At 54.7% G+C, this 131000-nt stretch overlaps 4 protein-coding genes and 2 long non-coding RNA genes across 14 annotated transcripts; 4 read left to right on the top strand and 2 right to left on the bottom strand.

The window, feature by feature from the left end:
• Positions 1 to 5938: 5938 nt before the first annotated feature.
• LOC117081043 lies at positions 5939 to 11781 on the top strand. Its single transcript, XR_004436063.1, has 2 exons — positions 5939 to 6641; positions 11628 to 11781. It is a non-coding gene; the product is annotated as an uncharacterized LOC117081043 (long non-coding RNA).
• Positions 11782 to 17511: 5730 nt separating this feature from the next.
• LOC117081042 (60S ribosomal protein L23a-like) lies at positions 17512 to 18062 on the bottom strand. The gene has a single exon (XM_033206625.1). It carries the CDS (start codon positions 18048 to 18050, stop codon positions 17631 to 17633), a length of 420 nt encoding a protein of 139 aa, XP_033062516.1. The 5' UTR covers positions 18051 to 18062; the 3' UTR covers positions 17512 to 17630.
• Positions 18063 to 20086: 2024 nt separating this feature from the next.
• PPP1R32 (protein phosphatase 1 regulatory subunit 32) lies at positions 20087 to 29865 on the top strand. 6 transcript variants are annotated; one of them, XM_033206621.1, is made up of 14 exons: positions 20088 to 20197; positions 20753 to 20889; positions 21288 to 21405; positions 21632 to 21785; positions 23629 to 23757; positions 24284 to 24347; positions 24714 to 24826; positions 25259 to 25318; positions 25439 to 25525; positions 25862 to 25975; positions 26088 to 26182; positions 28725 to 28889; positions 29438 to 29521; positions 29750 to 29865. In XM_033206621.1, the coding sequence occupies exons 2-13, from the start codon at positions 20781 to 20783 to the stop codon at positions 29505 to 29507; spliced, it is 1278 nt and encodes a 425-aa protein (XP_033062512.1). In that variant the 5' UTR covers positions 20088 to 20197; positions 20753 to 20780; the 3' UTR covers positions 29508 to 29521; positions 29750 to 29865. The 6 variants fall into 6 exon arrangements, with proteins under 6 accessions (XP_033062513.1, XP_033062512.1, XP_033062514.1 ...); XM_033206623.1 differs by lacking the exon at positions 25259 to 25318; XM_033206624.1 differs by lacking the exon at positions 28725 to 28889.
• A 20648-nt stretch (positions 29866 to 50513) lies between these two features.
• LOC117080929 lies at positions 50514 to 54412 on the top strand. The gene is made up of 2 exons (XR_004436011.1): positions 50514 to 50774; positions 53515 to 54412. It is a non-coding gene; the product is annotated as an uncharacterized LOC117080929 (long non-coding RNA).
• A 1436-nt stretch (positions 54413 to 55848) lies between these two features.
• Positions 55849 to 58768, top strand: LRRC10B (leucine rich repeat containing 10B). Its single transcript, XM_033204560.1, has one exon. It carries the CDS (start codon positions 56749 to 56751, stop codon positions 57625 to 57627), a length of 879 nt encoding a protein of 292 aa, XP_033060451.1. The 5' UTR covers positions 55849 to 56748; the 3' UTR covers positions 57628 to 58768.
• Positions 58769 to 63019: 4251 nt separating this feature from the next.
• SYT7 (synaptotagmin 7) lies at positions 63020 to 127217 on the bottom strand. 4 transcript variants are annotated; one of them, XM_033204556.1, is made up of 13 exons: positions 126877 to 127217; positions 101982 to 102085; positions 97304 to 97383; positions 93088 to 93219; positions 91944 to 92168; positions 88130 to 88498; positions 84084 to 84206; positions 78948 to 79083; positions 73881 to 74151; positions 70330 to 70499; positions 69793 to 69907; positions 69040 to 69239; positions 63020 to 66451 (listed from the first exon to the last, which is right to left on the bottom strand). In XM_033204556.1, exons 1-13 carry the CDS (start codon positions 126905 to 126907, stop codon positions 66347 to 66349), a joined length of 2061 nt encoding a protein of 686 aa, XP_033060447.1. In that variant the 5' UTR covers positions 126908 to 127217; the 3' UTR covers positions 63020 to 66346. The 4 variants fall into 4 exon arrangements, with proteins under 4 accessions (XP_033060447.1, XP_033060448.1, XP_033060449.1 ...); XM_033204557.1 differs by lacking the exons at positions 84084 to 84206; positions 88130 to 88498 and having other exon boundaries at positions 126877 to 127213; XM_033204558.1 differs by lacking the exons at positions 84084 to 84206; positions 88130 to 88498; positions 91944 to 92168 and having other exon boundaries at positions 126877 to 127211.
• Positions 127218 to 131000: the final 3783 nt, after the last annotated feature.

Raw genomic sequence — 131000 nt, 5'->3', positions numbered from 1 at the left:
CCAGAAGGGAATGTCCTCTGCCTTTCTCCCCTCAGTGCGAGGGAGGTGCCGCTTACTGAGGCCTCCAAACTACGCTCTCCCTGGGTTCTCTCATTCATACTCACAGACCTCCCTTCGGAGATTGTATCATCCCATTTCCTACATGAGGCTTGTCCAAGGTCACACCGCTGGGAGGCAGCAGGCTGAAATTTAAACCCAGGTTGCCCTAGAGATGGTGGTGTTCCCAACTCCCTACTCATCCTCCCAGACTTACTCCGTTCACTCATTGCCTTCATGAGCACTGCGGAATCTGTGACCATTTATACTGATACTTAGTCTCTTTTCTTAACTAGAGCCCCTTTTTTATTTAAATGAATTACTTTTAAAAGGAAACTTTATATGACAACTATAAATGAAAAAATCTCATCAATAGTGTCTCGTGCCAAAATTAAAACTCTAAAAACAAATACATTCAATGTTGTCGAAGTTTTTTTTAACATTTTACTACAAAAAGTTTCAAACAGGCTGGGCGCGGTGGCTCAAGCCTGTAATCCCAGCACTTTGGGAGGCCGAGACGGGCGGATCACGAGGTCAGGAGATCGAGACCATCCTGGCTAACACGGTGAAACCCCGTCTCTACTAAAAAAATGCAAAAAACTAGCCGGGCGAGATGGCGAGCGCCTATAGTCCCAGCTACTCGGGAGGCTGAGGCAGGAGAATGGCGTGAACCCGAAAGGCGGAGCTCGCAGTGAGCTGAGATCCGGCCACTGCACTCCAGTTTGGGCGACAGAGCGAGACTCCGTCTCAAAAAAAAAAAAAGTTTCAAACATACAGCTGAAGTTGAAAGAGTTTTACAGTGAGCACTGGTATAGCCTCCACCTAGATTCTACCCTTAACTTTTTTTTTTTTTTTTTTGAGACAGGGTCTCACTCTCACCCAGGATAGTGATCACAGCTCATTGCAGCCTCAACCTTCTGGGCTCAAGCGATCCTCCCATCTCAGCCTCCAAGTAGCTGGGACTACAGGCATATACCACCACACCTGGAGTTTTACCATGTTGCCCAGGCTGGTCTCGAACTCCTGGGCTCAACCCATCCCCCTATTTCTGCCTCTCAAAGTGCTGGGATTACAGGCATGAGCTACTGCACCAGCCTACCCTTAATTTTTTACTCTGCTGGGCTCTTATCAGTTTATCTTTCCATCCCGCCCTCCACCCATTAATCCATCTCCTTTTTGGTACATTTCAAAGCAAATTACAGACATCAGAGCCCTCTCGCTAAAAGCTTCACAATGTAATTAACTAGAATTCAATATTTTAAGTTTATTCTTTTGCTGTAAAATTTACATACAATGAAATTCACACATCTTAAGTGTATGTTTGCTGAATTTTGACAAAGGCTTACACCAGGCTCTTACTGAAATGGAAAAATTGCCATCACCCCAGAAAGTTCCCTCCTGCTCCATCCCCGTGCCCCACCACACCTCCCAGCTCCAGACAACTTTATCTCTGGTTTTGTCTATCCTATTAGCTGGGTGTGGTGGCACACCCCTGTAGTCCCAGCTACTCGGGAGGCTGAGGCAGGAGAATCGCTTGAACCTGGGAGGCGGAGGTTGCAGTGAGCCAAGATCGCGCCACTGCACTCCAGCCTGGCAACAGAGTGAGACTACATTTCAAAAAAAAAGGAAAAGGAAAAAAGAGGTTTAATTGACTCACAGTTCTGCAAGCTGTACAGGAAGCATGGCTTGGAAGACCTCAGGAAAATTACCATCATGGCAGAAGGTGAAGGGGAAGCAGGCACGTCTTACATGGCCAGAGAAGGAGGAAGAGAGTGAAGAAAGAGGTGCTACATACTTTTAAACAACCAGATCTCATGAGAACATACTATCACAAGAACAGCAAGGGGGAAACCCACCCCCATGATCCAATCACTTCCTCCAACACTGGGGATTACAATTCAACAGGAGATTTGGGTGGGGACACAAATTAAAACCATATCACCAGGTTTTGCCATGTTGCCCAGGCTGGTCTCAAACTCCTAGAGCTCAAGCAATCTGTCTCCCAAAGTGCTGGGATCACAGGTGTGAGCCACTGCATCCAGCTGTGGTCATTCTTTGTATATCTTACATACCAGTCCTTTGCCACATGTGTTTGGAAATATTTCTACCTTGTCTTTCTCCTCTCCTCTCCCTCCTCTCCTTCTCCCCTTCCCTTCTCTTCTCTTCCCTCCCCTCCCCTCCCCTCCCCTCCCTTCCCTCCCCTCTTCCCTTCCCTCCCCTCTTCCCTCTCCTGTTCCCTTCCCTCTTCCCTTGCTTCCCTCACCTCTTCCCTCCCCTATTGACTTCCCTCCCCCTTCTCTTCCCTTCCCTCTTCCCTTCCCTTCCCTCTTCCCTTCCCCCCTGCCCTGCCCTGCCCTTCTTCCCTGCCCTGCCCTTCTTATAGTATCTCACTACGTCACCCAGGCTGGAGTGCAGTGGCATGGTCATAGCTCACTGAGCCTCCAACTCCTGGGCTCAAGTGATCCTCCCACCTCCACCTCCCATGTAGTTGGGACCACAGGCACACACTACCACACCTTGCTAATTAAAACACATTTTTTTTTGTGGAGACAAGATCTTACTGTGTGGCCCAGGCTGACCTTAAACTCCTGGGCTCAAGGGATCCTTCCTCCCTGGGCTCCCAAAGTGCTGGGATTACAGGCCTGAGCCTCTGCCTCAGCCCCATCATTTATTTATTTATTTCATTTTTATTTTTTTGAGACGGTTTCACTCTGTCGCCCAGGCTAGAGTGCAGTGGCCCAATCTCAGCTCACTGCAACCTCTGCCTCCTGCATTCAAGTGATTCTCCTGCCTCAGTCTTCCGAGTAGCTGGGACTACAGGTGCACACCACCACGCCCAGCTAAATTTTTTTTTTTTTTGTATTATTAGTAGAGATGGGGTTTCACCATGTTGACCAGGCTGGTCTCCAACTCCTGACCTCTAGTGATCTGCCCGCCTTGGCCTCCCAAAGTGCTGGGATTACAGGCATGAGCCACCCTGCCCATCCCCCATCATTTTTATTTTATTTTATTTTTTCCCCATCATTTATTTTTAGAAACTTATTTTCCTATTGGATTGTTTGGCATCTCATCAAAAAACATATCTGTGGCCGGGCGTGGTGGCTCACACCTGTAATCTCTGCACTTTGGGAGGCTGAGGTGGGCAGACCATAAGGTCAGGAGGTCGAGACCGTCCTGGCCAACATGGTGAAACCCCATCTCTACTAAAAAAAAAATACAAAAATTAGCTGGGCGTGGTGGCACATGCCTGTAAATCCCAGCTACTCGGGAGGCTGAGGCAGGAGAATTGCTTGAACCAGGGAGTCGGAAGTTGCAGTGAGCTGAGATCATACCACTGAACTTCAGCCTGGGTGACAGAGCAAGACTCCACCTCAAAAAAAAAACAAACGAAAACATGTCTGTGACTATAAAAACAAATGTAAAACAACTACGACGAGTTATTTAATTTTTTTGAAATGTTTAGGCTGAGCACAGTGGCTCACCCCTATAATCTCAGCACTTTGGGAGGCCAAGACAGGTGGATCATTTGAGCCCAGGAGTTCAAGATCAATCTGGGCAACATGGCAAAAGCATGTCTCTACAAAAAATTTTAAAAATGTATTAACTGGGCGTGGTGGCACATGGCTATAGTCCCAGCTACTCCAGAGGCTGAGGTGGGAGGATCGCTTGAGCCCAGGAGATCCAGACTGTAGAGAGCTGTAGTTGCGCCACTGCACTCCAGCCTGAGTGCCAGAGCAAGACCCTGTCTCACATAAATTTTTTAAAAATATTTGGCGGGGTGCGGTGGCTCACCCCTGTAATCCCAGCACTTTGGGGGGCCAAGGCGGGTGGATCATTTGAGGTCCAGCGTTCAAAGACCAGCCTGGCCAACTGGCAAAACCCCATCTCTACTAAAAAATACAAAAATTAGCCACGTGTGGTGGCATGCACCTATAATCCAAGCTACTCAGGAGGCTGAAGCAGGGAGAACTGCTTGAACCCAGGAGGCGGAAGTTGCAGTGAGCCGAGATCACACCACTGCACTTTAGCATGGACGACACAGGAATACTCTGTCTTGGGGAAAAAAAAAAATAAGTGAAAATAAAGCGCGAGTAAAAGTAGTCTGAGTTACAAAAATTCATGTTTAAAAATCAGTTCCTCACTGAGAAAAATGGAACTGATTGTGACTAGGCTGTAATAAAAGGATGCTCAGTTTGATGTCATTTATATCAAAAATGAAGATGAAAATCTTCATCAAAAGACAAAGTTCTTTTTGAACTTTGATATTAACCAGGATTGAGAATGCCAAAGCTATATGCATGTGGGTGGAGACAGCAAAAGATTTTAACTGCCTTCTTTGAGTACTTATCAGTTTGTCACATAAAAAATGGTTGTCAAAGCCGGGCGTGGTGGCTCATGCCTATAATCCCAGCACTTTGGGAGGCCAAGACGGGCAGATCACTTGAGGTCAGGAGTTTGAGACCAGCCTGGCCAACATAGTGAAACCTTCTCTGTACTAAAAATACAAAAGGTAGCCGTGCGTGATGGTGGGCACTTGTTAACTCAGCTACTCGGAGGCTGAAGCAGGAGAATCACTGGAACTCGGGAGGCGGACATTGCTGTGAGCTGAGATCGTACCACTGCACTCCAGCCTGAGCAACAGAGTGAGTGAGACTCCATCAAAAAAAAAAAAAAAAAGAGGTCATCAATATGCAGAGGTAATGCTTTGTTGCAGTGACGTGTGCTTAAGTTCAGGTCTCAAAAATCCATACTGGACATCCCTGCCACATCTATCATCCATAGTGCCTTGGGAGGTTCAGGAAACTGGGGTCACATGCTCTGTGTCCCAGTCAGTGTCAGGAAGACACCCAAGACAATGCCTCCTTTAGCCAATCAGTATCTTCCTTAGTCTTATCCTGAGACTAATAATATGCGCTTATTGTGTGTGAAGCATGCTTCTAATTTATCTCCTTTCTTTCTCATAATAAAGAACAAAGGCACTCTTGTCAGCCCCCCTTGAACTGAGAAACTGAGGTGCAGAAAAGTCATGAGACTTGCCCAACGTGGCTCAGCTGGTTAGTGGGGGAGGTGGGGCTTGGAGCCAGGCAGCCTAGTTGCATGGCCAGCCTGCTTAACCCCTCTGCTGTATGGCCTTTTCCTGAGAAAAGGGGTTCAGTGTGTTGGTTACTTGAATTTAAAGCTATAACTTTAAATTTTTAAAGTTTAAAAAAAATGTTTTTTCAGAGAAAGGGTCTAACCCTGTCACCCAGGCTGGAGTCATGTGGTGTGATCATGGCTCACTGCAGCCTCAACCTTCTGGGCTCAAACAGTCCTCTCAGCTCAGCCTCCTGAGCAGCTGGGACCACCAGGTCCAGCTAATTATTTTATTTTTTGTAGAGATGGAGTCTCCCTTTGTTGACTAGGCTGGTCTCCATCTCCTGGGCCCAAGTGATCCTCCTGCCTCAGCCTCCCAAGTAGCCGGCACCATCACACCTGGCTAATTTTGCGAAGATGGGGTCTCACTATGTGGCCTGATATAGTTTGGCTATGTCCCCACCCAAATCTCATCTTCAATTGTAGCTCTTACAACATAATTCCCACATGTCATGGGAGGGACCCAGTGGGAGGTAATTACATCATGGGGGCGGGTCTTTCCTGTGCTTTTCTCATAGTAGCGAATAAGTCTAAGGATATCTGATTGTTTTATGAAGGGGAATTCCCCAAGCTCTCTTGCCTGCCACCATGTAAGACGTGACTTTGCTCCTCATTCGCCTTCAGCCATGATTGTGAGGCCTCCCCAGCCGTGTGGAACTGTGAGTCAGTTAAACCTCTTTCCTTTATAAATTACCCAGCCTTGGGTACATCTTTATTAGCAGCATGAGAACAGACTAATACATTGCCCAAGCTAGTCTTGAACTCCTGGGCTCAAGTGATCCTCCCTCCTCGGCCTCCCAAAGTGCTGAAAATTACAGATGTGAGACGCCACATCCAGCCTGGAAATTTTCTCGCGATTCTGGAGGCTGGAAAGCCCAGGATCGGGATGTCAGCAGGGCTTGCTTCCTAGTGAAGGCCCTCCTCCTGGCTCGCAGCCTTCTGGCCATGTCCTCACATGGCAGGAAGAGAGCTCCAGCATCTCCTCCTCTGAGGACATCAGTTCTATTGGGTCAGGGCTCTGCCCTATGACCTCATTTAACTTTAATCGCCTCCTTAAAGGCCCCATCTCCAGTGATCACATCGGGGGAGGGCTAGGGCTTCAACATATATATTTGTAGTGGGACACAGTTCAGTCCCTAACAAAAGGAAATGAGAGCTCTGGAGGGTCGCACGGTGGCAGTTAAATGCTTGTCCTGGATGTGACACTCTTTCTTCACTATTGCTCACAACCGTTTGGCCAGAACTGGTCACATAGCCCCACAGGGAGCCCAGAAGTATAGTCCCATCCCATGCCCCAGTGGTGGGGAGTCAGAAGTAAGGTCAAGCAGCATTGATTTCCACCATCATAATAAACTTTTGAATCTTTACTAAGTGCGGGGCCTGTCCTATATGCTTTCTTGAATCAGGTGCCAGGGACCAATGGGAGAAGGTTTTTACAAGAAAATGGCACATTCTGAAGTGGAACTCACCAGGTGAGAATGAGACCATCCTAGCATTGAGCCCTGGCTCCTTGGCTGACATGCTGTGTGACCTTACACAAGCATCTTCACATCTCTGAGCCTTTGTGTACACATCTATAAAATATGGACAACGTGGCCGGGCACAGTGGCTCACGCCTGTAATCCCAGCACTTTGGGAGGCCGAGGTGGGTGGATCACTTGAGGTCAGGAGTTCAAGACCAGCCTGACCAACATGGTGAAACCCCATCTCTACTGAAAATATAAAAATTAGCCTGAAATCGCTTGAACTTGGGAGGTGGAGGTTGCAGTGAGCTGAGATCATGCCACTGCACTCCAGCCTGGGCAACAGAGTGAGACTCCGTCTCAAGAAAAATGAAATATGGACAAAGACAGGGCTGGACGTGGTGGCTCACACCTATATTCCCAGCACTTTGGGAGGCCGAGGCAGGAGGATCACGCGTTCAAGAGATAGAGACCATCCTGGCCAACATGGTGAAATCCCATCTCTACTAAAAATACAAAAATTAGCCGAGCCTGGCGGCACTCACCTACAGTCCCAGCTACCCAGGAGGCTGAGGCAGGAGAATGGCATGAACCCAGGAGGCAGAGCTTGCAGTGAGTGGAGATCGCGCCACCGCACTCCAGCCTGGGAGACAGAGCGAGACTCCGTCTCAAAAAAAAAAAAAAAAAGAGAAAAGAAAAATGAAAGATGGACAATGCTTTTGGCACTGTGTGGATAAAGCACATAGCACTGTGACCTGGCCATTGGACAGGCAGCATTGCATTGCGGCTAAGTTTGCAGGCTTTGGAGTCAGCCAGACCTGCATTTGAATCTTACTTGTCTGATTTTTGTTTTGTGCCTTTATATGTGTGTGTGTGTGAGAGAGAGAGAGACAGAGAGAGAGACTGTGCTAAGCAAGCACATTACATGGAAATAACTGGAATTGGAACTCAGGCACATTGGCCTCCAGTAAGCATGGTTGTACTGTTACCCTACACGCCCCTTGGGTTAGCACAGAGAGATTATTTATTTATTTAAGGCCAGGCACGGTGGCATTAAAAAAATTTTTTTTTGATGGGTCACCCAAGTTGGTGTGTAATGCTGCAGTCTCAGCTCACTGCAACCTCCACCTCCCATGCTCAAGCAATCCTCCCACTTCAGCCTCCCAAGTAGCTGGGACCATAGGCGCACACCACCACACCTGGCTGCTTTTTTGTTGTTGTTGTTGTTTTGCTTGTTTGTTTGTTAGAGATGGGCTTTCACCATGTTGCCCAGGCTGGTCTTGATTTCCCGAGTTCAGGCAATCCACCTGCCTCAGCCTCCCAAAGTGCTGGGATTATAGGCATAAGCCACCGAGCCCAGCCCAGAGAGAGAGATTTTGTGTAACTCTCTCCTACTACTAGTTCCATGGGGGATAAGGACCATACATACATTACGTTCCATTCTGTTCCATGTTTTAGCACAGCGCCTGGCACATAGTTGGTGCTCATTAAATGTTCATTGACTGACTAATTGACTGATGAAATAAATGAAAGTAGAGGCTCTTTATGAAGCTGCCTGTGCTGGATCCAAGACCATTGACATCTGTTGCTAATGGAAGTTGTTAATGAGACTCAACAAGTTAGTGGAAAATGTTTTTAGTGTTTTATGAGATTCTCTTTTTTTTTTTCTGAGACAGGGTCTCACTGTGTTGACCAGGCTGGAGTGCAATGGCGAGGTCTTGGTTCACTGTAGCCTCAACCTTCCAGGCTCAGGTGATTCTCCCATCTCAGCCTCCCAAGTAGCTGGAACCACAGGCTTGTGCCACAACGCCCAGCTAATTTTGTGTTTACCATGTTGCCCAGTCTGGTCTCAAACTTATGGACTCAAGCAGTCCGCCCACTTCGGCCTTCCAAAGTGCTGGGATTACAGGCGTGAGCCACTGTGCCTGGCCTTTTTTTTTTTTTTTAATTAATTAATTTTTTGAGATGGAGTCTCACTCTGTCACCCAGCCTGGAGTGCAGTGGCACTATCTCGGCTCACTGCAACCTCTGTCCCCCGGGTCCAAGCGATTCTCCTGCCTCAACCTCCTGAGTAGCTGGGATAACAGGCGCCTGCCACCACGCCTGGCTAATTTTTGTATTTTTAGTAGAGACGGGCTTTCACCATGTTGGCCAGGTTGGTCTTGAACTCCTGACCTCGTGATCCACCCGCCTTGGCCTCCCAAAGTGCTGGGATTATAGGCGTGAGCCACCATGCCTGGGCTTTTAAAAAATTATTATTATTAACTTTTTAAAATTTTAAATTTGAGACAGGGTCTTGCTATGTTGGCCAAGTTGGTCTCCAACTCCTGGCCTCAAGCAGTTCTCCCACCTCAGCCTCCCAAATTGCTGGGATTATAGGCCTGAGCCACTGCACCCAGCCACAAGATTCTCTTAAAACCCCATACTTACCATCCTCTCTAGATGTTTCCTCTCCCTCCTATGCATGATATAGTTAGCCACTATCTTTCTAATAGAAAGGTGTACTAGTCACGTTAGGCTAGACTCTGATGATAAATAAACCCCCAAATCTCAGCGACTTAACAGCGCAAGGCTTATTTCGCATTTGTGCCAAGTCCAATGTGAATCGGGCAGCTGTTCAGGACAGCTCCTTTTTGCGGCGGCCCAGGGATCCAGGCTCTGCAATCTCAACATGTGGTCTCCACGGTTGCTACTAAAGGGAATGTGAAAGTGCGGGTAACTCACATTTGCTTGCAACTCGGAAGCAACACGTGACACTTCTCAGAGCCCTTGGGCCACAGCCAGTCACATGTTCCTGTGGAACTGCAAGGAGCCTGGCAGGTGTGGTTCTCCCTGGTACCCAGGAAGGAGAAGAGAAGCAGATCTGGCTGAGCCTTAAGTCTCTACCACAGTCTGTTCTGCTGGTTTCCTTGTACCACGTTGGATTCGCTCTTCTTCCTACACACCACAAACAAAATGAAATCCCTTTCCAAGAGAGAAAACCCAGAGTGATGCGCAGCTCCTGCCTCCAGCCAGGGTCTCATGGGCTGCCCTGGGGTCTCTTTATGAGGTCTAGAGGTGGCCCTTTTTGGTCCAGAGATGTAGGAATTTTAAAAAGTTACCTGTTGGGGGCCAGGCACAGTGGCTTATGCCTGTAATCCCAGCACTTTGGGAGGCCAAGGCGGTGGATCACCTAAGGTCAGGAGTTCAAGACCAGCCTGGCCAACACAATGAAGCCATGTCTCTAGTAAATATACAAAAAAAATTGGCCAGGTGTGGTGGTGCACGCCTGTAATCCCAGCTACTCAGGAGGCTGAGGCAGGAGAATCGCTTGAACCCAGGAAGCAGATGTTGCAGTGAGCCAAGATTGCCACTGCACTCCAGCCTGGGTGACAGAGTGAGACTCCGTCTCAACAAATAAAAATAAATTTAAAAAGTTACCTGTTGGGCACAGTGGCTCACACCTGTAATCCCAGCACTTTGGGAGTCCAAGGTAGGTGGATCACTTGAGGACAGGAGTTTGAGACCAGCCTGACCAACATGGAGAAACCCCATCTCTACTAAAAAATATAAAATTCAGCCAGGTGTGGTGGTGCACACCTGTAATCCCAGCTACTCGTGAGGCTGAGGCGCAAGAATCACTTGAGCCTGGGAGGTGGAGGTTGCAGTGAGCCGAGATTGTGCCACTGCACTCCAGTCTTGGTGACAGAACGAGACTCTAGATCAAAAAAAAAAAAGGCAAGTTACCTGCTTCCCCCTCCCCACCCCCATGCCATACACAAAGGCGGAGTAGGGGCAGGGGCAGGATAACCACAGTAAAGATACCCCGGGAAGTGGGAGCTGGGGCCTGCTGGGCAGACCTTGTGGAGGGGTAGGGAAGTTTCTGGAAGGAACTACCTTCATTACTGCTCTCAGGGCCACTTCGCTCCCTCATTTGAGGCTCTTTTTCCCCTACCTTACCTTCCTTAATCATATCTGAAGCAGGGATTGTGTGTTCCGCCCTCCTTGAGGGTCGTCCCACTTCCTGCCCATGGAAGTTTTAAGTTTCAAACAGTCAACGTCTTTTTAAAGACCAGGCTCATGGCCAGGGGCGGTGGCTCATGCCTGTAGTTCCAACGACTTGGGAGGCTGAGGCAGGAGCATCTCTTGAGTCCAGGAGGTTGAGGCCACAGTGAGCTATGATTGCGCCACTACACTCCAGCCTGGGTGACAGAGCAAGACCCTTTCTCTAAAAAAAAAAAAAAAAAAAAAAAAGTCATGGTTTTTTGGGCATTACTGTTTTCTCAAAATTTCAGTAGGCCTCTCATCTGTCTGCTAACAGTGAGTTTCATATGCCTGAATGTGACAGTTAATTTGTGTCTCAATTTGTCTGGGTGAGTGGGTACCTGGATATGTGATCGAGGATATGTATTCTTCTGGGTGTTTCTGTGAGGATGTTTTTGGATAAAATTGACAGTTAAATTGGTAGACTGAGTAAAGCAGTCTGTCCCCCTAACAGGGGTGGGCTTCATGTAATCAGCTCAAGGTTTGAATACAACAAAAAGACACTTTCCCGAGTGAAAGGAAATTCTTCCTGTCTGGCTGCCTTCAAACTGAGACACGGGCTTTTATCCTGCCTTCAGACTGGCCTGGGAACATTGGCTCTTCCTGAGTCTCAAGCCTGCTGGCCTTGAGACAAGAACCACATCAGCTCTCTCAGTTCTCAGGCCTTTGGACTTACACTGGAACTAAGCCATCAGCTCTCTTGGGTCGTTAGCTTGCCAACCAACTCATCCTGAAGATCTTGGGACTTGCCAGCCTTCATAATCACGTGGGCCAATTCCTTATTTTTTTATTTTTTTTTGAGATGGGGTCTTGCTCTGTTGCCCAGGCTGGAGTGCCATGGCACAATTATGGCTCACTGCAGCCTCAACCTCCAGGGCCCGAGTGATCCTCCCCCCTCAGCCTCCCAAGTAGCTGGGACTACAGGCACGCGCTACCATGCCCAGCTAATTAAAAACAATTTTTTTCTTGTAGAGACGGAGTCTCACTGTGTTGCTCAGGCTGGTCTTGAAATCCGGAGCTCAAGCAACCCTCCACTTCAGCCTCCCAAAGTGCTGGGATTACAGGCGTCACTGGCCCAGCCAGAGCCAATTCCATATAATAAATATGTCTCTCTGTGTCTCTCGGATATGTGTGTGTGTGTGTGCACATTCTGTTTTGCTGGAGAATGCTGACTAATACAGAATCACATCCTAATTTATTTCCTAAGAAGTTCTCAAATCTTCATTTCTTTGCTTATGCTGCAGTAACAAACAAAACCCCGAAGCTCAGAGGCTTAAAACAGCAAGGTTTATCTATCACATCCCAGTGCGCTGCAGAAAAAGCAGCTCCAGGGCAGCTGACTCCATGCGGTGACTCAGAGATCCAGCCTGCTTCCATCTTTTGGTTCTTCCATCCCAAGTGTGATTTCTACCCACAGAGAATGCAAAACTGACACCCACCCCTAACTACTCAGACTGGGAGTGGCACTGCTCAATTCCACCCACAGAACCAGCCATGTGGCCCTTATCTAACTGCAAGGAAGGCAGGAAAATGCAATGATAATCATAAACATTTCTTGAGTGCTTTCTCTATGCCAGGCTGTGTGCTAAGCATGTAAATATTGTCTTTTCTGTATTCCAAGCCCTAAGTCTCTTAAAGTTCTACTGTGACCTCATCATACAGCCAAGGAAACAGGCTCAGAGAAGTTAAGGAAGTTGTCCAAGGGCACGTACCTCATAAAGGTGGGGCTGCAGAACTGAACCAGATCTCTGTGCACTGGAAACCTACCCCCTTGACCCCTGTCCTGGTTTCTTGCTCATCTCTGCCAAGAATATCTTCATTCCATCTGAGGATTGGGAATGGCTTCTTATTTTCTGCTCCATCTCATTTCGTCTTCCCCGGGAGTCATGAATTTTTAAACCTTGTGTGAGATCAACAAGTTCACCCAGAGGAGACAGTAGAAGAACAGAACAGGCAGGAACAGAACAGCCATCAGATACACAGGATAGAATCTTCCAGGAAATGCCCACCAAGGGGAGAAATGAACCACAAGTGAGGCCAGGACTGTGGGAGGCTGGGAGGGAAAGCAATCCAGTCATCAGGGGAATCATTTTGGGAGGCTGGGAGGGAAAGCAATCCAGTCATCAGGGGAATCATTTCCTTTTACGAAAGAGAGAGAGATGGGACTTAGCCATTAGACTTGGGCTATTTCAGTTCCTGGTAATGACACAGCTCAGTGAATAGAACCCCCAAAGCACTTTCGGAAGGGGGGCCCCAGTCCTGGGCAGCTCTCCTGCCTTAAGCACTGCAAGTCACAGAGCAGAGAAACTGGAGATGGGCAAAACTGATGACAGTGAGGCCTGCCAGCGGGCCACTCCCTGAACCCAACCTGCGCACCCATGGTCATTACGTCACCCGTCACTCCTTGGTGCTCACACAGCTGAGCCCATGAAGCAGGGCAGCCCCCACCCCCAGCACTAGATGGAAAGGTGGTCACACGAATCCAGGGCTCCCTGCTCTACCCCATCACAGGGAAGACAGGGCCTCATGGGCTTGGTGTCCTCCCGGTCAGCTCTTCTCTGTCATGATCCCCTTTATAGTGCATCCCAGCTTCAAACTGCCCCCCCGAAAGGGTCAGTTGGAGCAGCTGAGCTTGAGGCATCTCACCTGCGTGAGCTTTGTGGGTGGGCTCAGAAGAATCTGGGTTGGGAAACAGTACTCTGGTGGGCAGAATGAGGCGTTCAGTGAGCTCTTGTGTCCTTTGTGGGCACCTCGGAGTCTGGCTTGGGAGAAACTCCCTGTGCAGGTCCAGCCAGTCTAGAGGCCAGGCGGAGTGTGGGTTGGCATGAGGCCGACTCCCCTCCATGCCCCTCTGTAATAAGGCAGAGGGGAAGGACCTTGGAAGGGGTAGGCTGGGGTCCTGCTATTTCACAGATGGGAGGTGAGGGGACCAGGGGGAAGGGACGTGGAGCCAGCCGTCACTTGAGTATATGAAGATAGAGCTCCAAGTCCTCCAGGCCAAACAAACAACACTTCTCAAACTAAAGCAAGCCAAACCTCCTATTCTGGCTCCACCCCCTCTTCACAGGCAACAGGATCAGAGGGAGGCAGTTAATTAAGAAGGGTCACATAGCACTATTTGTGCCAGAGCCAGACCTCAAACTCAAGCTTAGAAGAGGCTCAAAAAGGGGCAGGGATGTAACCTCAACTCACCTGAAGCCAAGAAACATTACTCTAGGTTTGTCCCAGCCTCCAGCATGGGAATTTTGAAAGTAGGAGTATAATTACCCTCTCCTCGCCACCCCCAGCCTCCTGGGCTGGGAGGGCTTAGTGCCTTCAGCTGTGTCCCAGGGATCTGTTTCCCATTTGTCAGTCATCTTAGCTGATTCGAATAATTTCAAACCTTTCTTCTCTGAATTTTTCACCCAGCAGTGCCCAGCACAAACTAAGGAACATGAGAGGGATGAACTCTTTAAAAGGATTTTTAGGCCTAGCATGGTGGCTCACACCTGTAATCCCAGCACTTTGGGAGGCCGAGGCAGGAGGTATCCCTTGAAGCCAGGAGTTTGAGACCAGCCTGGGCAACAAAGCAAGATCCTGTCTCTATAAAAACTTTTTTTTAATCTTTGCTTTTTAATTTTTTTCTTTATAGAGGTAATCAGGTTTAAAAAGAGATTTAAAAAGTCATTGGAAGTCAAATTTTGAAAATAGAGAACCTGTAGCTTAACCTTTGAGGCAATATCAAAGTGGTCACCAGCATGACCTTTGAAGCCAGGATGTCTGGGTTCAAATAATGGCTTTTACCCTTACTAGCCATGTGACTTGTGACAAGTTACGCAGCCTCTCTGTGTCTGGGTTTCTTCATCTATAAAACGGAGGAGCTGATACCACCCACTAGGTAGGAATGCGGTGAAGTTTAATTGTGCTAATCATGGGAAGTGCTTAGAAACAGTCCCTGATACCTAATAAACCAGTGAAAGTTTGCTATTATTGTCATCCTGTCAAGCTGCTTGCATGCCTCTGGGATGGGGAACTCACTCCCCCCAGGGCAGCCTGTTCCCCTGTTGGATTATTTAGTGTGTTAGGAGACTTTTCTATCCATTAAGCTGAAGTATGCCAACCTGTCTCTTCCCTACAAGAGCCCTGGCTTCCCTCTGAGGGCATCCATAAAGACCCACGTCAACCAAAGCAAAATGACACATACTTGGTGGTGTGTGGCTTATTCACTTGAGTTAATCCTCCTTTGGGGAACTGCAGCCCACACGGCCCAGCACAGAGTGCAGATGTCTGTCTCCGCTCAGCGCTTTCAGCGGTGGTGTGCTCTGGCCTCCAAAGCCTGTGAGCGCCTACCCCACTGATCCTAGCCAAGGAGCTCTATGGGCCGAGACCCAGCATATCCTTTCACTGCGTCCTCTCTGCTAACCTAGTGTATCTCTAGCCTCTGCCTTCCTATAGGGAAACAGGGGAATCTTTTTTTTTTTTTTCTGAAATGGAGTCTTGCTCTGTCACCCAGGCTGGAGTGCAGTGGCACGATCTCAGCTCACCGCAACCTCTAACTCCCACGTTCAAGAAGTTCTCCCTGCCTTAGCCTCCCGAGTAGCTGGGATTACAGGCACCTGCCACCATGCCTTGCTAATTTCTGTATATTTAGTAGAGACAGGGTTTCACCATGTTGGCCAGGCTGGTCTCGAACTCCTGACCTCAGGTGATCTGCCTGCTTTGGCCTCCCAAAGTGCTGGAATTACAGGTGTGAGCCACCATGCCCGGCTGGAAACAGGGGAATCTTACTGCCTAGGAGTGAGCCAGAAAGTAGGAGGCAGTTGCCCATCTGGCCAGGGCAGTCCATCTCTGGAAAATCATCCCTTTGGAAAAACCCAGTGCTATGGTCCCAGCGCTTTCTGGAGAATTTGCTGGTGTGTTCCAGAGGGTAGGGCATAGATTCCAGGTTCAAAGCTGAGTTTGGATCCCAGCTCCACCGCTCCCTGTCTTCGAGGCCTCAGGCAGCTTCCTCACATGTAAAATGGGCACGATTACAGTAGTTCCCACATAGGGCTGGGAGTGAAAAGCGATGAGGTGATTCGTAGCTCAGCTCTGGCACAACGAAGTGCTGAATAAATGGGGACGGGTATGGAAGGGAGCGGGATGAGGTGGGCCTAGATTTTCCAATAGGGAAGGACTTTTAGTCTGTCCCTTCATTTTGTAGATGGAAGGACTGAGGTCCACAGGTGACAGGTCCAAAAGTAACACTGCTCTTGGGCCACCTGGCACCTGCAACCAGGGGAGGGGCCCCTGGGCTCCTGCTCCCTGCGGGCTCCAGCGCTTGCCCTCCCGGGACACTCCTTGCCCGGACCCAACCCTTCTGTTCTGGAGGGATGGGTGAGTGAGGCTTGGGGTGGGGCTGTGACCGGGTCGACGGAGCTGCTCTGTCCCCAACTCCTAGGATCCCGCCCCCACACCCCAGTCTTAGGGATGCATCTGCGTCATCTCCTGCAGTTCCGAGTTACGGCCGCTGGGTGTCGCCACACAGCAAAAAAACCCGCGGGCCGCCCGGAGGACGGGACGTAACTGGGGCTCTGATGGGACAGCACCGCCAGACCTTGATCCCCGACCCCGGAACTCCTGCCCAGGTCCTTGGTCGGCTACAGCCTAGAACCTCCCTAAGAGAAGCCCTAAGGGACGATTTCAAACCTTTCTACCACCCCTGCTGGCCCCCTCCACCTGTTAAAAGGAAAACCTGGCTACAGCCTACCTGGGGGCTGCTTCTCCCAGCTGAGCTCCTCCTCCAGCCACGCTGCACCCGTCAGGGCTCCCAGCCTGCTGGACACCTGTCCGCCTTTGTGTTGTCGGGCCCTCCACGTAGAGGGCCCTTCCTTATCTCTGCCTGGTGCAGGCCTGTTAACTCTTGTGCATAGGGTATTTCAAATCCACCAGCGACCCTGCTAGGTAGACACGCTTACCCCTGCCTACAGGTACAGAAACAGGCTGGAAGAGAGTAAGCTCCGAGTCACACACAGCAAAAGCAGGTTTTGAACTCGGGCTCCCACAGTGAGCTTTCTTTTGCTACATCTGAGATCCTTCCTAAACTGTGGGCTCTCTGAGGCCAGGGCCATGTGGATTTCCTGTTTATAACCCTTGGGCCCAATCCTTTGCCTAGAAGGCAGTGAGTACTCAAAAGGCACCTCTCTCCAGGGCCTTTCCCTAACTCTTAGATGGCACCTACTGTGTCCCAGGTACTGGGCTAAATGCTTCGTGCCTGCCACAACTCTGCAGGTAGTTAGCATTATTATACTTATTCTCCAGAAGGGAAAACGGAGGCACAAGGAACATGCACTGTCTTGCAGTTATCTAGTGGCAGAGACAGGACCCACACCATCTGGCTTCAGAGTCCAAGCTCTTGCTCGTAGCCACTTCTCCAGGCACACTTAGAGGAGGGACCCTCTCTCCCTTCAGCCTGTGAGCACCTCACCTGTGGTGGTCTCACCCTTTGTGCTTCGTGTGTGGAGCTCACATGAGCCTCTGTAGTAGACTGGGAGCAGCTTGCTGGAGGGCAGGGCTGTGTGCACTCACTCCTGTGTCCTTGCCCCCTGTGATCCCTGAACAGAATCGTTAGTCTGGAGGGTAGGTGCCAAACGTGCTTCAGCTTGCCTTCCCATGGTGGGCTGGGTGAGGACTTGAGCAAACCTCCATCCTGGCAGACCAGGTCACTACAGGATGAATGCGGCAAGGGCATCTCCTGGCTGAGGAAAGATGTCTCCTTTCCCTTTATTCAGCCTTCATTCATACCTCACTCTCCCCTGAGAGCAGGGGTGCTCTGGAGCCAGCTCTACCGGCTTCCAGGAGAGCTGAAGGCAAAAATTCCAGGAAATTGGCGAGCTGGTTTTTTTTTTTTTTTTTATGTTGAAAAGATATATATATATATATTTAGAATTAGGCAGCTGGACTCAGTTTAGATGATCCCAATTTTGTTGGCAACATCCAAAGCGTCGTAATCAGGAGCTAGTCAAACATATGCCTTTTCTCTCCATCAGGCCGAATCAGGGTGTTGACCTTGGCCACATCAATGTCATAGAGCTTCTTCACAGCCTGTTTAATCTGGTGCTTGTTGGCTTTAACATCCACAATGAACACAAGTGTGTTGTTGTCTTCTATCTTCTTCATGGCAGACTCAGTGGTCAGCGGAAACTTGATGATAGCATAGTGGTCAAGCTTGTTTCTCCTGGGGGCGCTCTTCCGAGAATATTTGGGCTGCCTCCGCAGTCGCAGTGTCTTGGGCCGCCGGAAGGTGGGTGACGTGCGGATCTTCTTTTTTTTGTGGCTGTGGACACCTTTCAACACTGCTTTCTTGGCCTTTAAAGGCTTTGCTTTGGCTTCGGCTTTAGGAGGGGCAGGAGCTTCCTTCTTTGCTTTCGGCGCCATCTTGTGAAAAGGCGCGAGCTGGTTTTTAACTCTGCCATTGTTAAAAATTAAATTACTGGCTGAGTGCTGTGGCTCATGCCTGTAATCCCAGCACTTTGGGAGGCTGAGGCAGGCAGATCACTTGAGCTCAGGAGGTTGAGACCAACCTGGCCAACGTAGTGAAACCACATCTCTACTAAAAATACAAAAATTAGCTGGGCGTGGTGGCGGGCGCCTGTAATCCCAGCTACTCAGGAGGCCGAGGCAGGAGAATTACTTGAACTGGGAGATGGAGGTTGCAGTGAGCTGAGATCGCGCCACTGCACTCCAGCCTGGGAGACAGAGCAAGACTCCATCTTAAATAAATAAATAAATAAATAAATAACTTAAACCTGCAATTTAATGAATTATATTAAAAACAAAAAATACATACCTAAAATTCATCACCCCTTAATTATGTGAGTACATTTTTCTATTATTTGTGCTGTCGAGGTTACTTATGCCCATTATGTCTGCATGATAGAACTACTCATGTACAGTGCTGAGCGGCCTCCCCACGTCCCAGTTCAAAGACAATTGTAGTGGTGGTTTGAAAGCAGCAGCCCCGTGGGACTATTGACACCACAGAAATTGGCAAATGCTACAAAGTAGGGCTATCCTACCCCACCCAGAGATCCAACTGTTACACCATTTACAAGCCCGAGAGCCAATTTAAGACAAACAGGCTGTCACGGAAGAAACTTGTCACTGTGGAGTTTGCGCACTCAGATTTGAGTCCAGGCTCCGTCTCCACCCACTGTGGGGCCTGGGCTATTTGCCCTTGAGCCTCACCTTTCCTATCTGCAAAATAAGGCTAAAAGTACAGCAGTTATTACAAATTGAGCATTTGCCGAGTGTGATGGCTTGTTCCTGTAATCCCGGCAACTCAGGAGGCTGAGGCAGGAGGATCACTTGAGGCCAGGAATTCAAGACCAGCCTCAGCAATATAGCAAGATGCTGTCTCTACAACAAATAAATAAATAAATAAGCAAGTCAGGCCTGGGGGAACACACACCTGAGCCCGGCCCGGCTGCTCCCTTCTCCAGTTCTGTCCCTGCAGTCCTGTCACTGTGATTCTGCCACACCGACCTTGTCCACAGCCCACCTACTCCATTTCCTGCCATCACAGTCCTGAAAGGGCAGGCTTGCAAAGCTGACGTCTGAGGCAAGAGGATTGCTTGAGCTTAGGAGTTGGAGGCTGGACTGAGCTATGATGGTGCCTCTGCACTCCAACCCAGGTGACAGCATAAGATCCTGTCTCTCTTAAAAAAGAAAAAAAAAAAAAAATGAGCATTTACTACCTGCCAGGTGCTGAATCCATGCTCTTGCTAAATCTGCCAGCAGCCCTGTGAGGTGGGTGCAGTCACATCGCTTGTGAAGATGGGGATATGGGGGCGTGAAGAGGATAAGTACCTCATCAAAGGTGACAGATCGGATTTGAACCGCACTTTTAACTGCTGCAGTTTATTGGCCCTACCATAATAGTGCCCAGTTCAGAGGATGGTTTGGGGGAGTACACAACGTAATGTGTGTTAAGGGCTTAGCACAGATGTGGCTCCAGCGGAACGTAGTAAACATTGATTTTCCACGAGGCACAAGAGCGGGATCTAGATCCACCCACGTTTGAATCTCAACTTGGCTATTTTCTGATTGCGAGATCTCTGGAGTCAAGTCACTTTGCTTGTCTAAGCCTCATGTTCCCCCAGTGAAAATGGGGATAACCATAGCTACTGAAGAGCTGCTCAGAGGACAGAGATAGAGGATGTGAAGTACCTGCCGAGAAGTGGGTACTTTATGGGAATGAGTGTCCGGGATTATCTTTTATTTTATGTCATGCAGACAGCAACTCTTCCCAGCCCTGTGGAGGAGGCCAGAGGTTGGGGCTGGAGCCCTGGAGGCAGGGCCTTGCTCGGGCAGCTCCTGACCCTCCCCTCCTGGCCAGGTCAGTCCCTCAGTGGGCCCTGGCCCTAGAAGGGCTCGGAAGCCTGGGGACGCTGTTGCTAGGCACCAGTTGCTAGGCTACACATTGTTTCTCCTGCTTGGCCACCTCCAGGAGGGCTGGCTTCTCTGCAGAGCTCTGTCTGACTCCTGCAGCCTCTCCCTGACCTCAGAGCCTCTGCAGAGGAAAGGTGAGGGTGGAGCCGCTGCGGTTGGGCCTTGGGGAGAGCGGAACCAACTCCCAGGGGAGGCAGGCAAGGCCAGAGGCAGGCAAGGCCATGGGAGCTGAGGGAGAGAGAGGAGCCGGGAGCTGAGAGTGAGCGTCCCAGCCTGACTTCTTGGGTGGGAGCCAAGAATTCCCCAGATAGCGGGTTGTTGGCTCATTCATTCCGAGAGGTGGATATGTAAGGTTCAGGTCGGGGGCCGAGGAGTCAAATACCTACGTCTGAATCCCGGCACTACCACCTATTATGAGCAAATCCTTTATCTCTTTAAACCTCACTGTCCCCGCGGTAAATGGAGACAGGAAGAGTTAATAAGAAGGTGTGGGAAAGTGAGAGGAGACACGAGGACTCTTGGGATAAGTGTGGATGATCCGTTTTGTCCTCAGTTTAGGGACGTGGGAGCTGGGGCAGAGAGACAGAGGCCTGGGAGAAGGGGCCAGCTGTGTGGGGACTCAGGTCTTTGCCCCGTGGGCTTCCGAGCTGGGCTTGGGACCCACGAGGCTCCCCGCGCTTCCTTTCTAGGCCCCCCGGGGCCCTGCCCCACAGCATCATGATGGGGAAACTCCCCCTGGGGGTCGTCTCCCCTTATGTGAAGATGAGTTCGGGGGGCTACACGGACCCCCTGAAATTCTATGCCACCAGCTACTGCACAGCCTACGGTGAGGGCACCTTTGCGCAGCAGCTTTCCCCAGGACATTGGAGGGAAGGGAGGGGCTCTCTCTGAGGGAGGAGCAGCCCCTCTGGCTGTCACACTGCAGAGCAACCTGTCACGCTGAATCCGTCTGTCCCCTGAGCCCGGCCCGGCTGCTCCCTTCTCCAGTTCTGTCCCTGCAGTCCTGTCACTGTGATTCTGCCACACCGACCTTGTCCACAGCCCACCTACTCCATTTCCTGCCATCACAGTCCTGAAAGGGCAGGCTTGCAAAGCTCCTGCCCGTGGCTCTGAGCCCTCCCCTGTCACTGTGACCCCTGTGCCCCTCGGAGGACACTGGCCCTGCCTGGGAAGCCCTGCCTGTTTTTGACCTTGGGGTCTGTCTCCTCGTTGCCCCTCTGGCAGGTCGAGAGGATTTCAAGCCCCGTGTGGGCAGTCACACAGGCACCGGCTACAAATCAAATTTCCGGCCCGTGGTCTCATGCCAAGCCAGTCTGGAGGCCTTAGACAACCTGGCCACGGGGTACGGTCTGTATGGCTCCTTCCCAGCCCCTGCCCTGCTCATCAGACCAACTCCAGGCTCCATGGATGGGGACCCTGAGCTTTGCCTGGCCTAGGCTGGGGGTCCTGGGTGACACAGGGCACGGCAGACCCCTGAGCCATCTGTGGGAGGGTGCAGGGAGGAAGGTAGCTCCTGAGCAGTGGACAGAGGCAGGCGGCCTGGAGTTCTAGCTCCTCCTCACCCTCAGGGAACAAGCCCGGGACCATTTCCAGTCTGTGGCCAGCCAGAGTTACCGCCCCCTGGAGGTGCCTGACGGCAAGCATCCCCTGCCCTGGAGCATGCACCAGACCAGCTCAGGCTATGGGCGGGAGAAGCCCAGTGCGGGTCCCCCCACCAAGGAGGTCAGTGCTGGGCCAGGGCCAGGAGAGGGAAGCCTTAGGGTAGGGTGGGGCTAGGGCTGCACTGCCAACAGTTGGTCAAGGTGGAGGTGACAGGGCATGGAGCAGCCACATTGTAGGGATGGGGGCCACTCATCTTTCTCCCCTTTGTCCTCATCCTTGTCCCCACCATCCCCACCACCTCCATTCCCTGCCCCAGCCCCACCATTACCTCCGCCTCCATTTCCATCCCCATCGCTGTCCCATTCTGATGAGCCTCACACTTCCTTCCACACCTGCAAGCCCCATCACCGTCCCTGCCACCACCACTGTCCCCTACCATCGACATCCTCACCCCATCTTTTTCATTTCTTTTTTGTGAGATGGAGTCTCACTCTGTTGCCCAGGCTGGAGTGCAGTGGCACGATCTCGGCTCACTGCAACCTCTGCCTCCTGGGTTCAAGTGATTCTCCTGCCTCAGCCTCCCCAGTAGCTGGGTTTACAGGCATGTGCCACCACACTCGGCTCATTTTTTGTATTTTTAGTAGAGACAGCGTTTCACCATGTTAGCCAGGATAGTCTCGATCTCCTGATCTCGTGATCCGCCCGCCTCAGGCTCCCAAAGTGCTGGGATTTCAGGCGTGAGCCATCGCGCCTGGCCCCATCTTTTTCATTTCTGTCCTCATTATTACTACCCTTCTTATCATCAGCACCACCACCAGAATAGACACTCATTCATTCATCCCGCCAGTATGTTCTGAATATCTCCTTCATATTTGAAGATGGTAAGAGCTGGTAGAGTGTGGGGTGGGACGGGTGGTAGGAAATATAACGGGGAGAAGCAGGGAGGAAGAGAAGTGAAGGAATTGCAGGCCAGGCACTATGGCTCACACCTGTAATCCCAGCACTTTGGGAAACTGAAGCGGGCAGATCAGTTAAGGTCAGGAGTTCAAGACCAGTCTGGCCAATATGGAGAAACCCCATCTCTACTAAAAATACAAAAATTAGCTGGAAGTGGTGGCATGCACCTGTAATCCCAGCTACTTGGGAGGCTGAGGCAGGAGAATCGCTTGAACTCGGGAGGCAGAGGTTGCAGTGAGGCTGAGATTGCCTGGGCAATAGAATGAGACTTGGTCTCAAAAAAAAAAAAAGGCCAGGCACAGTGGCTCGCACCTGTAATCCCAGCACTTTGAGAGGCCGAGTCGGGTGGATCACTTGAGGCCAACTGCTGGTGGGCCAGCCTGGCCAACATGGTGAAACCCCAACTCTACCAAAAAAATACAACAAAATCAGCCGGGTGTGGTGGCTTGCGTCTGTAGTCCTGGCTACTTGGGAGGCTGAGGCACAAAAATTGACTGAATCCGGGAGGTAGAGGTTGCAGGAAGCTGAGATCACGCCATTGCACTCCAGCCTGGGCAACAGAGCAAGACTCTGTTATAAATAAATAAGAAGTGAAGGAGTTGCAACTGCAAATCAGGAGGGTCGGGAAAGAGCTTGCTATGGAGACACTGGACAAAGACTTGAGGGAGGCCAGCCCCTCCAGATGCAGCTGTCTGAGGGAGGAGTGGTCCAGGCAGTGCCAACAGCAAGTGCAAAGGCCCTCAGGTGGGAACAGAAAGGAGAAAAGCAGCTAGAACAAGGTGAGGCACTCAGGTTCTTGTGGACCACCAGGAGGATGTGGAATTCCCTGTGAGCGTGATAGGAAGGCTGCAGAGCTCTAAGCAGAGGAGGGAAGCACAGGTTTCATTGTGAAGGGACCCCCTCTGGCTGCTCTGCAGATACTGTACTCTGTAAAGGTCAAGGGCAGAAGCAGAGTCAGGTAGTGACTGCTGCCCCCTCACCTGTCATTGGCCCTTCTTCCTTCCAGGTCCGGAAGGTTCATTTTGACACCCAGGAGCATGGGCCCCAGGCCATCACGGGGCTGGAGCCCAGGGAAGTGCCCCTGCTCCACCAGCAGCAGGGCCAGGGCCCGCTGGAGCGGGAGAACTTCCGATATGTGAGTGGCAGCCCGGCTAAGGTCTTCGGGGTGGGGCAGAGGGGCCACACCCGCCTCCTCCTCCCACCTCAAGAAAAGTGTAGCACCGATTCATCCACAAAGCCAGCTCGGTGTGAGCTCAGGGCGCCAGGCAAGACAGGAGAACAAAGGATTTGATATTGGCTATTTCCAAAATAGCATCAATGTGACTTCTCGCGATTTAACGCTCATCCTCTTCCCCCAGCCTTCCTCCTCTCTCTCACGCCGCCCCCGCCCCGTTCTCGGTCCCTCTGGGCCCCCCACTCATTACCAGGAGTCTGGTGTGAGGTGTGACGTGGTATTCATAGTCACAGGGGCACTGTGCTCTTACACTGAAACTCCTGGCCCTGCGATGCCCCACCCCAGAGAGACCTGTGTCCAGGATGCTGTACTGGCCCACACAGGCCTCCTCAGAGCACAGATAACCGAGGAGCCACTCCACTGCCGCTGCATGCCTTTGGGGCCCTGGTGGGCTGGTGCCACTATTCTTCCAACCTCTGTGTTCCAGGGCCCACGCTTCATGACTTCGGAGTACAATTCCAAGTATCTCAGGGAGCCTCTAGACCAGCCAGGTAGGCCCTTCCAATCCACCTCCCTACTTCCTGCCCCAGGGGCCCTGGAGCTGGCTTAGGACTAAGAAGGCACCAGTGGAAGAAAGAAGGATGCACAGGTGGCTGGGGGGAAGCGCCTCTCCCAGGCTGACCTCAGTGCCTTGGGCCTCTCAGGAGGGCGGCTTGGCTGGTGCATACCCTTCCTCTGCTCCCTCTCCTGTCCTCTGGCCTGGACTCTGGAATCCTCACCCTGCCACCCACAATCCTCATGGTACAGGTCTCCAGGATCTTGGGATCCACTCCCTCTGCACCTGCTGGGACACTGAGCCTCTGGAGGACACGTGGGGACCAGGTGGCCTGGCAGCAAATGGGACATTTCTGTTGCAGATTTCTTGCAGAAGAACTCGATCGGCGCCAAGGAGGGGAGCGGCTTCACCAAACAGTCCCGCCAGAGCCCCATTGTCTTCCAGCCACCCTCACAGGCCCTCCCTGGGGACCCTGTAAGTCGGCTGGGCTCCTGCTAGAACTTTAGGGGGCTTGACGCCCTCCAGTCTCAGGGTTCCTAGCTTTCCTAAAGAATGTGAGCTGCAGAGCCCTTTGTTCAAACACAAGATGAAAGAGCTTAGGTGAAAACCACTGCTTTGGTCCAGTTCCCCCATTTTATAGATGAAAAGACTGAGATCCAAAGAGATGAAGAGGTGTAGCCAAGGTCATTCAGAGTTCAGACAAGAGCCCTGGCCTGCTGGTCCCATTCAGGGTCATGCCTTCCCCTGTCTTCTCCCCAAACACTTCCCTTTTCTCAATGATGCCCATTTGAGCTGAGTTCTTCTCTGTGCTCAGCACAGCAGGGGCCTGGAGGCAGAGTGGGTGGGAGCTGCCAGGGGCCCAGCCTGCCTCTGGGGAGCTGACATCCTCTGTGGGCCTCTTTCCAGGCCCTCCTCCCAGGCCAGAGTGTCACCAAGTCTGACTTCCTCCCCAAGACTCACCTGCATGTAAGCTGAGCTAGGGGGAGGCTGGGGACCGCCTGGCAGGGAGCAGTTAGAACATGGCTCTGGAAGGGGGCGGGGGAAGCAGCCACATCCTGGTGCCAGTGGCTGCTTTGCTCTCTCCAGGGAGATGAGTTCCTACCTATGTTGGCCAGAGGCTCCAAGCGGGAAACAGCCTTCAGCCGAGGGAATGAAAGGATTCTGAACCCCAGAGTGAGTGGCCTTGGCTCCTCGCTCAGAGGAGGGAGGAGACAGGGAGGTTTCTGGGATGAGGTGGCATTTGGGTCAGGCATTGAGGAATGGGTAGAATTAGAATATTTGAGGATGTGGAGGTAGGGCCCCAGGTGGAGGGCGAAGAGAGACTGGGCCTTTCTGGGGGCTGGAAGACGAGGGGTGTGGTCTGAAATAGACTTGACTAGAAGGGGAAGGGAGGGTCACTGGGGCTGGGGACAGGTCACAGCTGTGTGTGCCTCTGCCTGCCCCCTCTCCATCCCTGCTGCCTCAGCCTGGCCACCTCAGCCTCCCTTCTGGTGGCTCTGTCCCCTGCAGGTGCCCCCTCCCTGCCCAGAACCCAGCAGCATGAGCCACCAGCAGTTCCAGCCACTTCATCGGATGCAACAGACAAATGTTGCCCTGCTTGGCCGGGAGACTGTGGGGAAAAAGGTGAGACCTGCTACATCCAACCTCCACCCCCAAAGCCCCACCCCTTCTGACCTGACAATTCCCCTGTCTATTCCCTTATTGTCCCCTGACAATTCCCCTGTCCCTTATGCAGGAGCCCACAGGGTTCAGCCTTAACAACCCTATGTATGTCCGGAGTCCCTGTGATCCTGACAGGGATCAGCGATACCTGACCACCTACAACCAAGGGTGAGGTCCACTTCCTGGTCCAAAGCTGAAACCATTTGAGAGACAGACTGAGACTGGGATAAGAATGAGCTCACAGCCTCATGGAGAAGATCAACACTGAGTGAATGTGGGTTCCCCAGAAGCAGACCCTAAGCCAAGGATTGGAGTGCAAGCACATTATTAGGCAGTTATTAGGCGTGTGGGAGTGGAGAAGTGGGATGAGGGAGGGAAGTAGTAATAATGAGCATGTTACTAAGCCAGCTATTCCACCGGGAAAACTCTAGAAAGCAGTGTAAAGCACACAACTCAGAACCACCCCAGTCAAAGGTGAGAGAGCTGGGGTATTTATACCCCTACATCCATCAGTCATTGGTTAAAGGTTATCCTCAGGCAACATTAAATCCCAGATGCCTCCTTGCTCAGGCAAAGCAGGTTCTAGCATCCCAAGGGTAGCTTTCCCACAGATATGCAGTACAGGGCATTGGTGGCCAGGCTGGTGGGCATGGAAAGAACAAGGGAGAGCCAGGGAGTCTGGAGCAGCAGCATCTGCTAAGACACTCCATCCAGCCAATGGTTGGTGGGCTTGAAGTTCCCTCAGAAGGTAAATTCTGTGCTTTGCATTCCCTGGATGAAGAGTGACTCTCCTGGGCATCAGGGAGGGCTTCCAGGAGGAGGTGGCCCCAGAGCCATGGGGAAGGCTTCTGGGGCCAGGACTGGGTGGGGAGAGCATTATAGGAATGGTATAAAGGAAGTGTAATTCTTCTTCTTTTTTGTTTTTTTGAGATGGAGTTTCACTCTGTCGCCCAGGCTGGAGTGCAATGGCATGATCTCAGCTCACCGCAACTTTCGCCTTGTGGCTTCAAGTGATCCTCCTGAGTAGCTGGGGTTACAGGCATGTGCCACCATGCCCAGCTAATTTTTGTATTTTTAGTAGAGATGGGATTTTGCTGTGTTGGCCAGGCTGGTCTTGAACTCTTGACCTCAAGTGATCCGCCTGCCTCAGCCTCCCCAAAGTGCTGAGATAAGAGGCATGAGCCACCATGCCCTGCCAGGAAGTATAATTCTTTTTTTTTTTTTTTGAGATGGAGTCTCCCTCTGTTGCCCAGGCTGGGGTGCAGTGGCACGATCTCGGCTCACTGCAAGCTCCGCCTCTGGGGTTCACACCATTCTCCTGCCTCAGCCTCCCGAGTAGCTGGGACTACAGGCACCTGCCACCAAGCCCGGCTAATTTTTTTGTATTTTTAGTAGAGACGGGGTTTCACTGTGTTAGCCAGGATGGTCTCGATCTCCTTACCTTGTGATCTGCCCGGCTCCAGGAAGTGTCATTTTTAGGACAAACTCCTCTGAGCCAGGAAGCGCAAGCTTTCCTCACTAATCAGTCGTCTGTGTCCACCCTGCTTCCTCTCCAGCTCCTGGTCCTCCAAGGTGTCCCTGCAACCTCCCTGTCTCCTCAGGCTCCGCCTGGCCCACCCCCTGCTCCACGATACCTCCCAGAATCCATTCATGGAACAGACTTTAACTGAGCCCTGACTGGGTGCCAAGGCCTGCTGCAGGCCCTGGGAATGTGTGTGCAGCTCCTGCCCTACAGAGCTCAGACCTCAGCCCGGGCGGGGGCACGCATGTGGCTGCGGTCCGTTAGTGAGAGCTGTTAGGTGACGGGCGGGGAGAAAAGGATCGGGAGGGCTGCAGTGGGCACGGGTCAGATTTGAAATCGGTGGCCTTGAGCAGGTGACATTTGAACTGAGACTGAAAAGAGGGGAGGGCGGTGGCCTGGAGGAGCAGCAAGAGCCGGAAGGGCCGCTGGTTGTCCTCTGGCCTGACCCCTGAGGCTCAGAGGGGAGGAGCAGTGCTTCCGCCTCGCACAGCAGACTCGCGGCACAGTGGCTGCTCCAGTTCCCACGGAGGTGGGGGGAGGGCCAGAGGCTCAGTCTGGGTGTGAGGGGCAACGATGTTCTGACCCCTTCTTCGGCAAACATCTCCTCCTGTGGCTCTGGCAGAGACCAGCTCCAGCCCTCTCTGCTGGGTCCCTCCAGCCTGTCGTGTCCTGAGCTCCTTCTGGCTGTCAGGCACACTTGCTGGTGCTTTCTGGTGCGCACAGAGCCCCAGGGCTGTCATCACCGATTTCTGCATGGATCTATCTGCATCCCCTCTTCATAAGTTCAAGGGTGGGACCCCCATCTTACTTGTCTTTGCACCTTCTGGACCTGGCTGTGCTCAGTTAAATGGAAGGAAATGGAAATGAAATGGAAGGAAAATTAAGTGCCTAGAGAAGTGGATGAGATGGGGTTCCCACCCCAAGGTGCTGGCAGGCCAGGGACAGGGACGTCACTGAAACTGTCCTTTTATACTCCAAAGAGTGTTTCAGCATCAGGCAGAGGGGAGGGCAGGCTTTTCGAGTAAGGCTTCCCCCAGTGGACGTGGGCTTAGGGAGAGTCAGACGAGGAGGACAGCATGAGCAAAGGCAGGGAGGCTGGGTGATCTGAGGGCCGATGGAGAGGGGCAGGAGGGGCTGCAGAGGTGGGCAGAGGCCAGATTCCAGCCAAGGACCCCTCCTCTCCTCCAGGTACTTCAAGAACATCCCCAAAGGTCTAGACCGGGAAGGCTGGACTCGAGGTGGCATCCAGCCCCAGATACCGGGAGGCTACGCCCTCAGCCAGCCAGTCAGCTGCATGGAGGCCGCCCCCAACCCCACAGAGAGCCTGCGGCACCTGCACCCCCATGTGGGAAGGTGGCACTCCCCCCAGCTCTGTTCCTTCTCCCTACCCCTCATCCAGGCCCTGCGCCAGGCCTTTCCCCTCCTCTCCTCTCGTTTTGTTAGTCCGGTTCATTCCTATGAGAGGCCCATCTCCTCTGGCTGGCTCTAGTGGCCCTTCTCCTGCCAGCACTGACTCCTCCCCTCCTCTCCGTCCAGTGACCCCTCCCTCAGATGTCTCCTCTTCCCTCTCCTGCCCCGGTACCCCAGGCCAGATGGGCTGGAGCAGGAGGATCTGAGCGAGGGGCTCTGGGGTGGTTTGGATCCAGAAGGGGATGAGGGGACGGATCTAGAGATGAATGGACTGTGGTTCCGCCTCACTCAGCTCCTTTCAATTCAATTCCTCAGAAATTACATTTATACCAACAATGGCCCAGAGTTGGCAGGCAAAGAATGTTTGTGGCTTGGCTGCCCTGGCTGAGCCCTGGCTGTGCTCTCTCAGGGAGGGTCAGGCAGAAGACGAGTAGACAAGGTCCATCCCAGCCTGCCAACGCCCCCAACACTCTCCTCTTGCCTCCCTGCAGAACCCTGACCTCAGCCGACCCCTTCTACCGGGACGCACCCCACAGCAGCCGCTTCATGGCACACAGCTGAGCCCTGAGCCCTTGGTAAGGGGCTAGGACTCCCACACTCAGCTGTTCCGGTGTGTGGGCAACCGTTGTGGGCCAGCCCTGCCTCCCAAGCCCTGGGTTAAGCCAGTCTTGCCTGGGGATCCCCACTTCCGAGTGGGGGGTGCGAGATCAGGGGGCCTCTCAGAACCTCTTCTGTGCCAGGCAAGCACACGGAAATACCCCTGAGTCCCTTGCTCAGGCTTTGCCTCTGCTTCTCCTCCACAGGTTTGCCAACCCTACAGGACAGGAGCCAGGCTATTGTCTGTACCCCCCACTCGATCCCCCAGGGGGACATCCCCGCCCAGCTACTTTCCTAATGAAATAAAGAGCATTGAAGCAGAGAAGTGTGACATCACTATCAGGGTGGCTGGAAAAAGGAGGGGTGAGCTGGGGCAGTGGGTGCCGGGGTGGAGGAGCTGGGCCAGATTTGGAATCGGAAGGGCTCGGCTGGAACCTCTGAAGAACCATGACACGATGGATAGGCACTTCCTTCTCCCGACTCAGTTTCTTGTCCTGTAAAGGGTCCTTTATGGCCTGTGCTGTTTGGGAAAGTACTTGGTTAAGTGTGGGTGGAACAACCCCAGGGGAGGGGCCAGTGGGCCAGAGAAGGGGAGGGAAGCAGACTCAAGGCAAGGAGAAAGAGGAGTCTCAGACGCGTGGCCACCTGGACACCGACATGGGGCGGGGGCTGATCACAAAGGCTGGTGCCACTCTCCCTCCCAGCCAAGGTGACCAGAGCAGGGCGGCCTGTTTGTGAGAAAGAGAACAAGCTGCCCCTTACGCGTCCCAGGTGAGCGCAGGCCCTGATGAGCCAACATCCTGCACGAGAAGAGAAGGGTGTCTCTTCCTCCAGATGTTGCAGCCTGATATAGGCCCTCAGCCTGCAAGACAGCATCTGGGCCAGCTCTCAGCACCTTTTGTCACCTCAGCCGGGTGCATTTGTGCAGTGCACAACACTACAACTATATGCCGTGGCCCTGCTAGCACCAGCTCCTATAAATGAGGAGTGTGGACCCAGAGAGGGTGCGTGAGCTGCTCAAGGTCACACAGGGCAGAAAGGCAGCAGCAGCGCTGGGTTGGGGATGTCCCCTGTGCCTTGCATCCCTGTCTGGGCATGCAGAGGGGGTGTCTTCCGACCCCTTGCCTCCACTTGTGCTCCTTAGTGGAGGTCTGTGGAGCAGTGCTGCTGGCCCCAGAGCCTGGTGGTACCCAGCACAGTCTTGAACGGCAGGCCTGGGGGCTGTCCACAGCTTGGCTGGGGCTCCATGTGGGCTGTGGGTGGCTCCAGCTGGTCCCAGCTTGGGAGGAGGGAAGCAGAAGACACAGAGTCTCAGAGCCAGACTCAGGACCCAGCGACAGCCCAGACTGTGGGTGGCGACCTGCCAGTCCATGCCCCAGCAATAGGAGTGAGTCACCAAGGGGACTGGGCTGGGCCCCAGCCATGGCCATAGTAAGGTGGAGAGTGAGCAAGTGCGGGATCAGCCAGCCTCTCCCTGCCCAAAGACACACACACACACACACACACGCACTCAACACAAAAGCACACGCAAATACAAACACACAAGTGCACACAGACCCCTGAAGGCATGCACACACACATCTAGGCACATAAATGCCAACGGAAGTACACATAAACTAACACAACCACACACACGGAAACACAAACAAGCGTGCACAACCACCAGATCTTCACATCCAGGACTCTTAGACACGCAGACACACAGCCAGCCTGATGTGGTTTTGAGTATTTGTCCCCACCCAAATCGCATGTTGCATTGGAATCCTCAGTGCTGGAGGCGGGGCCTGGTGGGAGGTGATTGGGTCACGGGAGTGGATCCCTCATGGCTTGGTGCTGTCCTCACTATAGTGAATTCTCGTGAGACTTGGTTGTTAAAAAGTGTGTGGCACCCCCCACCTCTGGCTCCTGCTCCTGTGTGTGAAGTGCCTACTCCCAGCTGGGCGCAGTGGCTCACGCTTGTAATTCCAGCACTTTGGGAGACTGAGGCAGGTGTCACTCGAGGTCAGGAATTTGAGATCAGTCTGGCCAAAGATACAAATACCAAAAATACAAAATATTAGCTGGGCGTGGTGGCGCATGCCTGTAATCCCAGCTACTCAGGAGGCTGAGGCACAAGAATGGCTTGAACCTGGGAGGCAGAGGTTGCAGTGAGCTGAGATCACACCCCTGCACTCCAGCCTGAGCAATAGAGTAAGACTCTGTCTAAAAAAAAAAAAGAAAGAAATGCCTGTTCCCCCTTCACCTTCCACCATGAGTGGAAGCTTCCTGAGGCCTTCCCAGAAGCAGATGCTGGTGCTGTACTTCCTATACAGCCTGCAGAGCCATAAGCCAATTAAACCTTTCTTCTTAGAAATTACCAAGTGTCAGGGTTGTTGTTTGTTTTTGAGACAGGGTCTCCCTCTGTCACTCAGGCTGGAGTGCGGTGATGCAGCCACGGCTCTCTGCAGCCTCAACCTCCCGGGCTCAAGTGACCCTCTCATCTCAGCCTCCTGAGTATCTGGTACTACAGGCTCACACCATCACACCCAACTAACTTTTTGCATTTGTTGTAAAGACGGGGATCTTGCTATATTGCCAAGGCTGGTCTCAGACTCCTAAGCTCAAGCGATCCTCCCACCTTGGCTTCCTAAGGTGCTGAGATTAAAGACATGAGCCACCATGCTGGACACAGACACCAAAACAGATGGATGTACAGAGACTTACAGAACAGACACACAGGCAGACACACACACACACACACGGCGCCTCACCTCTATTTCGTGTCTTCATTTCTTCTCCTCTGAGTGTCCTTTTACAGCTCATGTTTCCTGCGCATCCTTCCTCTATCTGACTCAATGGGGGGTGGAGGAGTTATGGCGCCAGGGACATTGGAGCCTGTTTACACCCTCTCTCCATCATCTCCACCTCCGTTGTCCTGCACCAGGCAGCAGTTTGGCCAGGGCAGGGGGACAATTCATGAGGCACTGCATCGGAGAAGGCAGGTTGGTCAGATTTGGGGGAGGCTCAAAGGCCATGCTAAGGAGCCCTTCTCAGTTATGAGCCTCAACAAGGGCATGGACCATATATGCCTTGTTCACACCGAAAGTCCAAAGCCCAGAACAGTGCCTGGCACATATGGAGGTGCTCAGTAAATACCAGATGAATGAATGAATGGATATGGCAGATGTGGGCTTCTGGGTATCACCCAGCTTAACACCAGGATGTCAGTTGCCCAGCCTCCCTGAGTCCATGCAGTTGGCTCCCACGTTGCTACCCCCTACCTGCCCAGCTGCCATGGCCTTGTCCCTTAGGGACCACTGCTTTGTCCCCAGGATGCACCTTTCCTCTCTGAGTGTGCCCTTCGGTCTCCCCTTGCACAGAGCCCATCCTCTGACCAACCTCATTAAGCTCTCCTGCAGTGGCCTAAGGGCCTCTACATTCCAGCCTTGGCGTCTGGTAGGCACCAAGACCAGGGTAGAGTCAGTGCTGGGAAATTCTCTGTGTCCCAAGGACAGGAGGAGGGGACACTTTCTATCTGGTGGCTCCTCAGGATGCCAGTCCCTGTTGAAGGGACGTCTTGCTGTGTGGCTTCCCTCTCCTGCTCTGTGATGTCAGGGGACAGCGGGAGAGTTCCGGTCTCTCAGCATGAGAGTTTACAAGACTTATAAGGCAGTTAGTCTCTAGGGCATGGCCCAGAGGAGCAGGCCAGGGGCGCTGACCACGTGGCTTCATTTTCAGTGGCCTCATCCCCTTGCTTCCAGAGAGCATCAGCCCAGAGCTCTTTCCCAGGCCCAGGCAGTCAGCAGACTGTACCTGTCACAGGCCTGAGCCCTGGAATCCGACTGCCTGGGTTCAAATTCCTGCTCTCCACAACCCAAGGCAGCTCCCGACCATCAGTCAGTCACCTAAGCCTTCTGTGACCTCCAGTTGTCACTTAACCATTCTGAGCTTCAGCTAATAGCAGCAGCTGCCTTCTGGATAAAATCCAACATGCACAGAGTGCACACAAATAGAAGCTGCCCTGATGCTGGAGCAGAGGAAACAGAGGCCAAGACAGAGGTGGAGACTTGGTCAAGGCCACACTGCAGGCTGGACATGGTGGCTCATGACTGTAATCTCAGCACTTTGGGAGGCTAATGCGGGTGGATCACGAGGTCAGGAGTTCAAGACCAGCCTGATCAACATGGTGAAACCCCGTTTCTACTAAAAATACAAAAATTAGCCAGGTGTGGTGGTGGGTGCCTGTAGTCCCAGCTACTCAGGAGGCTGAGGCAGAGAACTGCTTGAACCCGGGAGGCAGAGGTTGCAGTGAACGGAGATCGTGCCACTGTACTCCAGCCTAGGCGACAGAGTGAAACTTCGCCCACCCCCCCATCCCCCAAAAAAAGCCACAATGCAGATTGTTACAGAATCTGGCCTCTGTCTCCTGCTTGGCCCTGGGTGGGCCCCCTCAAGACCCTTGCCTGAGGCCAAGAGAGGTGGCTCATGCCTATAATCCCAGCACTTTGGGAGGCTGAGGCTGGCGGATCACTTGAGCTCAGGAGTTCGAGACTAGCCTGGGAAACAAAGTGAGACCATCTTTACAAAAAATTAAAGAATTAGCTGGGCTTGGTGACACGTCCCCGTAGTCCCAGCTACTCGGGAGGCTGAAGTGGGAAGAGAACTTGAGGCCAGCAAGTTGAGGCTGTAGTGAGCCGTGTTCACACCACTGCACTCCAGCCTGGGTGACACAGTAAGACCCTGTCTCAACAAAACCAAACCAAACAAGCCCTTCCCTGAGAGCAGACCTCCTCTCTATCAAGGGTGGGTGATCACCTGCACAGCCTGACCTGGAAGGCCTTGGCTGACCTTCCAGGGGGTTGCCCCCACTTAACCGCCCCGTCCCTGTGGCCCACTTCTGCCAGGCCCTCCTGGCAGCTGCCTGCTTCTCCCTTCACCTGGTAACCAGACTTCGGGTGTTCACAGAGTCAGTCCTTCCAGCGGGTGACAACGCTGCTGCTGCCGGAAGCTTCCTGCACGCTCCCCAATGGCTATTTTTAAAAACTTGCTGAGGTGTACAGGATGATGATTAACCTTCATTAAGCCCCCACAGCCTGCGGGTGCTGAGAATATTCGTGGGCCTTCACCTTTCCAGCAAGAACACAGAGGGGCCTCCCTCTGAGGGAAGTTTGGGGACACAGATGGGTGCGGCACTGACGGCTTTGGTGTGGGGGTGTGTTGCCCAGAGGGCTGATGGGACAGCAGGTGGGGCGGGTGCTGGGTGCTGTGAGATCAGGCACAGCTTGTGACGCGTGTGGACGCGTGTGAGGCTGCTGTTTGTTCGTCATGGCGTGGTGGCGGCTGATGTTGACAGGTGCCATCTGTCCTGGGTCACGTGGTGGCAGGCAGCAACACCGGCTCGTGGGCTTGACAGCTGTCCAGCTGGGAACACAGGGCTCCTAGGGTGGGGGCGGTTAGAGGCATCTGTCTTTGGGAACTGGAGGCCTGGGGGTGGTGGGAGGCCCTGCGTGGGGAGGTTGAGGACGGGGTGTATGGTACACCCAGACAGATGGAGTGTGTGAGGCTCTGAATCGGTTCCCTAGTCTCCTCTCTGACCATCTGGAGGGCCACCCATTCCCAAGGCACTGTTCACTGAACAAGCAAGTATGTAAGGGCAGAGGATGAATCAGACCCAGCCAGCCCCACTGAGGGCCCCTGTTGAAGAGTCAGAGGGGTCTGGCAGGGCCTGTGGGACATCCCACCACGCCTCGCTTCCTCCCCACGCTGCTGCAGACGGGCTCTGCCCAGGACCATTGTGATGGGCAGGTCAACCTGACCAGAGGTGAGGCAACCTGCCCAAAGCCATGCGGCGCTGGCCCGGTGAGCCTGCTTGCACTCCCTTCTGAATCCAAGCCTCTCCCCACCCCATCACTTCCCCGGGGTCTTGGATGGGCAGAAATGGGGCCTGGGAACTTCCTGGGAGAGCCAGGCAGTGATAGGTACGGGCTTTGATTTCTTTTGCTAGAGAGGTGAGTGCACTTGTGTGAGAGTGTGAGTGAGTGCTAGAGTGTGTGAATACGAGTGTGTGTGTGAGAGCATGTGTGTGGGAGCATTAGTGTAAGTGCATGAGTGTGAGTTTGGGACTGTATGGCCTGAGTGTGAGTATGAGTGTGTGTGAATGTGAGTGTGAGTTGTATGTATAAGAGTGTATATGTAAGTGTGGTGTGTAAGTGTATATGTGTATGTGTATGTGTGGGTGTGTGTTGGAGTATATGTGAAAGTGCATGAGTGTGTGAAGATTGTGTATTTGTGTCTGGGTGTGGGGGTCTGTTAGTGTGTTGGTATATGAGTGTGTGTACGCATGTGTCTGTGTGTGTAAGTGTATATGTGTGGGTATGTTAGTGTGTGGGGTATGGGTGTATGAGTGTGTGATTATGAGTGAGTGTGTATTTTGTGTGTCTGTGGGTGTGAGTATACGTGTGTTAGAGTGTGAGTATATGTGTGTATGAGTGTGCGTGTATGTATGTGAGTGTATAAGTGTGTGTGGGTGTGAGTGTGTGTGGGTGTGAATGTGTTACAGTGTGCGTATATAAGTGTGTGTATGTATGAGTGTGTGTATATATGTGACCGTGTGTATGTGGGAGTGTATGAGTGTGTGTATGTATGTGTGTGAAGATGATTGTGTGTATTTGCATATGTGTGTGTCTGCATGTGTGGGTGTTAGTGTGGGTATATATGAGTGTGTGGAATGTATGTGTGTGTATGTGAGTGTAAGTGTAGATGTGTGGGTGTGTGTTAGAGTATGTGGGTATGAGTGTATGCGAGTGTGAGTGTATGAGTGTGTGAGAGTGTATATGTGTGTATACGTGTGTGAGTGTGTCTGTGGGCGTGGGTATGTGTGTTAGAGTGTGAGTATATGAGTGTGTATGAGTGTGAATGAGTGTATGTGTGAGTGTGTATATGTGTGAGTGTATGTGTGTATGTACGTGGGTGTGTGAGTGTACGAGTGTATGTATGTGTGTGAGAGAATGCGTTTGTGTGAGTATATGTGAGTGCATGAGTGTAAGTGTGAGAGTGGGCGAGCGTGAGAGTGTGTGTGTCTTTTTTTTTTTTTTTGCTCTGTCGTCCAGGCTGGAGTGCAGTGGTGCGATCTCGGCCCACTGCAAGCTCCGCCTCCTGGGTTCACGTCATTCTTCTGCCTCAGCCTCCCGAGTAGCTGGGACTACAGGCACCCACCACCACGCCTGGCTAATTTTTTGTATTTTTAATAGGGACAGGGTTTCACTGCGTTAGCCAGGATGGTCTCAATCTCCTGACCTCATGATCTGCCCACCTCGGGCTCCCAAAGTGCTGGGATTACAGGTGTGAGCCACTGTGCCCGGCCAAGTGTGTGTGTGTGTCTTTAGAGTCCCCAGTTAGAGGGCCAGGGCAGGAAGGTATGTGTGTCGCTCACCTGGCCTAAGCTTGGGTGAGAAGCTGAAGGCGCTGTGCTCAGAAAAGGCTACATGAGCCCCTGGGCCAAGCAGCCTCGTATGGGGCCTGATGACAAGCTGTGGTCCCTATGGTCAGACGGCCTTGCAGAGCCATGCTCTCCCGGTGGGCTCTGGCACTGGGGGCGGGTGGCTGGCGTTGAAGAACACGGGCAAAGCTTCTCCTGAGCACAGAACAGCATTTGACAGTGTGGGACGCCTGGGAGGACAGTGGAAGCAGGGGCAGGGGGAAGGAGAATGATCATGCGACTCCCTGAGTGGTCACAGGCTGATGAGGTCTGACGGTGGAGGCTATCAGTCAGAGTTCATCACAAGCAACAAAAACCACAGCTGGCTAATTTAAGCAGAAAAGGAATTTCTTTCTTTCTTTTTTTTTTTTTTTGAGACGGAGTCCCACTCTGTCGCCCAGGCTGGAGTGCGGTAGCGAGATCTCCGCTCACTGCAAGCTCCGCATCCCGGGTTCACACCATTCTCCTGCCTCAGCCTCGCGAGTAGCTGGGACTACAGGCGCCCACCACCTCGCCCGGCTAGTTTTTTGTATTTTTTAGTAGAGACGGAGTTTCACGGTGTTAGCCAGGATGGTCTCCATCTCCTGACCTTGTGATCCACCCATCTCGGCCTCCCAAAGTGCTGGGATTACAGGCTTGAGCCACCGCGCCCAGCCCTGAGTGGTTTTTTTGCTCAGGAGTTCTCATTTCTCATTCAGAATCTGACGTGGGTGTATCTGGGGGCGACTTCCGGGTCACAGGCTTCCACCCCGCTTGCAAGGGATGCTGGGAAAGTGAGCTCCCAGCGTTTTCAGCTGCCTTGGGAGGAGAGTGGGTTCTGTTTTGTAAGACAGGTGGATTCTCCAACATAGCCAGGAGCTTCAGATGCTGGGAGGCCCAAAGAATTCAAATGTCCTTCCCACGCGGGTTACCATCACTAATAAGGGCATTTGTGGGGTGTCTTCTGTGAGCGGGGTGCTCTGGGTGCTTTTACACACCTAGGGAGTTTGCTCTTGGCCTGTGAAGACCCTTTATGGGACATGGATCAAAGGTGCTGTTCCTCGAGATACTTACCTCCAGTGTAGGATCCTGCTGTCAAAAGGAACCGTTAGATATGGCTCCATTGTACATGGCATGACTTGTATAGCCAGACAGAGCAGGTATATGTGAGTATGGACTTCATAAGCCGTACTCAAGACCTCAAAAGTGTATCTCGGGGCCGGGCGCGGTGGCTCACGCCTGTAATCCCAGCACTTCAGATGGCCAAGGCGGGTGGATCAACTGATGTCAGAAGTTTGAGACAAACCTGGCCAACGTGGCAAAACCTGGTATCTACTAAAAACACAAAAATTAGCCGGACATGGTGACGCACACCCGTAATCCCAGCTACTTGGGAGGCTGAGGCAGAAGAATTCTTGAAGCCGGGAGGCAGAGGTTGCAGTACGCCGAGACTGCACCTTTGCCCTCTAGCCTGGGTGACCAAAAGAAAAGTGTATCTTGGTTTATCAGTAACTGGATTTGGCAAAGACGTGGACTCCCCAAGTCTAATCTCTCAGGACACCCATGTCTGTCTTGCAGGTATGGAAACTTCTGGATGCCCGCCCTTGTGAGTTCACCTCTATGTCTACTCTACTGAGGCCTCTCCATACAGATACAGTGACTTGTGGGAGGCCTGTTACATCCTCAGGCCACAGCTGGTAAGGGAAGTGCAGGTGGGTCCCATTTGCCCTGGTGCCCCCAGTATACCTGGGGGTATATAGTTTTTCTCATGCCACCCAGGCTCTGCCCAGATGGGGCTGACGACTGGTTTTTGGGCCGGCATGCGTGTTTCCGGGCGCTGCTTGCCCCTTCTCTCCCACCTGCCGGTGGAACCTTAATCTCCTTTGGGGTGGTATCTTCTGGGATGACGCATCCTTCCCCTCGCCAGGGCTTATGGCATCAGCTCTTTGCTCTCGAAGTTCAAAGCCAAGCTTTTTTGGACCTACACAAAAGATTTCTCTTTCAAAATCGGCTCTTGTAACGGTATAGTCTCAGCTCTGGATTTCAAAGCTTCTTTTGCAACTCAAAGCCAAGGATTTGATTCTTTGTTCTGAGTTTCCCTGGAGAGCAGGGAATATGGGAAACCAATTTAGCATATGAAAGCAAGTCAATGGATATAAGGAAATTGTCTATAGTGGAATAAGTATCTCAAAATGACAGCACTCAGCTCCCATACGCTGTCACTGATGCTTTGTGATAATCCTTCGAGGAAGGGCGATTTTGCCCGATTCAGAGCTGAGACTAGGGTGAGAGGAGCAAGGCACTTGCTCTAGGCATCATATTTAAAGAAGCGCCAAAAAAACACCACCTCCAATGATGCAATCATTGTAAAGTAAAAATTATTGCCAAAAATCCATGATGAACAAAATATCAAAATTTTCAACGAAGATGAGATTCATGTTACTGATTTTTCCTTTGCCCAAAGCTTCCCATAATGGCTCCACACAGCATTGGCACTGATCTGGTCTTTTTTTTTTTTTTTTGAGACAGAGTCTCACTCTGTCACCCAGGCTGGAGTGCAATGGCACGATCTCAGCTCATTGCAACCTTCATCTCCCGGGTTCAAGCGATTCTCCTGCCTCAGCCTCCTGAGTAGCTGGGATTACAGGTGCACACCACCATGCCCGACTAATTTTTGTATTTTTAGTAGAGACGGGGTTTCACCATGTTAGCCAGGCTGGTCTTGAACTCCTGACCTTGTGATCTGCCCACCTCAGCCTCCCAAAGTGCTGGGATTACAGGCATGAGCCACCGTGCCCGGCCCTCTGATCTGGTCTTTATGGAGCTCACATCCTAGTACATCGGAAACAGACTTCAAATAAATCATTCACAGTTATTATTTATTTAGTATGATTGGAATAATTACTTTGAAGGAGAAATGTGGGAGCTCAAGAATCTATAGCAGGGGCTGGACGTGCTCTGAATGATCCTGGAAGGGAAGTGTGTTAGTCTGTTCTTGCGTTGCTATACAGAAATACCTGAGGCTGGATGGTTTATAAAGAAAAGGCAGGATGGGCATGTTGGCCTCACTCCTATAATCCCAGCACTCTGGGACGCCGAGGAGGGTGAATTGAAAGAGACCAAATGAAATCTACAGGCAGGCAGCCCGGGCGGCGCCTTGAGCCTAGTTAGAAGTTGACCCTACAGGCAGACAGCCCGGGCGGCGCCTTGAGCCTAGTTAATGTTATCTATAGATTCAGATGTTGTATAGACAAGCAATGTGAAAGTCCCTGTCTTGTTCTTTTTCTGTTCTAATTACTAGTGCTTGCCATATATCTCTCAACTTCCTGAGCCCAGTATAAACATATCCCACCATATGTCTCCCCTCCATATATCCCTCAACTTCCTGGGCTCATCCCACCATATGTCTCCCTACCATATATCTTTCAATTCAAAGACTACCATATATCTCAACTTTAGAAGGACACCACCTGGAAAATCCCCGATAAGAACACAGCCGTTTGTGAGCGCGCGGGAACCAATAAAAAGCTGCTAAATGTATAAACTTAAAATGTTAACCAATTGTAATGCTGTAACCTAGAGAATTCCCTCGTTCCTCTGCAACTTTACAAGTCCTGTTTACATTAGGCTATAAAAGGCAAGCGCACGCATTGTTCAGGGCCCTCCTGTATGTTGTGGAACGGAGGGACCAAGTTTGAACTTGCATTAAAGATCCTTGCCGCTTGGCTTTGACTCTGGACTCTGGTGGTCTTTTTCGGGGAACAAACGGTCTGGGCATAACAGAATCACCTGAGGTCAGGAGTTTGAGACCAGCCTGGGCAACATGGTGAAACCCTATCTCTACTAAAAATGCAAAAATTAGCTGGGCATGGTAGCACATGCCTGTAGTCCCAGCTACTCAGGTGGCTGAGGCAGGAGAATTGCTTGAACCCAGGAGGCAGAGGTTGCAGTGAGCCGAGACTGCTCCATTTTACTTTAGCCTGGGCAACAAGAGAGAAACTCTGCCTCAAAAAAAAAAAAAAGGAAAAGAAAACAAAAAGGTGTTTATTTTGACTCACAGTTGTATAGGCTGCACAGGAAGCATGGTGCCATATCTGCATCGGATGAGGGCTTCAGGGAGTTTACAGTCATGGCAGAAGGTAAAAGGGAGTAGTGTTATCACTTGGCGAGAGAGGAAGCAAGAGATAGGAGGGAAGGTCCCAGACTCCTAAACCACCAGATCTTGAGTAAGCTGAGCAAGCATTCACTCATCACCAAGGGGATAGTGCTAAGCCATTCATGAGGGATCTGCCTCCATGACCCCAATACCTCCACTGGGCTCCATGACCAACACTGGCCATTACATTTTTCTTTCTCTCTTTCTTTCTCTCTCTCTTTCTTTCTTTCTTTCTTTCTTTCTTTCTTTCTTTCTTTCTTTCTTTCTTTCTTTCTTTCCTTCCTTCCTTCCTTCCTTCTTTCCTTCCTTCCTTCTTCCTTCCTTTCTTTCTTCTTTCCCTCCCTCCCTCTCTCTCTTTCTCTCTCTCTCTCTCTCTGTCTCTCTCTTTCTTTCTTTCTTTCTTGATGGAGTTTTGCTCTTGTTGCCCACCCAGGCTGGATGGAGTGCAATGGGGTGATCTTGGCTCACTGCAACCTCAGCCTCCTGGGTTCAAGCAATTCTCCTGCCTCGGTCTCCCAAATAGCTGGGATTACAAGGGTGCACCACCATGCCTGGCTAATGTTTGTATTTTTAGTAGAGATGGGTTTTCACCACGTTGGCCAGGCTGGTCTCAAACTCCTGACTTCAGGTGATCCGCCCAACTTGGCCTCCCATAGTGCTGGGATTATAGGTGTGAACCACCGCAGGCAGCCGGGGATTACATTTCAACATGAGATTTGAGGGGGACAAACATCCAAATCATATCAGGAGGTTTCAGCTGAGACCTTAAGGATGAGTAGTGTGAACCAAGCAGAGTGGAAGAAGATAATTCCAAACAGAGGGACTGGCATGTCCAAAGGTCCTGGAGTGGAAAGAAGCTCGTCAGGTTAGCTCATCTCCAAGTGGTGACTCTGGGATCCAGGATGCTTTCCATCTTTAACATCACAGCAGATACACAGAGCATGGACGATTGTGCATTGATGTGGTATGTTTCACTTCTGCCCACATCTATTAGCCCAGCAGTCATCCCAGGGTCTTACCCTCTTGGCTAGGAAAAGTAGTTATACTGAGGGCTCAGGAAGAAGAGGGGGAAAAGCAGAAGTTGGTCACTCTCAGTAGTCTCTGCCACAGGGGGACCGGGCCAGGCAAGTCTTTGGTAGTCTTGGTTGGGACCTGGATCTGTATTCTTGGAACAGATTATCTGATTTGCATTTGGCCACAGATCCAAGAAGGTATTAACACAAAGAGCGGCTGCCACCCATGACCCCAGCATTCCTCCCAGGAGGAAGGAGTCGTCATGAGGGAAGAGAGAGACGCTCTCATATTGTTTTATACTGAGTACCTGTTTTAAGAAGAAACGAGGAAGTGAAACCAAAGGCAGGCAGCCCGGTGCCAGGCACCAGACCCAAAACCAGACCTGAAACCAGGCCTGGGCCTGCCTGGCCTAAACCTAGTAGTTAAAAATCAACTCATGACTTGGCAATCAATGTTATCCATGGATTCCAGACATTGTATGAAGAACATTGTGAAACTCCCTGCTCTGCTCTGTTTCACTCTGACCACCGGTGCACAAAGCCCTGTCATGTACCCCCTAGATTGCTCAATCAATCACGACCTTTCATATGAAATCTTTAGTGTTGTGAGCCCTTAAAAGGGACAGAAATTGTGCACTCGGGGAGCTCGGATTTTAAGACGGTGGTTAAGAGGACAGGGAGCAGCAGTAGTAGTAGCAAAGGGACAGTTAGTTAAGGAAGGTTCTCACTCCACCCGCAGAGGGAAGCTGGCACCTAAAGTTTTGTCTGACTCAGAGCTCGAGGACTCGTGGCAGGAGATGGCACCAACAGTGCCCCCCCCGACCCTTATCAAGCGGAGAGCCCCCCTTCTCCTGAGCCCACAGCCCCTAGACTATCCAGAGTAGACCAGAAGGGAAGTAAAGCTGCAGGAGAAACTCCTCCCCTGGAGACTTGTTTACGGCCCAAGACTGGAATCCAAATGCCCCTGAGAGAGCAGCGATATACTGGGATAGATGAGGATGGACACATGGTGGAAAGGCGTGCCTTTGTGTATCACCCTTTCACCTCGGCTGACCTCCTCAATTGGAAAAATAACGCTCCATCTTACACTGAAAAGCCTCAAGCTCTAATTGACTTGCTCCAAACAATTATCCAGACTCATACTCCTACTTGGGCTGACTGCCACCTACTCATGTACCTCTTTAACACAGATGAAAGGCAAAGGGTGCTGCAGGCGACAACTAAATGGCTAGAGGAGCACATCCCAGTCGAATACCAAAATCCGCAGGAATAGGTAACAATTCAGCTGCCAGGAACAGACCCTCAGTGGTATCCAAATGAAGGACCAGATATGGAAGGCTAAGACGGTACCGAGAGGCATTCATTGAAGGTCTGAAAAAAGGGGGCTCAAAAGGCCACCGATGCAAATAAAGTTTCTGAAGTCATCCCAGGAAAGGAGGAAAGCCCAGCCCAGTTCTATAAAAGACTGCGTGAGGCCTATCTTATGTACACTCCTTTCGATCCAGATAGTCCTGAAAATCAGTGTATGATTAACGTGGCCTTAGTTAGTCAAAGCGCAGAAGATATCCGGAGAACATTGCAAAAACAGGCTGCATTTGCAGGAATGAATACCTCGCAGTTGCTGGAGATAGCTAATCAAGTATTTGTAAATACAGATGCAACAAGCCACCGAGAAAGCCGTAAGGAGGGCGAAAGCCAGGCCAGGCGAAAGGCTGATTTGCTGGCTGTGGCAATTAGAGGAATCCCCCTGAAAGGGCAGGGAAAAGAGGGTTCTGGGAAGAACGCCTCGTCCAATTGCTCACGTCTGCAGCGTAACCAATGTGCCTACTGTAAATAAATAGGGCATTGGAAAGATAAATGTCCCCAGCTAAAGGAGAAGCAGGGTGATGCAGAGCAAAAGACCTCAGACAAAGCTGAAGGGACTTTGTTCAATCTGGCCAAAGGGCTACTAGACTGAAGGGGACCGGGCTCAAACGCCCCAAATGAGCCTATGGTCAGGATGACAATAGGGGGCAAGGACATTAAGTTTTTGGTCAATAACGGAGCCGAACACTCAGTAGTAACCACCCCAGTGGCCCCCTTATCTAAAAAGACCACTGATATAATTAGAGCAACAGGAGTCTTTGCCAAGCAGGCTTTCTGCCTACCGCGGACCTGCTTGGTGGGAGGACATAAAGTGACTCATCAATTTCTGTATATGCCTGACTGCCCCTTGCCTTTGTTGGGAAGAGACTTGCTTAGCAAGCTGAGAGCCACTATTTCCTTTACAAAACAGCTGAAGTTACCAGAAACAGGAGTCATCATGGCCCTTACAGTCCCCTGGGAAGAAAAATGGAGACTTTCTCTAACCGAGCCAGGTCAGGAAATAAAACCGGCTCTAGCTAAGCGATGGCCCTGAGTATGGGCGGAGGACAATGCTCCAGGGCTGGCAATCAATCAAGCCCCCATACTCATAGGAGTTAAGCCTGGGGCCCAGCCAATGAGACAAAAGCAGTATCCAGTTCCTAGGGAAGCCCTTAAAGGAATACAGACTCATCTTAGACGCTTAAAGGCCTTTGGAATTATAGTTCCTTGCCAGTCTCCATGGAACACCCCCCTCCTACCTGTCCCCAAACCAGGTACCAAAGACTATTGACTCGTACAGGACTTACGCTTGGTAAACCAAGCTGCAGTGACTCTGCACCCAACAGTTCCTAATCCTTACACACTGTTAGGATTGCTGCCAGCTGAGGAAAGCTGATTTACTTGCCTGGACTTGAAAGATGCCTTCTTTAGCTTCAGGCCAGCTCCGAGAATCAAAAACTGTTTGCCTTTCAGTGGGAAGATCTGGGGTCAGGTGTCATCACTCAGTACACTTGGTCTCGGCTTCACCAAGGGTTCAAAAATCCCCCACCATCTTCAGGGAGGCGTTGGCTTGAGACCTCCAGAAGTTTTCTGCTAAAGACCTAGGCTGCGTCTTGCTCCAGTACGTGGACGACCTTCTGCGAGGACACTCCACGGCAGTCGGGTGTGCAGAAGGGATGGATGCCCTGCTCCGGCACCTGGAGGACTGTGGGTATAAGGTGTCCAAGAAGAAAGCTCAGATCTGGAGACAGCAGGTACGCTACCTGGGATTCACTGTTTGAAAAGGGGAGTGCAAGCCGGGCGCGGTGGCTCAAGCCTGTAATCCCAGCACTTTGGGAGGCCGAGACGGGCGGATCACGAGGTCAGGAGATCGAGACCATCCTGGCTAACACGGTGAAACCCCGTCTCTACTAAAAAATACAAAAAAAAAAAAAAAAAAAACTATCCGGGCGAGGTGGCGGGCGCCTGTAGTCTCAGCTACTCGGGAGGCTGAGGCAGGAGAATGACGTAAACCCGGGAGGTGGAGCTTGCAGTGAGCTGAGATCCGGCCACTGCACTCTAGCCTGGGCGGCAGAGCGAGACTCTGTCTCAAAAAAGAAAAGGGGAGTGCAGCCTAGGGTCAAAAAGAAAGCAGGTCATCTGGAGCCTACCAGAACCTAAAACCAGAAGGCAAGTAAGGGAATTTTTAGGAGCTTGTGGGGCTTTGCAGAATATGGATTCCAAACTTTGCGGTGCTAGCCAAACCGTTGTACGGGGTTACAAAGGAGGACGACCGAGAGCCATTTGAATGGGGGCCTCTAAAACAGCAAGCCTTTTGTAAGTTAAAAGAAAAACTTATGTCAGCCCCAGTTCTAGGACTACCAGATTTGACAAAGCCCTTCACACTCTATGTGTCAGAAAGAGAAAAAATGGCAGTAGGAGTTTTAACTGAAACTCTGGGGCCCTGGCCAAGACCAGTGGCCTACCTCTCAGAACAACTAGATGGGGTTTCTAAAGGCTGGCCTCCGTGTCTACGAGCCTCGGCAGCAACGGTCCTGTTGGCACAAGAAGCAGATAAGCTAATCCTTGGACAAAACCTAAATATAAAAGCCCCCCATGCGGTGGTAACTCTGATAAACCAAAGGACATCATTAGCTAACAAATGCTAGATTAACTAAGTACCAAGGCTTGTTATGTGAAAACCCCCGCATAACCATTGAAGTCTGTAACACTTTAAATCCTGCCACCTTGCTCCCAGTATCCGACAGCCCTGTTGAACATAACTGTGTAGAGGTGTTGGATTCAGTCTATTCTAGCAGACCCGATCTTCGAGACCAGCCATGGGCATCGGTAGATTGGGAGTTACACGTGGACGGGAGCAGCTTCATCAACTCGTGAGGAGAAAGGTGCGCCGGATATAAGGTAGTAACCTAGGATGATGTTATTGAAGCTAAACCATTGCCTCAGGGCGCTTTGGCCCAAAAAGTAGAACTCATTGCTTTAACTCGGGCTCTGGAACTCCGTGAAGGTAAGACTGTAAACATCTATATTGATTCTCCATATGCCTTTCTAACCCTTCAAGTACATGGAGCATTATATAAAGAAAAAGGCCTACTAAATTCTGGGAGAAAGGACATAAAATACCAACAAGAAATTCTACAATTATTAGAAGCAGTGTGGAAACCCCCAAAGGTAGCAGTCACGCATTACAGGGGACACCAGTGAGTTTCCACCTCGGTGAGCCAAGGAAACTCCCAAACAGACACAGAGGCATGAAAAGCAGCATTTATTCCTTACTGGGCATCAGTCACAGCCCCACTGCTCCCTCAAACACTTGATCTGGTGCCTACTTATTCTAAAGAGGAAAAAGACTTTCTTCAGGCAGGGGGAGGACAAACAATAAAGGAAGGATGGATAAAGTTACCAGATGGAAAAATAGCCGTGCCACAGCTACTAGGAGCCGCAGTCGTGCTGGCTGCACATGAAACTACCCATTTAAGCCAAGAATCACTTGAAAAGCTGTTAGGCCGGTATTTCTACATCTCACACTTGCCAGCGTTTGCTAAAACAGTAGCACAGCGATGCGTTACCTGTCGACAGAACCATGCAAAGCAAGGCCCCTCTGTGCCTCCTGGCGTACCAGCCTATGGAGCGGCTCCTTTTGAAGATCTTCAGGTGGACTCCACAGAGATGCCTAAATGCGGAGATAACAAGTATTTACTGGTTCTAGTGTGTACTTACTCTGGGTGGGTGGTGGCTTATCCAACACGAACTGAAAAAGCTCGTGCAGTAACCTGTGTGCTTCTTCGAGATCTCATCCCTAGGTTTGGACTGCCTCTACAAATCAGCTCAGATAATGGGCCGGCATCTGTGGCTGACTTGGTACAAAAGATGGCAAAGGTATTAGGAATCACATGGAAGTTACATGCCGCCTACCGACCTCAGAGTTCCGGAAAGGTGGAGCAAATGAATCGAACTATCAAACATAGTTTAGGGAAAGTATGTCAGGAGACAGGGTTAAAATGAATACAAGCCCTTCCTATGGTATTGTTTAAAATTAGGTGTATCCCCTTTAAGAAAACAGGATTCTCCCCCTGTGAAATTCCGTATCAGAGGCCTCCTCCTATACTGTGAGGACTTCCGGGTACTCCCCAAGAGTTAGGTGAAATTGAATTACAACGACAGCTACAGGCCTTGGGGAAAACTACCCAGACAATCTCAGCTTGGGTAAATGAGAGGTGCCCAGTCAGCTTATTCTCCCCAGTTCACCCTTTTTTTCCAGGTGACCATGTGTGGATCAAGGACTGGAATGTGGCTCCTTTGCGGCCACAGTGGAGGGGGCCCCAGACCGTTATCCTGACCACTCCCATAGCTGTAAGGGTGGAAGGAATCCCAGCCTGGATTCACCACAGCCGCGTGAAGCCTGCAGCCGCTGAGACCTGGGAGGCCAAACCAAGCCTGGACAGTCCCTGCAAAGTGACCCTGAGGAAGACGACAAGCCCTGCTCCAGTTACACCTGGAAGCTGACTGGTCTACGCACAGCTGAAGCATGAGGAAAATTGTCGTGGGACTTACTTTCCTTATAACATGAACTTGTGTGGTAAAAGCTTCCACGGCTTCTTCCCACACAGAGGACTATTTTCAGTGCACACCTCAGGTCACTGAGGTAGGACAAGTTAAGACAATCTTTTTATTTTACAGTTATTAAGAATGCCTAGGAACTCCAAAGGGAACCTGTTTGTATAATAACACTCAGTACAAAGTATGCAATCCAGGAAGCGACCAGCCCGATGTGTGCTATGACCCCTCTGAACCTTCCATGATCAGTCTTTGAAGTAAGACTAAGGACTGGTCCTTTCCTAAGGGACACAAGTAAAGTAATAGCTGGAACAGAAGAAAGAGGGATCCCCAAACATATAACCTAAAAATTGACACTTGTGCTGCTATTACTAGTAATCAGCAAGGAATAGGATGCGGTCTCTAGATTGGGAAAAAAGTTACACCATAGAAAATAAGTATATCTGTCAAAAATCATATTTATGTGAGATGTGTCAATACTGGTCTTGTGTCATTTGGACTACTTGGAAAGAAGATAAAAAAAATCCTGTTTGGCTCTGGGAAGGAAAAGACAGCCCCTCCTGCATGAGTGGGGGCTGCAACCCTTTAGAATTGGTCATCACAAACTCCTCAGACCCAAAATAAAATAAAGGAGAATACGTATCATTAGGCATTGATAGAAAAGGACTAGATCCTAGAGTAGGCATCCTAATAAAAGGGGAGGTTCGAAGATGCTCTCCAGAACCAGTATTTCAGACTTTCTATGGTGAACTAAATGTGCCAGTACCTGAGATTCCAGGAAAAACTAAAAATTTGTTTTTACAACTAGCCGAACATGTAGCCCAGTCTCTAAAAGTCACTTCATGTTATGTTTGTGGAGGAACTGTAACAGGAGATCACTGGCCATGGGAAGCCCGAGAGTTAGTTCCTACAGACCCAGTTCCTGATGAATTCCTGGCCCAAAAGAACCACCCTGACAATCTTTGGGTTCTAAAAGCCTCAATTATTGGACAGTATTGCATAGCTAGAGAAGGAAAGGGATCCACTCATCCTGTAGGGCGGCTTAGTTGTCTTGGGCAAAAGCTGTATAATGGTACCGCAAGAACAGTTACATGGTGGAGTTCCAATTACACAGAAAGAAATCCATTCAGTAAATTTCCAAAGTTGCAGACTGTTTGGGCCCACCTGGAATTCCACCGGGACTGGACGGCCCCCACCGGGTTATACTGGATATGTGGACACAGAGCCTACGCTAAGCTGCCTGATCAGTGGACAGATAGCTGTGTAATTGGCAGCATTAAGCCATCTTCTTACTGCCCATAAAAACAGGTGAACTTCTGGGCTTCCCTGACTATGCTTCCTGTGAAAAACGAAGCATAGCCATAGGTAGGTAATTGGAAAGATAATGAATGGCCCCCCTGAAAAAATTACACAATACTATGGACCCGTCACTTGGGCAGAAGATGGCTCGTGGGGATATCAGACCCCCATCTACATGCTCAACCGGATCATATGGTTATAAGCTGTTTTAGAAATTATTACTAATAAAACCGGTCAAGCCTTGACCGCTCTTGCCCAGCAAGAGACTCTGATGAGAAATGCTATCTATCAAAATAGACTAGCTCTTGACTACTTGCTAGCGGCTGAAGGAGGAATTTGTGGAAAATTCAACCTTACTAATTATTGTCTACACATAGATGATCAGGGGCAAGTAGTTGAGGATATAAAGATATAACAAAACTGGCACATGTACCCGTGCAAGTGCGGCGCGGATTTAATCCGGGAGCCATGTTTGGAAATTGGTTCCCAGCAATAGGAGGATTTAAAACTCTCATAATAGGAGTAATAATAGTAATAGGAAACTGCTTCCTGCTCCCTTGTTTGCCACCTGTACTTCTCCAAATGATAAAAAGCTTCGTCGCTACCTTAGTTCACCAGAATGCTTCAGCACAAGCATGTTATATGAATCACTATCAATCTATTGCACAGGAAGATATAAGTAGTGAAAATAAAAGTGAGAACTGCCACTAGTAAAATGAGTGAAAGCCTCAAAGGGGGGAAATGAGGGAAGAGAGAGACCCTGTCATATTGTTTTATACTCAGTACCTGTTTTAAGAAGAAACAAGGAAGTGAAACCAAAGGCAGGCAGCCCGGTGCCAGGCACCAGACCCAAAACCAGACCTGAAACCAGGCCTGGCCTGCCTGGCCTAAATCTAGTAGTTAAAAATCAACTCATGACTTAGCAACCAATGTTATCCATAGATTCCAGACACTGTATGGAAGAACATTGTGAAACTCCCTGCCCTGTTCTGTTTCACTCTGACCACCGGTGCATGAAGCCCTTGTCACGTACCCCCTAGATTGCTCAATCAGTCACGACCCTTTCATGTGAAATCTTTAGTGTTGGGAGCCCTTAAAAGGGACAGAAATTGTGCACTCAGGGAGCTCGGATTTTAAGATGGTGGCTTGCCGACGCTCCCAGCTGAATAAAGCCCTTCCTTCTACAACTTGGTGTCTGAGGGGTTTTGTCTGTGGCCCGTCCTGCTACAGTCAAGTCCACTTTGTGGCATGATGGCCTAACAGAACCCACTGGGGTGGTCAGAGTTCCATCCACAACATTCTGGAACATGGCCTTGGGAACCAGTCAGCTTCTCCCCCTCCTCACACTCCCTTGGCCTCTGTTGCTCCAGCTCTGGCGTCTCTGAGGGGGACCTGGGAGGACTCTCAGCTTTCAACAGATCAGGCAGGTAACTCACAGAGCTAGGGTTCCAGGTAAATATGATCCCCAGGCCATGCCTGGGCTCTGGTTTCTTAGGCAGGGTGGGAGGAGTACTTGGCAGTGGCTGAGCCAGCCTGGTGAGTTTGGCTATCACTGATGAACTCTAGGCCAATGGTGGGCCAGAGACTGTCTGGAATTTGCTATCAGATAAGCCCTGAGCCCAGATCACAGGCCTAGGATGACCCAGGACCTGGGGACCTCTTTGTTCTGTCTTCTGGGGCCGGATTTGGGGTTCCTAGGTTTGCCCTGAGGATTTCAGGATACCCCCTAGTTAAGCAAACGTATGAGCCCTGGGGCCTGGGATGGGAAAAGGGAAGTGGTATGGCTCGTAGCCACTCTTGTCCTCTCTGACAACATCAAAATCTCCAAGTAGGGCACCCCTAGAAATATTTTTGCTGTTTGCAGGATGGGGGTGAGCGTTTGAGCACGCAGCATGGTTTCTCTAATGTCTCCCAGCCCACAGAGTCAATGAGACGTAGCAGGCAAAGCCCGGGCTTTGCAATAAGATGGACTGGGTTTGAATCCTGGCTCTGCCCCTTACCAGCTGTGTGACCTTGTAGCTTGGCAGTGGCTGTTTAACCACATTGAAACTCAAACTATTTAACGTCTCGGAATCTAAGCTGTTTCTTCATCTGTAGAGCCAGAGGTGGTGGGGAATATAGTACCTGCCTGGCAGAGCTGTTGTGAAGAATACATTTGACAACCTGTAGGTGTTCAGTAAATGACAGCTATCATTACCCTGTGGGAGAGAACCAAGAGGAGAGAGGTTAAAGTTGCACAAACTCCTTTCCCCCAACACACACACATGCACACACATGCACACACGCACATGCACACGTACACACACGCACACACACACACACACACACACACCCCTATTCCTGCAGTTGCAGCCAAAGGGATCATGTTAAAGCGTGTATCCTCTGTGCAAAATTCCCCCATGACCTCTTACCCAGAGTCAAAGCCAAAGTCCTTGTGAAGGACACGGGCCCTCCTCGGCCTGCCCCGTCCTTACTTTCTCTCTCTGATCTCCTCCACCACCATGCTTCCCTTTGCTCCCTGGGCTGGGCCCCTTGCTGCTCCCAAAGGCCCAGGCATAGTCTTGCCCCAGGGGCTTGGCACTGCCATCTCCACTGCCAGGAGTGTACCCTGCCATCTTTGCTCAATGCCATGATCTCAATGAGGCCTCCTCTGACCACTCAGTTGTTTTTTTTTTTTTTTCTCTGCTGCTCAGGCTGGAGTGCAGTGGTGCAATCTCAGCTCACTGCAACCTCCGCCTCCCGGGTTCAAGCCATTCTCCTGCCTCAGTCTCCTAAGTAGCTGGGGTTACAGGCATCCACCACCACCCTGGCTAATTTTTGTATTTTTAGTAGAGACAGAGTTTCACCATGTTGGTCAGGATGGCCTCAAACTCCTGACCTCAGGTGATCTGCCCACCTTGGCCTCCCAAAGTGCTAGGATTACAGGTGTGAGCCATCGCACCTGACCTTAGCCACTCAGTTTTAAATGATAGCCCCTCCCCACCCCCCACACATTTCTTAGTCCTCCTCTCTCTTTTTTTAAAATTAAAATTTTTTATTAATAGAGATGGACTTTCACCATGTTGGCCAGGTTAATCTTGAACTCCTTGCTTCGAGTGATCTGCCTACCTTGGCCTCCCAAAGTACTGAAATTACAGGCATGAGCCACTGCGCCCAGCCAGTCCTCCTCCTTTCTTATCCCTGCTTTATTTCTTCCATAGCCTGATTATGACCTGACACGTGTTTTGTTGATGATCTCCACTTGCATGAATATAAATTCCACAAAGGCAGGGGGTTTGTCTATTATGTTCACATTCATAGTAATTCCCCCTGCCTAGGCATAGAGGTAGGTGCTTAAGGTTTGTTGAACGAATACTTGAAAGATGGCAGGAACTGAAGTTCTGGCTGCTGCAGGTAAGGGGAGTGGGCCATGAGGTGAGGACATCATTGCTTTCCTTTTTTGCCAAATGAAGGGGTTGACCTAGACACCCAAGAGACCATGAACCCCTGGGAATGGCGCACATCATTGGGTGAGTCTCTGCCTCCACGCATTTTTCTGGAACAAGGAGCCCTACCTTCTTGTAGACATTGAACAGAGCCTGTGGCCTCCCAGAGGAGCTAAGCACCCTCCCAGCTCTGACATCTCGTGGTTGGCTGTAACAGATTTGAATCCTGGCTTTTTAAGAACCTGGGATGCCAAGATCCCATCATCTTATTCAGCAGCCAGGGAGGTCCTGGCCCCAAGGCAGGGAGGGGGAATCCAGAGGGGACTTTGGCAGGGTCAGTGTGGAGGGGGCGGTAGTGCCTATGGGGACATTGGAGGGGAGACAAAGGAGACTTGTATATTACATGTGCTGTTTTCTTCCTTTTGTTTAAAAGAAAATAGGTTTAAAGCAAGTTTGACGAAATGTGAACAATTGTCAATGCTGGGTACTGGGCACGGGGGTGTTTCTCACAGCGCCACACTTTTCCTGTATTTTAAGAAATTCTTTAAAAATACAGAGTTGGGGGTGGGCACTAATAGTTATAGCTCATGATTAGTAACAGAGAGGCAGTTTCTGGGGGCCTGGGGGACCTGCACTTTGGGTGTTTTTGCAGTGCGCAAGTGGGCAGAGGGGCTGGCCAGGGTTCGGGACCCATGCCTGGAGCTGACCGAGTCCTCTCTCCTCCCCTGCTTCCCACTCCCAGGTCTCAGTTTCCTGCCTTCCTGGGAAGTGGGGAAAGGTTGAGAGGCCCCGTGCTGGGGGCGAAGCTAATTCATTAGTTACGCCTCAACAAGGACCAGGTGCCTGCAGTGCCAGCGTGATTCATCATGATGATTGCCCCACTGCCAGCCTGCGTGGGCCTGGAACGCCAGCACATTTTACCTTTACCCACTGAGAAGGGCCTGGTGGGAGGTGAAGGTACAGGATCTGCCGAGAGCAAGAAAAAGACTGAGAAAGAAGACGGCTGGTCCTCCATGCTCTCAGCCCCAGGAAGCTCTGCCAAGCTGGTGCCGGGGTGGAGAGGCTCATGTGGGCTCATGTGGTGCTGCTCGTGCGGATGGAGCCCAAGAGGGCAGCCTGGTGCTGGGTGCCAGCCTGAGCATGTGGCGAGGCTGGGCTGCTGAGCCTCCTCCTCCACAGCCAATGTTCCCTCGGTGAAACTGCTTGGAGGCGGGGTGAGGGGGGGTAGGGACTCATCCTCATCCCATTAGCCTCATTGGGTATTACCTACCTTTCTGGTCTCTGAGAGCCTTACCTCTTCCAAGAAGTCCTCCCGAATGAGTAGAAGGGAGAGAGCTGGCCTGGAACTTAAGTGACATTTGGGAGGGGCCTGAAGCCTCTCCGGTTGGGGCTGAGACTTCTATACCCCAAGTCTTGTGTCTGGGTTCCACCTGGGTCCTCTACCTTGGCCTGGATTCCTGCTTTCCTTTTGCCAGTCTCTCCCAGGATGGGGGTGCATGGCTGGTTCCTGGTTCAGAGCAACATCTGCCTCTGTGTCCCACAACACCTGTCCGCCCCCTGACACCTCTTGCCATATTAGAATTACTATTGCTCTGCCCTTTCATTCGTTTATCCAACAAATATATATTATCTGAAAAAAAGTATGTGCTGAATAATTTCATTTGTGTGAAATTCAAGAACAGGGAAAACTGATCCATGAGGATAGAGGTCAGGATTGTAGTTGCCTCTGCAAGGTGGGGATTGACCGCAAGAGGCTTGAGAGAACTCTTGGGGTGATGGAAATGGGACAGGGGTGTGTATGTTTGTCAAAATGCATCCAAGAGTACACTTACGACTATGCATTTCACTGTATGCAATGTTTGCATATCCACTTTTTTTAATGTTAAAATTTTTTTAGCCAGGTGCAGTGGTTCATGCCTGTACTATCAGCACTTTGGGAGGCCGAGGCAGGTGAATCACCTGAGATCAGGAGTTCGAGACCAGCCTGACCAACATGGTGAAACCCTGTCTCTACTAAAATACAAAAATTAGCCAGGCATGGTGGTGGGCACCTGTAATCTCAGCTACTTGGGAGGCTGAGGCAAGAGAATCGCTTGAACCCAGGAGGTAAGGCGGAGGCTGCAGTGAACCGAGATCGCGCCATTGCACTCCAACCTAGGCAACAAGAGCAAAACTCCGTCTCAAAATTAAATAAATAAATAAATAAATAAAAATTTGCATTGAATGTCTACTGTATGCTCTAGAGCCTGTGCCAGTAGGGAAGGAGATTCCCAAACCTCCCTGGCTGGGCAGTTTACATGCCAGTGGGGATGGTTTCCATCCTCACCTTGCACTGGCAACTGCTCTCTGCCCTTGGGCTGTCTTCCATTTCCCTTCCCCTGCGGTGGGGATGGCAATGGGGGTGGGCCAAAGGGCAGCGTGCTGTCCTGAGGTCAGTCCATTCAGCCAGTTACATGGGTCACACCAGCCGGGTTCAAGAGAAGGCAGGAGGCAGGAGGCTTGGAGCCCGAAAATTCGGCTCCCAGGCTGCAATCTCTACGCATTGTGTGACCGTAAGCAGGGTGCCTAATCCCGGTGAGGCCACTTCTCTCATCTTTCATATGGGATTATAATGCTCTCTTTGTAGCTTTGCCCCGAGAATCAGAGGCTCTGTTCTGAGAAAACTCATTGCTGGAGGTGGAGTGACCCTCGTTTCCATCTATCGGTATGGTTTATGGTTAGGAACACAGGCTCTCGAGTCACACTACCTGGCTTCGAATCCAGCTGCTCATCAACTGGGTGACCTTGGGCACTTCACCCAGCTCAGACTGACCCAGCTCAAGTCATGTCTCTTTGATCCTCAGGTTATCCATCTTTTAAATCGAGGTGATGAGGGTGTCTACCTCATAGACTGTGTCAAGCATCCAAAGCAATGCTTTCAGCATAGTGCTGGGCACACATGGGCTCGAAGCCAGTGGCAGCCAGTGCTTTTCTGCCAGGAGCTCCGGCAGGTGGGCTCCGGATGGGAGGTGGGGGGAGAAGGCAGTGGAGAACGGCTGCTGGTGGTAGCAGGCAAAGGAAGAGTCATGGAATGCGAGTGGCCATGATTGGTGGCTCAAAGGCGTTCACGCGTCCCAGTCTTCTGTCCACCGCAGCCACACACAGACTTTGAGCGTCGGTGGAGGGATCCTGGCAGGAGAGAGGGGTGTGAGTTTAGCAATGAGGAAGCTGTAGGGCAATTAGACAGGGCGGAGCCAAGCCCTGGGTCCCGGTAAAACCAGCAGATGTGAAAAGGGCCAGACAGTAACACAGTTTCGAGTTACTATACTGAAGTGATCCCAGCAGGTAGGCCGGCCGCACGCCGCTGGACGTGAATGACCGGCACTGACCGCGCCCCTCAGCCCCTCCTTGTGAGCCTCTAGTACGGAGTCTTTGATCCACCGCCGGCGTTTCCTTGGCCTTCCTCTTGGACCCACTGCTCTGGGGCGCACACAACCGCACACCAAACGGCGTCGGGTGTCGGGTCTCAGTGCCAGGCTTGGCCGGAAGGGAATCTCTCGGCTTGCGCTTGCTCTGCGGTGGGCTGGATGGGCAGGTAGGGGGCGGGCTCCGGCGCCGGGACCCCGCTCGGGTGGCGCCTTGGCCCCGCCCCGCCCCGCCCTCCCTCCGCCTCATTGGCAGCCGCACGAGCGTCGGGGTTGCCAGGGAGACGGGTCGCTAAGCTGCGAGTCAGTGCGAACCCTAGCCAGTCGGCCTCCGGCGGAGGCAACGGGGGAGGCCAGAGGGCAGGCGGTGGAGCGCAGCGCGCAGCGGCGGTACCCCAAGTGGGTGCCTCCTCCCGGTCCCGCACGGCCCCCCTCCCGGCGCGGGGGCAGGCCGGGGCGGGGGGCCCGAAGGCCGGCGCGGCTCCGACACCGTCGGGGCGGCCGGGGGGCAGCCGGGGCGGGGCGATGCCGGGCGGTGGCGGTGGCAGCGGCCCCGGCCGGGGCCCGTGACCATGGGCATCGCCGAGTCCACGCCGGATGAGCTGCCGTCGGACGCGGAGGAGCAGCTGCGCAGCGGCGAGCAGCAGCTGGAGCTGAGCGGGCGGCGGTTGCGGCGGCTGCCCAGCGCCGTGTGCGCGCTGAGCCGCCTGCAGAAGCTGTATGTGAGCGGCACGGGGCTGCGCGAGCTGCCCGAGGAGATCGAGGAGCTGCGCGAGCTGCGCATCCTGGCACTGGACTTCAACAAGCTCGAGCGCCTGCCTGACGGCCTCTGCCGCCTGCCGCGCCTCACGCGCCTCTACTTGGGCGGCAACCGGCTGCTGGCGCTGCCCGCCGACTTCGCGCAGCTGCAGAGCCTGCGCTGCCTCTGGATCGAGGGCAACTTCTTGCGGCGCTTCCCGCGGCCGCTGCTGCGCCTGGTGGCGCTGCAGTCGCTCCAGATGGGCGACAACCGGCTGCGCGCGCTGCCGGCGGAGCTGCCGCGCATGACGGGCTTGCGCGGCCTCTGGCTCTACGGCAACCGCTTCGAGGAGTTCCCGCCCGCACTGCTGCGCATGGGCCGCCTGCACATCCTCGACCTCGACCGCAACCGCCTGGGCGGCTTCCCCGACCTGCACCCGCTGCGCGCGCTGCGCGTCTTCTCCTACGACCACAACCCCGTCACCGGGCCCCCACGCGTCGCGGACACCGTGTTCCTCGTGGGCGAGGGCGCCGTCGAGCGCATGGCGGAGCGCGACGATCCCACGCCCCGGCCTCCGCCCCGGCGCCCAGCGCGGGCCTTTGAGGATGAGGAGGAGGAAGACCTGCTCATAGGCGGCGCTGGTTCCCGGGCTCTGGGCGCCCCCAGGGGCAGCCTCCGCGCCCTGGAAGCCGCTCCAGGACTGGGCACCTGAGCCTATGTTCTGGCTGACGGGCTTCAGCCACTCTGAGAGGAGGGGCTCTGGGAAGCTTTGGCTGCTTAGGCCTGCGGGACCGGCGGGCCCCTACTTGGGGCAATGGAGCGGCCACTTTTGGCGAGTTGCGGAGCACAGGCAGGGCGGGGGCACATCTTCAGACACTCCTAGGTAGTGAGAGGGCTGACTATCCCCTGGCTGATCTGTGGGCAATTGTCAGACCCAGAAGTCTGGGCTGGGTCCAGTCCCGGATGGAGCCACTGATGATAGAGGCGCCAGCTTCCACCTGGAACCAGGGTCACTGAGGGCTACAGAATCTTCACGTCTCGCTGAGTCTGGATGCAGGGCGCCCACCACCCTCCCTCCTTCTGGGGTTTGGGTCTCCTGGGCCCACCCTTTCTAGGGCAGGAACCGCTACCTCTGGGATGGACTGCGTGCCTGTGTGGGGTCGGACTGCCCTTGGGAGGAGGGCCTGGCCCAGGAGCAGGGGCTTGGAGTGGGGCTGGTGCCCGGGACAGAAGTGGGAAACAGATGGGGGCCCCAGCACCAAAGCTGCCCTCACCCCTCCACCGGGGCTGATGGTACATACCTCCCTCCCCGGCCCCCTGAGATTCGTATGGGGCACAGAAGGCAGGGGGTCACCCCCACCTTATTCTGTTCTCTTCTCCCAGCCTCCCAGCATGTGCCTGGAATCTTGCTGGGAAGAGGGAGCTCGCCCTCCACTCCCCACCCCATAGCCTGAGCCTTCCAGCTGTCAAGTTTGAAAAGAAGCCACCGTGCCTCCAGAGCCTCCTGCACCGCAGAGAGGGGCTCTCTGCTCTGGGAGGCTGCTCGGCGCCTCTCCCACGGCCTACACTCTCCTTTCCCTTAAATGGGCACAGCCAGGGTGGCTGGCACGGGACTGGCACTCTGTACCTCCACTCCGTCACCAGGGACAGCCCCGAGGGGGTGAGGAAAGGGGCCTTGCTCTGCAATTCCCAGAGCCAGATCTTCCTCATCCAAGCAATAACAGGACGAGGGAGCCAGGGCCAAGGATACTCAGGGACACTGTTGGGGCCGGAGCCCCACATGGTAATGTTTTCTTTAGGGAGAAGAAAAAACAACTGGCTGTAAACATAAATTATATTTCTTGGAGAAAGAATGCATTTCCCATGTGCCTGTTTATTTATAATCCCTGGGAGCACCGGAACCCACTGCTGTGGGGACCCTGGACTCCCTCTGGCACTGCCCCCGCCCCACGTACCCCCCGTTCCATGTCAGACTGACCCTGCCAGCTGTTGTGTGCTGTCTGGGGAACAAGTGCTGTCGTCAGCAGTGACTTTTGCCCCTCGAGGCTGCTCTCCTGTCTTGCGGAATCTCACCGCTTAATTCTGCAGAAGATTTTGTTTGTTTTTGAATCACCCTCAAGCTGGGCCGATCGTTCTCTTTCACTGGCGCTGCCCCTCCACCCCCTCCATGACTCAAGACTGGACTCCCTCCATCTCTCTCGCTCTGTTTTCCTCTTTCTGTCTCTCTCCTTCTTAGTCTCTTTTTGCTCTGTTTTGGCATTTCTTTCTCCCCTTGTTGTTCAGGAAAAGAATAATGATTTAAAGAAAGGAAGAAAGTTGTAAAACCCCAAGCCTGGAGGCCCATCTCATGGGAGAAGATCCTGCCAGGCCTTCATCACCATGGCAACAGGGGCATACCAGGCCAAAAGGTCAGGCCCTGCCCAGAAGCTCTGCGGGCACACGGGGCTGGGCCCTGGCTAAGGAGGAGGCTGGGCATGGATCTGGGGCAGTCAGCTTGCAAATGAGAGTGAAGGCCTTGAATGGAAAGAAAGAGGAAGTGGGTGGGGAAGATCGGAGGCTGCCTCCTTCCCGAGGAGGAAGAGGGTCTGGGGCCTGGCTGCTGCAGACCTTGTCCCTCCCATAGCTCCCCCTGTTGGGGTTCTGTCAGGGCCAGTGGGCCTTCCAGGGTCTGGAAACTTGGAGAAAGTAATTTGATGATCACTCAGATGGGGTAGGAGCTGCAGCTGACTGGAGACTGTCCTCTTGATCTGCCACTTGTATCGCAGCATAGGGAGAATACCCCTGGGCCTGGAATCAGAAGAGGGGTTCCAGGTCTAGTTCTGCTGTTGACCAAGTGATCTTGAGCAAGTCACGACCCCCCTGGGCCTTAGCTTCTTCATCTGTACATGAGGAGTTGGGCTTATTTATTTATTTACTTTTATTTTATTTTTTTCCAAGATGGAGTCTCTCTCTGTTGCCCAGGCTGGAGTGCAGCAGCACGATCTTGGCTCACTGCATCCTCTGTCTCCCGAGTTCAAGCGGTTCTCCTGCCTCAGTCTCCTGAGTAGCTGGGATTACAGGTGCGCATCACCATGCCCGGCTGATTTTTGTATTTTTAGTAGAGACGGGGTTTCACCATGTTGGCCAGGCTAGTCTCAAACTCCTGACCTCAGGTGATCTGCCTGCCTCGGCCTCCCAAAATGCTGGAATTACAGGCATGAGCCACTGCACCTGGCCCAAGGAATTGGGTTTATTTAGATCTGATGCTGCAGCTCAATACTTCATGCAAGGGGTTTTTCTACCTTCCTTTATGCAAACCTTAGACACAGGAGCAGCAGGATGCAGAGGCAGCCATGGTCACTTGCAGTAACTGCTGTCATTAGTGAGCTCAGGTCTCCTCCCTCTGTCTGGTCTGTTTCCCTGTACTTCATCCCCTGCTGCTCTCACCTGAGGACTCTAGGTTGGGGCAAAGTCCTGGCAACGAGTCCCCCTGGGACATCCTGAGGCACTCAGGGCCCTACCCTTTTGCTTTGTCAAATGTGGCACCCGCAGCCATGACTGAGCTCAGCTCCCAGCTGAGCAGGAGCTCCCCCAAGGAATGGGAATGGGCTCTGTCCCTGGCTCTGCTGCACACTTGCTTTACACCCTCAGAAGCCAGTCCCTTCTGGAAAGTTTGAATTTGGTTGAATTGGGTACTGATGCCATAGAGCATGACTGAGGGTTTCTGTCTCCATGTGAGTAGGGAGGGAGCTACTGCCAGGGACAGCTGAGTGTCACGGCTCCCCTTGGTGACAGAGAGAGCACGGTATTAGGAGTCCTAGCATTCCCCCACCCACAACTTCCTGTGATTCCCACTTGGCCTCCGGGGAGCAGGGGGCAGGGGAGACTGGAAGGGACGCTTTAACAATGGGATGGGATGGATGGGCTGCCTCTGCGGTTCCCCACATCGTTCCGGGGCAGTCAGAGGTGGGCAGGCCATGGGGGAATAGGGCAAGGAAATTCCTCAAGTGTCATGTTTGTACCAGGGATTCAGGGGCAGAGGCCAAGGGAGCTGGCGGTCAGAGCAAGAGGCTTCCTTCCTGCTGTGGGAACCAAGTGGAGGGAAAGGCAGAGGAGGCGGCAGGGCAAGAAACAGGGTGGGGAGGGTGAGTGACTCACCCATAGCGGTGTGAGGACTCCCAACCCAGTGCTCACGGGAAGAGCTGCGTAGTCCCTGGCTGGCAGTCAGGTCTGTGAGTGGAATGGCTGAGAACTGCACCTGTTCTTGAGGCCCCCACCCCCACCAGCCTCCAGGCAAGCAGCCTTGCTGGCTAGTGTGGCAGCGGAGACCCAGGGCTGGAGCTTTTTCCAGCCTTGTGAATGCCATTCCTCACCCCCTTCCCATCCACCCTCAAGGGACTCAGGAAGGGGGGAAGAACAGGTTCTTGGAGCTGGGGGCCCTACCCTGAAGTCCCTCCCTGCCTCCGATGCCACCACACAGGCTTACTCAGCCATCTGTCCCAAAGCTTCCTCAAGACACGTGGCGCTCTTGTTCTGAAGATGAACATTTATTAGCACACCCGGGCGTGCCACAGGGAACACGTATGCAGACAGGGATCCCTGCCCAGGGGGCTCACAATCTAAACAAGACACGACACACACACACAGGACACAGACATGGGGAGCGGGGCGTCTTCACGGGAAACAGATGGTCAGGGAAGCCACGGGCGGGGGCCGGCGCGCTCAAGCCTTGGCCTTCTGGTTGTCTTTGCGGGGGAGGGAGAGGAGCGCAGGACGTAACCCAGGATGGCCTTCCAGAAAGCAGCAGTATCCAGGGGGGACTCACGGGAGAAAGAAAACACTAGAGGGCAGTGGTCCCAGGTACAGGGAGAGGTGGGGGAGCATCTCAGATCAGGCATGGATGAAGACAGACCCAGAGAAGTAAAAACAGAGGAAGGCAAACAGTCCAGGGAAGGGCCCGAGCCAGCAGCAAGAGACTGCCACCTGTGCTGGGCCTGGGCTGTCTCTGACTTCAGGCTCAGTTTTCCGGGGCTGCTTTCACAGAGAAAGCCTGAACAGAAGCTCTGGCCAAGGGCGCCCCTGAGGCTACTTACCTGACCCCAGGGCTTCCTCCGATCTCTGGAACAGAGATCAGAAGGGATATCTAAACCAGGTTGTGGGAAACGAGAGACAGACAGCTTTGGGTGGGGTACTTAGTGCAGTTCCAGGAGGCAGCTGCTGGCCCCAGGTGCTGGGAGCAGGGGGCGGATGGGGTGGCCGGCTTCACTCCTGGCAGGGCCAGGGGCCAGCAGGTGGACACATGACAGCGGGGATGTGCTCGTTCCTTTTGTGCCTGTGTCTGAAACAGATGTAGCACCTTCCTTCTGAAGAACCCTGAGAGCTGCGGGGCTCAGCTTCCCCTGGGCTGGGCTGGGAAGAAAGGGCAGGGGATGGGGATGGTTATTGCTTTGTCGTGGTCAGAAGAAACAGGTGGAAGGAAGAAAAGAGCTTGCCCAGGGCCACAGAGGCTGGAGAAGGGATTACAACCCAGCTTCCCACACCTCAGGCTGGAACCTGTTCTACTGAGTGGAAAAGACTTTTCTAATCCTAAAGAAAGAAAGTAGAAGAGGGCTGAGAGAAGCCACAGTTCCAGCCAACAGACACAGAGCTCCTTATCTTTCCTTTGCCCACCTCAGGGACCAGGAAGGAGGCGCTGGCCTGAAACTACAGTGGCCCCATGGGTGGTGGTGGGAAAACTGGAGTGTGCCCCTTTGGTTTGTCTGAGCTGCCTTGAAGGGTGGTGAGGGTCCTCTGGGAACTGAGGGAGGGGACGTCAGGCTGGGTGACCCTGGAGGGCACCTCTGAGGCCTAGAGAGGACTCTACTCCCAAAAAGCTTTGTGTCAGGCCTGATCTGGGAGATATAGCTGCCTCTCTGCTTTCTGGGAAGCCGGTGGGATCATATTCTATAGCGATCTGAGGACATGCTGGATGCTTAGGAAGGGCCTGGTCATCAGTGAAGTCAAATCCCAAAGGTGACACACTGAGGGGAGGCTCAGCCCCGGGGCCCCCATCCCCTTCACCCCACTGCCTCTGCCCCTGGGGAGGTGAGGGAGGGCTGGGACCCAAGGAGGAAACAGCCAAGGCCCTACTTTTTCACGATCCTTTATTAATCAGAACAGGCCTTGCCACAAAAAGCAGGACCCATTCCCACAAAAATAGGATTTTGCAAAGAGGAAATCTTGCTGGCTTAGAGGGTATGTGTGGTGGAAAAATTTTGTATGTTTCTTTTTTCCTGTTTTTTTTTTTTTTCTTCAGTTTTTCTTCATTTCTCTTCGCTGCATTTTTTTTTTTTTTTTTTTTTGTGATGGTGGGTTTTTGTTTTATTTTTTATAAAACATTTGCGCTCAAGGACATACAAACAGTGGCCACCGATCCCCACCCCTGGGGGACTCAGGGGAGCCCCCCTGGCTTGTTTGTGGCTGTTTTCCTCTGTCCCTTCCCCGGCATCTGGTGCCGGAGGGCAGGTATGGGGGTCCTGGGGCAGGTGGAATTTATACAGCAGTTTATGGCCACGAGAAAGGAAACCAGGACAAGATAAGGACTAAGTCTAGGGCACCCACAAAGATGGCAGATGAGGCCCATGAAGGGGCCTGCGACACAGTGAAGAGACAGATGAGCCTGGGTTGGCCTCGGCTAGCTCTGGAGGCTCTGTGGGGGAGGGGCAGGTGGGCCTTGCTGTCAGGATTCGGTAATTACACTTTGCTCACGGGTAGCACCTTCTCTCTTGAGTCCTCCTGCCTTGACCCTCAGGTCAGGTGATGGTGGCCTCACAACCTCCCCATGAGGTAGGTGAAGTATTATTACCATCATATTACAGATGGGGAAACTGAGGCCCAGGGAGTGCGCGTGACTTGCCCAAAGTCCTGGGATGGTGACAGGGCTCCAAGTGCCCTCCCCCCACCCTCAAGTTCCCCCATTCCCTGCTCTCCTATCGCCCTAGACCACCCCTGCCCCACCCCATACCACCCTTGCCTCCCGTGCTAGCCTACTCAGCCCTCGGCCCACCGCTTGCCGCCCTGACATAGCATCCCAGAGTTCCACCTGCACGTGGGGGGGCTGGGGAAGCCCAAGCCTGGTCGCCAATGTGCCTGGATAGGGTCTGGTTGGGAAGAGACCCCTCCGTGCCAGGAGATGCTCTCTGCATAGGATTGGCTAAGAGCTCCATGGGCGGGGCTCGGGAAAAGGTGGAGCCATTGCCCCGCCCACTCGATACAAGTTGGTTGGATTCCCAGGGGGCTCCCTAGCAGGCGAAGGGGCCTGGGAGGCGGGGGCTCGCTCACTGGGCAGTCTTCCGCGGGGCAGGCGGGTGGTGGGGGGGGACAGGAAACCGAGGCGGATCCAAGGGAGGGCTGGAGAAGGGCAGATCCCCTCCTCCACTCAAAACTTCCCACCACACCCTCTCCCACGTCCACGTGGCCTCGGGGTCGCTGCCCTCCCGTCCCTGCTGGGGGCCGCTCCCCAGCCCGCCAAAGAGGAGGGTGCAGTTGGGGCCGACCCCATTTTAAGCAAAGCTACAATATAGAAACATTTGGATTTACAAGGAACGTGGGTGACTATTTGCTTTACATTAGCATTCTTCACTCTACAAAACGATTCACCTACTATGTATGATGTTCTTCCAGATCCCAGGGAGAGGAAATGGTGGGGGTGTGAGATTCAATTTAAGAAAATTTCGGTATGGGCAAAAGGCGACCCGTCTACTGCAGCAAGCAGAATGCTCAGCTCAAGGGGAAGCCGACTGAAGGAAAATGGTTCCCAAATGCCTATGCTCTCCCCACGCCCTGGATGTGGGGACCCTATCCAGAGTCCCCTTCTTCTCTTTGGGGTGTCACAGGCCCATCCTGGATGAAACTGTGGGCTGACCACGCCACAGACTGTGGGGGCCTGGCGCCACCTGGTGGTGGTTCTTGGAGTGTCAGGCCCAGGCTCATGGACCCCCGGGTTTGGAGGCTTTGTCACCAGCTGGGTCCTGTATCAATACCAGGACCAGCGTGGGGATGAGAGGGCTTAAGCAGGGATCAGCCTGAAATCTGCCATCTCCAGGGGGAAGCCAGTTCTAGTCTCATCAGTGGCTGAGGCAGAGAAACCACGGCTTCTTTGTGTGTGGCAACCTCAGAACTCTCAGAACCTTGGTCTTCTCTCTGCCTCCTTTCCCTGCACTGTGAGTGAGCCAGGCAGAAGGAGCTGCTCCTGGGGACCAGGCAGTGGGGAGGGTGAGAAGACAGTCCTGGAGAAGGTCAGGTGATGGAAGATCAGAGACCACGCACGAAGAGAGGGAATGAATGGAAGGCCTATAAGCACTGGGGGATGGAGGGGTGAGGAAAGAAGGGTGGGGGTCTGCACAGGCAGGGAGAGACGAGGAAGGGCAGGGAAGCTGGAAAGCATGGAGAATAGGGCAGATGTGGCTGTGTATGAGGTGTGGGAAGCTGGCGGGGGGTCTTTTGATGAAGGAGTTAGGGCAAAGCTAGTCGGGGCTCAGGACCCCTTGAGAAGGAAGGGAGATGAGTCCTGGTGGAATGCTATGCACACAGTAGGTGCCTAAAAGGTGTGAGTCAGTGTCCAAGAGATGAAATTGCTGAAGAAGGAACTATTTCAGATTCTGAGCAGAACGGGCACCAAGGGGAGAAGGGGAGGAGATGGGGGGATGGCAGGAGGCAGCCCGGTTCTCAGCCCAGCTCCAGCATCCGCCGCTCTTCTGTTCCTAACCTCTGCCTCACCCTACCCCACTCAGCCCTACGGGCCTCTCCTCTCACACTCCCGGCCTCCAACCCTGCCTGGCCTCCACGAAACCTGCCTTCTCTGCATAGTCCTCCGCACTTCCAGGCCTCTGTCCCCACGCACACACACAATGGACACAACACAAGTACAAAGGGCCACGGCTCCAGGACCCAGGAGCGGGCTATATACTGTCTTCGGCATTCAGGGCCCAGCCGGCACCTGAAACTGCCCTGGGGATGGGCCTGTCCTGGCCAGACTGGGGCCAAACGCCTCAGCCTCCCCTCCCCTGCGTCCACCTCGGGGGCTGGAGAGGGAGTGGCCTCTCTCCACTCCAGGTGCTGCCTTAAAGAAAATGGGGGACCATGCCCACCTGGCGGGCCTCTGGAGGGGTCTGCCTGTCTGGCCGTCTGGCTCTCGAGGTCCCCCAACTTCTTTAGTATTAGTAAGTCAGGAAGAAAAGGGGCAAAGCAGGAAAATGCCTCCCAGAGCCCCTTCCCCCAAGCTGGACCGTGGGGGACGGGGCTGGTACTTCCTAGACACGGGGCCCAGTTGAGTCCTGGGACCCCTCCCTGGCTGAGCCCTCAGGGTCCTCCCCTCCCTATGGCAGGGGGCTCAGGCCGGGCGTTGTGCATAAAGTGGTGAGGGCATGATGGGGACCCGGGCCCTTGGCCCCCTGGGCCTCCCTTGGCCCTACTCAGGCCTTCAGCTGGTGCCACTGGGCCACAGGCTGCCGGGGACGGGCAATCATGTCCTTCCAGTGCTTCACCTCCCCTGGCCCGCTCTTCCAGGACAGGTAGATCTGGGGAGAAAGGGGAGAGGATGGCATTGGCACAGGCTCCAGGGCACTGGCCCTTTCCCCCACAGGGGTGACACCCCAACTCCACCATGATACCCTAGCCTGTGGCCCCCCAACCTCCACATGCTGTGACAACCTACCCCGCAGAGATGCCCTCCTCCCTCCCCCGGCCAGCCTGATCTATTTTCCTGGTTGTCTACCCCAACACCTCCAAGTCTGGGCACACCTGGCCTCTTGGAATTAGACTGCCAACCTACTTTGCAGTGGGGTCTGGCAGGTGGGGTTGGAGGCAGCTTGTCTCCATAGCCTTCCCTGCCCTCTCTGTTGGGTGCTGTCCAGCCTCCCTTAATTATAATTGTTCCCAGCTCCTGGGCACTCGCTGCATGTGAGCACTGAGCTAGGGACTTCATATGCATGGATCATACAATCCTACAACTGCGAGGTAGGGTTACATGATTATCTCCATTTTTCAGATGGGGAAACTAAGGTACAAAGAGTTAAGAGACTTACCCACAGTCACAGCGTTTATAAGTGGCACAGAGGGATTGAAATCCAGATCTTTGGAGCTCTACGCTACTGGCCTAATCCCGCTTCGCAGCCTCACAGGGCTGCATGCATGAATCCCCCTGGAACCCCCAGGATGGGCCCCGCTGACCTCAGCTTTGGGACTTGGGGGCGATTAAGAGTATGAGCATTGCCCCCATTGCAACCTCAGCCCAGCATGATACCTACAGCCTTGGATGATGCCAGGCAGACAAGGGGCAGACTCTTGGCTTCCAGGGGCTGAGCAGGAGCCGGGAGTCAGGAGGATTCAGAGATCCTTGGGCTCCATAAGTTACCCAGGCCAAAGTGAGAACAAATCCATGTTTGCTTTGGTTCAGCCAACAGAAGGTAGGACTGTTCCAAAAGGAGCTCTAATCAGTATCTAAGGGACACCCAACTCCAAAAGGCTAAGCTTCAAAAGAACATCAAAGTAGATACGGTCACTTGGCCTTTGGGCTGAGCTGGTCAAGCGGGGATCGGCGGGACCTGAACCCTGGCCAGGCAGGGGCACATACTCTCTCTGGAGTATGAGTGGCAATGTCCTGGGGAGTTGTCCCACCTGTGACCACAGATTGGCCGGTCGTACTCCCCGTGCCATACCTGATGGCAGGCAGGGCTAGCTCTCCTCTTTCAGGCCAGGCTGCCTCCTTCACCCCAGCAGGTGAGTTCTCCATTCCCATCTGTCTGAGGGTTGCCTCCAACTCAGCTCCCTTCCCTGTGGGTATCCAGTCCCCCTTTCCCTTTCCCCCACACAGGGTAATGCCCAGGTGTGTGCCCCTCACTCTTGGCATCTCCCCTTCCCCCGTGACTGTCCTGAGCACTGGTTCCTCACATGGTCCTGGTCAAACCGCCCTGCCTGAATGGATATACATGCCCTTTATTATCATACTAGCTAACACGCGTTCCAAGTCCTATGCTGCTTAGTGAGCTGTTTAGCTCACCTGTGCGATCTTACTTAATCCTCCCGGCGCATTGTGAGGGTAGGACCGTGCTACTCTCGTTTTGAGAGAAGAAAATGAGGCTCAGAGAAGTTACAGCCTTAAAAAGTAAGGCTAGGATCTGGACCCAGGCCATCTGACTCTCAAGCCCATTCTCTCAACACTAAACCATAAATAAACACAGAAAGAGACATTTTAAGGTAGAAACACGGAGGGCTTATGTCACAGAATCCCATCCTGGGAAATCTCCAGGTCAGGGAAGAATGTTTTGGCTACGTGATATGAAGAGATCACTTTTGTTTTTTTTCCAGGCAGGGTTTCGCTCTGTTGCCCAGTCTGGAGTACAGTCTTGCAATCTTGGCTCACTGTAACCTCTGCAGTTCAAGCGATTCTCCTGTCACAGCCTCCTGAGTAGCTGGGATTACAGGCACCCGCCACCATGCCCGGCTAATTTTTCTATTTCTAGTAGAGATGGGGTTTCACCATGTTGGTCAGGCTGGTCTCGAACTCCCGACCTCAGGTGATCCACCCGCCTCGGCCTCCCAAAGAACATCCACATACCTCAAGCAATTCTTACACCACCCTGTAAAGTTCTACAGGGACAGTACTAGTTGCTCCATTTTACAGATGAGAACACTAAAGCTTGGAGAGGCCAAGCCACTTGCCCAAGGTTATATGGTTTATCTGAAGATGGGATGGGAACTGAAACGAGGTCTTTGGAGTCTGATTGCAGCTCCCAACGCTGCCCCACGCAGCTCACCCTGTGTAGACAGGACCCCGGGCAATACTGCCCCAATGTCATCATCCTGTCCAGAAAACCTTTCTTTTGAGATCCAGGCCATTCCTCTCTTGCACTGCTTCTTTCCCTGCCCGCTGGTGGTCTGTCCTAAGCTGACCTACCCATAGGAGGATGCTTAGAGAGGAAGCCTTGTGAGGGGGTCATCTCATCCCCTTATTTTCAGATGAAGAAACAGAGGCCTGAGAGGGGAGGAGACTGATTCCAATCTCTCCTGGTGTCCAGCCTGTGCCCACTACCCCCGCTGCTTCTTTTAAGGAACGGAGCCTCGCTGGTACCAGCTGTGTGCACCACACCACCTGCCTCGCCCCTACCTTGCCGATGACGTCATTGCGGCTGAGTCTGTCCTTGTCCATGACGGTGATAATGATGGTCGTCTCCCTCAGCTTCTCCGTGGGGATATCGAAGGCGAAGGACTCATTGAAGATGGGGTTCAGGTTCCTCTTCATCGTCACCGTCTTCTTCTTCTCCACCCGCTTGTCCTTGTACATCAGCCACACCTTCACGTAGGGGTCTGGGGGAGGGAGTGGGGAAGGGTTAGAGGGACCGTGGGGGAGGGACTTCCTAGGATCCCTTTCCCCTTCCAGGAATGGAAGCTGGGGCAGGAGGGCCGTGTGCTTTCCCCAGAGGCAAGGAGAGACCCAGGCAAGAACAAGAGGGACCTGGGAGAATCAGCAGATGGACCTTAGCGATCACCTGGGCCCTCCTGTTACTACCAACGAGGAAACTGAGCCCCAGAGAGGCCAGGTCTTGCCCAAAATCTCAGACAAGTAGCATCAGAGCTGGGGATAGAATCCAGGTCTTCCCACAATGTTCCCTTTCTTCCTGATTCTGGGAAGAACAGAGTCCAGGATGATGCTGACATCTTGACTCCTGAACAGAGTCCAAGATGAGGGTGCTCCAAAGGGGGCCCCCAAGGTCCCTAGGGTAAGGAGTGAGGACTGGAGGTGGGGGTGTGGCGGGTTGGGGTGAGGGCCACTGCAGACCCTGCTCTCCACATCCAGTGTAACCCTTGTGTCACCAGCACATCCCCGGCCCGCCCGTCCTCTGCTGGAGGAGCCCCGCACCTGATGTGCCCCCGATGTCCATGGCTTTGAGGTTCCGGGCTTTGATGATGTTCACGATGATGGAGTTGGCAGAGGGGTTGTAGCAGAGAGACAAGAGCAGCTCCCCTCGGCTCCCCTGGGAGGCACAACAGGAGAGGTGTGGGGAACTAGGCTAGCAGAGCTCTCTGATTGGTCCAGCTGCCCCCAGGCCCCCTCTACCCTGACCTTGGCGCTCACCCATGCCCCTGTCTGTCACCTCTGTCTCACTCTGTCTCCCCTCCTCTGGCAGGTGTGTGTACTGCCCCTCCCAGGTCCACCATCTCCTCTCTGTTCCCTGAACACAGCCCTAGTTTCCTTCTTACAGATCGGGTGAATCCCCACCAAGTGCCAAGCACCAGTGCTCTGACTACTAGTGAGGGCTGAGCTCCATCGGGCCTGCCCATCTGCACCCTCTCCCACAGCCCTCCTGGCCTTTCTAAGATTGACGAGGGTCTGGGACCAGATCTCCCAGCCCTGCCCTGCTGCCTGTCCAGTTAAGGCCCACCCATGGGGCCTTACACTCCCATCGCTGCATGGCTTCAGATCCTTCCAGAAGGTCTGCATCTGGGTCAGGTCCACCTTGTTAAGGGGGATGGACACCTCCCCGATGGGGTCGTTGCGGCTGAAGCGGTCATAGTCCAGCACTTGGAGGTAGAGGATCCTCTGCACCACCTTCTCATAGGGAAAACCTGGGGGTATAGATGGGTGCGAGTGAAGAGGGGCACAGAGGGGCCACATGGGGCCCGGGAGGCAAGGAAGGCCCTGGGAAGAGGAGGCAGGCCCTGTGCCCTCCCGCTGCCACCCCACCGGGCCAGCAGGCACACTGGATTGCAATTAGACCTTACTGAAGTGCTAGCAAGAACTGTCACCGTCTCATGGGATTCCCTCAACAATTCTCCAAGGTGAATGGCATCTCGTCCATCTTACAGATGAGGCTCAGACGGCTTAAAGTACTTGCCCAGAGTCCCAGCTAGCTAAGAGTAGAACTGCGATCAGCCATTCACCCATGCACCTTGTGTCCATCTCAGTGGCTGAGCAGCCGCTGCCAATCGTCCCGAGGCAGGTCTGGGCAAGTGGCTCTGCCTAGGTGGCCACAGCTGCCAGTACGCAGGCCCCAGGAGGACTCAGAGCAGAGGGACATGGGGAAGCATCAGTGGGAGGGAAAAGGCAAAGGCACAGAAGCAGGAGGTGACAAGTGTCCTGTGACTCGGCACCCCTCCTCCCACCTGTGCTTCTGTCCTTCCTCCTGCAGCGTCCCCTTCTCTACTGCCACCTCCCTCGTCCAAGCCGCTGGTACCTCTTGCCTAGGCAGCTGCAAGCATCTCCAAACCGCCCTCCCCGCATCACGCTTTCTCCTACCGTCCATTCTCAACGCGGCAGCCAGAGAGATCTTTTAAAAATAGAAATTCCATCATGATGTGCTCCTGCTTAAAGCCTTTCAATGGTTCCCAGTGCACTTAGAATAAAAGCTGGGCACCCTACCTTGGCTTCAAGTCCTTCCACAATTTGGCCCGGCTGTCCTCTCCCTGCTTGGCTTGTGACCGCTCTTCACTCAATGACTGGGCTCCAGCCACATCGGCCTCCTTCCTGGCCCTTCAACACCCCTACTCCTCCCGCCTCGGGGCCAGGCGCACACTGGCCCCACCACGTGCCCCCCTTCTGGCTACTCTCATCCTTCAGGTCTCAGCATTCTTTCCTGGCACCCCAGACAGTGTCGGATCCCGTTATACGCTCTAGCACCTTTTCTTCCGCAAAACGTATCACACACAGTAACAGATTTCTCTGTCTCTTTCCCTGATTTTTGTCTGGCTTTCCCGGAAGGCAAGGGTTCCCAGAAAGGCCTCTCTGTCACCAACCACTGGATCTCGGTGTCTAACACTGTTTCTGGCACATAGTAGGCACTCGATACATATTTGTTAAGTGAATGCATAATTGAACAGATGAATCAATGCCAGTGAAATGGCCTGATGGAGCAGCAGGACTATGCTGAGGTGAGGTGGCAGCGAAGGTCACAGGGAGAGGAGCAGAAGGAGCTTGAATGGGATGGAGAAGGGAAGAGGGGGCCGGGTGAAGGTCTGAAGCCAGGAGTCATGAGCTCTTGGGAGGCTTAGTCAGAGGTGGGGCTGGCCCAGGAGGTGCAGGGGGCACAGGCCAGCTCAGAGGCCTGAGGTGAGGAGATTCTGAACCCGGGTGTGAGCAGGACGGAGGACGCCTGGAACCTAAGCCTGGCTGGTGTAGAAGATGAAGGGAAGGAGGAGCTCCGGAGGATTCCAGCACCTTCCCCCAGAGACTCTGGAAGCACCGAGGCGCTCCGACAGGAGCAGGTGAGTGGGAAGAGGAGACTCTCTGAATTTGTTCAGGGTCCTTTTCCTCATATTGTGGGAAGCTGTGTCCTGCTTATTTCAGAGTCCCCCACGGACCTTGCCCAGGGGACCCCTGGCATCCATTCAGGTAAAATGCATAAGGACAAGTGTTCTGGGAATATTGGAAGCTCCAAGAAGTCGCTGCACCCCAGTCAGCTCTCATCAACACCAGAGGAGGCAGGCTCCTAGGTGGCAAATTCCTACTCATCCATCAGAACCCATTTTGAATGGTCCCTCTTCTGGGAAATTGTCTTCAGCACCATCAAAGGGAGCTCATACTGGCTTCCTGCAGCTCCTGTCCTGCTGCGTGTGGCTGGGTTATCTACACATCTGTGTCTCCATTAGGCCAGAAATGCCTTGAGGGCCATAATGGTGCCTCATTCTTTTCTCCACCCCCAGAACCTAGAAGAGTGCCCAGCTTGTGGTTGTTGCTGGGCACATGCTCGTGGAAGAGACTGGAGGATTGGAGTTCTGCTCAAAACCTTCGCCCTGCCAGCTGGCTACATATACCTCCAGACAGCTGAACCTCTCGCTGGTTGAGCCATCTCTAAACTGGCCCTCGTGGTGCCTGCAAAGGAGGGCATCCAGAAACACATGGACACTCACTGCTCACCCTCAGTGCCATTTAGTGGGTGACCTGGCTGTCATCTTGCAGAAGAGGTGGGGTGCTAAGTAGGTGGGACGGCAGGTGGGGAAAGGTCCCTGGGGTACACGGTGAAGATTCTAGAAGGCTAGGGCTTGGGGCAGCTGGAGTAGGGATCCACTCTCCCTGGTTGAATGGGGAGCCACTGGCAAAGGGTTACAGCTTCTCTAAGCGGGGTCCTAGCACCCAAAGGCCCTGGGATAGAAATCACTCCTTAATCACACACCCAGCTTCCTGGTTACCTTGAATCCTCAGAGATAAGAGATAAAGACCGGCCTTCAGAGAGGGCTTGCAGGAGAGAGAAAGGACATTTGTCTCAGCGGCCTCCAGGCATGGTTCAGAGCTGTTGTTCCTGTCCCATGCGAGGGAGGGGGTGAGAGAACGGCAACAGATGGAGTGTGTTTAACAACCTGGTATTAAGCATTTGCTGGGTGTCAGGCACTGTTCTAAGTGCTTTTACAATTCACTTATTTGTTGAACCCTCACTATTATAATCTCTATTTTGTAGATGAGGAAACCAAATCATAGGAAGGCTCAGGAACTTGCCCAAGGTCACGCAGCGAATAAGTGGCAAGAGCTGGGATTCAAACCCAGGCAGCCTAGGCCACAGCCTGTGCACTGAACCACTATGCTCCGGTGGCTCCAGGGTGCTCCAGCTCTAAGTCCTGTGGGTGCCTCCCTCCCTCCCTGCCCTCCTCAGGATGAGCTCTGTGTCTGGACTGAAACACCAGGCGGTGGCCCAGCTTCCCTCCTCGGTCTCTGGCTGTGATGCTGGCTCCACTTGGCTCCTGTGACCTGATCCCAACTAGACACAAAATGCATCAGGTTAACCAGGCCAAGACATTGCCTGTGTGGGCGTTTGTGAGCGCATGTGTGTGGATCTGTGCCTGTGCACGCATGCAGGTGTGCACATAAGTGTATCTGATTGCATGTGTTTGTGCATTTGTGGGCCTGCAGGTGTGTGCCCATATGCATCTGTCCATGTGACCACATATGTGGTTGGGTAGGGGGATGGTGGACGGCAAGAGGTGACCATGGCGGGGGAAGGGTGGCACTAGCCTCACCTTCAAAGAGGAAGGTCTCGTTCCAGTGGGGGTTCAGGTTCTTCCGCTTCACCTTGGTCTCCAGCTTGTGCTTCTTGTCAGGCAGCAGGTAGATCTTGACGAAGGGGTCACTGGTGCCGCTGAAGTCCTTGGCCGGCAGCTCTTGGGCCTTCATGATCTTCACGGTGAGCGTGGACTCCTGGAAGTTGTAGCCGACGCTGAACTGGATCCGGCCCAGGTTCTCTCGGCTGCAGCCCTCGTGGGCCTCATCTTCCTCGGAGCCTGGGGAGAGCTGGGGGTGGGGGAGATGCCGGCAGGGTTGGGGAGGATTCTGCTTCCCCCATGTCCCCACCGCTGGCCAGCACGGGTAAGAGGCCAAAGGTGGTGGCCCAGCCACATCCCATGGACACTGCTCAGGCTCAGAGGGCAGGTGCCTTGACCAGGGTCTCACAGGAGGGGAGGGGAAGGGGGGATGGCAGAGCCGAGACAGCCCTGTCTCCTGAACCTCAAAGCCGTATGCACGACACCCACCTCCCAGGCTCTCCTCACAGCCCTGGGTCTGCCGCCTGCCCCAAGCTCCAGTTCCGCTGCCTCGCCTTCCTGGTTGTAGCTGCCCTGGTGCGTGCTGGGGTTCCCGAGCCCCCCAGACCTCCCTGCCCTCTCGTGGCACGGTAGGGCCAACTGTGGGATATGCACTGACACAAACCCGAGCTACACAGCAGATGAGGGAGGCTGCTCACATCAAAAAGAATGTACCGCAGCAATTCTTTGGAAAGTGACTCTCTAGGGTGCGGAGAATGATGTGATTTACAAAATGAGAGAGGCAAGTTTTCAGGAGCAATGTCTGTCTGTGTAAGGCAAAATCACTAGGGACAAGAAAATTGCAGACCCCCCAGGCCCTGTCCCCAAGCACTTTGACTAGATGGGGCTGGTGTGGGCCTGGACATCAGTGCTGGGTAAAAGGCGCCTCAGATGACTGTACTGTCCATGAGGGCTGAGGAGTGCTGGGAGGGAGGGCGCTTGGGCTGACCCAGGAACGGACAGTCACACAGAGGCAGGGTGGGCATCTCATCCCATCCTGACATCCAACCACAGGAAGCAGCCAGGAGGAGGGTCTCCCAGCCACGTGTCTGAACCTGTGAGCACACTGGTAGTACCTAGGAGATTTTGGAACCCTGCCCACCCTCCAGCTGCCTGAATGCAGCCCCAGACCACTGATCACAGCAGAACCAGTTAGGGGGCTGCATGGCTCAGGTATCCCTGGCTCGAAAGTCTCCCACGATGACTGGATGAGAGACAGGAGTAGGACCCTGGGTACCACAGTTAAGAAAAACTGCAGGCATCCCTTCTCTCTCCCGCTTCCCCTGTAGAAACCTGCTCTGTGCCCTCTCCTTTATCCTGGAGAGGCAGTCCTAGGCTCTGAAAGACTAAATAATACAGATAATAATAATGTATCCAGTGCGCTCTTGCCATGACCAGCGACTCTCCCATCGCCGTCTCCTTACTGAATCCTGACAATAGCCAGGTGAGGCAGGTGTCACCACCTTCGCTGAGGACACTGGTTCAGAGAGGTTAAGTCACGTGGCCAAGACTGCACAGCAGTATGAATCCTCTCTGACTCAAAATCCTGCTCTTTCCACGGAAGCAGGCTCACACCCCAGCACAACACCGAGGTTTCCCCTCAAGCTGGCAAAGACCCGTGGACTCACCGTGCCGGGTGAAAAGCGTCGGAATCACACTCATGAGAGTTTTTTGTTTTTGTTTTTTTGAGACAAGGTTTCACTCTGTTGCCAAGGCTGGAGTGCAGTGGTGCAATCCCGGCTCACTGCCACCTCCACCTCCCAAGGTCAAGCAATTTTCATGCCTCAGCCTCCCGAGTAGCCGGGACCACAGGCGCACACCACTACGCCTGGCTAATTTTTGTCCTTTTAGTAGAGGCAGGGTTTCACCATGTTGGTCAGGCTAGTCTCTAACTCCTGGCCACGAGTGATCTGCCCACCTTGGCTTCCCAAAGTGCTGGGATTACAGGCATGAGCCATGCACCTAGCCTCACACTCACAACAGTAACTACCATGAACTGGCTGGCTGCCTGTAACCTGTGCCTTGTCCTCACTGACCTCTTACAATATCCCAACGAGGCAGGCACTCCCGCTGGAACACTTTCCCCGTGTTCCAACTGTGGCTGCGAGCACAGAGAGGTTGGGTCACTTGCCTCAAGTCGCCTGCGATTGAATGGCCAGTGGGAATGGAACCCAGCTGAGTGGCCAGGAATCCTGAGTGCCCTTCCACCTGCGCCTTGCTCTTGCACTCAGATCTAGAGTCTGGGGCTTTACTCCGGTCCTGCCTAGCTGGGGGTACCACGCTGCCTTACAGCAGAAGATGTTTCCTCAAGCCCCCACCCCTTGGCCGATCCAGATAAACCCTCAAGCCCCACTGCAGGTCCATGGAGAACGTGGTTTCCCTGCCCACAGTCTGCTTTCCCCCGACGCTCTTTTCTCTGCTTATGCCAGCCCCACACGCACCCTTTGACCCTGTTTTTACATCTGCAGCGTAGGGACCATGAGACCTACTTTGAGGGGTCCTGGGAGAGCTAGAAGGGGTCCCTTCTAGAGTTCTGCCCCGCGACCTGACCCACTGGCAGAGGGACCGAGCACCTGGGGCATAGCACGTGTAGACAGTGCCAGCAAAGACCACTCGCCCACCCCCTTGCTTCTAAAGTTGGGGTGGAGTTGCTGATGACCGGAGCCCAGGTGGCCCCCGCCCCACCTGAGGTCCCTCTGGTCCCTTGGCTCTAGGCTCCCAAACGGTGTGGTCTTGGGAAGGCCTGGGCTGGCCAGGTGGGTTTCACCTGGGAAAGGGGTGGCAGCTCTGTGCCCACTCCCAGCCTTCTTAAGCCACAGCCCTGAGCCCTAATTACTCAGCTGGGGCAGAGCCATCTCTATGGCAACCAGGTTGGCCACCCCATCACAGTCAGGGAAGGTGCTTCCTGAGCCCTTGCAGAAGTCAGCCTCAAAAAGCAGCAAGCACCCCTGTACCAGGCAGGCGGTGCTCAGAAGCAGGTGTGGCCTCGCCTCTTCTCAGACACCTCTGCCCCTCAGCCCCTTCTCTGGCCAGCTCTGGGTGCTTAACTCTTGTCTCTCGACCCCCAGATTCCACAGCCCAGAGTCTGGAGACTGGGACAGGCTGAGGTCACAGTGGGCTGATTCTTCCCTGCTTATCTTATCATGGCTGTTAATGTCAACGGCCTAGCATTGGCACAGAGCTGTGCCATTAGACTCTGCCCTCCCACCTCTGAGCATCTTCCCAGCACAGGAGAGGGAGATGGGGCCTGCGCTTCCTTCTGCAGGCTGCAGCTGTCGGCCCCTCCCTGGGGGCAGCAAGGGGCAGGCAAGCTGGCTGTGAAGGGGCCGTCGCTTCTGGGAACCTGGCTACCGGGAAGCTGTAACCAATTAAGGGGCTGTGCAGGGAGGCAGGGTGGGCTGTGGTAATGGCCCATCCAGAGGAGAGGACAGCCAGGGTCAGTCTGCCTGGGTGGGGGAAGATGGAAGGAGGGCAGTGGAGGGCCAGACACACAGGGGCCTGGCGGGCGGGGAGAAGGGGAGAGGTGGGGAGGCCCGAGGCGACCAGATCTAGGATGTGGAAAATCTGATGCTCTAATGTGGATTCAAGAAAACCACAGGAGAGGCCGGGCGCGGTGGCTCATGCCTGTAATCACAGCACTTTAGGAGGCCAAGGCAGGTGGATCATTTGAGGCTAAGCGTTCGAGATCGGCCTGGCCAACATGGTGAAACTCCATCTCTACTAAAAATAGAAAAATTAGCCGGGCGCGGTGGTGCACTACTGTAATCCCAGCTACTCGGGAGGCTGAGGGAGGAGAATCGCTTGAGCTCGGGAGGCAGAGGTTGCAGTGAGTTGAGATTGTGCCACTGAACTCCAGCCTAGGGGATAGATGAGATTCTGTCTCAAAAAAATAAAAAATAAAAAATAAGAAAAAAAGCAGGCTCTTAGGCCCCACCAAAGGCCCACTGACCAGGAATCTGCATTTTAACAAGGTTCCTGGGTGATTCCTGCACATGTAGCAATTTGAGAAACGCCAGGCTAGAAGGGGCAGTGGGGATGGATGGTTAGAGCTGGCTGGAACTCTACATGGCAGAAGGGTGGGGGCTCTGCTGCCAGGGCAGTGGGGGAGGGGCTGGGAGCTCCCAAGCCTACTTCCTTCTCTCTAAAGAAGCGAGGGGTTCAATCCAAGGAGATGTAGTGTCCCAGGTCAAGTCCAGTAGGAACAGAGCAGGTGCTGGGTTCCCAACTTCGTCCCCTCTTCAAGTCTTCCTGGGACTTCCGACCTTTAACTGATCTCTGCCTGCCAATCTCCCCAGTTTTCTCTCTCCAGGACCTCTTTGAAAAAGTAACAGGTGGGGCAAGTGGCTGTGACTCACTGCTGCCCCCGTGGGGGCACCGTGGGAACCACAACCTCTGTCTGGGCCAAGCAACCTAGAACTAGGATCCCACAGGGTTGGAGGCCTCTGGTGGGGCACGGGTGTGGCACCCCATCACAGCTGTCCCCTCAGAGGAGCCGGGACCAGTGGATTCCTGCTCTCCTGTTCTCAGGGGCCTCCAGCCATGGGAATGGGGGAGGTCGCTGGGCTAGGCCTTCCACCCCAGACCTCCACTTAAGGGGACATCACTCTCGGGAGGGGACACCTTCTCCCTGAGTCCTCTGCCCACCAGCCTTTCCCTCTAGGATCCTGCAAGTATCCTGCATGAGTGGGTTTTCTTTGGTCCTTTCTCAATCCACAAAGGGATCAAAGCAGGATGGGAATTCTTATTTTCACTTGTCAAAGGAAGAAACTGAGACATGGAAAAGATATTTTGAGGAAAGAGTTGGGAAGCAAACCCCGGTCTTGCACACTCAGTCACCAAGCGCTGAGTGGCCACCATGCTGGGCCTGGCTCTCCAGGCTGCTTCTGACCCGGTTCCCCTGCCTGGCCACTCCCATGCCGTTGCTGGTTCCCACACATGTCCCTCTTCTTCCTGCCCCTGGCCTCCCAGCACAGTTCCTCGGAGCAGCACAGGCTCCCTCATTCTCACCATGAGCATCTCGCTGGTGAGGGAGTTGACGAGGTCTGAGACGGAGGAGTGTGGCTCGGTCCGGCGGTCGGACTCATCGTGGGGTGTCTGGCCTGGCACCGGGGCTGTGTTCACCGCCTTCCCTCCTGCAGGCAACCTGGGGGCAGGGGAGTCCAAATGAGATTGGGCTGGGAAGTGAGCTGGGTTGGGCACCCTGGCCTGGGGGGCGGCAGGACCTTCTCTGAAGACCCCAGCAGCTGCCATCCCCGGCGGGCCAGCAGGAGCGGTACTCCTGTCCACGCGGACACCTGGTTTTCCCTGGAGACCCATGCCTGGGGCCCATTCTCCTTACAGCCTCTACCCCAGGCGACTGTGGCTTAACTACTCCTATAGGGGATATTTGGGGGAAGTGTCCCCATTCTTCCTGTTCCCCAGAAACCCCCCACCCTCCAGTCATTGGCTTGCATAGTTGGTCTGTGAGCTGGCCACCGCCCCCACTCCCCAGACACTTGTTCTATCCCATCCGCCCCCAGCCTGGAAGAGGGAGGCTCCGCCGTGGCGTGGTGTGTCCAGGTGCCTCTCTGCGTCATTACCCTCTGCAAACACACCCAGAAGGTCTGTCTCCCAGATGCCCCACCTGTGTTTGCTTGGGCTCATCAAGAATCCTATTCCCACCCTCTAGACATGAGACTGACCAGGTGAGGTCAGGACAACTCTCCACAGTGACAGAGTATTCTGTATTTGTGCTGTCCAGTGGAACAGCCACATGCCACATGTGTGCATTTGAGCATTTGCAATGTGGCCAGTGTGGCTGAGAGCTGAAATTTTAATTTTGTTGAATGTAAGCTCATTTAGGTTTAATGGCCCCATATTGGATAGGGTGAGCCTACACCCCCTTGTTCCCCAGTTCCCATCCTTCTCCAACTTGCTGAAGACTGTGCATTTGGTAAGGCTCTCACCCAGGGTCACAGAAACACAGGTACCACCAAGAAGCCCTGTCTGCACCTGATTCCATGCCGTTCCCAGGATGCTGGGCTCTTTGACCCAGTGGCTGGGTGGTGAGCCCAGGCTCCGTTCAGCTGGGGATCAGGAAGGGGGCACTAAAAGCCTGCGCAGGGACCAGGCTGGCATGTCCCATGAGGAGGAAGAGAGGTGGAGGAAGGCAGGGAGGAGGAGACGGGGGACCAGTAGCATGAGGCTCAGGACAGGCTAAAATAGAACAGCTCTGAGAGCACACAGCCACAAACTGGGAGCCACACGCTGAGGGTGGACATGAGCCATGGCCCTCGGGTAGAGACCAGCCTCCAGTACACAGGCGACCATGACAGGCACAGACAGACATGCACAGAATATGCCAGGCCCTGGAGGGGAGACATCAGGGTCCCAAAGCAGGGTGCGTGTGTGCGCACACACACAAGCATGCACACACATGTACACACACACATGCACACACATGTACACACATGTGCGCACGCACACACACGTATACACACATGTGCACACGCAGGCACACACATGCACACGAGCCTCACAGACATCCAGAGGGGCAGGGAGAGGACGGCAGGGGCCACAGGCAGGCCAACCACAGCAGCAGTGACGACACACATACAGCGATGGCACACAGGGATCCCGAGAGGAGACGCCCAGGCATGCCACGTGTGCACGTGAAGGGGGACAAACTGAAACGGAAAGGGCAGGGAGTGGTTTCAGGGCCCAACATCCTAATTATCAGAAGCACGATACACCTGCTGTGAAAACCTGGCCCTGCCTCTACAACACGGAAACGCCCACTCCACCCAGCGACACGCAGGCGCCCCTCCCAGAGGGCCATGGCACGCATGGACATGTGGACACGCACGCACCACACACACACACAGGAGAGGACACGTGCTCACACAGGCAGGCAGGGGGAAGGAAAGGAGCCCGAAACAGCTGGAGAGGTAAAGTCAGGTTAGAAACAGAGTGGGAGAGCAGGGAGAGTGCGAGATTGGCTGCTGAAGGTATGAGAACGTTAGAGTTATTTGGCCACGCCGCAGCGTCGGCACAGCTGCCAAGCAGCCTGGGAGAGATGGTCAGCGCCACTGAAGCTGTCGGAGGTCACAGGACAGAGAGACAGAGGTGAGAGGCACAGAGAGAGGCAGAGGGAGAGGCCGAGGGGCCCATCGCCGGCCCAGGGCAGCCCTGTGAGGAGCAGATGGGAGAAAGGAGACAGAGGGAGAGAGAGGCCAAGAAAGTTAGTCAGAGACGTGTGAAGGCTGCCGGGTGGACGAGGGGACAGGGAGGAGCGTGCGGCCAACAGGAGAGGCAGAGAGGAGGCGGGGGACACACACCGTGACAGAACATGGTGGCTTCAGAGTAGGGAGAGCAATGGGGGTGGCCTGGTCCCCGCCTTGCCCTGTCCCCCACTCGGGGTGGGGGTGGGCCGCGGTGGAAACCATTTGGATCCCAAGGAGCAGTGGTGAAACGATGGCAGACAGCATGAGGGGGTGGACACGAGCAGAGTGGCTGAGGGTGGAATGGGCATAGCAGGGCGTGGAGCCAGGGCCTCCCTCCCTCCCGGGAGTGCAGTCTGAAGTGTGGTGCTGAGGCCCAGGAGCTGAAGGATCCCGGATGGGGGACTTCAGGGACACCAAGAATCGTGGGGACAGAGGCCGTGACTGGCCCTCCCATCTCCTGCTGCTTGTTGGACACACTCGCACGCTGCTTGGAACCTGGAATGGCCACTCCTCCTCCCGGGGCACTGTCTCCCATGAGCCTGCTGCTCACGGACCAAGGGGGCTGAGCGTCCTCCCCAGTGACAGCCAAGGGCCACTACCCCTTCCTCCAGAGACATCTGGTCAAGGAGTCAGCTGGGGAGGGAAAGGTGGGGCTGGGGTCAGAAGGGCAGACCCTGGGTCTAGAAGGAAAGGCTGAAGAGGGAGGGACAGCCACCCCAAGGCCACCACTCCAAAGTCTGAGGGTCCAGGAGCTCAGAGGGGTGGGGCCCTAAGCTGCCTGGTGCCCAGTGGGTGGTGCTGATGCCAAGCTTTGGGAAGGGGAGAGTCTGCTGGGAAGGAAGCATTGGATTCTGGTCCCCTGTGACAGCCCACCACCCGAGAAGCACCTCAGTGTCCGTGAGGAATGAATTTCCAGGATAGGTGGGCATGACGAGGCTGGAATGGCACGGTCCACTTGGAAAGTCAGGCTAGGTGGTGGCGAGGGCGCACGGCCTCCACCCCCACACCCACCTTTCCCAGGAAGGCAGGGGACAAGCTGATGTGATGATCAGAAGGGATGGGTGTGTTAAATATGGAGTGAGACCTAAGTGGCAAGGAGGTAAAAATAGACTGTGGGTGACAATGGAGCCGGTTCATTAACACATGGGTGATGTGAAATCTTGTTTCCAGCCTGCTTCTGCTCCCTCACGCTTCACACCTTTCCCAGCACCAGTCTCAGCTTCTTAGTGGGCGTTCAGAGGACTCCAGCCACCCCCTGTGTCTTCTCGCCCCTGGCTCCTGGCCCTCCCAGTGGCCCTCTGACTGCCCTGCAGCCTAGCTTTGAGACACTGGCTCAGGAAGTCACAGCTCCTGTAGTAGTGCCTAGGTGGGTCAGGGGTGGCAGGCTCCACTCCCCTGGTACCCCTGCACATGGGCTCAGGGCCTGACACCATTTGTGCCACTCAGTGAAAGACCTGGCCCCACTCTCTGGGGACCTCCAGCCTTGCCCACCACAGACCATGCAACTGTGGACTCAGGATGGGAAGAAACTGGGAGGGGTGATCTCCAGGAGCCACCAGAGGGACAGGCAAGCCAGCCATCTTGCCTCTCAGTCTATTCACCCTCCCTAGCCCACAAGCCCAGGGCAGCAGCCTGGGATAGTCCCTTCTGGCCCCTGGGGCCTCTCAAGGGCCTCAGGATGGCCTGTCCAAACAGTCCCTGCCCAGCTCACAGGACACATGCCCCAGTCCAAAGGCCCGTTTCCCTCATGCAAGGCTTAGCATATTTGAGCCTGAGGGGCCATTCCTTAGAGGTTACCCTGGCCAATCCTTCACTGGACAGATAAGTGAGCAGAGAACCCAGAGAGGGGGCTGTGACTTGCCCAAGGCTGCAGAATGAGGCTCTGGCAGAACCAGAGCTGGAAGGCAGATGTCTTGGCTGCCAGGCCACATGCTCTCTTGCAGGCCTTTGGTCTGATGGGAAGCAGACCTGATCAAGGTGAGAAGCCCTCCTCCCATGATTCCCAAAGGCTAATTCATCCTGGAAACCACAGGTGTGGTCAACCCACCCTAAGGTCAGGCATCCACTGGCCCAGCTGTGGGATGTTGCCTGAACCCTGCGACTTCCCACCCTACCCCTTGCCCATGAGTAGCGCCCCGCCCCCTCCCTGAGACAGGGACAGTAGGAGATGCTTTCCTGAATTCCTGATTGCTGAGGCTGTGGCAGTTTAAATGCCCAGCCTTCTGTTTGGCCTGTGCTGTGGCCACACAGGCTATGCCCGGTCTCCATAGGGTCCCGAGGCCAGCCGCAGTGACAGGGAGCCCAACAAAGCCAGGCCTCACCCTTGCTCAGGATGGCTGCCTGCACTGCTCCGGGCCCTCCCCAGCTCTCTCCTGGTGCCCCGGCTCAGGGGAGAACCTTCTGGTTATTTCTGGCCACCAGGCCTCTCCCATGCCCCAGACCCTCCCACCATGGGCTCCTCTTCCATCAGCCAAGCAGCCCAACAGGACCTCCAGGCAAGAGGGAGGTTGAGGGGGTGGGGATGAGGGAGAACAGGCTGGCGCCCCTTCCCTAACATCCCCCCCACCCACCAACCACCAGAGAAACAGGGATTTCCGGTTGGGGTGGGGACAGAGATGAAAGATGGAGGGGCAGCAGAGAGGAGCCAAGCAGGAAGATGGGGCAGAAAAGGCTGCGCTTGCTCCGGGCTGGGGCAAGCATGCCGGAGAGCAGGCCTGATCCAGAATGGTCCCAGGATGGCCACAAGTGGCCTCAGACCCCAGGGACACCACCAAGGTGGCTGTGTGTGAGGGCACCGGCTGGGGAGGGGCTCGTCCTCCCGCTCCAGCATCCGCTGAAGGCACCACCACCTCATCCAGCAGCCAGGGCCGGTCGAGGCAGGCGGCCTCTCCACGCCTCCTTCTCTGCCGCCGCCGCCGCAGGCCCTCGCCTGTGCTCGTACCTCTTGTCCCCCTGAGCGTTCTGGTTCTGCTGGGTTCCTGGGTTTTGCAGGTCAGGGATATTGGCAAAGTCATCCTGTTCCGAAAGCCCTAAGACCAAGGATAGCACCACCATCCGGCCTTCCCTGCCCGGGGTGGGCAGCCCACCGGCCAGGGTGAAACGAGGAGCCCCGTGGGCAGGGGCAGGGGGGAAGGAGAGAGGGAGAGAGAGAGAGAGAGAGGAGAGAGGAGAGAGAGAGAGAGAGGAGAGAGGAGAGAGAGAAAGAGAGAGAGAGAGAGAGACAGAGACAAAGAGAGAGAAGAAAAAAGTGTAAGAAACTGGCCCTGCAGGGAAGAAAGCAAACTTCAGCATTGTCAACAGTTGCAGGATAGAGTGGGGAGAGCGGCGGCAGGGAGGGAGGGGAGGTGACTCTGGCCGGAGACTCCACTGGCCCGAGCCAAGAGCAAGATTCTCCAGAGCTAAACTGCAAGGGGCTGGGCAGAGGCCTGCAGAGGTGGCCTATGGCTGGGACAGTCCCAAGGGAACACGGGGGGTAGGGTGGGGGGAATGGAGCATAGGCCCTGGGACCCCACAGATTTTCAAAGGCTAATGCATGCCCAGCTGGACTCGCTCTGACCATCTGGGCCACTGGGAGAAGAAGGAGGGGCTCCGTCAGTATCGGGCTCCGTCAGTATCCTGCACCGGCACCGCGCAGGCTTAGAAAGTTTCGAAATTCAATGGGTACTGCACCCTGTCCTTATGGAAGCCCTTCATAGACAATGCTGTGTCACGGTCAACCGGATGTCCTTGAAGCCAGGCAGGGTCTAAGGAGCTACCTCCCCTAGGCTCCTGGATAAACAAGCCCATCAGAGGAGAATGAAAGTCCTTTGTGGTATATGGCAACTCGGCCACAGTGGCTGTCTCCTGTGTCCTCCTTGCTGGAGATCCAGGGAATGAGCATCGCCGCTGAGTCCAGGTCAAGGGCCTTTCACTGGAGAAGAGGTCCAGAAGGCACCACAAGCCAAGGCGGCAAGAAAGTGCAGGAACTTGGCAAGGTCTGGAACAGTTTTGGCAGGACTGCAGGGAGCCTGTGCCTGCAGTGAGAGATGATGCTTTGAGGGAGCACAGTCAAGGCTGAATAGGCGGGGGCTAGGCAAGAGGGCGAGACTCTCTTGGAGTGGACATGTGGGCAGCTGTATGAGGCCAGGTGTGACACCTTTAGTAGAGGCATTCTCAGAGAACCACCGGGCAACTTGCCAGGGTCTTTGCGAGGTTACCCGCATTTGCCGGGGGGGAAAAGGGAGCATCAGTGGTGACCCTGCTATCCCTGAAGGCCATCCGAGTCCGTGAGCGTTTTCTGGGTGCTTTGTGGAGCTCCTCCAGCGTGAGGCCTCTCATCAGAACAAAAGGAAAGGGAGGGGTTCTCAGACAGGCCAGGCAGGAAAGCACGTCTCAAGAAGGGCCAAAGGGAAGACAGTAGGGCTGACGGAATATTCTGGAAGGGAGAGGATGCTGGGTCAGGATGTCTACTACTTCAACCACTGTGAAGGGAGGCGAGGTTTACAGAGGAAGAGCTTACTCTAACTTCTCAAAGCGGTTGTCAAAAAGGGAACAAACAGGTGAGAAACAGCCTCTGAGGTGAGGGGCGAGGGCATGAGGGTCTTGGAAAATGGGACATTATCTCTGGGGTCTCAGCAAACGGAGGGAGCTAAGTGGCTGCTGTGCCCCTCCCTGTCTTTGCATCTTTGGTCCTGGGCACAGTTACTCCAGGCTGACCCTTGTGCTGGGATCTAACTTTCGGGAAAAAACTCTGCCCCCTCCCTCAGGACAAATCCTCATTTTCTTTGTTTTCTGCCCACCGGTACTGTTTCAGAGTTGGTAAAATTCCATTTGGCTGCTCGGGAGCTAGTTGTGCTGGGGGAAGGCAAACTCAGTGAAAACAACATGTTTTTTCCCCAGTTAATGCATTTTTCAGATACTCCTTTTTCTCTTCTTAAAAACAGAACAGCTCCTCTGCATAAATTCCCGATTCGTCACTCTCTCCAGCTCTGCAGGCCGCGAGGATTAGGATGAGGGGCAGGGGCTGGAGAGTGGAGGGAGAAGCTGGCAGTGTTAGAGGAGTCACAACCATCAAGCAGAGGGCTGCTGCCCTCCCTGCAAGGCGTGGGTGGGATCATGGGGGGCCAGGACAACCCTCGCCACCTGCTTCTCCACTGGAGCCACCAGCGTTTGGGCAAGAAAACAGCCTCAGAAGCAGGGCGGCTAAATTGTAAGGCAGGGGGCAAAGTACGGCCCACGAGCTAAGAGTGGTTTTTACATTTTCACATGGTTGTTTTAAAGAAAAAAAGAATGTGTGATGGAGATCACATGCGTCTTGCAAAGCCTAAATTATTATCTGGACCTTTCTAGGAAAAGTTGGCCGACCCTTGATGTGAGCTCTGGAGGTTGCCAGCGACTAGGGGAACATGAGACTTGTCCTGGGGCACAGAGCAGGGACAGAGGATGCTTCTGCATGTGCGATGCTGGGCCGATCCCGGTTAGCTGAGAAGGCAGCAGGCAGGGAAGAGATGGTACCCAGGTTCCTGGCAGGCCCCTGGCCCAGTCTGATGGCTGCTGGAACAGGAAGTGGGGTGACAGCTGTGACAAGACAGTCTGAGGTGGGGAGCAGCAGGGGCGTGCAGGCGCCCGGAAGCCTCGCAGTCCTGTTCAAGCCTCTGTCCCAAAACAAACCGCCACCTGGAAGACAGGAGGCTTTTCTGGGCACCTCGTCTTGTGCAGGCGTCCAGTTAGATTCCTGAAGGTCCTTGAGTGGGGTAGAGCCCCAGAGAACAGGGTGTCCTGATTTGCCAAGGAGAGTCACAGGCAGCATGTCTTGCTGGCCATGGGCCACGCACACAGGTATGGGAGCTGGCATGGCAGGGCCTCTTCGGATGGGGTGCCTCGCCCAGGGCAGCGCTCCCACCTGCCCAGGAAGCCCTGGCTGAGGTCTCAAAGGAGAGACAGGATGCTCCGAGGAACTTGCTGGCCTTCAGAATCCCTATATCTTGCCAATGCTTCCCTTTCCTCCTCCCTTTCTCCTCTCCCAGGCTTAGTGTGCTGGTCTCCTGCTCCGTGAAAAGTGCTCCCAGGGAAGACCTGGGCGATGGGAAAAATCCCCAGGGCCTGGAAGGAAGCTCATGTTAGGGCAGAGGAGGGAGGTGATGTTGGGGATGGCAGCCCAGACCTGTCTTAGGCTCTGAGAGTGGGGGGCAGATGTCCAGAGGGATGCTGGGGAAGGGGCTTCCTGGGTGGGGCCCCTCCAGGGAGAGCAGGGGGTGGGCGAATGGCTGGAGGGAATGGTTAAGGTTAGACACTGATGGTGTGTTGTTACTTCTTAGACCTGTATGCTTGAAAGAAAGCTCCATTTAGAAACCACCTTTTCTAAAGCTTTGGGGCAACATCTCAGATTTGTCCTCAGGGGATAGGTCATTACTGGAGGAAGGAGACTTGGGAAGTCAGGGCGGGAGCTGGAGGACAGGTGGCTACAGAAGGTCAGAGAGATAGGGGAGGGCTGGTGGCAGGGACAGGGATAGAGGAAGTGAGAGGGAGGGAGGGAGGGGTGTGGGCCAGGAAGGCTAGCAGAGTCAGGTTACAGGGGAGAAGTAAATTGAAGGGGAGGAGGCAGGGCTGGAGATGAGTAAAAGGGATGGGTTTGGGAGCAGAGCTGGGAGGAGAGAGGTTGCAGGAGTGAAGGAAGACCGGCCGGGAGGCCAAGAGCAGCCTGGGACTAGCTGGGCTGGAGAGAAGAGATGTGTCTCAGGGCATTGTCCAGTGTCTCCACCTAACTTTTAGGGGGGAACTTCCCTAAAGGCAGGGGTCCTCGTAGGGAGGTGGCTCAGAATCCTTCCGTGGTGGCCTTCAGGCATGAGCCACAAGAGGCTAAGGAGGGGGCTGCCAAGTCTGCTTGGCACCCTGCCAAGGGGATGGAGGGCTGGGAGGTACACACAACCAGCTGCTTCCAAGGAGATCTGGGGGGCAGGAGGCTGGGTCGGGGAGGTGGGGGCCGGCCCGCTCAAGGGGAGGACTTACAGGAAGGATTTCATGTCCAAGCCTCGGTTTCGAATCTGCCCCACCACGTGGTCCCAGCTGCCCGGGTTGGAGCGGCTGCGGCCCCCCGCCGCCCGGTACTTGGAGCCGGCCGAGGTGCCCTGCCGAGCCTGGCCCCGGCCATAGGCCCGGGAGTTGGGGCCCGGCGCCGAGGCCATGTGGGCCTGCAGCTGGCCCAGGCTCTGGCTGGTGGTGGGCTGGCTGGGCTGCCGGCCCCGCTGGTGCTGGCTCAGCGGCTGCTGCAGGCTCTGCTGCCGCATCAGGGTGCGGGGTCGCTGGCATTTCGGCTCTCCCGTGGAGCTGGGGATAGACTCAAGGGTAGTGGCCGTGGACAGGGTGGAGTCCTCGAAACTTGGGGCAGGTGGAGGAGAGGAGAGAAAGGAGAAGCAGGTGAAGGGATCACAGTGGAGGAGAAAGAAGCCGAGGGCCAGGACTAGGAGGCCCCAGTGCAGGGTGCGCGCTGTCGGACCTCGCCAGGCCTCCATCGGAGCTGTCGCCGCTGCCGTCGCCGCCACTGCCTCTCCCAGGAGGCTGCAAAGCCTCGTGCCCACCCTGAGTCCCCAGGTCGGCTCCGCCCACCCACCTTCTGGCCCTGGCTCAGCTAGTGCCAGAATACCTCCTGGCTAAGCCGACCTCCCTGCTGGTCTGAGTGGGCTGCCAGTGCTGCCAAGGCTGCGTGGTGAAGGCAGGTCCCCTGGGCCCTGCGGCTGCCTGTCATGTTGGAGTGGGAGGGGTGGAGGGAGCTGCTGTGGCTCCTCCCGCTGTCTCGCTGGGGGACACCAGGAAAGTCTGCCTCTGTGTTCTAAGTACTGCCATCCTTTGGAGACAGGAAGAAATCCAGGCCAGCACAGGGCTGTCCTAGTAATCCTGGGGAGGCCGGGGAAGCCATCAGTTCTTATACTTTGTCCACAGAGGTGAGGAAGCGGCAGACCTCTGCCCTGTGGCCAGCACCACCTTGGGATTCAGGCTCTGGCATGGATCTCTGCCCTCTTTCCAGGGTTCTTTGTTTCAAAGGTCCAGCATCCTCTCCTGGGATCTTGGAAGTATCTCCCAGTCAGAGGACTGGACCAAGGAAAGAGTGCAGACAGTGTGGGAGCCCAGTATCCACTCATCCGACACTTCACCGCAGTTCTAGCAGAGAAGAGGGTGACTGTCTGATGCATTTGCAAGGAGGTGCTCTCCCACAGGCCCATCAGCATCTCTGAAGTGCACTGGGAAGTGGGGCAAGGACAGAGAACTAGGACATGGCTGGTCAGATGCAGTATAGCCTCATAGAGACCTGGGTTTGAACCCCACCTCTGCCACTTACTAAATACGGGACTCTGGAAAAGTGACTCCATCTCTCTGGGCCTCAGTTTCTTCATCTATGAAATGGGAGTAATAAAATAATCCCCAAGCTTCCTCTGTCACAGAGTTGCCATGAGGATCTAATGAAGTTGGGCTGTATTGAAAATGCTGTATTGGTAAAAGGTCCCCATGCCAGTGGTTGGAGTCCGAAGTCCCTGGCCTCCCCTGGAGAACCTGTCTGCTTCATGCGCTGGCTGGCGATTTCACCATATCCCATAGGCAGGGCCAGAGCCAGGCTGCCCCCAGGCACCAGAGCGGAGCCAGAGACTGGGCTGAATGAGCAGCTTTGGGTGAATCATTTCTCATCTTGGAACTTCAGGGTTCCAATCTTCTCCTCCTCTGTCCCTTCCCTCCATCTCTCAATCCAATGGTCCTGGGGAGGGGTTGGGAATTCATTGCCTGTGGGCCATATCTGGCCTGCTGCTTGTCTCTGTAAATAAAGTTTTACTGGAACCAAGCCATTGGCATTAGTTTACATGCTGTCTCTGGCTGCTTTCATTCCACAATGGCAGGGTTGAGTCATTGTGCAAGAGACTATATGGTTTATAAAGCCTAAATATTTCCTAAGTGGCCTTTTACTGGGAGTAAGTTTGCTGACCTCTGGTCTAGGGCCATGGGGCAGTCAAGTATCTCCTGGGCTGCCCAAGGGAAGAGGCCCCAGAGCCCTTGGGAGCCACTTTCACCACTGCAACCAGACCTCAGCTTTGCTCACCCTCTGAGCCTACCCTGGGAACCAAAAGACAACAGTTAGGCTACCCCTGTGGGCTGGGAGAGAGAAAGAAAAAGACAGAGTGAAAGAGCGAGAGAAAGAGTATAGTAAAGAGAGAGCGAGAGAGAGAGAAGAAAGCAAAACATGGCTTTAGCTGGGGTCTTGGAGGGGTGGCAGCCTTGCCTGACTCAGGCCTGAAATCAGGGCTACCTCCAGGGGCAGGCCCAGGCCTGGCTGGCCAGGTAGGCCCACAGCTCCTTGGGGGCAGGTCGAGTCAGAGCGAGGGTGGCACATTGGCAGCTGCCTCCTTCTCCTCCTTGGTGACCTCATTTTGGTCTCCTATCACATCCAAAATTAGTCCAATTTACAACCTCTCAGTCACAGGAAACTAAAATTGGTTCCTCAGGCCTGAAGCCAGAGGATGGCATGGAGGCCTAACTGGCCTGGAGACTGGCTGGGGCAGGCTGGGAGGGTGGGGCACTGGGCCAGGCTCTCTGAAGGGGTGTGTGGCTTCCCTGTGGGACCCTCCTGAGGCCAGATGTTGGAAGAAATTGGCTTGTGTGCACTCAAGCCAACTAGCGAATGAGATCTCAGTACGGTGGCCTTCAGTGCTCCCAGTGGCAGGAACCACAGGTCTTCTGAAGAGAATCAGGAGGGCCCTCAGTTGAGGCAACAGGATGGCCCAACAGCTAGAAAGGGGCAGGGCTGTTGGCCTGTTAAGTGGGAGCCTGCTCCATTAGCTGGGAGTTCCAACTTCTGAAAATGGAATTTATACCCCAAGGGAAACTGGTCACAGCTCAAAGGACTCAGGGTCCAGAAGGGCTCTGCTGAGGGGAATCAGAAGTTTCCAAAGGCCAAGATGAGAATAAAGCTGCCCAAGAGAGGGGATATACTATCTGTGGAAAACAGGGGCCAGTCCTACATCCATCAGCCAAGAGTGGGCCTGACTCTTTGACTAGCTCAGACAGCTATTACAGAGGGGACAGCTCCTTCTGCCTGATGTCTAGAACACCCCATGACATCTGGCGAGTGAAGCTAGCTGGGGTTTGACAACCCGACTTCCAGGAATACACGGTCCCAACAGCCAGTGGTGGGATAGCTCGGTAACCAAGACTGGGACAGCCAACAGGGATGGCTGAGATGAGGATGAACCGATGCGGCAGCCTGTGGCTGCTCGTGAGTGGCTTCCACAACAGATGATGTATGGTTCAAGCAAGACTGGGACAGCCAATGGAGTCACCCCATGGTCAAAAATGGAATGGCTCAACTTCTGGGTCTAGAGCCATCTGCTGGCAGTAAGAGGGAAAGCCTGGGAGCTGATGGGTGACTGTCAGGCTGAGAGTGGGCCATATACCCAGGATGAGATGGAATAACCACAGGCCTGCTGCCCGTGGAGGGATGACCTGGTGGCTGAGATGGGGCGGCCAATCAAAGAGGATGGGATGACCCGGAAACTGAAATGAAGCTGCCCTGGGGGCAGAAAATGGAATGACCTGGTCACTGGCAAAGGAAGGGACTGATGGGGCATCAGCCAGAGGCTGAAATGCATCACTGTATGGCTGAGTTCGTCGTGCCAGATGGCAAAGATGATGGGAGAGTCTCATGAAGGGATGGAATGAGCCAGGGGCCGAGGACGGCACCTCTGGGGGCAGCAGCGGGCATGCCAGGGGTCCCGCTGTCCACCCTGGCAGGGCAGGCCTGAGCTCACGGCTCCGGCAGCCATGGGGCGCCATCACTCACTTGGACAAGTTGAGCTTCCCTGCGGCCAGGTGGCTCTGCACCGTCCGCCAGCGGCCTCTCCCCGCCTTGCCACTGCTGCCCGGCTCGCTGGGGGCAGCCCCGCCGCTTCTCAAGGCGTCCTCTCCGGGTGGCGGCACCGGCGCCGGCTTCTCCCCCAGCCGGCCTTCCCGCTCCACCGCCAGCCCCGCCGCGGCGGCCACTTTGGCGCCCGACAGGAGGGTGCCACTGGAGGCATGCACGAGGCAGCCAGGCCAGAGGGGCACCGGGGGTGGCGGTGGGGGAGAGAGGGCGGGCCATATGTGGGGGTGGGGGGGTGGAAGAAGAAGAAAAACAATAACAGATAAAAGGAAGAAAGAGACAGTGAGAGAGGAGGAGGAGAGAGACAGACGGACAAGAGACAGACAGAGAGAGAGAGAGAGACATCAGCACTGCAAATGGGTTAACAGCGGAGCCTGCAGAGAGGAGAGAGGGGGACCGGGCGGGCTGGGGGTCGGAGAACAACGCACCACGACAACGGAGGGGGGGCCCCTCCCCACCGCCTGGGGCAGGGGCGGCGGGGGTGGGGGGAGGGCAGCCACCTCCAACTCTATCCCACAGGACAACGAAGGGTTAACGACGGAGGAAGAGCGGGCTGTCCAGGCCAGGAGGCCCCAAGGCAGGGAGAAAGAGAAAGCCGTGTTAGTCAGAGTTCATCACCACCACCACCACCATCACCGCCACCACCGCCACGAACCACCGACCACCGACCACCGACCACCGAGCAGCCACGGCAGCACACAGCGGGGAGGAAGAAGCGACCACAACCGAGAGGGCGGGACCCCAACGGGCAACCCCATCCTGACTGCACAGAAGGTGGGGTGGGCCCCGGGACCAGCTGGGGGGGCCAAGTATGGCTGCCGAGGGGGCTCTCCTACAAGGCTGGCCCTGGGGGAGGGGACAGGAGCGGGCAGGCAGGTGGGCGGGGGCAGGAGGGGTTGCTCGTCTCCATGGTCGGCCTGCCCATGGGGTGGATGGGTGGGGACGTTGGGGGACAGGAGCGAGAGGAGGGAGTGAGGGGGGCCAGGGGTGGGTGGGGGCGGGAGGAGGGAAGGAGGGCGTGCGCGGATACTCGGTACATATGATCAAACCAGGTAAAGTCACTCACTTGAGGGACAGTCGTGGGTCGCCATAAGGGGCGTAGGGTGAAATGTTTAGAATAAACTCCTTGGGAGGGTAGGAGCTCCATTTCTGCTGCACTGTGCTCTCATTGTTATTCCAAAAGTCTCTGTCTAGATCACTGGAGGGGCAGAGAGAGAGGGGAGAAAACAGGGAGATACAAGAAGAAACAAGAACTGCAAGTCCTGCAGGGGCAGAAGGGACCAGGACCCCGGGGCGGGGCACACAGGGGGCGGGGCTTCGTGGTCAGCTCCTGCGGGAGGAAGAAAGGCAGGCGGGCACCACAGTCTGTGCCTCGCACACACACGCACACACACACGCACACATCTGCAAGCATACCCATGCACACACGCACGCACCCGAGGGCGGGGAAGCCACACAGAAAGGAGGCAAGCGGCAGGCGGCAGACCGGAGCCTCGCACCTGGGAAGCTGGTGGGAGAGAGAAAATGATGAGAGGCGGGGACGTGGGGGAGAAGGGTTGGGGACGAGGCCCGGGGTGAGCAGGGGGAGCGGGAGAAGGAGAGTGCTGGTTTCTGGCTAGATGGAGCTGAAAGGCAGATCAGGCCCAGGTGCCAACTTGCTAGGCCCTACCTCTCCTGGCCTCAGTTTCCTGGCCGGTCAAAGGAGAAGACTGGCTGTAACTGCTATACTACCAACTCTCTCACTGTAGAATAAAAGCTCTAGTACTGGAGAACTCAAGGTTCTCTCCTCTTCCACGTTCTCTCCACTGAGGCCCTCCTGGGGCAGGCCCAGCCCCTTACCCATCTTTCTCCTCCTCCTCCCACTGGCCTGAGGGGCTCCCTGGGTTCCTCTGCTCTCTCTCCTACTCCGTGAGGTGGGGTTGCAGCCTTAACCTAAGACTGGGGGATCTCAGCTGAGCTGGAGACCATCTCTACTCCTTGCAAATGTGGCAGCTGGGTCACCCCACCCCCCTGAAAGGGGGGCATTCCCAGGCCTCTGACCTTGCTAAGGATGTCACTAAGGTAACCAGGGGGCCCTTCAGTCCTTTGTTCTGGGGCCTGTGTAGCGGGAACCTGTCCTCTGGGTGTGTCCCTGGCCTGCCTGCTGGGGCAGCCCCTCCCTGGGTCCCTGTCCCTTTCCAAGGTGGAGCTGCTGGGTCTGGAAGGGACCTTCACCCCGGACTCTCCACCTTCTCCTGAGAACGTGGGGACTTGCAGGTGGGGTGGGTGGCAGAAGCCTTGGCCGGTGGAGGGCACAGCCTGGAACCCCTGGGAGCCAAGGACAAGGGGTGCCACCAGCTTATCAGGCCGCTGGGACCCCAAGAAGCAGGGCTGGGAGTACAGGGGAATAGAGACAGTGACTATTCTGGAAGGCAGCCATGTTTCAGGCACGGGAATGCCTCTAGAGAAGAGGCCCCGGGAAGAGCACTGGGGTGGGCCCGGGGAGGACTGAGGCTGTGCCGCTCCCCAAAGCCAAGGTGGGGCAGTGTGGGGAAGGGTGCCATCGGGGGCACACACCAGCCCCCAGGATCAAGCAAACATGTTCTTGTGGGACCTGCTTTTTCCTCCATTTAGAATTTGACCTTGACCTTGGTTCTCAACCTCAGACTCAGGCACAAAAGTGAGAAAGATGGAAAGAGGCTGAGCTGCCACCATAGGCCCAGATGAGATGGTGGCGTTGGACATCCCTGGCATAGACAGATTTCTCTGTCCAGAGTACACCCTGGAAATGTCTCACAGGGGACTCTGTGTACAGGGTTCAAAGCCAAAGCGTAGAGCCAGCTCACAGCGGCAGTAAGTGGTGGGTATGGAGGAGGCAGGACAGGCCCCAGGGGAACCTAACCCCTTGACAAGAAAACCCCTTCCCACCACAGATGTCCCTTCCCAGCAGAGCCTCACACAAGGGCATGGCTGGGGCACCCCTGTGTCAGGTATAACAGAGATGGCGCAGGTGGGAGCCTCCCTTTCCCGCTCCCTCCAGATCTCCAGAATCTAGGGCCACCCAACCCTAGGTCCCAGAAAAAAAATCCACCCAAAGTCACCACTGCCGGACTTGTCTCCCACCCTGTGTTCTGAAGAGCTCCAGGGTCTCTCAGGTTTTTCCACTGCGGTACTGGAAAAAAGGATCTTTGATTAAAGAAATTTGGGAAACACTGATTCCTTTACCGCAGGACTTCTCAGAACCTTTTATGTGCCCATGAATATCAGTATCGCCAAGAGGGAGACAGAGTGTACAGTGTTCCCCAAACTTAGTCGGCCATGAGACCCCTGATTCGTGGAACAGCTATGACTCTTGTATGGGGCACAAGGGCCCCGAGGAACACAGTTTTGGAAAGCACTGCTCAAGAACCCAGTTTCCCAGAATCCTTGATAAGACGATCCTTTGTCGGGGGTCCTAAGCCCATGGAGGGCTGTGCAGGAAGGAGGCCCTGCCTCCTGTGACTCCACCGACTTGGGCCCTTTCTGTTCTCTTCTGGAAAGAAGCAAAGGCCTAGGTGCATGTAGACACACGTGGTGGCTTCCTTCCCTCGGGGCAGAGGGCCTGACCACTCAGCAGCATCAGGGGCAGGCTAGGATTGAGTGCAGGGGCTGCAGGACCACACAGAGGCAGGCTGGATGGCTGCGGCGGCCTCACTTTGTCTTAGAGAGCCCTCATGGGCACTGGTCCCAGCCTGGCACAGCCTGCTGCCCGCCCTCCCTCTGGTTGGGAATCCTGTCTCCTCTCGTGGGCCCTTTCCAGGACTCCAGGCCCTGCCACACGCACCCCTATCCAGAAAGGTTATGATCACCTGATAGAGACAGGCCCCCAGCCCTGGCCCGCGGCTGTAAACGGCCTGTCCTGGAGGAGGCACAGGTGCTGTGCTGGCCGCGCTCCCCCACGTGCTCTCTCGCCTTCAGAAAGCCTGGGCCTGCACTCTGCAAGAGCCCCTGAGCCCTGCCAGCACTTGGCTTTGAAGACTGGAGCCTGCGCAACCAACCCAGCTTCAAAGGCTCCCGCAGCCTCCTCCTGAGTCTCCTGCCCTCCCCCAGCCTCAGCCTGGCCCACCCCTCCTCTTGCCCCACCTCAGACACATGCACACAGATTCTACCAAGGCCCCAAACAGGATCAGTGCAAGAGATGAACAAAATGGGGCAGAGGAGGGCCTGGAAGGGAGCCCTCGGGAGCGGGGTGGAGGGTCGGGGAGTTGTGGAGAAGAGAAGGTGGAGAAAGAGGAAAGGGAAGGGAAGGGGAAAGATGCACAGGGGAAGGCAGGGGAGACCAGCAGTGGGCAAGGGCCAGAGGGCAGGGGGAGGGTGGCTGGACCTTCAGAGGGATGAAGAGTGGGGGTAGGGAGGGCTGGGGGCATTCAGCTTCTAGGCAGAGCCCTTTGGCTGGCAGGCTTGGTCCAGGCCAGGCTGACATGTAGGGCTACCACCCCTACCTTGACCTCTGGGTTCAGCAGAGAGGAAGGGGCTGGGGCCACTGACCAGTGGACACAGAGGCTCCCCCCCAGCGAAAGCCTCCATTTCCAGAGCCTAGGTGGCCTGAGTCCCCAGCCAGGTGGGTGGGGGGCTTCTCTTGGTGTCTCCCAGTGACCTCAGCAGAGGGCTGGCTAAGGTGGTCTGCAGTGGGAGGGCAGACCCCTTGAAGAGGGCTCTACAGCAGAACAAGGAGACCTGGGTAAGGCAGAGACAGCCACACATGCAGCGGCTGGTGGGGGTGACGGGGAGGGAGGGACTGCTCCCCAGTGCTCTGCTCCCCAAGTGGCCCAGCACAGGGGCCAGCTGGGGTCCACAAGGTGTGTCTGCCTCCCCACTTCCAGGTCATCCTCAAACACTGGCAGGATCTGAGAAAAGAACCTGGGGCCTACTAGGGAGGGGCCTCCCTGGCCTAGCAGCAGGGGCCCCATGAGAGGGGCTTGGAGCTCCAGGGAAGCCTGCGGGTGGTGGGCACAGTGTGTGTGACAGGAAGGTTGGATGGGAAAGCGGCAACCAGGGTTAAGGTGGGCGCAGACAGTGCTGGGGGTGAGAGCAGCAGAAACGGAGGCCAGGGACTCTGGAGCACTGCAAGGGGCTTGGGCACAGGCAGAAAAGACAGGGCCCCTGAGTTGTTGGGGGCATGTGGAGGGTGCAGAGAGCATGGCATCAGGGTTTGGGGGAACTGAAAGTGTGTGGTCAGGTCTGTGGGGCTGAGGGAGAGAAGGGGCTCCTCCCACCTGGGCTGCTTGTGTGGCCCCATCCCAAACTGGCAGCCTGGCACCTACTTGATAGCCTTCTTCTCACTGCGCCCACGCCCTGAGTCTGGCGTGCCCACCGTCTCCAAGGAATTCTTGTAGCGTTTGCCCTGTGGAGATAGCACTGGGGTCACTCCTGGGGAACAGGACTGTACCCTCCCCACCTCCCCAGAACAGGGACCCGGAGGGGAAGGAGATAGACTGGAGTTGGGCCGTGGCAACAAGGCCAGGACCAGTGTGCGAGGATATCATAGCGGTGGGGGCCAATCCCCTGGATGCCTGCTTCCCAGTTGGCAGCTCCTGGGCCCCATCGGGCTCTAGGACCTGCCCCATCCGCCTCGACCTGAACCTCATCCCTGACTCCCAGGGATCAGCCCCTCCTGTCTGCCTATCTCCTGGGGCTCTGGCCTAGCTCCCAGAAACACAGTTCCCTCTGCCATGGACAGACGGCTCTCAGGCGCCTGGCCACGTCACACTGTCCACGTCACCACCCCCAGATGGTGGGGGTGGCATCCTGCAGGGCAAGGTTGGCAGTGGCCAGTGATGTGAGCAGTGGGGGCGGGGAGAAGGCCATGTCCCCAGTCCTGCTCGGGGCTGTGTCCACCACTGTCTGGGGCTCTCTGGGGGTCCTTGTGCCCTGGGCCTATGAGGCAGGAGCAAGGCTGAAGGCAGTCTTAGGAAGAGAGACTGCCCACTGACTCAGAGGCAGTTGTGGGGAGGCAGCCTAGGCCCCTGCCCCCCAGAGTCCCTCACACTAGCAGGGGGAGGGAGGGGGCAGGGCAGCGGGTGGGCACCCCAGGTCCTCCAGCTAAAGGAAGGGCTGTGGCCACAGCGGCAACTGGGCCTGCTGCCGGGAAGGTGAGCACCATTCACCTTCTCAGTTTGGGTTTCTAAATTTAGCTCATGCAGAGCCCAGCCCCATTAACATTCCTGGCTGCCACCAAGCGTCCTCACACGCACCCATGGGCCACGGACCTGGGTCAGGTCCAGGTCCAGGGTTGATGTGGGCAGTGGGGGAACAGGGACTGTGTGGGGGTTGGGGCTGCCTCTCCCAGCCCATTCTCCTACTGGGCACTAGCCTGCCCCTCCCCGGCTGCACACACACACACACACACACACCACGTGCGCATGCAAATGCTTCCCAACACCCCGTCATGTGCACCAGCACCACAGCCACAACAGTCGATTATTCCATCATCTCTAAAGCAAAGTGAGAGCTGTCACTGCCATGATCCCTGTCACAGCCATGCTCCCTGACGCTCCTGCCAGGGGTGGCCCCTTCCCAGGCACGGGAGCCGCCTATCTAGGGAGACTGGCAGCAAAGCTCCCTCATCCCACCAGCAGTGCCCTACACCTCAGGGTTGCCTGAGGCTTGGCTCCAGCAATGCCACATGTTCCCCCATCGTCCTAGCCAAGTCCCTTTCCTTCTCTGGCCTCTTTCCTCCTTTCTGAAATGGTGTCACCATATGAACCTCAGGAGGAAGACTCCTCATCCCTCCAGGCTCTCATCACAGATATGAGCATTTCTGTTTACTTACTTCAGCTCTGATCTCCTGGCACGTGCTCCCACAGAGGCAAGGCTGTGGGTTTCTGGTACCTAGTGTGGAACCTGGTACTGGGCAGTTCTCAGAAATCATCACCTGGCAGTGTCTCTTCTATGGCCCCACCCACCCTGGAGTCTGGGCCCCCAGCAGCTGCCTCTAAGTCAGAACTTTACGACTTGAAATACAGAGATGCCAGACACCCTGGGTTCACAAAAGCTGCTACTCACAGCTCCTTCTCCAATCCCTCCCATCACTACCCAGAGGTCCAAATCTCAAACAATTCCCAGTTCCAACTGGGAAGATCCGACGGGGCTGTGCCAGTGACCTCAGGCCCCCTTCGGCAGGACCCGCAGGCAGGAGCCCCGCCCCACTATTCTCCAGCACACAGGCAGTGTGGGGCAAGAGGGGGGCTGCTGAGGGCATCCCATGCCGCCCCTCACTCTTCTCTTCCTTCTTTCTGGCTTGGCAAGAGAGCTTGCCCCAGCCAGCACCCTCTCACAGGGCTGGTCCGCTGCCCCTTTCCTAAGGCCAGGAAAGGCAGGGTCAGCCCTTTCCGAGTCACCCCCCTACAGACATTCTGGGAGCCTCTGTCTGCCCCTCTTCCTTTCCCAACTACGAGAACCTTCCCCTCTGGCTTCGACTGTTGCTCTGCAGCAGGAGCCAAGGCGCTATGGGGGACAGGAACCAGGCCAGGACTTGATTTGGAGGGCAGGGGGATAACCCAAGTTAACAGGAAATCAGGCAGGGTCCAGATGACATTAGGCAGCTTCAAAGGAGCCCAACACCACCAGCCCACTTCTCAGGGAGGGGTGGCCAGGCTGATCCGGAAAAAGCCAGCTGGAGATTAAGGAAGTTATTAATGTTTGGAAATGGGATCTGGGCTGTCAGGGTATCACGTCACTGCTGCTGAGGGGACAAGCAGGCAAGGAGAGCCCAACAACTGTGTGTGTTGGGGGAGGGGACAGCATTTTAAAGTCCCTTCCATAGAGCAAGGAGACAGCCTGATCAAGGAGTTCCCTGGCTTCTGGAACCCCTGAGGCAGAGGGGAGCAGGTGGCAGGGCTTGGATGACTGGGGAGAGTAGCATTCTATCCAGAGCAAGTCAAGAGGGACAGCCTGTGGTCTGGACCCTGGGACGGCTCCTGGCTGGGGATTGAGGAGAGGGGCTGGGACCAGGGAAGAGGCTGCATCTGTATCTCTCAGCTCCCAAGGTCCTTCTGGTGCTGACAGCCCCCATCTGCTGCAAAAGCTGTCGCCTTTGAACTCCTGTCCCCAGACCCTGCACCTGACTGGAGGTGCATGGGGGTGGGGTAGAGAGCAGTTTCAGTTGTACCCAGGTCCTGGAAGGCACCTCTCACTACACACACACACACACACACACACACACACACACACACACTGCAGCACATATGCAGGGGAGGTCACGAGGGTGGGGCAGACCCCAGCATTGGCTCACACAGGGATCTGATGAGTTGATGCACATCCCACCGCTGAGGGGTGAACAGACACACAGACACACACAGACAGACAGACAGACAGACAGACACACACACACACTGCACCAATACCCTCAAAGTCAGCATGCTCAGCACAGACCCCACACGGAACACACACACAAGGTCGCCAGCAGCGCCTGCTCATGCAGCCAGCCTTCTTCCCTTGCCTTCAAATCCAGACAGACAGCAAGACAGCCTAAGGGGCCCTGCAACAAGATGCTCAGCGCTGCAGCTACGCTCAGCCACTCCCCCAGCCTCCGAGCACACTCACACACAGAGGCACATGGCCCAGCCTCCTCTACCACCTTTCCTGAAATTCTGAGACAGACGCAGACACAGGGGACCCAGGAACAAAGCAGGGCAGCCAGCCCAGTTCCACACACCTGCAGGCAGAGGGGGACTGGGTCACGCACACACTCGCACACATGCACACACACTCACACAGGGAGCAGAGCTGGCCTCCCCAGGGGTTGGAGCTGCCTGAAGTTCAACACCCAGGATGGAGCCGCATGCTCCCAAGTCTTGAGTTTGCCTTTCTTGAAGGAGGCATGCTGGGTTCTGGGACTCTCCGGTCTTTCCCACAGGTCTCTCCCAAGACCCCAAAACCCTTTCCCAGGGGTATCTGCCCCTTTTCTTCCTACAGAGGAGTGGGGCATGAAGCCTCTACCCACCCAGTGCCCACAGCCACAGCGCTCCCCCTTTGTCCTTAAGGCCCCACTGTGGCTGCGCAGGAAGAGAATGGGGTTCCCAGAAGTGGCGCCCTGCCCCCACTCCCACCATTGGGGGTGCTTGCCAGTGACCCTCTTTCACCTGACCCCGCCAAAGGTGTCGCACCTCGGACACCCCGGGCCCACCGTTGCTCCCCTGCCCCCTGCTGCCCCCAAAGCCCCACCACACTTCAGGGCCGGGCGGCAGGAAGGGGGACGGGAGTTGGGGTCATGCGAAGCAGAGGCCCGGGGAGCCGCGGGCTGCGGGCGGGGCGGGGCGGGGCGGGGCGGGGCGGGGTGGCGTGATGCGGGGCGAGTAGCTCAGCCCCGCTACCCCTACTGGCGCCCTCGGGGGATGAATGTCCCTCCTGACGGTCTCTTTACTTATTGATGCACTGATCCTGCTCGTTAATTCCTCAGCCCTCGTTAAAAATGAAAAGGCGCCGTTTGTGCTTGTACAAACCCGAGAGCCAGGATGGATGTGCGGGGGGTGGGGCGGACGACGCCACCGCATTGGCCACCGGCTCGGCCACGCCCATGGGGGGAGCCGGCAGAGGGGAGGGGGCGCGGCGCTTAGACTGGGGGCTCGATTCTCAGTCTGCGCGTGTGTGCCTGCGGTGCTTTATGAGGGATGCAGGGCGTGTGTGTGTGTGTGTGTGTGTGTGTGTGTGTAGCTGCTCGCGTGCGAATGCCTGTGCGTCCTAAGTCTGTCCCTGAATATGTCCCTAAATACATGGCTTTGGGCATATACACAGAAGTATAGGGCTGAGACCCCGGTAAACGCAGGGTGTGCGTGCATGCATGCGTGTGCATGTGGTCTGAATTTCTATGGAAGTGCCCCTGACTATGTGGACAGGTGAGTCACCTGTGTGCACCCTTAGGAAAATTCCCGAGCCTGTAATTGTAGGGGGGCAGTGTGCAGGGCCAGGCACCGCCCTCCAAGGGGCCCTCAGGAGCCTCACCAGTTTGCGCTGACACCAGTGGCAGAGGCCGCAGAGGACGACAGTGACGCTAAGGCTGATGGTGATGACGGCAGAGACCAGCAGGACGTCGCGCGAGGGCGCCCCTGGGGAGGACAGGTACAGGTCAGACCCTCATTGGCCAGGGTCATCCTCCCTCAGCCCAGAGCCCTCCAGAACAACCACCCTACCCTTCCATCTGGCTCCTTCACCGGGAGCTCTGAACCCAGGTTCTACTCCCAGTTCTGCCTTGCTTGATGAACTTGGGTAGTTTCTCTCTGTGTGCCTCAGTTTTCTCATCTGTAAAATGGGGAAACTGTGCCAGTTGGCATCTTTCTCTGTCTCTCCCTGCATGGACCCTGTGTGAGTCCATGGGATCTGTGCCATCCTCCAAACTTGAAACCCTCAAAGGGAGGGCCAAATGTGCTCCTCAGCTCAGCCAGACTTCATCTGTCCATCAAATCCCTCCATAGGCCACTGCCCCTGGATGGCCTTTTCACACAGCACTCTTCTAACCGCTACCCCGACGACACACACACTCTGAGTCGCAACTCCAGTCAAATTTGTCCAAAAGGTCCTTATTAGCTCTGACAGCCCCTCTGAAGACATCTGCCTCATGGGCACTAGCCAGTCGTCTTGTTTCCCAAGATTCACCAGCCATATGTGTAGTCAAAGGAATCTCTGGAACCCTCTGGCCAGCTGTTGCCCCCTTTAGCCAAGCTTTCTTTGGTCTGGAAGCCCACCCACTGGCCTCTGCACATCCCTATTCCCCGAGCTCCCATACCCCCGCAACACCATGGCTACCGCCCATCTGTAATTCCTAAATGCTGTCATCCCAAGTGCCAAGGGGCCATAAACTTCAGGAGTGGAAACCTTGACACCCTTGCTAAAGATGAGACCTGTCCTGGGAGGAAAATCTCAGGCCTCTGTCCGAATCCCACCCCTTCCCAGGCTGTGTGGCTTCCACCAGTCACAGAAGCACTTAGTTTCTTCCTCTGTAAATGCAGATCAGACCTCCTCCCCGACCCTCCTCACGGGTGATTGTAAACATTAGCCCAAACCAAATGAAAGGAAGGCAAAAACCTGGAGGAAAAATTCTCATGTGGGGCAGTGAGTGGAGACCTGCTTAGAACACACATGCGCTATAAATCTGTTGTGTGTGCTAGGATGCGTCCTAAAGCCAAGGAGATGCTGTTTATTTACAGAGGAGCCTGCGTGGGCTTTCTGGTGCCAGTGATAGTGGTAATTAAGAGTTGACGATATCTGTCTGGTCCTGGTTCCTGCGGATTTAGCTTCTGCCTTTATTCCTCTCCCAGTCTCTCTTACTTGGCCATGGAGCCTGATGGAGGAGCGCCCAGCAGTCACCCTCAGGGATGACTCTCATCAACTCTCAGGGGCCTCTGGGCTCCCTCCCTCCTCCACTCCAGCACCCTGGGCAGTCCTTTCTCTACCTGCTCTACTAGAACCCTCTTTGGGCCCCACCTCTCCCTTCTTGACTTCCTGAGCCTCCTAGTTGTGGGCAAAGGCCACCCTTGTGAGGCTCCCCCCTGTCCACCTGCCAGGCAAATCCAGCCTCCTCCTGTACCAAGTCTCCAGCCTCAACCCCCCGGGAGCCCCTGCACCCAGTTCATTTTCAACCTCAGGGCCCAGGGCACCCATAAGCTCTGACCTGGACAACCTGCAGACACCAAGGTCCTGCCCCTCCCTCTCCTGGGCTGAGGAGCACAGCTCTGCAAGGCTGGAGGGGCCACATTTGTCAAAGTTCTCAGGTCAAATAAGAGAACTAGGACTCTGATCTCCAAGCTTCTGAGGGAGAATAGGAGCAGGGCACTCCATCACAGCCCCACGGCCCATGGCCAGGCCTCCAGGGAAGGGATGGGCAAAGGTGCCTTCTGGACATGAGATCTGTTTCCCAGCTCTCCCCATGGAACCTGCCCAGCCCCACTGGAAGGGCTAGGGGAGCTATGTGGGCTGAAAGCAAGTGAGCCCACACTTTCCTTTGTTTAACTCACTTTGAAATAAAGTAAACTCCATTCTTACGCTGAGCTTTCCTCAGCAACTATCTATTAAGAATATATTATGAGTGGGCGTGGTGGCTCACGCCTGTAATCCCAGCACTTTGGGAGCCAGAGGGAGGCAGATCACTTAAGGTCAAGAATTTGAGGCCAACATGGTGAAACCCCATCTCTACTACAAATACAAAAAATTAGCTGGGCGTGGTGACGTGTGCCTATAGTCCCAGCTGCTTAGGAGGCTGAGGCATGAAAATCGATTAGCTTGAACTCTGCCATGGGGATTGGAGGGAGGCGGAGGTTTTAGTGAGCCCAGATTGTACCACAGCACTCCAGCTGGGCAACAGAGCAAGACTCAGTCTCAAAATAAAAAAAATTAAAAAAAAAAAAAATATACACACACACACACACACACACACACACATATATATAAATTATGAGGGTGTGTGTTTGTGGGGAGACAGGCCCTGCCCACAGGGAACTACCACTCCAACGGGGAAGACAAGTTAGAATTAAGTTATCTCGGCCGGGTGTGGTAGCTCACGCCTGTAATCTCAGCACTTTGGGAGGCCAAGGCTGGCGGATCATGAGGTCAGGAGATCAAGACCATCCTGGCTAACACAGTGAAACCCCATATCTACTAAAAATACAAAAAAAAAAAAAAAAAAATTAGCCGGCACGGTGGCAGGCACCTGTAGTCCCAGCTACTCAGGAGGCTGAGGCAGGAGAATGGCGTGAACCCAGGAGGCGGAGTTTGCAGTGAGCCGAGATTGCCCCACTGCACTCCAGCCTGGGCGACAGAGCGAGACTCCGTCTCAAAAAAAAAAAAGAAATGTTATCTCCTAGCATGCTAGGTGCTCTAGAACCATCAAATACAGGACACCCAGCCAGCGGGCCCCAGACTCCAAAAGACCTCAGAAAAAGACCCAAGTGTGAGTACCACCTCGCCTCTTTTTGTTGAGACGGAGTTCTGCTCTTTTCACCCAGGCTGGAGTGCAATGGCGTGATCTCAGCTCACTGCAACCTCCACCTCCAGGGTTCAAGCGATTCTCCTGCCTCAGCCTCCCGAATAGCTGGGATAACAGGCACCCACCACCACGTCTAGTTAATTTTTTGTATTTTTAGTAGATAAGGGATTTCACCACATTGGCCAGGCTGGTCTTGAACTCCTGACCTCAGGTGATCCACCCGCCTCGGCCTCCCAAAGTACTGGGATTACAGGCATGAGCCATTGCGCCCAGCCACACCTCTACCTCTTAACAGCTGTGTGACTTTGGACAAGTATCTTAACCACTCAGTGTCTCCCACAGGGTTGCTCTTAGCACTCAATAGATGGGTACCATTAGTATGGTTGTTGGTATTTGTTTTATCTCAGGCATAAACAAAGGACCCTGGGAGCACAAATGAGAACTTTATCAATCTTGCGGGACAAGTGAGCTATCTGGGAAGGACACCCTGAGGAGGTGGTGTTTGGTGTAGTCTGAAGATGGAAGTGAGGCGGAAGTAGGATGTTCCAGGCAGAGGAAAAGGCGTGGAGGTGGGAAAAGTGTTAGGCACATTGTTTGAGGAGCCAGACTTAGGGTATGGGGAGTGAATTCAGGGAGACCAGCCTGGAAGGAAAGGAGGGCCTGACGGGGAAGGAAGGGGCTTGTCTATCCAGCTGAGGGGCTTGTTTTGTTCTGTAGACCACGGGAGCCATGGTAGGCTTTTGAGCAGGGGAAGGATGGGATCAGAGGGGTGTTTCACAAGCTCATGATCTGGTAGCTACAGTAGGGAGCAGCTGGAGGTCATGGCCACACTCCAGGTAGGCTCCTCTGCTCTGGTGCCCTCTCCACACTTCCCCCTCCCCCATATACCTCTTTGCTACAGGGAATTCTCTAAGGGGTCACCTTCCTGGAGCTCCCTCCTTTTTTTGTCAAACAGGATCCTTCTCAAAAACTAATCCTCAACCCCTGCTGCAGGTCAGAGAGTCCCTAGGGACAGAAGCCTGTCAATCCCAGAGTCCAGTGGGCACACTCTGAAAGGCCCCCAGAAACCCAAAAGAACACCCATCTTAAGCAATTAGCATTCTGTGGGCATGGCAGAATGAGCCCTAGGCTTGGGGTCTAGGAGAACTAGGCTGAGACCCTAGTCCAGCTGCTAACTGGCCATGTGGCAGGCAAGACACTCGACTCTTGGATATCAGTGCTTTCATCTGGGGAAGAGCTGACCCTGACCCTTCCCCTTCAGAGGACAAGCCAGGTATTCCAGGTGCTCCACATGCAGTCACAACGACAACAGAGATAAGCATTATGAGTCGTCCCCATTTTACAGATGGTGAAACTGAGGAACAGAGAGGTCAAATACCATGTCCAAGTTCAAAGCCAGGGTTTGAACTGAGGCAGTCCGACTCAGATTCTATACTCTTTGCTTTGACATCACACCAACTACAGAGGTACATGGTTAGTTTTCAAGGTGCATTCTTTGGAACCCCTAGGGTTGCCTGGAGTCTCTCTGGGGCTCTGGGGAGTAGAGGCTGAGCAGATAAGGCTGTGATCCCTCAAGCCCTCTTTAGTCACAGTAGCACTCTTTCCTTTTGTGCTCTTGAGTTTTTGCAGAAAATTCCATTTGGAGAAGGGGTTGTGTTGCTAAGGAAAGTTGAACTCCTCTGGATAAGTGACCCCAGGGTCCCCTATAGTGTTGGTGGCTGCTGTCATCTTCCAGGCAGCTGGTGCAGCCCCCACAGATTCCCCAGACCCTTCAGCCTCCCTCGGACAGCCCCCAAAGGCAGGGTGAAATAAACACTTGCCACTGCAAATTGCATTGACTTGATGTCCTCGGCCAGCACGCTGATATCCTAAGGAGAGCCTAAGAAGATCCTAAGGGAGATGTCGCCATCAAGGGGTACAAGCGTGTTCTTGCCTACTAGCCAGAGTGAACCATTTCCTGCGTATGGAGTCACTCACTGTGTCTCCAGCTGGAAGGAACCTTGAAAGTCATGAAGTCAGGCCCCAGGGATGCACAAAGCCCACGGGCAGCCCTGTTGGTGACAGGGAGCTTCCGCAGGGAGCAGAAGGCAGGAAGCAGGTCCTTCCTGGACGGGTATTGTTAGGGAGGGCTGCTGTGCCTCTCGCAGAACTGAATCTGTCTCCCTAGAAACTTCCCTGCTGGTCCTGAGCCTGCCCTCCGGAGCTGCCAGGAACGAGCCGGCTGCCTCTACCACATGACAGGCCTCCAAATCCTTGCCGACAGTTCTAATGTCCCCTTCAAGTCTTCTCCAGGCAAAGCCGCCCCAGCCCTCTAGCCCCTCCTCAGATGACATGCATGGTTTCAAGTCCCCTTAATGTCAGCATATTAACACTGGGGGAAAGAAAATATTGCAGCCCTAGTCAGCCTTTTGACAGGGCTGACTGCCACAACCTATCCTTGGGCAGAGGAGACATCCTGGGTCCAGGGGGGTAAGGTACAGCATAGACAAGGGCAGACAGGCAACATCAGGAAACCTGGGAGGCAGGGTGAACCAGGAGCTAGGCAGAGCCAGACCTCCTAGGTCCAATGCCGGGTGCGGGGGGGTGTCTTGGGAGTGAGGTATGAGCTGGGGCAGGCTGCTGCCCCTCTGCCCAGGCCTGTGGTGGGCATATCAGCTGACTACAGCTCAGGATGAAGGGTCTAACTGAGTCCTGTGTGCTTTGCTGGGTCCTGTGGGCACATCCTATGCTCCTGGCCATGCCACCCCCTAAGGAGATCGCAGGGTAAGGTCTGTGTACCCCAGGAAGTGGCCTGCCTCTGAGGGTGGACAAGATGCCCATGCACAGCCTTCCCTTCTAGCATCTCAGTGCCATGAGAGCAGGGCTTGGTCTCCTATTCACCACTGTATTCTCAGCACCAACGGTGGAGCATATAATAGGTGCTCAATAAATGCTTATTGAAAGAATGAAGGAGGAAGAATCCCAGGCCTCCAGGAACAAAGATAATAATAGGTGCTACTATTTATTAAGCACCTACTATATACCACACTACAGGGTCCACGAAGAAAGGGGCTGTATCTGCTTTGCTCACTCCAGTATCCTCTATGACAAGCTCAGTGTCTGACACACAGGAGGTGCTCAGCAAATATTTGTTGAATGTTCAATGCTTGTATGTTATCTCATTTGTCACCCAAATAAGATGGAAGAGAAGAGATGGGAGAGGCTGCAGTGATGAGTTGAGAGCTCTCTTTTACAAGCAGGTGTGTGCACGCACGTACACACAAACACACACACACACACACACACACACACCACACACACACACCAGGACCCCTTCTGTTCTTTCCGCATGTTCAACTTTGCCTGACAAACTCCTGATTTTTTTAAGCCCAGATGAAAAGACCTCCTCCAGGAAGCCTCCCTTAGTCTGCCCAGTGGGAATTAATTTCTCCTCCCTCTGAGTTCCCAGCATACTGGGCCTACATTCTTCTTTTAGAGTATAGTGATTAGTGCCAGGCCTCTGAAGTCAGATTGCTCAGGCTCAAATTCTGGCTCTGATTCTTCCAAGCCATGTAACCTAAATGCTGTGTGCCTTGGTTTCCCCATCTGTAAACGAGGGTTAATAATAGCATAGTCTCATAGGACTATGGTGAGGTTTAAAGGAATTAGCATGTACAACGCACTCAGCACAGTGCCTGACACGGAATAAGTAGGCACTAAATGCTAGCTATTATCATAGCATTATCACATCGTGCCCTGGATTAGAGATATCTGGGGCACGGAGTTGGCACTCAATGGTGTTGAATGAAATACTGGACTGGATACACTCTAGTTTTCTCCACAGGATGGCAGAGGTCAGAGGTCACATCTTACTCAATTTTGTGCACCACTGACCCCTCCCAGGACCTGCAGGGCTTGACCAAAGCAAGCATCAGTGAGCACCTACGGTATGGAAGAGGAGGGCTAAGGCATGGGGACATGGGGTCAGGGGTGACAGGTGGAAGCCAGGCTGGGCCTCAGGTGTGAACTGCCGACCCAACCCAGTCCCTTACCAGGGCTCAGCCCTGACTCCCAACTCCTTCTCATCTCCTCAGCAAGACATGATTTATGGATGAATGGAATCAAACAGGGCTGCTGGCTGCTGGGATGCCCTGGGGAGCTGCAGGAGAGGGAATGGCTTTCTGAGGGCAAGCTCACCAGCTGCCCAGAGGGGAACGGGAGGGGGGCCGCAGAAGCAGTGGGCACATGCACACAGGCCACAGACACGAGCCACAGAGACTCACCCTGGCACAGACACCCATGCACACATGCACACACACCCATGGCCGTGGCCACAAGCAGATGCCCAGCCAGCTCCGCCATTCATGAGCTCTAGGCATTCACGTACTTCCTCTAGCCTGGAATTCTCTTCCCATGAATTTGCCATCACTTGTCTACTCAGATTCTGTCTGTCCTTCTGAGGCAGAGAGGTGGGATATGTTGTAGACTTGGAGGCAGATGACCTGGGTTCACGCCCCAGCTCTGCCCCTGGCCAACTACGTTACCCAGGGCAAGGCCCATGCTGGGCCTGAACACTTTACCTTCAAATGATTATTATAACCCCTGACCTTCCCTGCTGGGGTGCTGTCACCATCAAATAATAGCTAACATTAGTTGAGTGCACACAGTGTGGCAGATACTGCGCCATGAAGTTTACATGAACCATCTCCACAACCTCGGACCATTATTATCTCCATTTCACAGGGGAAGAAACTAAGGCATGGGGAATAATAGGTGCTTGAGCCCATCCTTTCCTACCCAGCCACAGTGACCTCCCTTTGAGCTGACGAATGTGATGGCATTCTGTAATGTGCTAGACTGTACAACCTAGCCACACTTTCCTCTTTCCCACAAGCAGGCCAACCCTTGTCACACTTATGACGCTTTGCCTAGGCTGTTCCTTCTTCCTGGAATGCCTTTCCTTCTCTATCTTCAAAGCGACTAGACAAAGATGGTCTCCCCTCCTACAGTCCTTTCTGCCTCCCTAGTAACTATGACAATTAACTATTTTGAGTTAATAATTAGCTCTTTCTATGTCCTTCCCCAACCGGGCACACTTAGAGGATTGAGACCCCCAGCTTACTCATCTTTGACGACCAAAGTCTGGTACACAGGAGAGGTTGGATAAGTAATTGCTAAACAAATTCATGAAATCATTCAAGGTCTCACACAAGCCCACCTCCTCCAAGAAGCCCTCCCCAATGACAGGCACTCATAGCAGTCTCTTCCTTCTCCAAACTTGAATTAATGGATCCATTTGTCAACCTCCTTTTCTTGGGGATAGACCTGACCCCCACAAGCAGGGCAACAGGATAATATCCTGTCTCCCAATTGCTCAGGGTCTCCCACAGCATGTAGCCTAGGTCAAGGTGCAGAGAGGCTGCTGGACCTACCGGGAATCTGTGCCTATAGGCTCTTTCCCTGAGAATTCATGTGTGCTCACACTCTCAGACGGTGACATGCACACTCCCCACACTCAGCCCTTCCAGAGGTGCTCCATCACCCCCAAGTCCTCCTGACCTAGACTGCTTCTGCTCCTGGAGGCTCTTACAGGCATTCACAGGTCCCAGGCCACTGCTCTCCTTCCCAAGTGTCTTTCATCAAAGTAACTAATGTATGCTTGGCATTGAATCATGTCCGTCGACCTCAGCACCCCTCTGAGGGTAAATACTCTTACGCCCATTTTACAAAGAAGGAAACTGAGGCTCAGGAGGGTTAAGTGCTTGCCCAGTAACACACAGCAGAAGAGAGGTAAAGCCAGGATTAGATTGCAGGTCTATAAGACCTCAAACCCTGTGGCTCTTACTCTTGTTCCACTCTAGGGGAGCCATGCCTTGAAATAAGACACTCTGAGAATAGACAGAAAAGAAGAAAGAACCTGAGCGGACACAAACAGCAGTCAGGGAAAGGGCTCCCACTCTCCCAAGAATGTTACCAGTTAGAGCCATGCCCAAATTACCCCAGGTACTTCAGAGACTCCTCTGACACACACACATGTCCTGGGGCTCCTTCCCCCCTCCACTGGCCCAGGCATTGGCCTCAGAGAAGCACCCTCAATAGATAAAGGATCAGCTGGCCTCAGGGTCCCAGGACAGGTTGGGGGTTGGGTGTCTGGCACTGGACAGTCTAGGAGTGGGAAGAGGAGGAAAATGGGGTGTCCCAGGGACTTGCCCAGGGCTCTGTCTCTGGTACTCATCAGGGTGCAACCACTACTCTGGAGATAAAGCAGAATGCTGCTGGGGGTGGTTGGGGCTACATCTGCCAGCATGTCCCCATCCTGAGCCTGCCTCCTCCCACCTGATTCTGCAATACACGTCAAGGCCCAGCACTTCCCCACCCCCATCTTTTGGTGGCTCCCGATGACGTTCAAGGTGGGAAACAGTGAAAGCTGGAGTCACAGGTTTCCATAGGAAGCACCCTCCATGAGCATGCTGAGCAGATGGAAATGGGGGAAGATGGCAGGCATTTACAAGTGGGCAGAGCTTACCAGCTCCAGGGTGAACCGGGCATGGGAAGGGGGACATTTTTGGTGCCTATCCTGCTTCCCTCCCTCCCCTCAACCCAACACACACAAGAAAGCCAGAAAGAGGCAGAGTTGGGGAGAAAGGAACAGAAAGCCAGTGAGCTAAACCCTGCACCCCAGACAATCAGGCAAAGCTCCAGGTCTTGCCATCTTGCAGAATTTCCTGACCTCTTTCCACTGTAAGACTCCCCCTTCCAGACCACCCACCTTGGGAACAGGGCCAGCTCTTCTCTTGCAGGAGGACAAAGAAATTGAGATAGGCGAGAAGGAAAAAAGAAGAAAGAGGGGAGAACGACCAGCACTTATTTCCCAGGAAAGCTGGGCCTTGGACCTACCCCCACCCCATGCCCTCTGGACATTCTCTGAGTGTCCTTTGGAAAGTTGTGGAGGTGCCCACAACCCCTCGGGCTTCACCCAGGGTGGGAACTAGGCTAGCAAAAGAGGAAGCCCAAGGGGAATTGTTTTGGAAAGTTACAAGTAGCTGAAAATATGGGCTCAGCACGAGCAAGCTTCCTCAACCTTGACTGTAATAAAAACAGATAATGTGTGAGTGAGCTAGGGAGAGTGCGCTGGCAGGGGCCGCAGAGGCCGGCTGGATGCAGACGGTTTAGAATTCAGAGGAGGTGCCAAGTGAGTAAACAGCGAATGAAGGATTATCTGGATGGGCCAGCAGCCGTTCCAGCAAGAAATTGGACGGGGACATGTCGGGATCCACAAGCACACCTACTCCTCATCAGAGAGCGAGGCCTGGTAAGCTATGAGGACCTTGTCCACACCTTCCCTACCTCTTCTCTCTCTTCCAGTTGACACATGGCCTTGGTAATAATGGCTCATATCTGTACAGTGCAGAGCAGTTTATAAAGTGTTCCACAGTTTACCGAGGGTTTCACATGCATTATTGAATTTAATGGAGGTGATGGTATCTTCTGCTCAGTGACCCCCTCACTTCACCTCACCACAGCCACTCCTACCTCCCACAATTCCTGGCCTAGGGAGGTCTGGTGCATCTGGCTTCAGTATTCAGCCTCAAAAGAGGGGGAAGGGGAGACTGGCCATCTGTAGACCCCAGAGAGCTGCTAAGCCCAGAAATCATTAGGGCCAAAGCCATTCAGGATGGAAAGGGCCAGGTGCCAGCTCTGAACTGGGAGCCCAGGCTGAAGAGTGGCTAGCCAGGAGTTAGCTCGGAACCTGACACCCTCCCCACCCACCTTGATCCCAAAGCTGATGAGCCACCTGAGCAGCTGTGAAGATGATCATATCCGTCAGAGCATCCGGAGTCCAAGAAAGGTGGGGTTCAGACTGGAGGCAGGGGGGCCTCTTCGCCAGGAATGTGGAGCAGAGAGGCAGGACCAGGGACGTGTGATGATTAAGTGTGGGCCTTGACCACTAGTTACTCCTATGAATAATGCATTGTTGTGCCTTGGCCTAAATCAGCATCTTATTGTTATTAATAATACACGCTGCAGAGAAGCTGGGGTTGGAACTGTATGCTATGTTTCATTTGAGAATCTCAGAGCACTTAAAAGCTCCTCATGCTGATGACTCAACTTTATCTCCCCAAGTCATAGGCTTCCTCACGGGCCACCTGCCCGAATGCCCTCCCACCTGAGGCTTGGAGCTGTGAAGGCCACCAGGGCTAGAAATCTTCCATCCTGGGATTCAAATCCATGGCCAGGGCTTATGGTTGGGAAGGGAAGTACACTTAATCTTTGCCAGTTCGAGGGCTCTTGGGGGATGCAACATAATGTGACGCTTCCAGAGAGGTTTCAGGACAGAGATAACTAGTGGGAATCCAGGGGCGGGAGAGACAGACAGAGAGAGACCACTGGAGATCTGAATCCCGTTCTGTCACTTGCCAGTTGTGTGACCTTAGGCTACTCACTCAACTCTCTCGTCCTAAGCCTCTTGGCTGGAATGCAGGGTCTGAGAGTCCCTCTACGAGATGCCGTTCTATCATATTCAGGGGTATCATTTACACGGCAAATATTAGGATGGAGCCATAGAGCGTCCCGCCCCCCGAGAGCTGTCCACGGTGCTGAAACAGCTGTGGGCCACGCGGCTCCTTGTCCTTGGTGCTGAAACAGAACTCACTCCTGGGGCTGCGCCCTCTTCCAGGTCGCCCTTTGCGCAGCTCCCAGCGAGCAGGATCCGAGAGACTGTGCATAGTGATTCCGCCTTCCTCTGCCAGTGCCTCCCTGATCAACCCTCAGCTGAAGCTATGGCAGCAACCAGCGACAAGAGCCCCCTTTCCTCGAGTTAAGTCCTCGGATGCTGAAGACCCCAGTCCTGACTCAGGACAAAAAGGGCCGCCCCACGAACGTGGTAAATACCACGCCCCATTCCCTCCCGGGGCCCGCCGCACTGCCTCCTGGTGGCTGGCGCGGGCACTGCACCCCGGCGGGCGCACAGACGGTCCCCAGCGGCGGCCTGGGCCGGCGGGGAAGCAGCGGCAGACGGTTCTCCGGCCCCCGCCGCCCCCTCACCACTCCCGGGGCAATCTGGCGCTCAGAGCTTGCAGCGTTGCCCGACACCCGCACACTCCAGTCTGTCTGCGTCCTGGCCGCCTTGGGGCTGCCCGGGTCACAGTGCAGGCTCAACCCAGGTGGGCAGACCTGGGGTAGGCAAAACTTCCTGCTCCCTCCTCCAAGGTGGGTGGGGAAGGCTTGTTTAAACAAACACCAACCTTTCCTCTGTGGCAGGGCCAGTTCCGCCAAGATGAACACAAAGGCCTCCCCCAGCAGAGGCTCCACACCTCTCCCCCATCCAAACAAGAACTTTGCCCCCACCCCCCCCCCCCCCCCCCGGCCCAGGAAAAAGTGAGGTTGCAGGAGAATGCCGTAACTGCAGTCCACTCCTGTTCCCCCACCCTACAGGTGGGGGCTCTTTGAGAGGCAGATCTGCTTGGTGCTTCTAGGGACTGCTTGATATGAACCTTACTGGGTTGTAGAGAGTCTCCCCCTTCCAAAAACAAAAAGCAAAACAAATAATACCACCTGAAGACAGCACCCAAAACCACAGCTTCTCTGGAGTCAAGGGAGTCAAAATAATAGCCCTTAATTACAGTAGACATAGCTAAATGAGACATATGTATCATTTATTGAGCACTTACTGTATGCCAAGCACTGTGCTAAGAGCTCTGCAAACATGATCTCATTTAGCCTTCCAGCCACCCTGCCTCCCCAGGAGGGAGCATCATGCTCAGCCTCCTACAGAGGAGGGAAGTAAGGATCAGAAAGGGAGGTGACCACTCAGGCTGCCGCAGCCAGCGAGGGCTGAGACGGGCATGGGAGAGTGCATCCGTCTGCCCTTACTCTTGCCATTCAGCTGGATCTACCACACCATCCTTCCATGTCCTAGAGGCCACACTATCCCTCAGGTTTCTCCAAGACCACTCCAGCCCCCCACCATCCTCACCTCTCGGCTGAGAGCCACGTGGAGGAAGAGAGTAACACCTTGCACTCTGTAGCACTTTACAGCCTGCCAAGTGCTTTCAGAGCCACTGTCTGAATTGACCCTCATGATCCTGAGGGGTGAAGTGGGCAAGGATGGCCCTGTTCTGATTTTATAGGAGAGAAAAGTATGGCTCAAAGGAATAAATGGCTTGCCCCAAGTCACACAGTGAACAGTGGAACCAGAACTCAGGCAAAGACGGTGGGACACTCAGTCCAGTGCACTCTTCCCACTTCCCTAAGGCTGGGGTGCTGGGGACAAGCCAGACAGGGAGTCATAGGGGCTTTCATCTCCTGAGGGGCTTCCTGAGGCCAGGACCTGGGCTGCTTCCCCTCTCCTCCTCCCTGGGGTCCATTGGTTGGCTCAGCTTTAACTTGGAGTCTCGGAGTCTCATTCTAAATGAATTTTTTTTTTCCAGGCAATTACCTCCTGCTAATTAGGAGGCAGGGCTGCCAGTCCCTGGGCCCTGGACTGACCCTTTTCTCAACTCACAGAGGGCAGGGGGGTTGTGGAGGTACTGGGTAGCAGCTCCAGCCACAGAAACCGCCTGGGTCAGGGTCCTGTCAGGGCAGGGGATGCTGGTGGAGGAGCAAAGAGCTCCACAGAACTGGAAGAAGGGAGGCAGGGATTCTGGGGAGGGAGGGACTCTGAAGTGGGAGAGAGCAAGGGAACAAAAAGCTGGAAGGAGCCTGGACATGCCCATGCAGAGTAAGTGAGAGAGACCTGGGCTCTGGGGCAGCAGAGAGAGCCAGGAGGAGCCAGAAAAATGGGGACACATCAAAGGAAGAAAGGAGGAATCTCAGGAACCAGAGAGACAGGAAGGGGTAGCAATCTCCCCTCTATGGAGGGAGAGGAAGTGAGAAGGTGCACCAGAAAATGGTCAAGATTACAGAAGGGGCAGAGGCAGAGAGAGAGAGATACTGGAAGCCTCCAGGAAGGGGAAGGGGAGAGGAAGGACAGGGAGGAAGGAGGAATTGCTGAAGGAAAACCCCAGGGAGAAGGGGGAGGAGAGCTGGGGAGGACGGCTTGGAGTGGCAGCTCCCAGAGCCCCAAGAAGGGCTTTCTCTACGTCATTGTCCTTGAGCTTCCCCCAATGTCAGTGCCCAGCCAGCCGGGCCTGCACACCCTCCTACGCAGCCACAGGTGCGGGCGGGCATGATGGCAGGCCACCAGCCGGCTCAGGCCCCAGATGCTCCACTCACCCGGGGCAGCCAGCTGACCTCCCTCCCTGCCAACCTGCCACCCCCTCAAGTAGGCCGAGCCAGGGGCCCTCCTAGGCCACACAGCAACACAACCAGGAGCTTCTGGGGCTGTGTCCAGCCCCTCCACTTTCAGAGGGAGGATCAAGGCACAGAGAGGAAACGGTGCCTGTCCAAGGTCAAGTGAGTGATGAGGCCAGACGCAGAGGGCTCAGGGGCTAAGTCCTACTGGTGGGTCCTGTTCCCTTCTGGGCAAAGGGCAACAACGGGAGACAAAGACAAGTCATGGCTGCCAGCAAGTCAGTCCTGATCAAAGCTCTCTGGAGTGTGGGGTGGCAGGCAGAAGGGAGTGAGGGTGGCCAGGGGCTGGAAGGGAACCAAAGGAAATCACATTTATGGAGCATAGGGTGAGATGGTTATAATTGTAACAAACATTGTTGAGCACTTACTAGGTACAGTGTGCCAGCCACTTAAGACATTACATGCAGGATCTCATTTGATCCCAACAAGGCTATAAAGTATGTATCACTACTATTCCATTATAGGGAAAAAAACTGAGACGCAGCAGGGTTGGGTGACCTGGCCAAGTCCACACAGCTAGCCAGTGGCATGGTTCTGACTCATGCAGCTGGTCATTTTGAGGCCACTGCCCTGAAGATCCCTCAACATTATCTGAAGATGTGCAGGTCCCTGAGTTCCCAAGGTCCCAGAACAGCCCTGGCACAATCTAAGCCCCACACTCCAGTAGGACTGCAATCCATGAGGTCCACGACTTGAACAAGCCCTGTCTTAAGGCGTTAGAGTCTGGTTTTTAGTCTTAGTTCTGCCACTAACTTACTATGTGACTTTGGACAGGTCATTGTCCCTCTGTGGGCCTTCATATTCCCACCTGTACCATCAAAGGGTAGGACAAGATAATAAGAAGAACTACTAAGTACATGGTGCTAACTCTGTGACAGGCACAGTTCTAGGTGGTTTACAGATACTAACTCACTGAATTTTCCCAACAGTCCCATGAGGGTGCTATTATTCCCTCCGTTTTACAGGTGGGAAATGAAGCACTGAAAGGTTAAGTCAGTTGCCCAGGGCCACAAAGCAAGTCAGCACATGGCACATCTAGGATTTGAGCCTCATTACTTTTGATCCAGAGTTCCTATGCCCTGGCCGCCACTCTGCATTCTTTCCCTAAGGACCCTCTCAGCCCCTGCTTGGCGCCCCACAGACGTGTGCCCATGTGCCTCTGCACAGACACACCTACCATCGTGTTTCCACGCGGGAAGCACAGACAGTCATGCATCTGCATGAAGTGAGGTATGTTAGCTCATGCTCCCACACCCACTCCTGTGCCTTCACCTAATTTCTACCTGAAGTAGCCAGGCTGGGTCACACATGTCCACAAGCATCCCAGCACCAAAACAAGCCGACTCTAGCAGGTCCATGCACACACACACATATACACGTGTTCCTGTCTCTGAGCACTGGTTGACTTGTGGGGGCCATGTGCCATGCTGCAGCGCACAGCCATGTGGCAGTGACGTGGGCCACCACACCCCTTCTCCTCTGCTTCCTTCTAGTGCCTGGGTGGCTGGCACGTCACATCCCGCACCTGCCGGCACCCCCATCCACACTGCCTTCCTCACGCCTCTCCCCTAGCAGAAGCGGGCACCTTCTCCAGGAAGGAAGCAGACTCAGGCACAGCCTGGCTCCCACGGCCCAAAGATGCCAGCCAACCTGGGGGTGGAGAGGGAGAGAGAGGCATCAACTGGAGGCTCCAGGGGGCCTCGGGTCCACAACGGCTCCTATCTGAGACTAAGCCCTCCTTTAGGTCTGAGTGCCAGAGCTGAGCTCTCAAGACTCTCGAGACACTGGCCCTCTCGGTCATTGCCAGATATGGGGTCAGATGGGGACCCTGGGGACAGAGGGTCTCCCATCATTCCTGAGCAGGACTGTGGTGCCACCTGGGCTCCTCTGGCCAAGTTACCATCGCACCCTTTACCACCCTATCCCTGGTCCCTGCTCTCTCCTCCCCCTGCCCAAGCATCTTAGAGTTCTGGGTATTTTTAGGCCTCAGCTGACAGGCTGTGAAATCACTCCCTTCGCACCTCCCCAACCAGGCGGGGGCTGAAGAGGGAGGAATGAGGTTGGGGGGGGCACACAGACAATTCATCAGGCTCCTCCAGGGCTGGCAGGTGCCAAGGAGGGAGAGAGGGGTTCCTCCCCTTCTCCTGAGAGCCTCCCCCATGAGTGAGAGGATCCCTCCACCTTGCCAGTAGAGAGAATGGAGACAGGGTGGGAAGGAGACTCCCTGCCATTCCAGGAAGAACAAAGGCTTTAGGGGATACCCTAGCATTAGAAGAGGCACTGGGACACCCTTTGAGTCCAGCTCTGCAGCCAGTACCAACTCGTAGTGCTCCCTTCTGAGAGACAGGCTGAGAGACGGGCTGGCTCGGAGCCTAGTAGGATAAGGAGGCACCAGGCAACGTAGCCCAGTGGTTAAGACCCAGGCTTTGGAGTGAGGCCAACTTGCAATCTTATTCCTGCTCTACTGAGTGACCCAGGCAAGACACTCAACCTCTCTGAGTCTCCGTTTCCTCATCTGCACCGCAGTGAATTGGATATCTCCCTTGCAAGACTGTTGTGAAGATGACAGGACATGATGAATGGAAAGAACAAGGTGGTCTGTGGACCCACCAGGCACCACCGGGAGCCTCTCCCTTGTGGCTTTCCCTAACCTTCCATTTCTCCTAGCTGCCCCTTCTCTGGGCTGCCTTTCTCATCCCAATCTCCAAGACAGGAGCCCACAGTTCATCCTGGCATCAGGGTCTGGCACCTATCTGACCCCCACTCAGGGGGAACAAATCTCCCGCTAAGGTGGGTAGTCAACACAGACAGTCCCCACCTCCTTGCTTCCTGCTGCAGGACACACACATACACACACACACACACACATCATGTGTGCACACGTACCCAAATGCCAACAGGCATGTGTGCTGCCAGCGCCTCTGTGTGAGGGTGTTTGCCTTGGGATGACCCCTAAGGGAAGTGGGAAGACATACCCAGGCCCTGCTGTGGATGGGCCCCTGTGCCAGGGGCCGTGGGCATGGAGAGGGGGTTGGCCCGCCTAGCTGCCATGGAGACAGGTTGGCTTTGGTGGGGCTCTGGAGCTCAGGCCTGGCAGCTGGAGCAGGAACCGTGTGGCCCCTCCCAGGCCTGGCCGGGTTATGTGGGTACAGAACAAATCCTCAAGAGGACCAACTGTGTCCACAGGGCCCTGAGCCTGCCCATTTTGGCTCTATATCCCTTGCTGGGAGGCTGTCTCTGATACCCCAAGCACCTGGGAAGCCCTCTCAGGGTGTTCATTCATGTCCACCTGCACCTGGTTACCCCCCGACTGCCTATAATCTGCCGCAAGCTTTCCAAGGGCAGAGCCCAGGCTGGCTGGACACTGCAGATCTCCCGGCAGAGGTAGGGGCAGATATGCTAATTGCTGAGACTCTAGCTCCATCTATCCGCCTGCCTCCCGATTTCCACCCTCCACACTACGGTGCTGTCAAAGTTCTTTATAGAGACCTGCTCAAAAGCCATCCATGGCTCTCCAAATGCCTTACTTTTTAAAAGAATTTCAGTTTTCCTCTTTCAAAATGCCAACCCCTTCATAATCTGGACCAACCTACCTTCCCAAGCCTCACTTCCTGCTATTGTGCCCCAAAGGTCTCCCTTCTGGCCATGCTCAAGCACTCACTGCTGCCTCAACTGGCCAACATCCCTCAAACCTCTGAGCCATTGCATGTGCTGTCCCCACCTCACCGACTGCCTCACTTCTGCTCGCTCACATGGCAAAGCTCTTATTCTTCCTTCAGGACTCAAGGCCCTGTATGTGAAGCTCACACCCTTAGGTCTGGCTCGTGGCTGGAATCCCAGACCTACTTCTAACTGCAAGTTCGCACTTCCCAAGGTGGTTCTGAGGACGGAGGGGCTAACGCATGGTATGTGCTTAGAACAGCACCTGGCACATAGTGAGCACACATGTCTCTTGACACTGCCTCCATGAAGCCCTCCCCAACTCCTCCACCATGGAAGTAGCAGGCATGTCCTCCTTGGAGGATCCAGAACCCTCATCCCACACATCAATTGCTTGGTACAGGACAATTTTGAGAACAGCTGCCTCTGGCTGAGTGTTTACTACGGGTTGGCTCTCTGCTAAATACTTTTTCTGCCTTATCTCACCTCATCCTCCAACCACCTGAGAGGTAAGAACCATCATCATACCCATTTAACAGAAGATGAAACCCAAGCCCAGAGAGGTGGACTGACCTGCTCCAGAGACACAGCAGCAAGTGTCTCTGCCAGGATTCAAATCAATAGCTGTTTGACCCTAGAGCCCTAGCTCAAGCAAGCTGTCCCTGGAGGCACATATGTAAAGTGCTCAGCACATACTGAGCGCTCCACAAGGCTTGCTATTATCATGCTATTGTTATTATCAGGGGAGGACACAGGATGTGTTTGGTGACCTGAGAGGGGGAATTCCTTAAGCTGGTCCCTCTGCAAAGCACAAAACCCCCATTCCTGGAGAAAGTGTTTCCAAGGGTCCCTTGGCTGCCATCCCTGACCCTCATCCTTGGATAGTGTGCAGGGAGCCCCAGTATCTGGACCCGGGGCACTTCCTCTGAGGGGTGCTGGAGCAAGCAAATGCTTGAGGGGGCCGACCTGGGCCCAGGCCCGGCAGAGCGGGACAGGGCCTGCTATGTGCCGGCCATGCTGGCCGCCGCTCTCTGGCCCCGCTGACACCACCCCATGGTAATGAGACGGATCCAATTTGTACCCAGGGCCCCGCCGGGAACAGCTGCAGCGGCAGGGTTTGAAGTAATTTAATTGGACACATTAGCTGCACGCTCTCTCCTCCACTCCCCTCATGCAGAGCCTCACGCAGGCACCCCTTCTGCCTCCGACCCCCTCATGCCAGCCTACCCTGGCTGGTGGCAGGGTGCATGCTCCACCAACCAGCTAGGACTAATAGGTAGGCACTGTTCCTCTCTCATTCCTGGGGCTCCTGGGGGTTCTAGAACCAGAGGGCTCTCTAGCCCCCAGGTTCTCCCCAATCTGTGATGCAAGCAGCAACTATGGGAGCCCACTGGGGCTGGAGCTCAGACCTCTCCCTCCTGTCTCCTCTAATGGGCAGAATAGTCACCCCCCTTTCTCCTTCAGTCAGCCATGGAAGCCCCCAGCCTTCTGTACTCCAGGAAGGGCACTGAAGGAGCAGAGCCAGCAGCACATGCCTGTTTTACCAGCATCTTTTGTTTTGTCACTATCAGGGTTTGTCACTATCAGGGTCACTACAGAGACGATGGGCAGCCCTCCTCTTAGGGCCTGGGGAAGCAGTGCATACACACATGCACATAAACAGACCTAGTCACAAACACACAGGTGATCTCAGTTTGACCCAGACACATACACACATGCTAACAGCCCCACACCGTCATGGAAACGCTTGTATCTGTACACATGAAAGCTCCCATGATCACTCCCGTCCACACCCATGCATGCCATACAGCCAGGTGAGGCCCTGCTTCCAGCAGACGAGGACTTCGTGGCCATGCCAGCAGGTGGGAGGGTGTGGCAGGGGGTAGGCAGGGTCCCTGGCACACAGGCCCTGCCTGGCCAGGTACAGGGCCCGGGGAGGGGCCCTCCCGTAAAGCTTTCCGTCATAGCTCCCCACGCACCTCAACGTACCTTGCTACAAATACACTCATTAGCTGCTGTTTACAGCGGTCCTGGCACTCAGATGAATGCAGATATTATGGCCATCCAGCTGCCACCGGCACACGCACTAGGTACACACACAGACAGTGCCTCTCCCCCCGGCTCCGCCCTCCCCTTCCACGCGTGGGCTCAATCACATGAAGATACCAATTCCCCAAACATGCAGCTTTGCCGGGGTTCCAGCTCACAATACCTCAGCTCCTGGTCCATTCTGTCTCAAGGGTGCCTTCCAGGTGGAGGCTGCAGAGACCGCCCAGAGCAGGCCGGATGCACCCGCCCACCTTCCAACCAACTGGACCTGGAATTCCAGGCGCAAGCTCTGGGCACAGTCCAGCCCCTTCCACAGGTCCCATGCTGTCTGCCAACTCTGTTCCAGCCCTTGGGGAATTGTGCTGGGTGAGACCAAAGCTCTGCCCTCTAGACACTAGTTGGATAGGGCCCAGCAGGGCTGCCCCTGCTGCCTGGAAGGTCAGGGACCTCCAAGCCCATGGAACTGACAGAATTCGCCTGGCATCACCAGCTGGGGTTCCCTGGCAAGGCAGGCAGGCACTGGGGCTGGGCCTGGCACCGGCTGATGCCGGCACCTGGCCAAACCAGTCACTGCCCTGACAAGAGAAAGTTGACCTCTCGGCCACATATGCCACCTGCCGGGCACTGTCCGTGGAACACTATAGGACCAGCTCTATACAGGGCTGCCCATGCCCACCTGGGATGCCACAGTGCTCTGAGGAGCCATCAAGCCAATTCATTCTCCAGCTGGGGGTCATCAACTCAGGACTGGGCCTCCCGCCTCCACGTGACCCCTCCCAGCTCCTCTCCCTGCTGTTCTTGGCCTCACTCCCCTGGGGGAACCAGTTATTGAAAACAAAAATGGTCCATCAGATTCAATAAGGATTCAAAGTCCCTGAGAGAATAGGGGGTGGGTGGGGAGTGGGATGGGGGGACTCAGGAGGGGGAGGGAACCATATACGGCTCCTCTGCCTGTCCCACACAACATCCTGCAATGGCCGGGCTAAAGGGTATAACAAGGGGACAGACCCCACGGGCACTCCATGTTGCCCTCAATGCCCCTTAAGCCTGAGCTTGAGGTCAGCCAGGAGCAGAACCCAGCTGCCCAGGACCTGTCTTTGCTCACCCAGCACCCACCTATTGCCCTACCTTCCAGCTGTCCCCTTACCTGTCACCTACTGGCCTGTATGTTCCCACCTCAATCCAGCCTGCTCTAACGCCCTCCCCAGTGTGAGGAGGGGCTCTGGGGCTGTCTCCCTGCCCAGTATCCCCCAGCCCTCAAGTGGGCAGCTTGTTGATCAAGCTTCCCTGCAAGGCCACAGAACAGTGTGAACCAGGGCCAAGGAGGGGGCCTGTCTCCACGATAACACAACAGCTTGGGAGCACTGGCTGCCCTGGCCCATGCCCCATTGAAACCATCCTCATCCCCTCTGGGTTTTAGACTTGCCCAGCCTCAGGTCCTCCACTGTGTCCTGGCCTGCGGGGAGAACATTTGATCTCCAGTCTGAACTCTGACCCAAGCCCAGGATGCAGGCTAGGGAGGCCCGGGTGTGTGCCGATGGGGCAGGCTTTGGGGAGGTAGGTGGGAGGAGAGAGGTTGTTGGTGAAATAGGTGGACACAGTCAGGCTTCCTTTGACCTTCCCACGCTCCAGCCCTGGCCTCTAACCCAGGTGGTCCTCAGGGCACACCCTTGATCTGCCCTTTCAGCCACACCCCTAACTTCTGTACCTCCTTCACCCGCCATCAGCCTCTTCCCCTAACTTGTGCCCAGTGAGTGGAGGGTTGGCCTGGACAATCTCGTGGATCCTTTGCCTTGAGAGAGGAGGCCTGCTGTGCCAAGGCCCCCTGCCCTGCAGGAACAGAGCCCACTAACAGGTGGGACAAAAGAAGGCTTCAAGCATTACTGCCCCCAGGGACAAGCTCACAGAGGGCTGGGGGCAGGGCAGGCAGCCTTCAGGACCTAACCTCTGTCCTAGTGGTTCCCTCTCTGGCCTTGCTCACCAGCTCACTGCAAGGTCACCTCTCCCTCCCTCTCTCTTTTCCTGCCGCTGTCCTGCCTGCCCACTGCAACGCTGACCCCTGCAGGCCTGCTGGGGCCCGCCTGGTCTGGGGACAAGCAGTCCGAGAGACACAGGGACTTCAGGTTGAACCAGAGGGTGAAGGCCGAGGGCAGAGAGATGCCCTGAAGTCTAGGAGGGGGCAGAAGGGAGGCTGCAGGTATGGCCTAGGGAAGCTGGGCAGAGTGTGGAGCTGGAGCCTGGGTGTGCATGGGAGGGGGCTGGTCTGGGTTCTTCATTGGACTCTGATTATTGCCCACAGTCCCTTTCTTCATTCACAATAGATCAGGGAGCCAAGGGCCTGGGAGCCTGGGGCCCAAGTAGGGAGAGAACCGCACCATCAGGTAAGGTCCTAGCAGTAGCTGAGCCCTGCGGGGACTTGCACAGTAAGCGGAATGAGGGAGGGAGTACCACAGGGATCCTCCGGAACCAGCGTGAGGCAAAGGGGAGCAGGAGAGGACAGATTTTTTTTTTTTAAAGGATTGGGCCGCAGGTGTTCCTGAGAGTGGGATGAGAGGATCAGGATATAAAGGCACTGGCCCCTGGGGGACCAGAGGGGAGGGGAGGGGTGGCCTGAGTTACACAGAAATCAATTTGCATATCTCAGTCCCAACCAGTACCAGCCAAGGGGAGATTTGTGGGGGGCAGAAATGGGGGGCACAGAGCCCTGGCTTGGGGAGCTGAGTCTGGGGAACCTTGGGAGAGCTGGGGGAAGGGGAATCTGACTTGGAACTATGGGGCCTACGAAGGTGAGCAGGGATGCCAGAGAGCAGAGGCCAGAATGAGATCTCTGACTCCTCAAGGACCCCAGACGACTAGGATCAAAGGCAAACTCTGCCCTCTCCAGCCTATGTCTGACCCCACCCAGCCTAATGCCCACACCAGAGAGCAGTCAGCCTCAGGCCAATTCCTTTCCCGGTCACAGCTGCCCCACCACAGGCACTGGTGAGTCCTGCAGCTGCAACTAGGGTGGGCAAGACAGGTCCCAACTGCAGCCAGAGAGGGGCATTCAAGGAGGGGGTGAGGGAAGAGTTGGGGGCTGCCAGCACACCAGGGATGGCACTGGACTCCAGACCCTTTGCTTAGAAGATGCCAAGCACGTCAAGCTGGCCTCCGTGGGGAGGGCAGAGGTGCTTGAAGGAGTGGTGATGTCATGGTGCCCAGGCATGGGAGGGAAGAGGAGGGAGGGAGAGGGGACGAGGGCATGGCCCCAGGCTAGCGGCCTAACAGGACAGAGGGGAGGCTGCCAGCCTGGTGGGCGAGGGGACAGAGAATGTCCTTACTGTTTCCCTATCTTCTATCCTCATACCCCAGAGCTGGCTTCTGAACTAAGCTACCGGCTTCTGAGAAGGTGAGCTGAGCAAGAGAACGTTCCTGCCATGGGCCATGTGCTGGAAGCTGGCGGCATCTTGGAGGAAGATGCCAGGGTAGGTGACCTGGGTCCAGACAGATGAGGGGCGGCCTCTCCACAGGCAATGCCCCTTCAGCCCTCACCTAGAGGACATTCAGAGAAGGGCGCAAGGTTCCAGAGAAGGAGACTGAATCACCCTCATATCCAAGTGCTGAGTGAGGGCAAGTCTGGCGCCCAGTGGGTCGTCCTCAATATCGACTAGGCTGAAAAGAATTGAGGAGGGGTGGGAGCAGATTCCTCAGGAGGCAGAGACAAGCTGAGGCTGCCCCTAGAGGGGAAAGAGCAAATGTGGGGCTGGGGCAAGAGTGGGCAAAGCCAGCACCCACTGGACTGCCTTCAGGAGCCTCAGGGCTGCAGGCTCCTTCTGTGCAGGGTCTTGGAGCTGTTCCTTCCCCACAGCACCGCCACCCCCAGGAGGCTGGCAGCAGGGAGCCTGGAGGCTCTGCATTTGGGAGCATGTCCTGGGCTGGGGAGTTATGCTTTTAGCATCAGAGAGAAGCCCAGAAACAGACCCTGATGCCAGAACTGGCAGACTGGGGGTGCTGGGACTGGGTGGAGCACCCCAGGTGGGAGTGTGGATAGAGCCTGGGCAGGAGCGTGGATAGAGCCTGGGCAGGAGCTGCAGAGGACCTGCCTACAGGTGGGCACTGGGTGAGGAGGTATGGGGAGCCAAGGAGGAAATGGCAGAGCAATTTCCGAGGAAGACGGGAAGATTCTTTGGCTTTGGCTTAGAGGATACGAAGCAGACAGTGGGCTCCCAGGCCACTCCCCTGGCGGGCGAAGCAGAAGGCAAAGGAGTTCGGCCCTCTCCCCCAGGATGTGAGAGTTTGGGGTTGTTTGCTTCCCCCTCCCCAAGTCTAGGAGAACATTCCCTTGGCAGCCCCATTCTCAAGAGCCCCTGCTCTCTTTCCCTTCAGGCACCCCGTCTCCCCCATCGACGCCCCTGCGGTTCCCCACCCCCCAGAGCCTCCCTGCCCGGCTGCCGCACCAGATTCCCACTTGCCCCCTGGCACCCTCTCAATTCACAGTTGGCACTGTGATGCCACTCCGCTCCCCTGTGCCCACAACCTTGGCCAAGACCTGCCGGGATCCTCGCCCCGGGGTCCGCCAGCGCTGGCACCCCCGGGGCACCGGTGCTGGGGAGCCATGGGTGTCTCTGAGGGCACTGCCCGGCTCCCACAGGGGCAGTGGCTCCTTGCTCCGCCACACACGTTGTCCTTGGGCTGCTGGGGGGTGGGGGGTAGGTCCTTGTGGGGACACTGCGAAGCCGGTCCCGGACATCCAGCCTGGCAGTGTCTGGACTGCGGGGGACCAGGGTCCAAGCCGCTGCCGCTCAAGCCCGCGCCCCCGGGGCTGGGATGACCCCTGGGGGAACCCGTGCGGCTCCAAGCGGACAGCAGCCCCAGGCTGGGGCTCCGAGACGGTGTCCGGCGCTGCCGCCGTCCTGCCCGCCGGTGCGGGTTGCCCCAGCCCGCCGGGGCCGCGCTTACCTGGGCTGGCCGCCTCCAGGTCCCGGTACATGGTCCCCTCGTCGCCGGTTCCCTCCGGGCTCCTCAGAGCCGCCCGCGGCCGCGCGCTGCTCCGCCGCCGCCGCTGGGCATGGGGCCGGGCGACCCCCGGGGGCGGGTCCGAGGGCGGGGGCCGTGCGGGCTGCACCGAGCCGCGGAGCCGGGGAGCGGGGGCCGCCCGCCAGCCCTCCCGCCCGCCCGCGGAGCACGTTGCCGCCGCCGCCGAGCCGCGCCGAGCCTCCTCCCTCCGGCCTGCGCGCCGCGTGTGCGCGCCGGAGCGTGTGTGTGTACGAGGCCGTGTGTATGTGTGTGTGTGAGCGCGTGTGTGAGCGCGCCCGGGGCACCGCCGGCGCCGCCCGCCCGCCGCCAAACGCCGCGACCACGGCCGCCGCCTGCGCCCGCTGCCGGCCGCGCGCCGCACTGCACCCGCGCCCACCACCGCCCGGAGCCGCCCAGAGGGCACGGCCGCCGCCCCGTGCTCCGCCCGCCCGCAGCCCCGGCGGGGAGGGCCGCCGAGCCCCACGGCCCGGCTTGTCCGTTCAGCGGGTCCGGCTCCGCTGCGCGACCCACCCCCGGCCTGTGCTCCCCCGATGGCCGCGTCCTGGCACCGGGCAGGGCGGCAGAGCCGGCCACCTTCTCCGAGGTGCCCTTTGGCTCCGATCCAAAAGGCGTAGAGATCCACTCCGGGTTTTCCGCTTGCTGGCGGCTCGAGGGCGTCAGCTCGGAACTCAACACCGCGGCGGTCAGGGGCAGACGGGCTGGTGTGTGCAAAAACCAGGAATGGAATTTTTGGCAGCGCTGAGCCTGGGTCCGCCAGTCTGGTGTTTCTCCAAGCTCGCACACAGGTGGAGCATGAAGGGCTAATATCCCTCCCTCGGTGGGAGGTTAGGCCTAGTGACCCTCCGCACCTAACCCAGCCCCACGAAATAAGAAAATAGACTTTTCAGCCTCTGGTTATCCCTCTCCAGCAGCAGCTCCTCCTCTGATCCTCCCCTCTTTTCCTTGACCCTAGCAATTCCGAGGGTAGGAAGGTAATCCCTCCTTCCCCTTCCAACCTTGGACCTCTCTTGGTCCTCTCTGCCCCTCTGCCGGCTCAGCACAGTCTAAATCAGGTGAACACTACTTCTCATTTCTCTACAGAATTGGGATGATTTGATTCTGGGGCAGGGAGGAGAAGAGATCTGTCTCCCAAGGATATGAAAAACCCGGAACTGAACCATTAGGGGTATCAGGCACAGAGACCTCCCTGCACGCACCTACACACCTAATCACCTACACACACACACACACACACACACACACACACAGACATGCTGCCCCCTCCCCCCACACACAGACATGCTGCCCACACAAAGAGACACATACACTGACGCTCCCCGCAATACAGGTGCTGCCCCTACCCTTCACAGACGGGTTAGGTTAGAGGGTAAAATCCCTGGGTCTGTGGCAGCATCCTGCCCTCCCCTGTGCTAAGAATGCAGTTTGCAGGTGAGCTAGGCTTCCCAGAGTCAAGAATTCTTATTTCCACCCTGAGAAATCCACTTTTGCTGGCTTTATACTGCACTACTCATGCCCTGCCACACCTCCACTGCCCACAGTGCAGAAGGCAGCCAGGAACAACGCTCTATCTCAATTCTCCCCGACACACACACAAACAGACCCCATCCCCTTGAAATCACATGGAGTCTATCCCCAACCACCACCACCACACACACATACACACATACACATTCACCTCCACCTATAGCTCTTCCAGTTGAGAAAAAGATAAGGAAGTTCCCCAGCAAACCTCCATGAAGACTGTTCCAGTAGAGAGCAGATTTCCTGGGAATGAATGTTCTAAATAAAAATGGAAGGAAAAAAGGCATCTGTAGGTTAAGGCCACAATTCCTCAGTGGCCAGAAATCTCAGCCCTCACCCTCTGGGGAAGGGCCATCCTATTTCATACACCTTGCAGCTGTCCTCCCCAGCTCACCCATGTGCAGCCAAGAACCCACAAGTTATCTACACTCTGCTTTGGGGCCTGGCAAACCCCAGAAAGCTAAGCCAACAGGTTGGGACTGCAGGGTCTGCAACCTTGGCTCATTCCCCCACCCACCCCAGCTGCCTCTCTCATTGCCCTAGTAAAGAGTAAACAGGGGCTGGGTATGGTAGCTCACACCTGTAAGCCCAGCACTTTGGGATGCCGAGGCGGGAGATCACTTGAGCCCAGGAGTTGAAACCAGCCTGAGCAACATGGTGAGACCCCATATCTACCAAAAAAAAAATAATAATAAAGATTAGCCAGCCGGGCGCGGTGGCTCAAGCCTGTAATCCCAGCACTTTGGGAGGCCGAGACGGGCGGATCACAAGGTCAGGAGATCGAGACCATCCTGGCTAACACGGTGAAACCCCGTCTCTACTAAAAGATACAAAAAAACTAGCCGGGCGAGGTGGCGGGCACCTGTAGTCCCAGCTACTCCGGAGGCTGAGGCAGGAGAATGGCGTAAACCGGGAGGCGGAGCTTGCAGTGAGCTGAGATCCGGCCACTGCACTCCAGCCTGGGAGACAGAGCCAGACTCCGTCTCAAAAAAAAAAAAAAAAAAAAAAAGATTAGCCCAGTGTGGTGGTGCGCCCATGTGGTCCCAGCTACTTGGGAGGGTGAGACGGGAGGATGGCTTAAACCCAGTAGTTTTAAGGCTACTGGGTTTTAAGTTTTGAGTTTTGAGGCTGCAGTGAGCTATGATTGCACCACTGCACTCCAACCTTGGCAACAGAGTGAGCCCGGTCTCAAAAGGAAAAGAGCAAATAGGGCACCCTCACCACCCCCCCACCACAGATGGGCACACAGACAGGTTCCCTGCTGAGGAATCTCCCCACTTCAGATCCCTTCACCAATCAATCTGAAGGTCCAGAGAGGGACAGCAGAATTCTTCATCATCGTCACTCAACAGGTCTTTACTAAGCATCTAAAGTTTTTCAGAGTTGACAGGACATCTGAGAGATGCCCCAGGCTGCCCCTTGCAAGTGTCAGGTGATGAAGGCAAGGCCTCTAGAGGAGAAGGAACTGACCCAGGGAGCTAAAGGCCCCGGAGCCAGCACCCTGGGGAGCTGGCGAGAGAACCTGGAGTAAGACTCACTCTTGGTTGAGACTCCCAGCCCTTTGCTAACCACTGTGGGATTCATGAGGAGACCCAGTGCTTGCTCCCATCTGAGGGCTTATAGCCTGTTTCTTACAAGAATACGAAGTCCAGTCTCATCCTCTCCTCACAGGCATTGGACAGTCCTTGTTTCAGAATGTCAGAGCTGGACAGCTCCTCAGACACACAAGAGGACCGCCATGAGATATAGTTGTGCAAACTGAGGCTCTGGGGCATTGGGAATCTTGGGTGGTTTTTAAATTCCTGCCTGCAGCATTGACACAGAAAATACTTTGAAGACACCCCTTCTCCGGGTCTCAGTCACTTTGTTTAGGGGACACAGAGTCATGGGAAAGAGGAAAGAATACAGATTTATGTGGCTCTGCCATCATTGCTGTGTTTACCCTGGGCAGACACCACTGGGCCTCAGTTTCCTCATCTCTACAATGGGGTAATAATAACAACTATTACCTTTGGTTATTGTTAAGTTTAAGCATGGTGAAAAAATCAAATCACTTAAAATGATGCTTGGGGGACCGGACGCGGTGGCTTACGCTTGTAATCCCAGAACTTTGGGAGGCTGAGGCGGGCGGATCACAAGGCCAGGAGTTCGAGACCAGCCTGACCAACATGGTGAAATCCCGTCTCTACTAAAAAAAAAAAAAAAAAAAAAATAGCCAGGCGGAGGTTGCAGTGAGCTGAGATCGCGCCACTGCAGTCCAGCCTGCGTGACAGCATGAGATTCCTTCTCAAAAACGAAAAAAAAAAAGAAAAAAAAGATACTTGGAACATATAATTTATTCTTTATGCTTTTTGAATGCCATTATTATTGTTGTTGTTGCTATTTGTTTACCCTTAACAGAGACACCACATACTCCCCATTCCCATGTGTTGCCTGTCAGGAAAGTTCTTCCAGATGTCTAACCGTGAACCATTCTGCTGCATTAGAAGGCTACTCTCTCCTGCTGGAATATCGATGAGAGCCGA

Source organism: Trachypithecus francoisi, unplaced genomic scaffold (assembly GCF_009764315.1).
Source record: "Trachypithecus francoisi isolate TF-2019V2 unplaced genomic scaffold, Tfra_2.0 Lachesis_group8, whole genome shotgun sequence".
Classification (NCBI taxonomy): Eukaryota; Metazoa; Chordata; class Mammalia; order Primates; family Cercopithecidae; genus Trachypithecus; species Trachypithecus francoisi.
The sequence above is the reverse complement of the archived record's forward strand: the minus strand, read 5'-3'. Positions and strand labels throughout refer to the sequence as shown.

Coding starts and splice junctions, on each gene's coding strand:
- LRRC10B (XM_033204560.1), top strand. CDS start 56,749: ATGGGCATCGCCGAGTCCACGCCGGATGAGCTGCCGTCGGACGCGGAG.
- SYT7 (XM_033204556.1), bottom strand. CDS start 126,907: ATGTACCGGGACCTGGAGGCGGCCAGCCCAG. Junction 84,207..88,129: donor TTGGACATGAAATCCTTCCT/GTAAGTCCTCCC, acceptor CACCCCGGGCAG/GGAAGGCCGGATGGTGGTGC. Junction 66,452..69,039: donor GCAATGACGTCATCGGCAAG/GTAGGGGCGAGG, acceptor CTTTCTCCCCAG/ATCTACCTGTCCTGGAAGAG.
- LOC117081042 (XM_033206625.1), bottom strand. CDS start 18,050: ATGGCGCCGAAAGCAAAGAAGGAAGCTCCTGCCCCTCCTAAAGCCGAA.
- PPP1R32 (XM_033206618.1), top strand. CDS start 20,781: ATGATGGGGAAACTCCCCCTGGGGGTCGTCTCCCCTTATGTGAAGATG. Junction 20,890..21,287: donor CAGCTACTGCACAGCCTACG/GTGAGGGCACCT, acceptor CCCCTCTGGCAG/GTCGAGAGGATTTCAAGCCC. Junction 25,319..25,438: donor TCCCCAAGACTCACCTGCAT/GTAAGCTGAGCT, acceptor TGCTCTCTCCAG/GGAGATGAGTTCCTACCTAT.